Source organism: Pyrgilauda ruficollis, unplaced genomic scaffold, assembly GCF_017590135.1.
Source record: "Pyrgilauda ruficollis isolate IOZ18807 unplaced genomic scaffold, ASM1759013v1 scaffold73, whole genome shotgun sequence".
NCBI lineage: Eukaryota > Metazoa > Chordata > Aves > Passeriformes > Passeridae > Pyrgilauda > Pyrgilauda ruficollis.
The window spans coordinates 1,343,010-1,477,801 of record NW_024529155.1 but is presented as its reverse complement, the minus strand read 5'-3'; the positions used below and the strand labels follow the sequence as shown (position 1 = coordinate 1,477,801).

Here is a 134,792-nt window from a genome sequence, read left to right as displayed (position 1 = left end):
CCCCGCCGCGCCGCCGCCGCCGGGATAAAGGCTGAGGCACGACACGCGCGGGGACAGCGCTGCCCGCTGCCTGCCCGGCCCCCGCCGCCCCCCCGCCTGCCCCTGCGAGCCCGCACACAAAAGGCAGGACCTGCGCCGCGGGGAGGGGCAGGAAAGGAAAAGGAAGAAGGAGGAGGAACAAATAAACAAATTAAAAAAAAAAAAAAAGGGGGGGAAAAAAAAAAAAAAAGGGGGGGAAAAAAAAAAAAAAAGAGAGGGGAAAAAAAAAGGTTTTTAGAACAGGGAATGAACCCCCCGGGCTCCCCAAAAGCCAGTACTAGCGGGGCTGGATGCGGGGCTGGGCGCGGGGCTGGGTGCGGGTCGGCGCCTCTCTGAGGGAAAGGTGAGAGGAGGGCTGGGCGCAATAGGAGGCTCCAAGGGGTGCCCGCAGCCCTTCCCGGGGACAGGGCCTGGGGGGCTTCACCCTCCATTCTTACCTGTGCGGGAGGGGCGGAGGCTCCGCGGGGCCGGCGCTGCTCCCGCGTGCGGAGAAAAGTTTGTGCATAGGATGGCATCACGGGAGGGCTGTGGGGAGGGAGCAGCGGCGGAGCAGGAATGGGGAGTGAGGGTAAACCCCACGCCGCGGGGAGGCTCCCCTCGGCTCCCGCCCGGCTCCGCGGGCGCTGATCCCGCGGCCGTGGTGTGGAGAGGCGGGGGCAGCGCTGCCCAAAGCCGCTGGCATCGCCGGACTGCCCCGCTGCCCGAGGGTCTCGGCTTGGGGGAGGACAATCACTCTGGGAGAGGCATTTGTTGACGGGACAGTTCTCGTGCATTACCATAAATAAACACACAGGTAGATTAATTAATAAATCCATGGCCAAGCAACCTTCATCTGCACGCATATCCCCTCTCCGCTCCTCTTCCCCCACCCCCAAGCAAATCCTGAGTAGTTCTAAAACTTATACTGCGCCCAAAGAAGTCCCTGATTTATGGAGTTTACTAATGCTAACTGAATACTGTCTGTCAGGCAGCGCTGAAAGGCTCTCCGAGCTAATACAAGAAAAGGCTTTGTGTTGCTAAGCGATTAGAGCAGATGTAATGAGATTTACCCCAATCCTGCTTTGCCCTTTCCCTATCTTCAGTAAAATTGTGTGTGTGTGTGTTTTCTTTCTTTCTTTCTTTCTTTCTGGAGGGGGCTGAGGGGAAAAGGGAGGGAGGAGGTGGTGAATTTCTGAGCCTGTCTTATACATTGTAGCGAACAACAGCGTAACTTTGCCTTTAGTTTAATGAGTCTGGATATTTACTATTCAGAAGTGAGCAAAAAAGAACACCTGTCTACACAAGGAAGAGAAATTTCGCCTTTGTAACAGAATGAAACATTATCCTAATGTTATATTCATAGCTATAAATTACTCGCTACACTTTCTTTGCATACCTTATCTGTACACTTGCAAAAGTGGGTAAATAAAAAGGGAGATGCTGTAAAGGGAGAACGGATGGCGGCATATAACGGTTATTATTTTCATAACTAAACATTAGTTCCACGAGCGGTTAAAACAATGAGTGTTTGTGCTAAAGTAATGAGGGATTTCGTGACCCCACCGTGTCCCGTCCTCCCGTCCCGTCCTCCCCCTCCTCCTCCCCCCCCCCGCGATTAAATCACGTATTGATCATTTCAGGGCGTGGGGGGAGGAGGCGAAGCGGCAAACGTGTGTATACTTTAAAAGCAATGCAGGAATACACACGTGTAAGCGCCCATGTGTGCATATGCGTCCGTGCATATGAATATATATTTATATCTATATCTATATCTATCTATCTATAGTTACACATACACACACACACACAGGGAAAATTCCGGGCTCCTCCACCAAAGTTTTTCCCTCTTCTTTTTTAAAAATAGCGCATCCCTCGCAACTCGACGGCACATTTGTAGCGGAGCGGACTTTTTTTTTTTTTTTATTTTAACTCCGTACGACACACCGGCTCTCCCCAGTCTTTGCTGGTGGTTTTTTTTTGGGGGTTTTTTTTTGTTTGTTTGTTTGGTTTTTGTTTTTTTTTTGGTTTTTTTTTTTTTTTTTTGGTAAGATGCATTTTGAGCTTTGCTTTCCGCTTGGCTTGGTGCACGCAAACTGAATTTGCAAGTGATGCAGGAGCCAGGCGAAAAGAAGGCGAATTCTGGTCACGTCCTTGCTAACTGACAACAAGCAGGCTAGCCAAAAAAAAAAAAAAAAAAAAAAAAAAAGGGAATGGGGGGAAGAGTCCAATTTCTTTTTGAGTCTTGGTAATTGGGTACTTTTACAGGCAGATCACGCTATTTGGGCAGAATAACAAGTTTGGAAAGACCAATAGCTCTACGCTGCCACCAATTTCTACTACTTCATTTATTTATTTAATTTTATCTCCCTACTCCTCTCGCCTCCCGTCTTCCCCGCGACGGTTTTATTTACCCAGCCAATGTTCGCAGAGGCAACACAGCGCCCCGTGTTTTGGGTGGCGGCGGCTGTGCCATCCCCCGTGTTTTCCTGCCCCGCTGGGTCAGAGCCGCGGAGGAGGACGGGGTCACACCACATCCCGAAACGCGGGATGGAGCGCCCTCTTTTTTTAAGACTCGGGCTTTAGGAGGAATTCTGTAATGTGCAGTGATTTCAGGAAGGACAATGCAATCATTAATCATCCCCTCTCCTTCTCATTTGGATACCATTTGCAACACAGAAGGGCAAGAAAACAATGTTGATAGCGCTAGATCTTTGCATATTTATATAGAGATAGATAAAGATATATATGTTACATCCATCAGGTACAAACACTTCATATGCAACTTAGCTCCGGTATAACATCGATTGACATTCTGTCCTTACATTCATTGTTGTCAATGACAGAAAGAAAAAAAATTGCATGCGGTAGGCAGCTGATCATTTTAATTATAAAAAAGTTTTATTACGAAACTAGTTTGTATAAAATAGGGTTATACAGGACCTTTGTCAGTTTGTAATAAAACAGTAAGAAAAGGCAGTGGTGGTGGTGGGGGGGGGGGGTTGTTTTTTGCTTTTCTGGGTTTCTTTTTTTTTTTTTTTTTTTTTTTCCCAAAAGGCAGCATATGAGAACAAACGGCTACCGTTTTGTGTTTGGACAATAGCTGCATAAACTTTGTTCACTCTGAACATTGTTTAATGACATTATTAATACATTAACAAAATTTCTATAAAGTAAGACACATTGGTGCTAAAGTACATCTGGAGGAAATCCAAGTCCTTTACAAAACCACATACAAAAATGGCAGTTGTAAGGTAACGTTGACTACGAGTCTAAACATGAAGAGGTAATAAGCATTACATATTAAAAAATGTATCAAGATATACACATTTTAAACCATTTGTACAAAACCTCTATAAATCTCTCTCTCTCTTATGTACAAAAATAGCTTAATATATCCCCAACCGGGTTAGGATAGATACAAATAGATTTTCTTATCATAAAAAAATTCACCAAAAAAAAAAAAAAAAAAAAAAAAAAAAAAAGGTTGGAAGCATTCTATGAGGGAAACAAGAGGAAAAGCTTGGATCGAGGGGAGGGAGAGGCATGGGGAGACGGAAGGTAGATGGGTCTCCAGGGACTTCTTTGAGTACAGCATAGCTTAACTTCAGCATCTCCACAGACACCGGGAAACTAACTTTGTCCACAGGTGATGAACGCCAGTCTCTGAAGGGCCGCGGCGGCGGCGAGGTGCGGAGATGGGCCGCCTTTCTGCTGAGGAGGAGGAAGAGGAAGAAGAGCTCCTCCGCCGGCCGAGGGGCGCAGCGCCCTTTCCGCGGCCGGGGCTCCCCCGCCGGACAGCCGCTCCGCCGGGGCGCAGTCCGTGGCAGTGCGACGGAGCGCAAAGGCCGGCCGGTCTCCGGGGCCGGGGGCGACCGCCCCGACCGCCCCCGCGGCGCGCAGCGCTGTGCCCGCCCGCCGAGAGACGTGCCCGCACCGCCCTCCGACGGCAGGGGAACGGGAAACGCAACAGGTTCTTTTTCTGCGTGGATTTTTGTCTCTCTGTGTGTGATCTGCTTTTGTGTGGGTTTTTTTTTTTTTTTTTGGTTTTTGTTGGTGTTGGTTTTTTTTTTTTTCCCCTTTTGCAACTGTCCTGTAACAATAAAAGAAAGAGGCGATCAGAGCCACGCCGCGACCAGCGCAGCGTCGGGCCGCAGAGCCGCTCGGAAGTACCCGCCCGAGGGGCAGCCCCGGCTGCGCCCCCTCCCCCGGCGGCTGCGGCCCCGCCGCCCCGCGTCCGTGCCCCCGCTATCCCCCCGCTATCCCCCGGCCCTCCGCGGGCGCCTACCCACCTGCCCGGAGGGCGGCCGGCGCTCAGAACCAGCTTGTGAAGTCGAGAAGCTCCTGCTCCTCGGGGCTGAGCGGGTCGTAGGAGCCCTCGTCGGAGGAGTAAGAGGAGACGGGGGAGCCCGCCATGGAGTTCATGTCGTGGGAGTAGCTGGGCGAGATGGTGGGCGAGAGGACGCCTGCTTGGAAGGCGGCGCTGACGGCGTCATGCTCGTCGAGCAGCTGCTGCAGGGCGCGGATGTACTCGACGGCGGAGCGGAGCGTCTCCACCTTGCTCATCTTCTTGTTGGCAGCGCCGTTGGGGACGTGCTCCCGCAGCGTGGCGAAGCCCAGGTTCACCAGCTTCACCCGGTTGCGCTCCCGCTCGTTGCGCCGCGCCACGGCCGCCGGCTGCTGCTGCGGCAGGCTGTACCCGAAGCCGCTGAAGTTGAGCCTCCTCTTGCAGCGCATCAGCTCCGGCGAGGCCGAGCGCTGCCGCTTGGCCGCCCGCGGCGCCGAGGGCTTGCCGCCCGGGGAGGGCTGCCCGCCCGCCGGGCTGAGCTGCGGCGGCGGCGCCCCCGGGGGCGGCCCCGGAGGGGCGGCGGCGGCGGCGGCGGCCACAGCAGCGGCGAAGAAGCACGCCGGCTGCAGGAAGGGCGGCTGCCCGGCGGCGCTGGACATCCTGGCGGGGCTGCCGCTGGCCATAGGCGAGGGGGCGTCCTGCGAGGCGGGGGCGCCCGAGTGACAGCCGGTCCCCGTCCCCCCACCACCACAAAAAAAAAAAAAAAAGAATCAAAAAATTCTAAAAGAGAAAAAGGAAAAACTTGCGATGTTCAATTTAAAATTAAAATAAATTTAAAAAAAAAGAAAAATAAAAAGAAAAAGAGCTAGGGGACAGACGGCAGGGGAAAGGGACAGCGGCGACCGACGGGAGGGAACGGCGGAGCCGGGCGGGCGGCGGGGACGGCGGGCGGCTCTGCCCGCCCCCCTCCCTCTCGCCCTCCGTGCGGCGGCCGCGGGGAGGCTCGTGGCGCTCGCGTGTGCGCAGGCTGCTTTGCAAAGCCCCTTTTGCAAAAAAGTGGCTGAGGATTGTGTCTCTTATAAGGGGCGGACGGGGCTCGCCCCCCCCTTCTCCTGCACACACACACACACACACACACACACACACACACACAGAGAGGCAAACCTCCCCCCGCCACCCCCCGCGCTCACACACGCACACCCTGCACCTTGCGCCTTCCACGCTCCCCGGCTTTGCCGGCCGCGATGCGCGGAGCGCTGTGGCCTTTTCAGCGCGGGGAGAGGGCACCACCGGGAAGGGGAAGGGGAAAGGGAAGGGGAAGGGGAAAGGGGGGAGCCCTGCCCGCCGAGGGGCGTCCGACACAGGGTGCGGATCCCGCTGAGGGAGAGGCAGCGGGTGACTCCCGGCGAAGTCCCAGGGTGTGTGGGGCATCCCCTGCTGGGGCCACCTCAGCGGCGCCTGCCGGGGTTTGGGGCGGGAGAGCCGCGGTGCGGGATGTGTAGGCACGGAGGCTTTCCGCGGCGCGGGCGGGCGAGGCGGTGCGAGCCCGCGGGAGAAGCGCCCTTGCCATTGCGGGGCCCGACGCGTTCGGGGAAACTTCGTGTGCGGGACCTCGGCTCCTCCTTGTCCCTAGAGGGCACCGGGAGCCTGGTGTCGCTCCCTTCGCTCACCGAGCGCTGCCATGCTGAGCTCCGTGAGTGTCCGAGCCCCACCGGCCGGGGCTGCCGTCCGCTCCCGCTTGCAGCGGCCGGAGCCGCGTGTGCCCGGCACCGCACACGCCCCGCGGGCCGCCTGATGGCTCTATTAGCCAGCGACAACCGGGGTGAGCCGGGCTGGGTGACAGGAGGAGGGCGGCTGAGAGCAGAGCAGGGTAGAGACTTCTCGGGAGAAGTCACCTCGAATTACCCCTCTGGAATGCTGATCACCACGGGGTCAGCCTGTCAGGAGAGAAAGAACTAACCACTCCCGGGCACGTCCCACGCGGGCGGTCCAGCACGGGAAGGGAGGAGGTTTGGCTCATAAAGTAAGGGTGTGTTGGGCAGAGCTGGCAGGTGTGGAGCCAGCCCACCCTTCACTGCCAGATCCCATTTCCCAGGCCACACGGTCTGCTTGCTGGGCCCGGGGAAGCCACTGACCCCCTGCTAGTCCCGTGGCATCCTGCAAAGTGGAAGTGGGACACCAGCTTTCCAAGCGGGCAGTGGCATTGGCTTGTAACTGGGGAGTCAGGATGGACCTGGCCTATGCAGGGGAAATTATCATTGCTCTCAGGTGAAGTCTCACTTGTTCTCAGGACCAAATGAAGCAAAGCAGTTCTGAGGTGCTGAGAGTTTGAGGCTGGTGTGCTTTGGGGGTCACACTGACCCTTGGGGCTGCAGAGGTGTAGGCAGAGGCATGACCAGGTCCAGCACCAGAGAATGATAATCTTGGCATTCTCACCCTGCACTCCTGCCTTTCACATATCCATGTATTTCTGAAATCTTTAGCTCATTTTCTACCTTCTACTCTGTCTCATTTCCCCTTCTCTCTGCACCTTTCCACTCTGTAAACTCGGATATGTGTGCTTTCTAACCCACTAAAAAGAGCAGAGCCATGGTGATATTATGGCTCTAGGAAGTCCCTGGTAGGTGGCTTTAATCCCTGGTACTCACACCAGCTCCAAAGCATGGAAGGAGGGGACCTGCACAGTCCATGTTAAGGTTTCAGTGGAAATGACTGCAAAAGTAAGACCTATACTGTTGTTGACCTCAATTACAGCAGACTGGAGCTGTAGAAATCAGTTCTTCTCATCTGCCACTGGATCTCTGACCATGGCTGTGTGTGTGAGTTAAAAAAGTGCTATGCAGAAACAGCAGAGGAGAACCTCAATGTGCACCTGCTAGCTGGTAATTGTATAATTTTTTAGCATGTCAGCTTTTAATGCTATGTCATGTTAAACATGTCAGCTTTTCAGCACATGTGATGAAAAATGTGAAGTAGTTCTGTGTGGTCATATTTATTTTGGGACCTCTTCACTGATCACTGACCAGTTTCTGACTTCTAGCCTACTGTCTCATCACGTGGGAAATGTTTTAACTTATTTTATCCACTCTTGGGCAAGGACAGCCAGACTTTAGCAGGATAAAATGTTTGCTTGTGTTTCCTGTTTGGTGAGCTCTCCTCCTTCAGTTCCAGGTCTCCTGGGTGGTTTGTTCAACATCTCTTGTCTGATGTCAGAACAGACTGCACTGGAAGCAGTTGTTGCACCACCAGCTCTGCATTATGACTTTGAGAAGTGCTAACAGAAATATCAAAGTAATTGCAGCCCTGTAAACTATATATATATTTAAACAGACTAATTCTTCTGGATCAGCCTGCTTCCAGAACTGGTGCAGAAGTACCACATAGGGACATTCCTGCCCTTTTTCCTAGAAGTGGCAGAATAAGATTGGAGTTTCTGGGTCCCTTCTTCAGTCTCAGAGGGCTCTTAAAAAGGCAAAAACTGTGAGTCCCAGAGGTCACCAAGTGTAACTCATGTAATTGTGCCTCTGTGGCCCTGTACCCATTTGGCTACCCTGGGTCATGGTATGTGTTTGTGTGAGGGATGGATGAGGGGGGCAGAGTCTTTTCCTCCCTTTTCTCTTTCCTCTCACTGCCCCCGGGGACCGAACTCACCCGTTATGTCTGAGGTAATTCCAATCTCACCAGCTCCTCTGTGTGCTCACTGCGCAGAGTAAGGGACCAGATTCCTAGATAATAAATATTGTTCCAAGGTCCCCGCCTTCACTCACTCCTATGCACAGTCCTGCACCTGCGCCTTGAAATTCTTAATTCTAATAGAATGATAAATAGCCCTTGCCCTTTTCATTTGGCACTTTTACTTCAGTTTCCATTTATTTATTTATTTTTTTATTTTTAAATCTTGAACTGTCATTATTTCTTAGTGACTTTTTTGTGTACCTAAATTGTAGCCATACTCATGAGGCCTTTTGAAGTCCTTGCCTTTAAAAAAAAAAACCAAACAAACAAACAAAAAAAACCAAAAAAAAAAAAAAAACCACCCCTGGTTTTCTTTTTTTTTTTTTTTTGTCTTTCCACTTCTTTTCTTTTTTAAAGGCCATTTGCGTTATGATTAAATGCTGTCTTGGAAAAGCAGAACGAAAGTCGTTAATCTATATAGATCTTCAAAGAATCGATACATTCGGGACTTCTGTAGGATTTGTTACACTCCATTTTGTTACAGTAGGCAGCTCGTCTGGATTTGGGCACATGTGTTTCTCTCCCTCCCCTCGCCCTCCCCCTCGCCTTTCCAGCTTCCCCCCCAAGAGTGAAAATAAAGTAAAAGGTCTTTCATGGTAAACAAAACCAGCTTATTCTCCACATAGAACACATGAATAGCTGGAAAAAAAACTTACAATAAATGGTGCATTTTTTTCTCTGCTGGGTATAGCATTCAAGATCAGTCCAGTATTCAAGAAGCAGTCCATTTTTTGCTCAGCAAGAGAGTTTAGAAAAGAAGCGTGGGGTCTATTCAAGGATCTTTTCCCCCTTCACAATTGCTGGGCTTTATGAAACCTATCTTCCATGCCTTGTCAGAGTATTTCTGGGGACCAATTAGTGCTTTGTTGCAAGGCTTCTTTGCTGAATCTTTGAGCAGCAAGAAAAAGCTCTCTTGAGTCTCCCCTTATTTTGACTATTTCAGTCATTACTCAGTGTAATAATTAATATGACAACTGGACGCTGAAGTTTGTATAGAAACACCTCGGCTGCAGGAGAGAGCGTGCAGTGGGTGGTAACAAGCTACAGATCAGACCGAGAAGCCACACACACAAGGAAGGGGGAAAAAAAGAGAGGGAGAGAGAATAATGAATGAAAAGAAAGAGAGAAAGAATAAAGATAAATAAATAGTTGGTGCGGCCTGAAGAAACATAATACAGACTTGGAAGGAAAAAAAAAAAAAAAAAAAAAAAGGCACTTCGAGTGGAGTGGAGGGAGGGGGTTAACTCCAGAGAGTTAAACTTATTTTGAAACAGTTTCCATGTGAATATAATTTTCAACATTTGCTACTTTCAGAAGTCAGAAAAGAGATTTTCTCTGGAAAAGGCAAGATGGTCCCTTGGGTAAGTAATTTTTAAGGACCATGTGTTTGAACTTTTGCACAGTTGATAAAGTTTAATGCCTCTTCCTAAGCGTTCCTTTATGGAAATAACTTAACCATGAAACCTTATTCTTGATTAATTGTTGACCACCCTGCCCAGGGTGGAGAAGGTGGGTTATCGGGGTAGCAAGTTCAAGTTTTCTTGGGGTTGTATCATCTACAAGAGGAATAAAGCCTGTGCCTCAGTGAAGAATTAAAAATGACGTTTGACCAGGGACACTGCTGAATTCTCCTCGAAAGGCGTCTTGGGATGAACACTCATCACTTTGCAGACATTTCTTGGGCTGCCAATTAGGGCATAATAAATAATTAGAGGTTTTAAGCGTATTAGATACAGCTCATGCTAATGAGCTACATCAGGTCTTGTGCTAACCTGAAGTGACAGTTTGCATATAGGAAAAAAAAAAACCCCCAACAAAACAAAACAAAAAACCAAACAAACCCTAAACCCCAGACCCAAACCAGCCGCCGGAGCAGCTTTTCCCCGCGGCCCCGTCCCGCTCGCCCCTCCGCAGCTCCGCGGGTCCCGCCGGGCGCTGCCGGCGCTGCTCCCCTGCCCTCCGCGCCCGCGGAGCGGAGCCCTGCGCTGCCGGCTCTGCCGGGTGGCCCCATTGGTGCGGCCACGAGCTGTGCGTCTGTCAGAGCCCCGGGGGATGAATCACACCGGGCTGCCCTCCCGCATACCCCCAGCGCCACTTTTTGGAGAGCTGAATATTTTGGGTGGGGGGGGGTGGGTTGTTCTCGGCTCCTCCGAGGCGGTGGTCCCCTGGCAGGAGGGGTAGCAGAGGTTTGGGTGGTGCCTGCGCAGGCTGGGAAGCGGATCCCCCGCTGTTCTCGGGGAGGGCCGGCAGAGGGGACAGCCGGGCTCCCCACCGCCGCCAGCTGCCTCTGCCGTGAGGACACAGTGCCACCTCCCGGCCACCCGGCCCAGGAGGGAAGGAGCCGGGGAAATCCGGCGGAGAGGGATGGGGTGCAGCCCTGAGGCCTCGGGGAGCCCGGCTCTGCAGTGAGAGGGGGTACGGCTGGTGCTTTGCCAGCACGATGCAGAGGGACGTGCGAGGAAATGCCGTCTGTCTGTCTGGGGTGTACGGGAGAGCTACAGCACCCTGAGATCTCTGGTAAATGCATAGACGATGCTGGTAAGGGGGATGCCCCCCTCCCATGCACACACACGCAAACCACCTAAGACACTTGTGAAATCCTCATCTGGGAATTTTTTCCACCAGCTTCTGTCTTCATTAGAAAATTCCCCTCCCACTGCTTACTGCACCCTCACATGCACTGGGACATCCTGAACCAGCAGGGAAGCAGGGAGCTGCAGGCCGAGGATAGTCCCAGTGTCCTGGCACAGAAAGGGACATCCTTGCCCAGACACAAAGACTGAGAGCTCCAGGGAAGCTGCCACTCTGCAAATGGGTGGCAAAGAGCAGTCTGAAAAGCAGCCAAAGTCCATGGCCCCTTGAACTTGCATCATGCCGGCCAGGGGAGCTTGCCAGCTTCAGTGCAAAGAGCCCTGTGAGCTGTGACTGAGAGCACAGCCAGAAAAGACTACATGTGGTGTGTGCATGTGTGTGTGTGTACCCAAAGAAAGTGTGTTTTGGAGGGAGAAAACGTGTTTTTAGGCAAAGGCAAGGTGGGACATTAGTGCATATCTGCATATCCTTGAAAGGAGAGGGGGTGCTCAGTGCAGCAGCAAAAGCCCAGAGCAGGACTAACAGACTTAAAGCCCAGGTGCTCACACCAGCCAGGGAATCAGGCACATGAGGAAGGTTGAAACCCAGGTGGGAAAATCTGGTTGGCAGTGTCACTGCAGGGGGATGAACCCATGCTTGGTACGCTGAAGTAGTACTTCAGAGAGGACAGGGAAAATCCAGCAGTTTGGACTCTGAAATGGCCCAAGGTATCAGATGCTGATGCAACTGCACATTCCAAGAGTAACATCACTGGGCACACACATACTCACTCACACACCCCCACACACCACTTTGCTCCAAAACAAGAGACATTGGGATTTCCTCCTAGCAAGATAGAATTGTTTTTCATTCAGCCAGTGCCTTTTGCTACCAGGCAACCTCTGACAGTGCAGACTGATCAAACACTGAACTGGTGGTAATACACTGGTGATATTGTTATGATTGTGTAACAACAAGGGTGAGAGATAATCTTGCAAAATAAATACAAAAAAGCAGGGGCTAGGAGGCAAAATGATGATTATAAAGATTTGGCATGAGCAGTATTTTAGCTATTTGATATTTTACTTTGTCTTGCCATTACCATTGGGTAGAGTGGACACATGTAAGAAAGGGGATGGAGAAAAGGAAGAAATAAAGACCAAAAGCATGTAAAGGACATAAAGAAGTAAAAGAGAGATTAAAGATTAGTGACAAGAGAAGGGATAAGGAAAGAAAGAGAAAGGCACAAACAGAGGAGAGAATAGTTTATCTCACTGAAAAATATACCAGGTGGCAAAGGCATGGTGTATGGGGAAAGTAAACAAGACTAGTTTCTGGAGTCTGTCTTGTCCTGCACAGGGGCTATAATCAGAGTTGTCACCATCTTCATCTCACTGTTATTTTTTTCCAAGGTGGCCTTCAGTCTCCCTATCATGGATAGGGCTGTGCCTTGTGCTGCACAAACACAGGACACAAAATACTGGCTACCATAATGAATTTACTGGCTGAGTAGTTAAAAACCCAGTAGTTTTTCTACTGCTGTCAGTTACTGGGGATACTTTCCCCCACTGCTCTGCTTTTCCTTGCCCCATCCTCCTGCCATGTGAGCAGGATCCAGTCTGTTTAGTGTGCATTTGGCTATATTGACCTGCCAGCCCATACCACAGGCTTGCTGATCACTTCAGAAATAACTTTCTACCCTACAGGTAGTTTCAGGATGCACAAAGAAGCAGCTCTTCTGAAAAAGGTTCGTATTTGCACCCAAAGCACAGAGTCACTTCATATGCATGTTATATAATTGATAATTTTAGTGGGATGGATTCTGACTCCACAGTAAGAACTAAGAAAATTGTTCCACTCAGTTTCCCTACTGTAAGGCTGCTGGGTTTTGTAGGTATGAAAAATTTACAATAAATCTTTTCTAGTGTTCACCAATATGAGTTTGCACAGGTGTGCGCAGTAGAGCTTCCTTCAAGGACAAAATAACTGTAAACAGAATTCATTTTCATCATGAAAATATAGCAAGATCACCTGCCTTGGCACAATTTGTCTTTGTAAGACTTCATTTTCCCAAATAGCAAGATAGATACTTGTCAAGTTCCTTCATTTTTTCACCTGCTCTCTGATATTGGGCTACAGCTTTCCAATCTCCTTTACCCCTTTAGGTGACTCTTATTAAGCCAAATTTGGGCTCTCTCATATCAGTACTTTACTAACCTTTCCTGAAATCATTTATGTGTCCCACCCTGTTCCCCTTGTGCTTTCCATGGCTGACACCACATGCAAGCACACGTACATCATCTGCAGTTCTACATCTTCCTGCCCTGGAGCTCTGACCTACTCTTTCCTGCTCCTTTTCTTCCTTTATCTTCTTCCCTTTCCCCATGCTCAGGCTCATACCCCAGTGTGAGGTTCATGCTGCTAACTCCTCTCTCATGCTTCCCCTGTACTGGCTGTCTCTCTCCAGTGTCCAGTGAGCACAGTGGTGTCTCCTGCTCTCTGAGCTCTTTGGCAGCAGCCCCAGAGGTCCTGCTAAAGGACAAATCCCTCAGCTGCTGTGCCTTGCCAGAGCCTTCCGTGCCTGACGTTTGACATCCAAAGAACACATCCTGGAGAATGTCTGATATCTGTCCAAGGGGAGTGACCCCGAGGTGAAACCCACCTGCGGCTGAACACGCAGCTGCAGTGGGAAAGAACGGGCTGCAGGCTGAACTGAAAACCATGTGTTGACTTGAAAAAATGAAAACAGCTGATGTTGATCAGGAGGAGGAAGGCTGTTAATTCAGAGCATGCTGCTCCTCCACATTGGGTGCAGACAGAAACAATCTGCTGGAGAGCTGCTCCACGCAGGCGTGGGACTCACAGGGGATGGCCGGCGTGGAGCTTGGTGTGCCAGGAGTGGGTGGGGGGGGGCGTGCAGGGAGAACGCCCCCTTGGCATGCTGTCCAGGGGAGGGAGCTGGGGAAGGGAATGACTTTGCCTTGGCTGCTCCACTTTAAATACCTTTGCACAGATCTCTGGCCACTGCAGTTAAGCCAGAAGGCTTCACCTGCTGTAGTGGAGGGGCCTCCCTGTGTGGGCATTGCTGCCTCTGCAACATGGACTCCCAGCACTGCAAAATGAATGGTGACTCTTTCCAGGTAAGTGATGGGGTCTGTGCCTGCCTTTTGCAGAGGTGGAGAGGTGTCCCGCCTCACTCCTGCGCTCCTATGCTTGTCCTCCACTCTCTGAGAGGCAGTGTGACCCAAGAGGGGAAGAATCAAGGTGGCCTGTCATGATGCTTAGCAGTACCTGAGCAATTTTGGCAGCTCCTGTATTTGTCTGCTGTTAATTGTACTCACAAAAAACGCAGAGAGAATGCAAACAAATATTGTAAAAGTATCCTTGTGTACATGGCAAAAAGACAAAGAATCAGAAAAGACTAGAAGCTTATTGGAAGTCTTAAACGTGTGTGATGAAAAAAAGCTGTCTTCTTTTGTTAAAGGAAAACAGATGAAATTATGTGCTCTTCTGGTGTAGCTTTTTGTTAAATTTGGGGCTCTCTTGTTCTCTTTTTTTAATGTTTACTGACTGACTGACTTTGAACTCTTTGCTTTGGGAAATACAGGAAGGACCTGAAGTTCATGCCTTTTAAATACAGGCACTGATGTTACTGCAGGGGCAAGTGATGTAACCTGAGGCCAGCATGGTTAATTATTAGGACAAAATTCTGCACTTCTCTGTCCTATGCAGTGCTGCTGAAGCCAGAGACAAGCTGCATCAGATGTGCAAAAAAAGGGGCTTCTATTTTTCATAAGAGCAGAAATGCCAAAGAAGCCTCTATTCCTACTTTGTGTGCTGAGGCTGAACTCCCACAGTATTTCTCTAGAGTCTCACCTTGCTGCTTATCCAAGTTGTGTAATTGCTTTGTTCCAATGATGACTGCCATGATGAGCATTTAAATGCCTTAAGAAATCTGACTTGGAAACTAACTCCATTTTGCATATCTAGTAAATTTGAACATTACAGCAGTGAGGTGAAAATTTTATATCCCTGAAATTGCAAGAAAAACTTTACCTGGCTTTACCAGTGTTGGAATTCACTCTGAAGGGCTTTAGCTAAATGACTCAGCAATGGATTAGAAGGCTGACAGGATTGTGTTATTGACCCCTAATGCTGCCACCTGTGTCAGAATGGCAATACCAATCTATGTGCAGTGTGGCTAACTAAAAATGCAGGTTTGTGCTCAGGTAAACCTATCCTTGCATCTACATAACATTTTGTTTGAGATTGCATACTTGCAGGGGATATAGTGCAAGGTCCAGGATGGCTGTTCATCCCCTTCAACTGGTTCTTATTTTATTTCCTGGAAAAAAACAGGTCTGGAAGAAAATTGGAGCTGAATTTATGCACACTATAAATCACATATACATATCACAGAGACAATATTTCAACACAATAAAATTGTTTATTCAACTCTGAATCATAATCACAATAGTAACAAAACAGTAGAACTATCCCAAAGCTGCAATTCCTCCATGTATGTTGAGGGACTAGAAGTTAAAGTCCAAAATGAGAATGGAAAAAACTGATCAACAGTTAAAGCTATGCATAAGTACAAAAAGCTCAGCAATAATGTGAGTGCCTCTGTTTTTGCTGCTGTCACCTCCAGTGCATGTGTTGAGGTTTATTATCTGCAGTGTGCATTGATGCAGGCTGCCTCTATTATCCTGATAAGAACTGGGTACCAGGAAAACAATCATTTTAGTCTTCTCTCCCTTTGCAATTAAAGATGTCACCTCTGTGACAGGCTCAGGCATGGACTGCTGCTTGTTAAAAGACCTTCCAGGGAGCTGAGGTTCAGATGTGCAAGAAGTTAAGCAAGTATGAGGCGGGTTACAGCACTAGTGCCTGCTCCCTACTGCAATGTGTCTTTCTCTTAAGCATCAATATAAATCAACTTACAAGAGTGGGAAAATGACTGAGGACAGATTGAAAGCAGCTGATCTTAACAAATCAAAGCTAGTGACCAATGAGTTTGGAAAGGTTTTTTAAGGCTTTTTTGTCTAATCTCATTGTACAAAGAGATCAATTGTTATCATCAGGATTACCTTGCAGGACTTCAACTTTGCACTACATCCCCTGCAAGTATGCAAACCATGAATTGTTTGTCACACACATTCAAGTCAATCTGTCATATAAGTTGGTTCTCACAGCATGACTTGGCAAGAATATTTTAAATATATAGCTGCATGTCTTTTAGAGCAGTTTCACTGCAGACAGTGAAAACCAAAATCTCGATCCGTTGGACAGACAATGGTGGAGCCACTTCCATCCTTGAGATCAGTTTTGGCTGTGGTGGGTGAAAACAGAAGCAATGCATGGATAGTATTTAAGATGACAGTTTTGGTCACACTACCATAAAATTTCAGTACTACAGACATTTGTTTTGGCTTTTGCCAGACTCCTGTCATCGTTTTCCCTTGTGGTTGCTTGAGGTGTAAATGGGCTTCATTAGCCAGCTGACACATCCAGCACTTCCAGCTGCTTTTCCTCTTGGTCCTCCCCATGTAAGAGCTGGGCTGACTCCCTGGCAGCATGGGGACTCAGGAGACACAGAGGTGCTGCAGGAAGTGTCACAACTGAACAGGTGGCAATCTTCCTTCTGGGGCAGCACTTCTACTACAATTTGCACTAGAGGTCCCTCATACAGCTGGTTTTTGCAAAACCTTTGCAGCCTCTGGAAACAAAGCCAGACAGAAAAATGTGTGGCCAGTCTGCTAGCAGCAACCTTGGAGGCAGCCCCAGAGATGGCTTGAAGAATCAGCAATTATTTACTTTACAAAAGAAGGCAGCTCTTCATAGCTCTGCCTCAGGAAATGTAGACCCACCAAGAGCTTTATGGCTTCAGGGCAGCTGGCTTTGATTGTTAATTTGTCTTCTACAAAGGCTATCTTTACTGAGGACAATATTTGGGAACTGGGACTCTTTTTACTCTGATTTATATGTTCAGTTGAGCAATAGCCATAATGAGAGCAAGCTCTGCCCAAAAATACAGATCTTTATAAGGAATATTTGAATGGGTACCTTGAATCAAGCTTTAACCCAGGACTTGTTACACCAGAACTCCTCTGTGTTGCAGATGTCTGGTGTGATCTTTGAAATAACAGCCACAGGCAATTTGTCCATGGCCAGTAGATGTGGAATAAATATGCAAATAAGACATTAATGCGGCCTCCAAAAGTTTGTGATGGTTGTATACATCTAATTTACTCTGATATTATAAAAATTAGGTGGTTGAAATCTCAGCAGGCATTTACCTGCCATGCCAAGTACCCAGCTTTCAAGATCTGCCTCAACTCCAGGTCTCAGTTTCCTCTTTCAGAAGGGGTGAAATAGCTCTTCCCTTCTTAACAGGGCTTTTGTGAAACTAAACACATGTAGAGACATGCAAAGGCATTATAGTAATGAGAACTATGAAAATAATGAAAATAAACCTTTGAGAGTACTGGAAATTGCCTTTTGGAATTTGCAGAGTAGAAAATCAATAAGAGAAAGGGAACAAACATAAATGAAAGCACATCTTGCCCTGAGTCTTTACTCATTACGGGATTTAGGGAAGATCTAAATGTTTGCTCCAACATTTTTCCTTTTTTTTTCCTTTGATTTTCTTTGCTTGATGTTGTAGTTTTGTTTTAAAATCACCTTCCATATCCTTCCTGTGAATACTACCTCTGTCCTGGGGATACCTGGCAGGTACAAACAGAACTGAAGGGAAACACAGACCGTGGTCTGCATCTCTGCACAGAGCTCATCTACATTGCTCTGCTTAACCCTGAGTGCTGATGGAAAGGAAGCCTGAGGGAAGGATTTTGCACTGGAGCTGAAACCAAAGTGCAGCAATGTCTCCAGTCATCCCTGAGGGGGGAGGTGAGGCAAGGATGGTGTTAGGTTTATTTGCATGCCCTTTTTGGCTACCTTGCTCTCACAAGGGCTCTAGTTTGAGAGAAGGGGTTTGTGTCTCTACCATGATGAATCAGAGCAGCCCCAGAGCTGCTCTGCTCCTCACAGAAGCAGGGAATCTGCCTTGATTCCCACTCAGAGCTGTTTCATGCCTTCTTTACATCACTGGTGCTGTGCAAAAGGGACAGGCAGAAAGGCAATACTGCCTCCTAGGGTGAATGGGAGTAATTTTTGTTTGTGTATTTTTTCTTTCCTTTCAGGAATCTAGCTACATTGAAGACTCCCCCAGTAAAAATGGTGTGATTTCTTTGATTTTCTCCCTGAAAGAAGAAGTCGGGGCATTGGCTAAAGTTCTGCGCACATTTGAGGTAAATATTTTCCTTCAGGTCTTTACAATTTTATATTGTAGCCACACCTTCTTAGGGTCTTGGAGGTTGTGTTTGTGATTCTATTTCATTGCTATTACAGGGGAAAGCAGCCTCCATTTCCTTTCTGGGCTTAAAATCCTTTAAAGTCTTGGGGCAGAAGTAGCTTTTTTAAACTGAAACCTCGACCTTTAACTGACATGAGGGTGAGAAAAATGAATTTTTTCCACTTAAGAGGGAAATATTTAATCATAACTGCTGTACTAAGAGGTAAGGGTGAGTTGGGCTGTGACCTAAGATTGACTTATAACCAAATAATTTGCCTTATAACTTGTAAGGCAAATATGACCTGCAGGTGAGCCACGTGACTCACAATGCACATCTTGTCCACCCAAAAAAACCTGATATAAAAGATTCTACTATCTCCCACCTGCAGTACTTCTAGAGAGTGGGTAGAGGGTGCCTACAGAACAGCACAAAAATGACAGCACTTTTTTTAACACCAAAGGGATTCAGTAACTTATGCTGAGTGATTTGGAAAATTTTTTGGGGAAACAAGGAGCTATTTACCTTTCAGGACATTGTGTGCCTATTTATTCTTGCAGAAATATTTCCCAGACGTCATGAATGTTGTTTGAAAAGCACAAAATCCTTGTGGTTCAGGATGGTTGTGTTGCAACACACAGCTGTGTACTCTGTGCTCCCAAGTAAATACACTTTTATATTGGTTCTGTGGCTTTTTTTTTTTTTTTTTAATGCAATAGCTGTGCCTGAAAACAGCAATTTCTTTAGAACACTCTAAGAAGTTGTGGCCTGCATATTTTCCATTCATAAATTGAATTTACTAGGAAATGAGAGGTTGTGTGTTATGGATACAAAAGAAAAATAATTATAAATTTTAGGACATGTTTGATTCATTAAGATAAAAGGAAATTCCCTAACAACAGAAGAGCAAGTCTAAATCTGTGAATTGACTAGTAAAATCCTGCAAAATGTCCATATGTCAGTGATGTGCATGTCTGTAAATGAATTAATGAGACTGTTGATATTCTCTTATTAAATGCATTGATGTCTACTAACTAAATTGCTGTCAGCTCTAAAGAAAAGTTTGTAGAGGAGCTAGTATAGGAAAGAGAGAAGTAACCATTTCTTGGACGTGACTTTTCTTGCCCCAAAGCAGATACCCAAAATAGACCAACAGAGTCACTTTTTCCCAGTGGCCCTGATTGCAGCTGAGAGGTTGGGACTCGGGTGGTTTTCCACCCAACAAAGCCAACTCTTTCTGTGCTAACTTCCAGCCTCCTCCAGCACCAAGGCTGGACAAGACACCTGCCATAGGTGCCCTTATATCAATTTTACATTTGGCATTGTGATGGATGGATGGATGGATGGATGGATGGATGGATGGATGGATGGATGGCATTTAACGGTACAAGGACAACTCCTCACGGCTGTTGGTGAATTCCTGGTGTAAACCAGAGAAGCCTGTGGGCTGTTGTAACTCCATTCCAAGAACTCCACAGAGGTGTAAGTTTTACATCCATGCACAGCTGGGAAAACCTTCCCCCTTTTCCATCTGGGCCATAGCTATGGTGCCTCAGACAAACAGACTGTGCTCACTGGCATCCACAGCACAGACAGGGAAAGTGGTGATAGGCAGGTAAAGAGTGGAAAAAAACAGGAAGAACTTGAGGGAATTTTTTTTGTCTTGTACTCCTTCACTGTCTAATAGCATTAGCTGAGAGATGCTACTGGAATTAGTTCAGTCTCTCTGTGGGTGGGCTCCTTGGGCAGGGAGACACCCAGCCTTGTCCCCTGGTTTGTGTCACCAGCTTGCTGCTGGCCTGTGGAAATGTGGTGGATTTGTCTCAGAGGGGCCTCCCAAGAGGAGATGTGAGGGTGGCTGCTCCAGCTGTCATTGCCTCATGCAGCCACATGCAGGAGGAAAAGAGAAAACTGACAAGCCACAAATAGGATCAGGCTGTTTCCCGGAGCAGATGTGGTGCTGCAATTGTTCACTTCATGGAGGGGGTCCACACCTTGTGCAGCTGCTGGTGCTGCTGGCCACGTGTTGCATGTCTGTAAAGCTTCTGCTCCTCACTGAGGTGGGGTTGCCCAGACTGCTGGCACCTCTCTGGGCACTCATGCATGGCAATGCAGGCAGAGGGCACAGACCTACCCTCTCCTCCCAGCTCAGATTTGGGAGTGATCAAGGGACAGTGCCTCCAGCACTGGCTTTGAGGATTTTGCCTCTTTTCTAGACAGTCTGTAAAACTAATCTGGGACATGAAAGGGAGAGGAGGAGGGTTGAATGAGCTGTAAATATGAAAGACTTGAGAATTTGCCCTCTCTCCCAGGAAAGGAAACATGGAAGCAAGATCCAGACTGAGTCATAGGGAATTGAGGGGATACCTAAAGAAAGGAGAAATCTTGAGGAGCCATCAGCACACAGGATGTCTTTCTGTAGAGGAGGTTTCTGCATGGATCTGGAAAGGCTCATCCTCTCCTTTGTTTAAGAACTGGAAAAAAAAAAAAAATTACTCTGTGGGAGCATTGTTCAGCCACACTTGAGTCCCTTCCTGGGATGCACTCCCAGGTTCACACCCTGCCCATATCCTATTCCTGTGCTGGGGTGAAACTGTCCAGACTTTAGCCCCTGTCACAGCTTGTTCTCCATGGGCAGCAAGACAAAGGGACACCAAAGGGTGTGCTCTAGCCTGGGCCTGCCCCTGGATATCATGAGGCCCAAGACTTCTGGCTCATCAAGCATCATGGCAAGTTGAATCACTAGTCACCCACAGAGCAAACCACCCAGGAAAGGAATTAGTGTCCAAACACAGCCCAGATGGAAGGGGTAAGCCCCCATTATGGGAGCCAGGATGGACGGAAGGTAGGGGAGCCTCCTCCAGGCAGGGGGAGGCTCAAGGCTAAGAGCTACAGAGTGCTCATGGCACAAAATTATGTCCTCTAACTGAGACCCCAAGTTTAAGAGAATTTCAATGTGTTTTGTGGAAAGAGTAATGTTTGTCCTACTCAGACATCCCTCAGGGTTGCTCATGCAGTTGGCAGAGTACTGCATGCTCACATTTGTTTTTTTTCTCAAAGACCCAAACTCTAGTTTTCAGTTCAGGTTCCAGTTGCACACAAGTAATTGGTGACAGTGACAACTTTTGTTTTTCCTATGTAGCTTGAAGGGCTTTTTCCTGAGTAATATTCTCAACGAACTTGGCTCTTTTTGTCTGCTGGCTTTAGGTCCAAAACATACTTGATTATTTCCACTTTTTTCTTATGTTTGCTCAGGAAGACCCATCTAAACACCTGACCTCAGCAGGGTCCTAAGCTTTTCTGATTGCTGGCTCTTGTCCCTTCTCTCTGGTTTGCAAATCCTTGCCCGACTGCACGAATCTGTTCCTCCTGGACTGGCACAGCATAGAGCTATGCCACTGCTGGCAGTACAGCCCCTGCAGCCCCTTCTTCACTGTCCTGTGGAGAGATGTGTCTGCAGGGCCAGATTCACGCTCTGGTGTGCTGTGAAGTGTTAGCAGCTCAGTCATGCTCAGCAATAAGCAGATTGCTAAAGCTGAATCCACTTTGCTTCCACACTAGCTGCTCTGTTTGTATGTTGGGATGTGGCAGACATTCACTTTTTGCTTGTCAAACCCAATTGTTTTGCACTTGAAAAGCCCCTTTGTCACCTCTGTCCTCATTGCAGGCTTGAGGGTGGCTGTAGGGGCAGCACAAATCCACCAGCAGGGTCTTTACACCGACTTAATTTTAATTGGATCTGCTGTACACTGAGGTACTACTTGGTGTAGCTCTGTGCTGTTGATTTGTGTTGTAGAAGATGACAGCTAGGCAGCCAAAACTTGAATAAATACCTTCATCTGAAACAGAACAGCACACATGAGTAAAGTACCATGCTTAAAATCAGGAAGACAGAACAGTCATAATGAAATTGTGTTTCTTTTTTGATTCACTGGATACATAAAAAATGTTCAGAGTACAAGTTGAGGCCAAAAAAAGAGAGAAAACTTCCAAGTTTCTTATCAAAACTGAGCACTTTGGGTTGACCCAAGTGTTACACTTGGTAGAAATATTTGTTTCTCTATAGTGATAAAAACCTATTGAAATTGAGGAAGCTTTTTTAAACAGCAAAGTTCATTCTGAAAAAAAAAAAAAAGAGTGAAGAAAACCCCACATTGTTCCCCCTCAAATATTGCCTTTTCTGTTATTAAATACATTACTAAAAATATCAGAAATAAGAATTTCTATATACAAAAAGGATTGCCTTCAGTTTTAATTGCAGATTTTCCACATGAATTTGTGAATACATGAATATTCTCTGAAGTTCTTTTCCTGATGGATTTACAAGTAGTAGATTGTCAGCTGTTTTAAGTGGCAAATGTTGGAATACATCACAAGTTTGCTCAATCCATTGTGAGAGAGGAACCTTCTGTCTTTTCCTCAGTGATGGGACCTCCTCAGATACAGAGCAGGACTTCAGTGCAAGGTGCAGCCATCAGTGGGTAGGGCTCTAGCTCAAAAGCAAAAAAAAGAAAAAAGTTTATTTGCACCAAGTAGTCCTGCTCCCAGTGTAGGTTACTGTCCCATGGGGGTAAGTTACTGTTCCATAGAAGGATGGGATGGGAGTAACAAGCTGTTCTAAATGAGACCTGCCACTTTCAGAGTCAGCAGAGGTAACTCTGTTCTGTTTCTGTTTAGGAGCTTCATTCCACACAAGGTCCTATGTGACTGTTATCTCTTTGTGCCCTGGGAAGGCACTGGCTCTGCAGTGGCTGGTGTTGTTTCCAAATCAGGGGGAGAAAGAGGTCACTTAGGGCAGGGGGTGTGCTGGAAGTATCTGCAGTGATGGGTGAACTGGCTTGCCTCTGCCACAAGACAGTTTTTTCATTATACTGTACATGTGCACAGCAGTGATCATTTCATTACACTGCTCCAAATCCACATCCTTGGTCTTATCCCTCCTCTTCCTCTGGCCACAAGAGCAGGATTTCTGGATCTAATTGATCACCATGTGTTTGAAGAGAGGAGTGCTCTCTTCACAGCTGCTTATGCAATGCCCCACGCTGCCACGTTTTTGGATTGTCCTGCTCCACGTGATTTGTAGACAGATTCTGCTGCAAGCCTTGTGCCAAATGTCAGGGTTGGACCAGAGTGATGGACACCAGGGGCTGCTCCAGGGCCAGCTGCTCTCTGGCACTCCGTTGGCAGGGACCTGCTCTGAGACACTTTTTCTCCAGGAGTTTGGAAGGGAAACCCTAGCAGTTGTGAAGGAGAAGATTCTCTCTGTCTCCAGCTGAGAAACAGGCCCTTGGACAGTCGAGCTGAATCAGATGGCTGCCTTTGCCTTTGCTTTGGGAATCCATGGCTGAAAGCATTGCTGTACTTACCTAAGTCCTCTGACCTATGAAAATTAAGCACTGAGTCTATACTTGTGCTTCTGGAAGTGTCGTCCTTCAGGAAACCCTGCACTATAACATGACGAGGGTGAAAAAAAAATCTCATCTTTTTTTTTTTTTGGTACCAGAAAGTGCAAGTAAAATCCTCCTTTTGGGAGATTTTACCCAAATTCTCACTTAGTGTTGATTAGTGGCGCCATAGTGTTATTGAAAGTTCTTCATCTGGTAACAGTGTGGGGTCTCCTGATGAAGCCAGACTTCATTAATGGCAGCAGTCATGAAAACAAGCTGCAGCTGGATTTCACAGCTGTACTTAGTTTTAGAACCACATATAGGAGCATTTAGTAATTAGTGAACAGAAGGATGTGTGAGAGTCATGGGAAGTAGTAACCCATAACAATTTCAGAAAGGATCCATCCCTACTGAAAGCTTCCCTGTGTAGCCATGAACACACAACTTTCCTTTTCCAGTGACCAGGCCATTAAACAGAGGGTGGGACTAAATTCTCTTGGTAGTGACCTCAGCAAGACTGCTGGTGCAGTGCAACACCAGTCTGGTTTTCTCCTGCTGGTGTGAGGCAACTGCAGCATAGGTGGTGCTCAGTTAGGATGGAAAACCTGGAACAACCTGGGCAAGGGGCTGGAGCTGCTTCACAGACTCTGAGAGGGAGCCAAGGCTGAGATCCAGCACTGTGAGGTAAGGCAGGGAGGGACATGGGCAATCTCCTCCCTGCATCCACCATTGTCTCTGTTTTAAATTTATATTTGTCTTGCTACCCCCTTCAAGCTCTGTTAGAACTAATTCTAGCTTGATCTTTGAGCTCTGAGAATGTGTCTTGAGACTTCCTTCTCTAATGGGCAGTGATATTGGATACTAGATCTGTTGACTTGGTTATTAAAATAACAAAAGCTGAGTTTTTCCACCCCTCGGAGTGTGGATTTTAAGAAAGGATTAAGAAAAAAGAAACCTACAGCAGGCACATGGTTTTATGTCTATAGGAGAGGGACTGAGGGACTCAACCTCTCCCCTGGTCATAAACCTGAGGAGAAAGAAAGAAGTACCAACCTCCTCTCAAGTTCCTTGCAGCTGTAGTGGGTGGTGGGGTGGATTCATAAAAGACACATCTAATCTCACTCCACGGGCCCATCTGATCCCTACCACCTCTAAAATAGGAAGGGCAAAAGAGATCCATGTTAATAGCTTGGATGGGAACACAGCCACAAACGTGTGACAGTTGAGATCTTCCAAAGGTGTTAGGTTAGGAGTTAGGTTCCATCAACAAAAAATACCTCATAAAACTGGAATAACTTTTATTAGCTGATTTTTGAAGGCATACATTTTCAAGATGTCAATCTCTACTAAAAAGCAGATAGACATTGAAAACTGCTTAAAATGTACAACTAAGCAAAAAAAAAATGCCCCCATTCTCCTTTCTCAGGTAACCATTTGTCTCCAGAAGTTGGCGCTTTAAAGAAGACTTCATCTATTGGGAGAAATGTGATGCAATAGCAAGATTTGGCAACATCAAGGATACAAAAAAGTTCTGAACGGTGTGAAACTATGAAGATTAAACACTAGATGGAGTAGTAGGACTGGAATGAAATTGAGATTTATAAAGCAACTCTAGTAACAGAGCCACTGTAAATATTTTGAAATCAAGGGCTTAGTAGCAAGGCACAGCACATGAGAATACACTTCTCCAGGAGTGCCAGTTCAGGGAGTTGGACATATGCTGCTGGATTCTTGCTCTATAAACAGTCATCAGAAGGGTTCTCCCTTCAGCTTCTCTGTTGTGGGGTCCTGAAATCTCAGCAGAAAGAGGTAACAGGTTGGCTCTGGATGTTGCTGAGTGGCAGATATCCCTCAAATAAACAGCAAAGCAGCTTGACATTCTGTGGGAAGGTGTTCTGCTTCTCTCAGGTGTAAGAAAGGAGGTAACTCTCTCCGTGGGCTTCTTCCTCCATGGGCTCCTTCCTCCATCTTCTTTCCCCCCCCCCCTTTTCTCACTGTCTTAGGTTGTGATAATTTGAGGGATATTGATACTCCTGCTGCCATAAGCGTGTCTCGTGCCCACCCTGCAGCTTATCTCTTCATTCCCAACCCTTGCATCATCCCATTACTGGGGGGGCATTGCTGTCTGTCCAGCTGCTCACTGAGCGTGACTGGAGAGCTGGTACAGTAGAAGAGTCACCTGATCACAAAACAAAGGGATGCAGTTTAAGGAGCCTTCACCCCAGAGAAGAGAAGGTGCTGGGGGGATCTTATTGTGGCCCTCCAGTACTCAGAGGGGTCCTATAAGAAAGAAAGATGGGGACAGAGTTTTAGCAAGGCTGCTTGCGATGGCACATGGGGTGATGGTTTTAAGCTAAAAGAGTGTGGATCCAGAGTAGGCATAAGGAAGAAAATTTTTAGGATGAGGATGGTGAGACACAGCAAAGGCACAGCAGCTCTCTGTGCCTGCTCTCTGTCAGGAGCTCCCAGTGCCTCACCACATGGACAGGACAATGGGCAGTCTGTTTGGGAAGCAGGGCTTTGGAGGCCTAAAACAAACTGTCCCCAGGGCCAAGGACAGTGCTGGCCATTCTCTCCCTGGACAGACAGCCCTGTGAGGACGGCATCTCTTGAGAGCAGCAGTTGGTGAATGAGCTTTTGACCTTTTCAACTTATTGTATTGGTATCTAGCCAAACAATTTGAGTTCATCTGTAGTGTGCAATGCTCAGGAAACAGAGCAATGACATATATGTTTCCTACCAAGGAATAAACTGCCTTTTGTGGAGGAGTAAATCAGGCCTTTGCTGCTGATGGCCAGATGCCCTCCTGCGCTATGCAAGCACTGAGGGGAGCAAAGAAAACCCTAAAGAGGCTCAGAAAGAGGGATGTACAGTTAAAAAATCTTCTATTTTTCTTCCTTGTAGGTCAAAAGTAGATCCTAATGGCATTACTTTGTGGATGAAATCCTGACTCCACTGTAGCAGGGGGTTTGACATTGACACCAGTAGGGCCAGTACTTCACCCCATGTAGTTTGGAGTCTTCTTCAGCTTGAAAGACAAAAACCAACAGTTTATCCAGGGATGCTGATCACCACATGTCAGCCCCTCAGACTCTTCTGAGGGTAATGATTCTATGATTCTGTGATCTTCAGGCCCAAATTTCCTCCAGGGATTTGTATATTCGTCCCAGGGGACAGAAGCCCAGACCTGGCCATGGCACGCTGTGTCTGCAGCACCAGTGTGAGCCTGATAAGATGGCCAAGGGGCAAAGTCAATGTCCATGGAAACCTGTTAAAAAGATTTTCTCAAAAAAAAAACCAAAAAAAAAAAAAAAAACAAACAAACAAAAAAAAAAAAACCTAGGAAAGAAAGCAGTGTTTTCATATTCAAGTTATAGTGCTCAAGAAAACATCTGAGTTCAGTTAACAGGAGTAAATGTTCCTGGACTTTTCTTTTGGACTTTCTGGATTGTTTTTTTGGTTTTTTTTCCTAAACATTTTTTGTTTCCTGGACTTTTTATTTGCTTTTTGTTGGAAAAATAGGATTTTTAGCTACTTGTTACTTACATATCAACATGGCAGCATGTCTGAGGTCAGATTCCCACTGGCTACAGTCATCAATGCTACAGCTGCCAATGATCACTTTCTTCAGAGCTAGACACTGCTGATGGTCAGCAAAGATATTTGGTGAGACAGAACTTGAATTTCTGTGCTAAAGAAAATAATCCTTCTCTGTGAGGGTGACTAGACTTGGGAGCAGTTGCCCAGAGGAACTGAGAAGTCTCCAAACTTGACTGGACATAACCCTGGGCAATCTGCTCAGGCAACCTGAGCAGATTATTGTACTTGCTGATCTCCAGAAGTCCCATTCTACCTCACCAACTCTGTGATCCTGTGATTTTAAACACCCATCTTTTTATTTGCACAAACCTGGGCTGCCTTTTTTAGTGCAGATCCATGTTTCCCTTTGGATCTTTGCCCAGCAGCTGCTCACAGCGCTGGAATCTGTGCAGGTGGCTTTGCAGGTGACTGCGCAGAGGTTTGGCAGAGCTTATCTCACAGGGTGCCCAGCTGCCTGCTCATCCAGTCTTCTCTCAAGATGCTCATCAAGACAGCATTCAGTTTCCCATGAGAGGGTACTCCACAGGTGGAATGCTTTCTTCCTGTGTCGATGCTGGGGAAACGTCTCTGTCAACACAAACGAGCTCTCATTATGTGCTTGAGGGACTGGAGTTGCCATTTACAATACAAAGCCTGTTTACAACTTGTATCCTGGTCCCACTTTTCTCTAAGCTTTCAGTAGAGCCTAGTCCTCGTGATGGAGCTCTGTACAAGGGTGAATCCCTTGTACATTTCTCATTCTTCCTTTCTGTTTCTCTCTCTGTTGTGAAAGTTCTCGAGTCCAGTGGCCGCTTTTGAGTTATTTGGATGGTACAGTATGGTTTGTTGACTGACATAAGTATTTATCCAGTCTTTATGTCATATTCCTTCCCCCAAAAACTGTGGGACCAAAATTTCTCTTTCTCATAGGAAAAAGGTATAAACTTGACCCACATTGAGTCCCGACCTTCCCGTCTCAACAAAGATGAGTATGAATTCTTCATTAACTTGGAAGGCAAGAATGTCCCAGCACTGGACAAGATCATCAAGTCCTTGAGAAGTGATATTGGAGCAACAGTCCATGAGCTCTCACGGACAAAGAAGAAGGACACTGGTAAGGATATGCTGACAAGGTTAACATTGACATGGACTGTTTATGTCACATACTGAAATTACTTATTTTTCCTGTAGTAAAGGAGATCCACTTGGGTCTTTATGGCTACATTTCTCTCTCTGTGTCTCTATTTTTCCTGTACTGTAAACTTTTTAATTTGGAGGTTTTCTCTCAGTGTAAATTTTTGCCATGATTCTGACTAGGTCTCCTGGGAAACTAGGGAGGCTCAGCCACCCAGTTTGGTGGGAACAGGACTAACTCTCCATTACTGTAAGAAATCCCAGGGAGGTCAGTTGCAGTTCTGCCTTCGGAGGAAAATAAGGAAAGCTTTTTCTGAGTTGTTCCTGCTCCTATTTCTCAGAGATTTGCTGGAGTTGAGGCTGCTTGGTGCAGTGGTGGCTGCCTAGCAGATAGTCTGAGACAGATTTAAATGCCTCTTCAGATAACAGATGTGATTTTAATAGGATTTCAGACTTTAAATACTTTAGGCCTGGATCTTCCTCTTCCTTCCTAGGAACAACATGAAAGGACATTAATACCTTCTTGAGATCAGTACTGGTAATCCTTTTACCGTTTCCTTTGTCTCCTACCCATGACATTACATTTGAAGATGAAAAAGAAGAAGGCAGATTCTCTTTGGAGTCACTTTTCTCCATTCATAGACAAAGGGACAAAAGGTTGATTAGGTGATTTATGATCATGTCAGATCGAAAAGGTTCACTTTTGGGGGCTTTTTTATTTCCAGAAGAAAGCTACAGGACCTACCAGGGTTTAACATTCATTTTTCTAGTTACTGTGAAGAAGGTAATAAAGAATTTTATGAAATAATAAAGTTGTCTATAAACATATGACAGAGTCAGACAGAGATACAGCTCTAAATATCATCCAGAAAAGTCTTGCATGTGAAATTCTGACCTCACAGAAGTCAAAACTCCTGTGGTCAGCTGTAGGATTAGGATTTCACTGCATGTTGCTGTGTTGATCAAAGGAGTTTTTGAGCTAGATTATCCTGTCAGTGCTTCAAAAAGGGACTTGATCCTCTTCTGTCTGAGGGGATAACTTGTGTTTGTTAGTTTCAGCAATTCAGAAATATTATAAAATGAGAACAATTTATTGCCAAGGAGAGAGGGGGAAGATTGATATTTCTTCTTGCCCTTTCTCATTTTTTTTTTTCAATTTCAACTCCTCTCATGAGCAATAAGGGTCCAGTCAAACTGAAATCCTCCAAGGACCATATTTTGAAAGGTCAAACAAGCCCTGCTTAGGGGATGAACTGTGGGTGGCAAATCCTGGGCAGAGGCACTGCAAGGGCAGAGTGAGATGGGAACAGCCTGAGCTGTAGGAAGTGTGGTGAGATGCTGTCCTTTATCAGGGATGGCATTAACAAATAGCAGGCCTTGTGGTGCCTTTTAGGCCAGCTTGTCTTTCAAATGTATCCTCCTGGCAAATCTGGTCACAGTCCACAGATGTGCCTGTGTGAAATCTTATTCCCAAAACACAGAACAAGAGCACTGTGCCTCCAGGGAGCAAAATCTCAGACAGATGGTTTATGGGGATGTTGCCACACTTGTCTCAGTGGGCAGGTAAAGGCTGGGAAGGTTTTCTTCCAGAGGCAATCTGGGATCCCATGGGACTGATTCTTTTGCTGCAGCCTAGGATGCTGTCATTTCTTCCCCACAAAGGATTCATTTTGCTCCCGATCATGATTTGAAAAAGAAAAACCTTCTTTTTCTGTTTCCTGTGGAAAGCACACAGTCCCATTCTCGGGGCACTGCTTTGTTGGCACTCAGAGGAAATTTCTGTATTCTGTCCCTTCTGTATAGCTCAGTGTTAAACACTGTGTGCATGTGATTTATTGGGCAAGGGATAAGTGAATGGCTTTTTTTTTTTTTTTGGTCCTTTTTCCTTTTAACTGCTTTTAGTGTCTTTTCTTAACTAAATGCAACATTTAATTGACACATTCCAATAGTTACAAATATCAGACTTGATCAACAGTGTAATTTTAGGTGAGAGCAGGCCAGCAAAGTGTTCTAAATCCAAATGTAGCTTTGGAGCTTCAGATGAGAAGGACTGGCAGCTGCTGAGCCAAAAGCTCTTTGTGTATGTGGAAAGATTTGTTGTAAAAACACAGCACATCTCCTAGTGGGTCTTTTTGGAAACAAGATGGTAGCCGCAGTCCACTTGGAGCCCATGAATAAAAATAATTAAATATTATTCTGTTGCAGAATTAGGGAAATGCAGACAATTTATTGCATTTCTGAAAAAAGCTGGGAGCTGAGGATCTGTAGGGCCCTTGTTTGCTAGACCCTGAGGCTAGCCAGAGCACTTGAGAGTGTTTAAAAAAGGGCTAAACCTGGGCCTTGAACTGCTATAAATTGCATAGACCTGTCTTTGACCCTCCTCACAATGGTCCAAGTGGAGGATTCTGCAGAAGTCCTCGCTGGCCCTACTTTGCTGCCTCTCATATAAATGGCTTATTAGCATTCTGCTCAGCATTTGACCCCACGGTAATTTGGTCACCACTTGGGTGTCCAGCACCATCCCATAAATGCTGCTGTTTTACTTACAGACAAATCAATATTTATTACTGATCAGCCCATGTTTGCTGCTCAGACCCTCACAGAGGCCCAGTGTTGCAAGAGCTCGCCCTGGCACTTCATTAATGGTTGTGCAGACAGACAGCGAGTCTGGAGAACAGGCTGCAGGAGGATGTTGCAAACAAAATATGGGATAGATTCAGCCAGGGGGTAATTTGATTTGATCTTTTGAATAGTTTCTGGGAGGGCTGGGGACAGTGGCCTGGCACATCGCATCTAGGCAGAAGACCCACCAGCAGCCTTTTTTCACCCTGGCCCTTGATGTGAGGGCTGTATGGACTTAAAGCAGTCTTTGCCCCAGAACTGTGCTCAGAGTCTTGGATTCTTGTTTCCATAAGAGCTGAGAAAGCTCAACACTTTCAAGGACACAACAACTTATGCTGGTGCAAGCAGCACTAAGTCTCCTTGGGATTTCCCTTCCACAGCCTGCCATGTCCATCCAACTCTGCAAGCTCAGAGCTGCTCTCATTTAGCTACTGCTGGTGTTTGGGTAGGCAGGATCAGGACTTAGTGCCAGGAAGATGAGTTGCTTCTCCTGTTTAGGGAAAAAGCAAATCACCCATCTGCACACCCAGGACTGACACCATCAGCCTGGAGTCAGTTTTTCCTCGAGTCTTTAATGAGGCCTGCACCAAGTACTAAGGCAATCTTGAGAATAAGATATTTAATGAAAGTAAGTCTGTATGGAAAGTAAGTCAGCAATGGTTCAAACCCTGCCAGGCAAGTCCTTTTTGATTCAGGCCAGCAAAGCCCTACAGACATCACTGCCAAAATCCAGTGCAGACTTCAGCCCCCACCAATATTTCTACACAGCTTGGACCCTTCAGGTCATGGTGCATCCCTGAGAAGAGTGGTTTTCTCTCTAACACTGACAAATCCTTTGCTGTGGAGCTGCCAGGCAGCCTTTCTTCCCCAGTGCCTAACACAAAACCATTCACCAGTGTGCCACACCCCAGGCTGGTAGTGGGGAGTCTGAAGCACAAAACAGTGAAGCAATTCCCCACCATCACACAAAGCTCAGTGCTACAGCCAGGAGACAAACCCAGATAGAAAATGGATGTAAGTAGTGACCACTCTCTATAGATCAAACGCACCTTTTTCTATTCCCCGCTGTGACTAGTTCAAGTGAAGCGGTTGGGTTGCAGGAAGCTTTCTGACAGCGAGGGGAGAGAGTGTTTCCTTAGCAGCTAGAAGAACCAGCGGTACATCCAGCAGCAATGAAACCCATCTGGGGACCTTCCTGGGTCTGCTGCTGCCATCTAGTGACTGGCTCAGCTCTGGTTTTTAGGGCAAGGAGAAGCGGGCGCGTCTTGGAGAGGGGCGGACCAAATCCCCCTTCTGCCGTGCGGGGGAAGGCGAGGCACCGCCGCGGGTACCGCTCAGCGGCTCCCCGCATCCCGGGAAGCTCAGGCATCCCGGATCTTCCTGGCCAGCTGCAAACAAATGTGAAGGCTCCCAGCACGGAGCCAGGCTGGCGATGGGACAGCAGTCCGGAGTGTGGGTGCTCTCTGCCTGGGGCCCCAAATCGAGCCCTGTAAAGCTGCTGTTGCTTCTCCAGCGCCTCTGTGCAGGTGCCTCGCAGAAATCCAGTGCCGCAAGCGCCCTCCGTGCCGTGAGGCTCGGCACAAAGCATGGCTGAATAGCCCTGGAGACAGGGATCCTCTTATCCTGCAGGTGGTCCATCAGGTCTGGGATGAGCCCCATCACCAAGGCACTGCAGGGAACTCATTCAGCAGCTGCTGGCCGAGGATCAGGTTCACTTGGCACAGCCCCCAAAATAAGATGGGGAGGTATGGCCCAGCAGCAGAGCTCCCAGCTGAGCTGAGCGCCACAGAAGGGAATCAACTGTTTTCCAAGCACTGGCTGAGCAAGAAACACCCATTTGCACAAGAAAGTCTCTCGATCAATTGCAAACTTTTTACTGATAGAGGCTGCCCCTGTTCAATCCCCTGTATTGAATTGCCATGAAGGTGCTTGACTTACTCTTTTTTAAACTCAACACATCTCATCTGGAAATCCTGTTGTCTCTTATTGAAAATCAACGGCTACTGTGACGTTGGTAAAGGAGAGAGAATGATGCATCTGACTCCATGGATTTCAGATGGCTAATTAATTACTTTATTAAACTATATTACAGACATTGCATCTAAACGGAATGTGCCACGCACTCTCTGCACACAACTGCACAGAACTGCGCTCATCTCCCATTCTCTCGTGACTGTCAGCAGACAGTCCAACACACACTCTTGGCCCTAACAGGCCAAGGGAACAAAACATCCTCACTGTGGGTAAACAATCTCCATATTGCATTCTACTTTGGCACAACACAGGCACAGCAAGTAAGATAAGAATTGTGTTTTCCCTTTCTCTGAGGTTCAGAGAATGTGCATCTCAGGCATATTCTTGGGAAGAATTGTGCCTTGCTTTTCTCTATGTAGAGAATGTGGCAGCACCTTCTCACCTTATGTCCTTCTGTAACAAGAGGGTCACATGGACAGTACGCTCTGTGCGGCCAACAAGGTCCCTTCTCACATGCTGGCTGTGCCTGAGACAGTGTGTATATCATGTGAGTTACAAGGCAATAGAGAAATAGACCAAGAAAGTTAATCAAGTTAATGACTGCAGTGTTACGGTGCTCGTCTGAGGTATTAGGATGCCATTTGTCATTTTGTTTCAGAATCCTAGCTCAAGTGGGGCCACCAAGTACGTCTTAGAAAGTGTTTCAGACAGTCGAAAAATTATTTATCCTTGTTACGGAGTTTCTTGTGATTCCTTTGAAGGGGATGATTCTGGCTTATTGTGAAAATTTTCTGCATTTTGATAAGCTAAGACACCAGAAGTAATAAACAGAAAATAAACGTTACAAGCCAGCTCTGCACCAAGGTTCAGATGCTCTTGATGTTCTGTATTCTTCCAACAGTGTGAAACGATCACAAATTCAAGACAACTTGCTTGGTTTGTTCTTGTTTCCTACTGTGGGGAAAAGAAATAATTTAGCCCCTTGAATATGTTTTATATATATATATATGATGAAATGATGAAAATGTCAGAAGAAGGCAAAAAATCAAATAACAAAGAAGGATACCAGTCTCTATTTATTTTCTGTTTTGCAGTACCATGGTTCCCAAGAAGTATCCAGGAGCTGGACAGGTTTGCCAATCAGATCCTAAGCTACGGAGCAGAATTGGATGCTGATCATCCTGTAAGAATTATTTTTAGTGATTTTTCTAGTTATTGGCACTGATTTTTATGTCAGTTAAATTTGCTCTTTTTTAGTACAGATCCAGTAGACTAAATTTCACATGGTACAGGACAAGAAGGCTACCACATTTCTAGGGTTACAATCAGCCCAATCCCTGGTTATGGAGTAAATCAAACCAAAAGTTGCTATAATTGAGCAAATGCCAAGAGATCTTAAAAGTTGTAGTGGTTTTCAGAGCACAAGACCACCACAAGGACACATCTCACACATACTCTTCCCAGGAGGCTCTGATGCAGTGATTTCAGGCTCACTTTGTGTATCTCTAACAAGAAGAAGCAACATGGCATAGCCCAGAGAAAGACTTTTTTCATTCTTGATTACGTACACATGATTTAGCTCAGTGTATTGTTATGTGGATACTAAATCTGACATGGTACTTTTACAGTGAGACATGACAAAAGAAAATGTTCTTGGTTCAAAAAGTTTATGGTTTAAATGGTAGCATCAGAAAGTTTTGTTCATTGACTTAGATGATAAAAAAAATTGTTTTGCGGTTTTTCAGTTTTGTTCAGATACAAGAATATTTTCTGCCCCATTCCCTCTCCAAGCAAACAACAACTTACTTTCATTTGTCAAAACACACTGAGTTCCATGCAGTGCACTAGAAATTCCTGCTATTAGTTTAATTGAGATAGGGTGATTATAAATAAATTACATGCAGTGCACCAAAAATTGCTGCTATTAGTTTAATTGAGATGGGGTGATTAGTCATTCACTACCTATTGCTTAATTCAAGACGTGTTATGTACCATGTACAATGATTCATGATGTTCACTGTGGTCATATGAGAAGCAGAATGAAAAGAGATACACTGAGCCAATGGCCCCCTTGTGTGTCATGTGGGAATAGACCAAGATCGTTTTTGAAAAAAGAACCAAGAAAAAAAAAGAAAAGAAAAATCTATAAAAAGGAATAAAGCGTCTCTCCTCCAGTTCCTAGAATTAGTTAGTGAGCACTTGTGCTTTAAAAAAGAAAGCCAGCTGCTGGGATAAATAGGTGACAGTCCATAGAGTGCAGAAAAACAGAAACTAAAGGAGCCTGTGTTTTTAGTAAAGTGATGCATGGAATTTAATCACAATTAACTCCATGACAGCTTAACCTTGGACAGTGCATTTTTTTGGCCACTGACTGTTGCAGTGCGATGTCATGGCTTGTTTACTAATAATTGGTTACCCATTTTTTATTCACACTCATGAATTTACACTCCACTTCAGCTGCCTCCTGTACTTGGCTGTGTTTTGTGGCCCCTCAGTCCAGTTGTGCCGTTGACCACTGAGAGATGCATTTATGGACTGCTGCGGTGCCCAGGGAGCTGTTCCTATTTTTCCTGCTGAAGAGCATCCTAGCTTGGAAAGAGAATGTTCCTGCACTCCAGGTGGTGAAGGCACTCCTGGTCCTGAGGATCTTTTAGTCTAAACAGCAGGCACACTGGGGTGGGAGAATGGTTATCCCAGATGAAGATTTAGAGGTTTTCTTTCTTATCCTTGGTTTTATTGCTAATTAGCTGCAAAGGTCAAGCTCCCAGCCGCAAGGTCTATGAGACATTCTTTGTAGTCATTAATTGCCTTCAAATTGTTGAATTTGTACTACAAATAGGGGGTTTTGGCCTGCTAAGTGGCTACTGATCCTCCAGCAGTTTGAAAATGAGCACTTTTAAGTGTGGTTCCTGCTGAAAATCTGCCTAAAAGGTCTGATTGAGTTGATGAATGTGTTTCGATTCTGCTTCTCTAGGGCAGCCCAGCTGTGCCAGGGACAGCAACAAGCTTCAAGGGAAACCAGAAGGGCGTGGTTATCCCAGTACTGATAATTCTGGGTTGCTCTTGCCAGGAGCACCTTGCTGTTGCTGTAAAGGAACATGTTTCCCTATCTTATAGGAAGTGGAAATGAGAAAAAGAAAGGACTTGGGTGGTGGGGGTGGTGAGAGACTGTGGTTGCTCAGTGGCTCTGCAGCCCAGGAAGGAGCGCTGCCCTGGCTGAACAGAGGCAGCTTTCCCACCGACCTTGCCGCACTTCTTGGATGCACCAGCCATGCCTGAGGGTGCTCACTGGGAGGAAGGCTCTTCACCTTTTGCACTTACTGACCATTTTGCGTGGACTGACCATCACTGTTTCTCTTCAGGGGTTCAAAGATCCCGTGTACCGGGCCCGCAGGAAGGAGTTTGCGGATATTGCCTACAACTACAGACAGTGAGTACCCACTGCACGGGAGCAAAGCAAGCCCTCATCTCCTGCCCTCTCCTAGGGTTCTCACCCTGCTGCCTATCCCTGCTTTTCCAAAAGTATCCTTCTGCTGTTGGCTTTTCTCTGCCATGTGTTTAAATCTTCCTGTTCATGCATTTATCCCCAAATCACAGCAAAACAAAGGTAAATTGTTCCAGGCACTTGTTCAGAAGAGACATCATCTCCCTTCTCTCCCCACAACACCCCTCTTTCCCAGCTTTGTTGTCTAATTGAGCAGCAGACTGTTGCTGCTACAAAGACCTGAGCATTGAATAAATCTGGTATTCCCCATTTAACCAGGGCTGGGGGAGGCGTGCCTATCATTAACATTAAAGCAGGATCTGCATACACTATTAAAATAATGAATAACATATGGTTCTGATGCTAATCCAGTGTCTGTTACCCTACTTTGATCATGTCTAATCCAGCTGCAATCAGCAATTTAGGCTTTAATTTCCCAAGAAAAATAAGTTAATAGAGATGATAAATTCAGTTAGAACAGGCGTATTTGATTGCTTTCAATGATCAGATCTGGAGGAAATTCTCTGGAAATTCTGTTCCCAGAGACACTCACATGTATAGATCGGTACTACTGGACCTGATTCTTGCTGGGATTGGTAAAAACTGTGTTTGCAAAGAAAAAAATAACATATATTGTAAATTTTGGGCTACAATTTGCACAGGATCAAAATATAGCCCCTGAGCCAAAGAGCTAATAATGTAAATCACAAAAGGAGAAACAAAATTGGACTGGTTGATGGAAAGTACAAAATGTCAGGTGAAAAAAGTCAGAAAGCCAGTTTATAGCTAGAAAATTTGGATAAGATTTTTGTGCCCAGATGTGAACAGTTCTAATGTACATTCTTAGATATCCCACAGAAGATACAGAGAAGTGGACAGGAGGAGAGGCACAACCAAAGTTATCAGGCTTCACTGAAAAGGAAAGGGCTCTTAAGTTGTGAAGGTACTACACAGCTGCAACAATGAGATGGGTCAGTGGTTGCTTGCCTTGTATTCTTCCTAACATTAATTTAATCCTCTTCTGTATCCCTTCTTTTGCATCTGTTTTGTCCTCTTTGTTTATGCTGTTTGCCCCTACTTTGCCTTTGGTTTTTTTGCTTCCTCCCGTGATAGATTTGCTCACTGTTTTTGTTGAATGCTCAGTTTCCCTGATTTCTCTTTTCTTTGCTTTCAGCTTGCCTCTTCCCTCTGCTTTACTTTGCTTCTGGCTCCATTGATCCCTAGAACAGTTTTTTAATTGAAATTTGAAAGGTTTTAAAGCCATAGCTTCCCCCAGTAGCCCTGGAAGGTGGTTGAGGATTATTTAGGAGTGCTATAGGAACAAAAATCACCCAGCAATCCTCATAATTCAACATGATGTTTAAAGCTCCACAGATCAACGAGAGCTGATACAGAGAGACAGAAGGTGATGGTTCTCCAGAGGAGCTGCCCTGAGGCTCAAGAAAAAAAAAAAGAGAAAGTGGGAGATGGTGGGGTGTCATCAAGGGTTTAACAATGGGTCTCTGGGGTTTGGAAAGCTTCAGCATTGTTCCAGCAGTGTTGTTAAACCTATTAAGTTACTTAAACCCCTTTGATTTTTCAAAGCTGCTGGATTCACCTATGGCCTTAACATTATTCCTAAGGAATTGGTTATTCACAGGAGACCAAACTGCATTGCTTGTGATGTATAACTCCTGTTAGCTTCAACATGAGCTAAGCACGTGGAGGCCTGAGGGTGGGATTTAACTGATAATTACTCCTTACAATTAGAAAACGTCAAACTGGCTGGAGTCTGCATCTGTTATGGCACAGAGCACAGGACAGAATTTCTCTGCCACTGCAACAGATTTTTGTGGATCTGATGGTTTCATGTTTTTACAAAAACCATTAATATAATGCTCACTAGAGCAAGAAGTAAAACAGCTCCTTCGTATCAAGAAAGAAAAAATAAATTCAACAGCAAACAAGTATTTTTAGAAGAACACCTTTAAAAGACAAATAAGCACTGATTTATTTTTAACACAATAATGCAAGGAGCTGTCTGAAGGCCATTATCTTAGCCAAGGTCAGTAGAGTCCTTTCCAGACACTGCCTAGGGACAAGTGAGGCTCCTTTTGCACTTGTGTGTCAGCCCAAAAACATCTCCTCTCCTGCACCAGCAGCTCCTGGCCAGTCCTAGTAAAGCTTCAACATGAAGCAGAATAAGAAAACTGTTTTGAAAATGGCACTTGGGAAAGGACAAAGAGCATGTTGATGGCATAGGACATTTTCTGTGGCCACTATTGAGGACGTCCATTTTCTTTCTAGTGGCCAACCTATTCCTCGTGTCACCTATACGGAAGAAGAAAAGAAAACTTGGGGCACTGTCTTCAGAGAGCTGAAGAGTCTGTATCCAACTCATGCTTGCTATGAACACAACCACGTGTTCCCACTGCTGGAGAAGTACTGTGGCTACAGGGAGGACAATATTCCCCAGCTTGAAGATATTTCAAATTTCTTGCAGAGTAAGTTTGAAGCACCTAAAAGAACCAAATGAAGTGAAAGGCCTCAGCTATCAGTGGGGGTGGTTCTTCCAGGGAAAAACAATCCCTGATTCATCGAAGGCTCCCTATGATGTTTGGGCACATCACTTAGCCTGTGTCCCAGGTCTTGCTCTAATGCTTCTGGGGATACAATGGGACAAATGCTCAGATGCTGTGCTGGTGGTATTCCTGGGCAGAAAATTGCCTGCAATTAAACTCTATTTAACATAAGGAGATTTCTTGGGTTTTGTGTTGCTGAAATGGCTCACAAGGTATTAAAGTCTTTTTTCCCAGCCCTGGGACCGCAGAAGAAGCCGAGATTCCTCGGCTCTGCTTTTCAAGGTTGTTTATTTACTCTTATCTAATGCATTCTTTCTCCAACCTGCTGATTTCTGTCTGGCAGGTTGGTTTGTGGCACACTCCCCATCCTTGCGGTGGTGTTAACATCTTATACTAAGAACTATGTGTACTTTATTTACAGTAATTTTCCAATACCTATCACCTATGTGACAGTCTGTCTTTACTCTAAACCAATCCAAAAGTGCCACCATCACAGCAGAAGATGGAGGACAAGGAGAAGGAAGGACAGAACACACCCAAATTCCTCCATCTTGCCTCTTGAACCCCCATTCTAAAACCCCAAAATTCTACTTTTTCACCCTGTGACAAATTAACTATCATTCTACTTTAACTCTTGTGGCTTGTACATCTTCATACACACCTGGTAATTTTTTCCATGGGTTAAGTCTTTGACTCCGTGCCAAGGTCTCTGAGCCCCCTGCCAGGGTCTTGAGCCGTCCAGGGCAGCCAGAGGAATGTCCTGGGTTCCGACAGAGATTCAAGAAAAAAACCGAAACACCAACCATCAACAAACTTTTCCCACTGTAAGGAATCTGGATGAGGATAAATCAAACACATCAGCTATTTTTAAGGTGCTGTCTTTCTGTCCCTTCAGGCTGCACTGGCTTTCGGCTGCGTCCCGTTGCAGGCTTGCTCTCCTCTCGGGATTTCCTGGCTGGGCTGGCATTCCGTGTGTTCCACTCCACGCAGTACATCCGCCACGCCTCCAAGCCCATGTACACCCCGGAGCCGTGAGTACTCTGGCACACAAAGGGTGTCGAGCTGCAGCACACCAGCAGCAGGGTCAGCCCAGCTGGGAATAACTGCCTGGCACTCTGCAGCGCTCCTGGGAGCAGGGCTGAGGGAGAGCAGCCAAGGGACTTCTCTCTTCTGGAAACATTTATGGAACCTTTCTAGTGTGTTTAACAGTCTGCAGCTGCTTCTGCAAGTTCTCCTGGGGCAGATGAGATAGTTTTGCTACTGAAGGCCTGCTTGTGCAGGGGCTGGGATGCAAGAGAGCAGTGCACAAGGGCACTTAGCTGAGCCATTAGCACCCAAGTAGTGCAGCAGGGACATAACCTGCTGCAAGCAAGCTACTGGCAGTAAGACAGCAGAAGCCCAGACCACTGAACCCATATCTTTTTCATTTTGGAGTGTTTCTCTCTGTCAATTGTCCTTTTCCACTTGCCATTTTAAAAACAGATTTCTTATTCTGTTTCATATTGTTGCAATTCTTCCTTGGTTTTGTTTTGTTTTGTTTTGTTTTCTGCTTCCTACTTTCCACAAACTCTTTTTCCTTTCTTTTATTTTTTATTAATTATTCTGATTTTCTTTCCTGGTTTTGTTTACCCCATTGTCATCATGCCAGGCTGAAATGTCTTTTTTCTACCTTTTTTTCTTCTAAAAAGGTCTTCCAGAACTTTTTTGGACATCTTATTCCCTTCCCCTTTCCATCTCACCAAATCACTTCTCTGTATTTGAAAAATCTAATAGTCCCTGCTGCTGAGGGGATGTATGATGCAAAAGCACAGAAAACCCTGGGGTTTGCAAGCATTTCCACCATGAGAATAATTTCAGTGCAAAATGTTTTCCTGTGAACGGTATCTGCTGGTAGGAGCAAATGCACTGAGCTCTTGACTGTGTGCTGGTTCTAGGGAATTCTTCCAGCATTGCTGGACTTTTCCTGAATCACAGTTATTCAGATGTCATGTTTTCCTGCAGTGACATTTGTCATGAGCTGCTAGGACACGTGCCTCTTTTTGCTGATCCCAGTTTTGCTCAGTTTTCCCAGGTAAGTTATTCAGTTGTTATATTATGTATATAATTAAACACACAGTAATTCAGAGGATGGTCCAAGAGCTGTGAAGCGTGGTGCAGATTCACCTTTAAGCATACTGTGTAAGAGTGGTTGAGGTGGTTTATTTATTACTTGAAATCTGGACACAATTCACGTAGGTGAAAACATAAAGTCCAACTCCAGACATGATCTTGTGTGAATTGCTTTTTGACAGTAGCCATCATTTTAAAACCTTCCTGCAGATGTTGATCCTTCCGAGTGAAGTCACATAGCTCATGAGTCAGATGGATTATTAACTCATGATGATATTCAAATGTTAGGGAAAATGGAAATTTTGTTTTGTTTTCTGTTGAAGTGACATTGGAGGCTGAGTAAAGTGAGGAACTGTCTCAGCTGTAAGCATGGGAGAAGCTGGAGAGGAAATTTCTTTTTGGTAGTGTTAACGTCTCTGGAAAAGAAGCCAAGCCCTGGTAAAGCAGTAAAGTTGTGGCTACATCCTATCAAAAAACATGGAAATACACAAAGATAGAAAGGCATAAAGACAGAAAGACTGATAGAGAGAAAGAGGGAAGGAAGGAAGGAAGGAAGGAAGGAAGGAAGGAAGGAAGGAAGGAAGGAAGGAAGGAAGGAAGGAAGGAAGGCAGGCTTGATGCAACATCTCAAAAGTCAGTTTGATCTTGTTAGTAAGTTTTCAGTATTGCCTTTAGGCTTTGCCCTTTCCAGAACTGGTGTTCCCTTCCAGATGAGCCATATTGTACCTTGGCTTCCTAGGATTTGACATGGTGATAAGCTGTTCTAATGCCTTTGCTGTGTGTGGGGAGAGCCCTCTGATTTTTGCACTATGCAGTCCTCACTAGAGCAAATCAAGAAAGGAACCTGGCTATATGTAGTCTCATGTGTCTGTCTTTTGAATCCAACTATTTCATGCCTCCTGGAAAAATCTTCATTAGCTCCCAAGGTATGAATAAGCTTTTTCAAATCATGCCCTGTCATTCAAAAAAAAAAAAAAAAGCTCATTCAAGGCTCCAGGAAAACTCCTTTAATCAGGACCCATCAAAAGAAAGAGAAATATATAAGGTGTGTAGGTGTGATTGATTTGCCTCCTTTTGTCCCTATCATTCTCTCAGATGTTCATTGTAGACTTGATCAAAAGCCTGTCAAAACAAGAGGAAAATTTTATTTGACCTCAATGGGCTTTGTACCAGGCACAAAGGATTATGCCTTGTAAATGACATTTGGACAAGACCCTTTGTTCATTTTTGGAGAGATTTCTGGTTTAAAATTGATCTTGCATGATAGGAACATGTCCTGTAAACATTTGTGTGTGGTAGTAAGCAATGGTAACATTTAAAATGTGAGCAATTACATAAGACGGGGCAGGAAGAATGTTTGCAATAAACAGCTTGAAGAATAATAGTTTATTGTTACAGGAAATTGGACTGGCATCTCTGGGAGCTCCAGATGATTTCATCGAGAAACTTGCTACGGTAATTTAATAAATGAGGGCTCAATTTTCCAAAGCGCCCTGTGTTGTCTTAATTCTGCTGCCACTGAAGTCACTGATAGAACTCCCATAGAGCTGAATGGGATCAGAGTGAAGATCATGATTGGAATACCCTACCCTGAAACAGTTGCACTAAAGGAAAATAGCTTTGGCACCCCTTATTCAAAGTGACAGTTGTGATTAAACACAGAAGCCCAAACGAGATTTCCTCCAGCACAAACATATTGGGCAAGAAAAGATTATATGTTGCTACATCGCCACAGGAAATTTCAAGAGGCAGCTTCTGTAGTTATTTCACCTTCAAGCATCTCTTCCACTTTGCCAGGCAGGCACTATCCTCTGTAGTCAACATAGATCACCTGGATAGCTACTCTGAGACTACTGAGACCCAGAGCTGCAAACTTTGAATAGAACCGGGGGTATTGCTCTGAGATTAGTGCCCCCAGTGCCAAATGGGGGCCACCTCAGCAAAGAATTCCACCAACTTTTACACTTCTGATAGATGGGGTAATTTTTTCTGAGCCAGGGTAGGTATCCTTCAAAAGGACAGACCCAGGAGTCAAATTAGGCCACTCACCATCTTCCTCCCCTATTGCACCAACAGCCTGATCACTCCGCTGCTGCAGTCAGCTGCCCTGTGTGAAGCAGGACTCAAACTTTTCTAAAATAAGGTTCAAACTTCCACTGGGTTGGCCAGTCAAAATAAAGCTTTATTGCTGTAATTTCATTGCTCCTGCTGACAAAGATAAGCAGTGTAAAACACGACTTTGTTTGGCATGGAACTGAACTGATTCTCAGGCACAGATAATCTAGTACTGTGCTTCTCCTAGGAGAAGAATTTCAGTCTGAAGGGACATTTATTGCATTTATACACTTGAACTTGATACACATCATCATCTTATATAGAAATCAAAACTCTAAATGTACTCAAATAAATGGTGTATTTTTCATGTAGTAATAATAAGTTTCTGTCTCATTTTCTTTCCAGGTTTATTGGTTTACAGTTGAGTTCGGACTTTGTAAGGAAGGAGATTCCCTCAAGGCATATGGTGCAGGGCTGCTGTCTTCATTTGGGGAGCTGCAGGTGTGTTCTAGAAAATATCTCCAATATGTTTATAATTATTCAAATTTATTTTCTGAATATCTTCAGATCTTTGGTTTTGCTTCATATTTTGTGCATAGAAGTAGGATGAAATGTAGTATTTCATTGTAGAGCTCTGATAAATGTGTAGGTGTATGGATACACAAGGAACTCACACCTCCTTCTTTCCCAGTAAGTGGCATTATCACTGTCTACCACAGGAGAAACTCTTCCTTGTCTGAAATGGAGTTGCTCTTGATTTCTTTGACAGCATGTTCAAACACTCTTACACTGAAATTAATTTCTTACCTTTTTGTTCATAGTATTGTTTATCAAGTAAGCCTGAGATTCGGCCTCTTGTCCTGGAGAAGACTTCTGTGCAGAAGTACTGTGTTACTGAGTTCCAGCCTATCTACTATGTTGCTGAAAGTTTTAAAGATGCAAAAGAAAAGCTAAGGTACTGCAGCCATTCCAGAGAAGAACTCATTCTTGTCTGCTGCAAACACAGGGGATCTCATTGCCATAACAGGTCTTGGGTTGATAATCATGTTTTGAGAGGCATTAGAAAAATCTGTGCAATGCTAAAAGATAGCAAATGTTTTATAGCCTCAGAATCTTGAGCAAAAATGAGTAGTAACAGGAATATACCTTATGCTTGAAAAGAAGAATTTGTGCTTAGTGCAACTAAGAGCTTCATCTGTCTAACCAAAAAAAAAAAAAAAAAAAAAGGCTATTTGTTCAACTGCAGTAATACTAACATTTAAATTCTGGCTGATTAAATCTGGGTAATTAATGTAAACCAAGTAACTTTGCCATTACTAGAATTAACAGTTATTGTAAAAAAAAAAATCTTATAGTATCTACTCCTTTTCCTGTGAAGTTATCTCCAGATTCAGTTCTGATTCTTGGAACAGGAATGGCTCAGCCTGTGTTGGGGTTCAGCTTGGTTTTCACCTTGACAATATTTCTATTCCTGTTAAAACACCAACACACTGCCATATTTCTAGGTGTTAGTCAAGCCACTGGGGGCTGGCCTTGGTTCACACTCAACTTATTTTTCACTTGGAGATGCCACACACAGGCTTGTCCCAGACCTGCAGTCCCTTATCTTTCTACCTTTCAAAGATAAATTGTTCTGCATCCCAAGATATTCTGCTACCTCAGACTCCCCAGCTCTGAGGTCTTCCTAGCTCTCTGCCCAGCTGCTTCCTTAGCTCTCATAAGTCTGCAGCTTTTCCTTGTGTCCTTTTCTTTGGGGAAATAGCTGGGAAAGATGGCCTTCTCTTCTGGCCTGGGCTATTAATACCCTGCACAGAGCTTCTGTCTTCTCTGTATGTATCCCTGAGCAGCAAGCTCCTTGAGGACACGGAAAATGCTGCCTCACTTAGCTGCAACAAAATATCTTGGAGCTTTTTTTATTTGCTTCAGTGACCAAATTGAAAAAAGTGGTTAAATTGAAATAGAAATTCTGGGGTTTGGTCCGGTGCCTGCGTTAGAGGCTTGCATCTGGACATGTGTGTTTGTGGGTAACAAAATACCTTTCTGAAAAAATTATTCTGAGACTGACCTAAAAAATCTCAGCTTAAGACATTAATCTTCTAATTGGGATGTTGCCTTCATCTGAGATTTAGGAAAGCCATCTTCTAATGTGATCTCTCCTCTTAGAAAAACTAGACCAATGCTGCTAAATTCATCATAATCAACGTAATATTTTTTCACTGTCACACCTTGTGGCCTGTTGATACTGAGTTCTGTTTGAGACAATGTCCTTAATAAGGCTAATAATATGGTTTAAACTGAAGAAGCTTTTTGGGGGTGGCATCCAGCATATTCCACTGTTCTGGGCATATGGGATTTACCCTGCTGAGTCACAGTCTGTGTAGTGGGGCTCCATAATCAACTCCTGCGTGCTTCCCTTCCTCTTTCAGCAATAACTTCAGTAATACAAAGCAGATATATAAGCCAGTATCCTGCTGGGGTCTACAAGGAGCCTGGAACAATAGCTCTGACCATCTCATCCCATTCAGAGCCCTTCTTTCCGCAGTTCTGTGGTTATGCAAATTAATATTTTCCCAAGAACCCAAGTCTTAATGCTTTTGACATGGAATTAACTATTTTGCAGAAGAGAAAGCTGCTTCACTGGATTAACTATAGTCTAGCTCTTAAATTACCTGCAAACTACCAGGTAATTTAAGAGCTAGACCATGCCAGAGGTTAGGTGCCTGCTTGCTCCTTGGCATACCAGGATGACATAGATCCTTGACCTTAATTCCCCAGAAACTCAGACTTAGGTTAGATTTCCTACCTTTTGCACTAATGAACTAATGAAAGGAAAATGAGGTTTGCAAGCTTGGCAGAGCCCAGTTGCTACATAGTTGGCCTATACCAGGAGCAGTGTTGCCATGCCAACAGCTTAGTTCTGTTCAGAAAAAAAACCCAGAGGTGATAAGGACAAATGCAATTTCAAGTGTGTTGCAGAACATTGTAGGTCTCAGATCAGTCAGTAGGAATTTCAGTTATTTCCTCCCATAGATTTTCTTATCCCCACAATCAACAAATGCACACACCAAGAAAATAGTTGGTGAAAAAAAAAATTAAACTGTACATTTGTTTATGTTTTTTTCCCTCAGGAAATTTGCTCAAACAATCCCTCGTCCTTTCTCTGTTCGGTACAATCCCTACACACAGAGGGTTGAAGTCTTGGACAATGCAAAGCAGCTGAAGAACTTAGCTGACACGATCAATAGTAAGGAATTGCACATTTGTTACTTTGAATTCCTCAAAACTTGGGTCAGAAATAGGAACCACAAGGCGGATTCCATCTGGTTGCATTTTATGCTCTGAACCTATCCAAGATAAGGCAGCACATATCCCCTTTCTCATGAAAAAAATACTTCCCAATTCTAGCCAAGCTTCAACAAGCATTTCCACTTGACTATAACTTGCTAAATCTGAAAAACCCAGTTTTGGGGGAGATGCTAGGAAATGGCAGATGGCCTTGAGGACGATCCTAGCTGCTTTCAGTAAGGAAGAGAAGGAGAAGCATGGCTTTGATCACATTTTCCCCCCACATTGGCTGGCCTGCTGTGAGCCAGCTCCTCTGGTCCTGTGAGCCAGCCTGGCTAGTGAAGGCAAAGGGATGACCTAGCTCCAGTAAGACCCTAATACACATGTCCAGTTCAGCACTTCTGTGCTCATCTTATTCTTTAAGAGAATGGATATAAAGGGCAAAATACATACAGGAGAGTTAGAAATAGGCTAGTTCTGGAATTAACTGCTCTGATTATTTCCTTTGCAGGTGAGATTGGGATCCTTTGCAATGCCCTCCAGAAGATCAAATGAAGACTTGCTGTAACTTGCTAGTGACTAGAAGCCATCATGTGCAAGTGCCAGTCTTGATCTAGCCTCAGTCTATTATCTTCCAGTGAACTGCATCAATAATTATGTTATATATCTTAATTATTAGGGATTAGCAGAGAAATAGACATCTATATGTGACTCTCAACTCTTCTGCCCTTAAGACGCCAATCCATTTTTTCTCACTAATGTATAAAAGTTACCTTATTCCTGGAGACCTGGGGGAAGTCTGTACATGTTTTGTGCCAAAGGTTAGCAGAAGGAGATCTTTACCACGCAGAGCATAATCTGCTGCACCTGTGGATATGGGACCAGGGGAGGGATGTCAATGATGAACAGAGTGATCCACCTTGCCTCCTCTCACAGTCACTCTCCACTCAGGGCCTCCCAGTTGTCCAAGGTTCCCATGGAGTCTGGAACTATACACCTTTCAGGGTATACAGGGAGATCTTTTCAGGGTGCAAGGGGAGATTTCTCTTACAGGCATACTCAGCTGCTCACAGTGGATGGCTGGTGTGTGAAGGCTACATTCTTTGTGTGTCCTTCCCTGAGAGGTGTCTCTTAACTTTCTGGTCTCACAACCTAGAAGGTGGATACCAGCAGCTTGGAAATGGAGAGGAAGTGTCTGTTACAATGCAGCTGAAGATGCTGGAGCCTTCCAACTCCTAACTCAGTCTGTCTGTGGCTAGAGTCCCCACCAAAGCCATGGAAGGCCTGGGTCAGCTGTGCCCTGTCTAACTGCATTCAAACCCAAACATGTTTTCTTTCAAGACAGGTCCTAAGTAATGACATCTTTTTGTATCTCCGCTGCCCGTCTGAGCTTTAATCTCCTTTTTTATTTTTTTTTGGTGAAAGCAGTTTAATTTTTCCTGGAGTATATCTCAACTGTGTCAACAAAGGGAACTAAAGGTGGCTCCAGCTTAACTCAACGGCTGAGCATGGAGAGAGAAGAGTTTTCCTGTTCAGGAAGCTCTTTCTGTATTTATCCAATAAATTTCACTCAATCAACTAATCACTCAGTCCCTCTTGGACTGCTCCACTTTGTATAATGTCTCCTTGTAGCTCCCTGGTTGAAGGAGGGAACTCAGCATTGGAACATTGGAGCAGAAGGGAGAAAAGCAAAGCTGAACTGCATTTCCAGCTTGAAGCAATTCTGCATCATGACACTAACATGGCTCAGGGGTCACATTTCTGTTAGAAGATTGAAAGATGGAGAGGAATTTGAAAGGCCACGTCTCATACCTGTGATAGTGCTAATTTTGTATTTATAGTTTGAAAATCAATATGGCTTTAATGTAAGCATCATCCTTTAGGAAGATAGAAAGTACAGTTCTTTTCATTATATATATGGTAGGTAATAACATTAATTTAAGGATACCAGCTGGAATGCTTTTCAATAGACATATATTTATGCAAAATGGTATCATTTTGGTGCTTTGAAGTAACCTTTTTTATCTCAGTATCTTTTTATTCCTTTTTTTCTCATCACAATGTCTCTCTAGATCTTTCAATCCCACTTGACATGTATTTTCAGTGTGAAAGTAGCCCATATTTTTCTCTCTTAATATAATAGGGCCCACGAGGTAACTGTATACTACAAAGAGGCAATTTCATCCCAAGGGTAAAGTCTTTCAAACTAATCCTCAGGCAGCTTTCCAAGCTCCTCTGCTTCTGGCTTGAATGACAGCAGCAGTAGTTCTATAGCAATATCGAGAGCTCAGGATTCATGATTTTCTTTTATGTGCAAGTGGAATAGTTAGAGAATATTTATGCCACATGTCTGATTCTCTGTCCCTTAATGCAGGTTTAAATAAGCAATAGCTCCAGCCAAAGCAGCATAGCATGGCTGCTCAGCAAGACAGATGAGAAAAAATTAAATGTTCATCATTTTAAAAGCAGAGGAAATGTATGAAAAGTAGATTTTCTTGCAGAACAAATAATCTTGTACCTAAGTACTTTAAATACTACCAATAAATCACATTTTAAATAGTACTCCTTAATGGGTGACTTCTTATTTCCATGCCTAAAGAAAGTTCCAGCTTTGCAGGAAAATGCTTTTTGCATTATCAGACCAGTGTAAATTCTCCTTGTGTGGTAAGCATCCAAGTCAACCAGAATTAAATACTCAGGTAGGAGGTAATGCCCATCTGAGGTGCTCCCCAGAACAGAAAAAGGCTCTCTTGGGCTGGTTGACTGTCACTCATCCAGCCAAGATTATGGGACTTCCTGATGCGTGCCATTACTTAGAAATGCACAGCCAAGCCCAGCCTCCTCTGCATCTGCATACTCCAGAAGTCTTTGGGTGCTACTCTGACTAACCCACCCCAAACTAGTCTTTTAGGTAGCCTTCCTCACTTCTATCCCACTATGACCACATTTCTTGATGTCCTCATCTCCAGCTCAGTTTCAGGTGATCAAAGAAGCTTTTTGTGAGGCCCTTTCCTTTCAGTGACATTGGCCCAGGTCAATGACTGAGATGGAGGGAGGCCAGTCCGCACTGGTGGACTCCTCTGGGTGTCTGAAGATGCCTACATCTGACAGCAGCCTTGCAGAAGGGACATTTTAGTCCCAAAGACTGCAGACATGGTTGCAAAAGGGATTGAGCACAGGAGCAGTCCACAGGAATGCATTCTTTTTACAACTCCTTCTGCTGCTTCAGACGGTGCTGTCAGAGAAGACATCTTGATGTTCAGATGTAACCATCTAAATTAACCTAAATAAACTAAAAATATTAATGCTGCATCCATCCCAAATGAGTGGCCCTCTTCTCATACAGGATAAAGCTACCTGAAATGGTACCAGATTTAAAAAAGGGCAGGCTGTTTGTGGTGATCAGACATGGCCTTCTTCTCCTGTGCCAAACCTTGCCTCTGCTGCTGGGGGAATGTGGGAAGAGCTTTTTTTTGTCTTAAAGCCCATTTCTCCACCCAACTAATTCAGTTGCAGCAACCACCTCTGAGGAGCCCTTGCCCTCCTGGAGTCACCTGGGACACAAGCCAGGCCTGGAGGGTGCTGCAGTGTGCATGAGGGATGGGTTCTGCATCAGGGATGGGTTCTGCATCAGGGGTGGGTGCTGCATGGCAGACAGTGGCCTGCCCCATGGCCCCTGGGCCTGAGTTGGGCATGGCTGGGACATCCCTTCTCCCACGCTGGCACTCACCACACCTTGCAAAGCCCACTGTGCCTGAGGTCTGGAGGAGCCAACATTCCCCAGGATGCTGAGACCTCCCTCCTGGGCACAGTGCTGCAAAATTCCCCTTGGGTTTGTCTGTCAGCAGGGAAAGAGATGAGGAAATCAAGGCCTTCCTGGTGCTCTGTCTTGACCCAAGGGAAGACATGGTGCTGTCGTGATCCCTAGAGAACAAACTTTTGTATATCTCCCTCAGCCAGGGACGAGGTAGAGCACAATAACACTTAGGGGTGTGGCTGAGCCAGGTTAAGCTAAGGAGCACATAAAAATGGCTCCATCTGCAAAGGGAGGCCAGAGGAGTGGTCTTATCTCTGGACCTGCAGGATGACCTTCACAGGGGGTCTGCACATTGTAATTTGAGGTATGAAGATATGGGTGCTCATATCCAGAAATAATATTTTGATGTCAAGTGTAAGGGAAGGGAAGATGTGCCTGCCTTGTCAGGAGCAGAGATAAATCCCCCTGGAACTTATCCTGCAACCCACAAGAAAGATGTGACCCTGGTCTTTCTGAGAGCCTATTTCACTGGAGATAAAATCATGACAGAAACAAGTTCCAAAAGAGGAATGTAGCCTGGGGGCAGCACTCCACTCTTGAGGGGTAGGATAGAACAGGTTCTGATCCTGTGGGTAGGAAAAGCTCAGAAGTAGGCAGTGGGTTCTGACTCTGGCTGAGTTCTCTCTGGCTCTCCCAGAACTGTGTCTGTGCAGAGGAGCCAACACCCAGAATGGGCTATGATTTGGGAGAAGAGCCCATTGGTTCACTGGGGATGTAGACAATACAGAGAGAGTCCCAGTGAGGTGAGACAGAGTGGGCGTGAGGGACAGTGTCAGACACCCTGCAGGTCAGTCCAGACTGGGAGATGTAAATGGACCTCAGGCTAATTGGTTGCCTCTCCACAAAGGAACCCCTATGCCGGGCTGAACAGCTTGCAAACACCTTCAAACAGAGCAGGAGGACTGCACTTTGAAGTTGCACAGGGGAGGAGGGCCATTTTGGGCTCTTGCGCACATCCTACGCAGGCGGCTTCCCTTGATGTGTCTGGCACGGCCAACATAAACATCCCCATACCTAACACACAGCAGCCAGCTTGTGTCCCTGCTCCTGGCAGCTCTGAGCTCACCACAACAGACACACTGCATCTCCAGTCCGACCAATTCCCCTGGCCATTGCTCCCACACCCTCAGGCAGTTTCCACTCAATATCTGGCTGTTGCAATCCACTCCCCTATCTCCCGATGAAGACTGATTTGGTGGGGATGTCAGGCCCAAAAGAAGAGGCCAACAAGGAGAAGGAGATGTGTAGCATACAGTCATTGAACAGCCGAGGCAGCCTGGACTCCAACAGGGAGGATGGCAGAGCATCTCTCATCCTGACCCTCACGCTCTACAATGTGAGGAAGATTGAGCTCTCTAAGGCAGCCAAAGTCTTTGAGGTACAGACCTCAATGTCCCCTTCCTTTGCTGAGCCCTCTCTTCTGTCTCTACTGCCTTCATGTCTCACAGTCTGCACCTCTCCCTCTCTCACCCTTCTCCTGCTCCCTGCCTAACACCTCGTGCTGCCTTCCCCTTTTCCCACTGTCCTGGTTTTGCTCCAGCTGCTCAGAGGGCTGGGCTGGTCTCATGGTGAAGAGGGAGAGTGCTCTGGAGGGGGGGAGCATCTCGGCACAGTGTTTTAGAAGAATCACCATTTCCATTTCATGCAAGGGCTGTTTAGAGCAGATACCAATCAGTTGTTTCTTCCTAGCAGTTGTGGTGGCCGGCATTTCAAGCACTCAGACTGTGGGGATGTTAGAAGCCAGAATTTTCTCTGCATATTTGGCAGGAGATACAAAGACTATAAGAGCTGTGAACCACACAGGCATTATGTAGTCTGGACACTTGAAGTACCCCTACCAGGTGCTCACTCTTATCTGGAAAAATGAATTACTCTAAGGAAAAGTGTTTTGCTTGTTACTTATTTCTCACAATTATTTAATGATTATGGTGCTATTATCCATCAATAGATCTGCTTTCATTCTGGCAGGGTTTTAAGTTACCCAGCCACTCATTTGCTATTTCTGCACAGATGAAATTCTACAGTCAACAGTATCTCATCTTTCATCTCCTTCTTTCTCTCCCCAATGCTATAATGTTTAATCTTTAGCTCTGTCTGTAGTTTAGCTCTTTGTAAATCAGATGTTATCGGGCTTCATTGCTTAACAAAAACTTCTAGTTAATACCTCTTTTAGTCACCTTTTAAAGACATTGTAGAAGTGTGCCTAAACTTACCTGGATTTTCAGTCTTTGGAGAAGCTTCATCATATGAACACTTGGCTCTTGCAGATGTTTGAAACTCAAATCTATCACTTTGAATCCCATCGAGCCGAAAAGCCCAAGAACTCTGTGGATGATCTTGACATTTTTGTTGAATGTGAAGTTCACAGTGCTGATGTTGGTATCCTTATCACGTCCTTAAAGAGAGTAGCAAAGGATGTGAAAACCAGCAGAGAAGACAAAGGTAAGAAATGTATGCATCTTTTAGTGCAGTTCTTTTGGAGTAACTTTTTTTGTTTTAGCTTCAGCTTCATAATAGCAATTCAGTTTGTCTGGAAAGCCAGTGAGTGTGCATTCATTATTTGTCTCTGCATGGCCGCTTTCCATTGCCATTGGAGCAGAGAGGCACTTTATCATAGCCAGTGGAACTGAGGTGAGAAATGTTCCAGCAATCAGGGAGGTGAGAAGGATAGAACAGCAGAATAAAAAGCTGAGGAGAAGCTAGAGACTCCTCAATGACAGGAAGATTTTGTGCTGAAAGCTGTGCAGAGAACTGATTGTTTCTAGACAAACACAGAGGCAGATGGGTATTTTTCCTGTTTGCAGGCAGGAATGAGTGAATAGAGCTGTTAGAGACCTTTAGTGCAATCCTGAGGTGGCAGATGAGAAGGCTGAGGGTCCAGCTCACAGACTGAGTTCTCTGAGTACAGAATTGCCATGGGGTTCCCCTCTCTTGACAAGGCCAGACTGATATTCTCAGAGCACTTTTAACTTGCACACAGTCCTGTTTGGGCACCTTTGGGTGTTGTTTGAAATTCACTGCCAGGCTAACTTGAAGGGCATCACTATTATCAGGGAAACTGGAAAGCCAGAGAGGGTTTTGGAGCTGGAGAAGAATTTCTTTAGGATTTCCTTGGGATTTGAGAGGTTTCAGACATGCCAGGACTTAGAACTACAGTAAAAACTAGGGATTGTTAAAAGAGGGTGTGCTCATGGTTTTTTGTTTTTTTTTTTTCTCTGTAGGGAACAGGCAAGATGTGTATGGGGACACAGTGGGGCAGCTGTGGTCAGGTCCAGGTTTTGAGGGTATATGGCAATAGATGGCAAGAAAGGCTCCCTGCATGCAGAACCACTGGTACAGCCAGAGACAGAGTCTCAGGAAAAAGTTCTGGGTGCACATAAGGCACCTGTCATACTGGTATTTCTTCCTACTTATCACAGAATTGGTTGTAATGCATGAAAATTACATAATTTCCCCAACATGCATGAGTATTTTTAGATTTGTACTTCTCTAAACTTGATGTTCTTGCATCTAAGATAATACAGCAAAACTTAAATTTACCAGTCAATAGAAAGATGTTTGATGTCTTGTTTAGTATGAGATTAAGGTGACCCCAAATGGACCTTTCTGAGTTGTAACACAGAAAGTCTGATTACAGCATCAGTCTGACCTCGGAAAGCAATATCAACTTTGTGTTTTTCCAGCAATTCTTTTTTTAAATTAATTTCTCATATATGCTGGCATTTAAAATAAAATTATCACATTTCATTTGCATTTTAGTCACTGTAAAAGCTTCTCACTTCATGAGAAGGAAGCTGTTTGGAAATATAGCTAAAGAATAATGTTACTGCAAAAAATAATGAGCCAGAAGGAAAAAATCTTGAAGATTATTCACCTCTTTGGTTTCTAGAAATTTTATAAATATCATGTATTCTTTTTAAAATATTTTCTAACTTTTAAAAGTATGAAAACATAAGACTGCTTTTTAGACAAGATCAAAATATATTCTTAAATCCAGAATGTAGAAATATATTTCTTGTCTTGTGTCAGACAAAAACTACATTTGATCTAAAAATATTTTTGCCTTCAAAAATTATTTCTACTAATTAAAACTGAGAGATTATCACAGCAACTTAATTTCAGATAATTTTTCTTCTAATCTGCCAGTTTGGCAAGCAAGCAAGTCAACTACTGAGGTGTATGACAATTATGGTAACATGTAGATATGAAAATTCTTAGATATTGATGAAAAGAATTTGTAATCTTCAGCACAGCTTTTAATTTTGCTCTAAAATTTATTTGATTCTCTCTCATTTAACTCTTTCTGCTTTCTCTGCAGTGCCCTGGTTCCCAAAAAAAATCCAAGATCTGGACAAGTGTCACCATCTGATCCCTAAATATGACCCCAGTTTGGACCATGGTCACCCCGTAAGTTTAACATTTTTGTAATTTCATCTTTAAAAGAGAAACTCTCTGTAGGGAGCTTGTTGTAAGGGAAACTTCAGGAGTAAAGAAATACTAATGAAAGAAGAGAAAAAAATCACAGGGGCAGATAAAAGCTCATCTTCATTGGAATTAGCGGCTGCATGTGTCCCTGCAGGAATGGACCACAAAAGGGTTTTACTGTAACAGCTTTATGTGTGCCCTCTTATCCACACCCTAAGCACAAACACTAGGAGAGGGAAAGAAAAATGCACTGTAGAGTCCTGCTCTAGTGATGATAGTAAGGCAAATTACTGGGAACAAACAAACACTTATTTCTCATCAAAGTTTTCCAGCTTTAGTACAGATGAGATGCGAGTGAGGCACAGACACAAAAGAACCCCAAAAGGCCATTTGTCTCTTGGCAAGTCAGGTCACAGAATCATTTTATTCTGTCAAGCATCATATAGAAGCTATGCATGGAAAGGACAAAAAGAAGAGATATTTTGCAGTGAGAAAAGTAGTGAAGATGTAGATGTGTGTCCCCAGAATCTACAAGGAAGTTTTTGTAATTCCCTTCTCTACATGTCTGAATTCTATTTAGTCCCTTTTATTAACCTACACCATAATATGAAACAGACCTTTCCAAGTCTATAGTCTATTTTCGAGAATCGCTTATTCACTATAATGCTCTAGGAGAGCTTCATGTCCTCCTTAACCAGGACATCTTTCATTCTTCCTTATTTCTTTCTGGACAAACAGTCCAAGTACTTGTAATTTTCCTGAGCTAACTCTTAGGCCGTTTCTCATTAGATAAATGAACACACATAGGGAATTCTTTGAACTGGACTAAGTTCCCTCATCCTTTGCCAAATAGAAGGTGTGAGCACTGAAGAGGTTGGGAGAAAGCAGCAGTGGTGCTCAGTTACTGAAGTATTGAGTGGGGATAAATCTAAATTGCAAAATGTAGTGCAATTTAGAAACACCTAACAAGTTGAAAACAAGTTACCTCAGGCACTGAACATCACTTGTCTGTGACAGATGGGCTGGTTTACCAGGCTTCTGAGCAGGGCTCAAAAACGGAGAGGCTGGAGGAAGGCACAAAAGAAGCTGATGTACAGGGAGCTCAGCAAAAATTTTGCATATACGTTTCCTACCAAATAGACAGTTTGGGTTGTTTCTCTCCCCACCTTCAGTTTGTTCTTTACTGGCCAAAGCAATCAAACTGACATTGCTGTGACACCGATTTCTGGGCCACCCTGTCGCTGGCTGCAGGTTCCCCAGGGAGGCTCCTACTGCCCAGAGGGTGGGTACAGAGCCCACGGGACAAAGCTGGGAAGTCACAGCATCTCTGTGAGTCTGGCCCAACAGCTTTTCATGTGTTTTACATGGACTTGTTACAGCCACTGACAGGCAGCTGAATGAACATACTATCCACGACACACGACATCCCGACATGCTCTCAGGATCCAGCCCTTTCCTCAGATTCATGCCTACAACACTCATTAACTGCAGGGTTACTGGTATCATTGCTACATTAAAAGTTATGTGAATAAACCTAAGGGACAAATTTGGCTTGCAGTACACAAAGTGGTTCCAGTAAATGCTGAATATTTTAGAATAATAAATATTTGCACAGTGATGCTGATCAACGCTGTTTCATAAGTTACATTAGCACACAGTCCCAGATTTAAGTTTTAATTCCTAGTATGAATGATGTAAAATTAAAAGGAATGTGATTCCATGTCTGCATGCATATTCAATATCTGGCAAAGACTGCTTGAAGTTTCAATTCTAGTAAACACAGAAGGAGTAGAAAGAAAATGCTGGTAAACTTCCCCTTTAAACAGACACCACTGAGTCTGTCTTTATCACAACATAGTAATAAATGGGCAGTGAGAACTGGGTGGGGGGGAGCCTCCACTTCCCACAGATCTGATGGTAGTTCTGATGATTTCTACTTATGCCCACAGCTCTCTCATAATGTAAAACTTTTTTTCCTAATTATTTTCTAACGCAGGGATACTCTGACCTGGAGTACAGCAAGTGGAGGGCATTCTTGCTGACCTGGCCTTTAACTACAGAGCGTAAGTGCGAGGCTGCTGACGGGACATGCAGTGCTCCACACTGCCAGATTTCATGTCCAAGACATGTCAGAGATGTCATATTCTGTCCATCAGATCACTTTTGAGACAACAAAATTCAGCCACAAAAGCTCTCACTCCATATGAAATAGACTTTTGTCATGACATAGCAAATACATTTTAAGACAAAATCTTAAGATTGCATTCACATATCCCATTCCAGTACTGGATTTTGTTTTAGCAGATGTGATTGCAATATGATCCTTTATTTCAAATTTTAAGTTTCTTTTAGGACTCAGTCCTGAGCTGAGGCTAATGTTTTTCTAGGAAATTTGAGGAACAATATTTACAAACATATTTTTGATGGTGGAAAGTAGTTTACTATTTTTGGTTTTTTGCTTTTTAAAATGTCTCTGTCTATGAACACTGACTACCTAAAAACATGAAAAGCTCTCAGTTCTCCTGTAAGTGATGGAAAATGTTTCTATCTTTATGTGTAGAACTTCACCAGAACTACACTGTTTTCTGATGGGGTTAATCAAAGGTATAGGTACAACTGGTCATGGATTATCAGCCTCATGCTATCCAAGAACTGGTGAAGTCTTTGAAGTCTTGTGAGACTTCTGAATACAGTTTTCTCTCTTCCATCAATTATCAAAGTCAGCACAGCTCAGAGCAGCCCAAAAGTAGAACTGGACTGACTCAGAGCTACAGAAGAAGCAACAGTGAGGAAGAGGAGAAAAGACCACTCATCAGAGAATCAGTGCTAGCCCACAGCAAGCTCCTGGGCAGCCCTCTGCTCATGGGTTTCTGAAAGCTTCTCTGTGATGGTGCTGAGCTGGTCACATCCTCCAGGGAGGGCTCCTCCAGGCACACACTGTGTTTTGCTTCCTAGATTGCCTTCAGCAGAGGTGATGGCAAGCCTGGAGGTCTCTAATTCCATCTGTGAACCAGAACACAGCTCCCTTTCTCACATATCTCTGTTTCCTCCCCACATTGTAATAGAAGAGAGAACACCCACTTTAGAGCTGACCAAGACAAATGGATGGTTCATTATTTACTATTTCTCTGTTTCTATTTTCACTATGGCAAAAATTCATGGTGCAGGCAAAAAAAAAAAAAAGCCTGGAAACTGAACTTGAAATCTCAAAACATGTGTCATATTTCTTCTCTTCATTACAGAGGAGACCCTTTACCTCACATTGAGTACACAGCACAGGAAACAGCAACGTGGTGAGTTTGGTACTTATGGGCCATTCCATAGCAGTCCCAGGAAAGGCTGGCAATGTGAAACAGCTATAACCTTTTTAAAATGTTCTTCATCCACCCCACATTTTACTCTTTGGTTAAATGTCATCTTTTGGTCATTTGGCTTTCTGCAAAACATTCTCAGGGCTGGTCTTAACTATTCACTTTCTAGAGCAAAAGGCATTTTCCTGACTATCTCCCTGCCTACAGATCCCATCAGGATATCAGAAGCTAGAAAACATCTGGACCCTATAGAATAACAGACAGACCTCTACCTCACCATAGCTATGGTGCTGGCAGAAATATCACATTTTCAGACTTCTTGTCAGGAGAATACGCCCACTCACAGGACAGAAATTCACTCAGAGGGCACAGCTAATTCAATATTCACAGGACAGAGCAGCCTTGCTTGTTCTCCTTCAAGTATTCATTGTTTTTAACATGAATATGTAGCATTTTCCAAATTGAAGGTAGAGGAAATTTTGAAATACCTTTCTAATACATGTTATTTACACTGTAAAAGGGCCTTAGATAACATGTAGATATCATATGAAATTATAGTAAGTTACTGTTACAAGGGTGCAGCATTTCTTCACTGGGGCTTTGTTGCTCCTGAAGGTCTGCCACTCAAAAAAAAAAAAAAAAAAGGAAAAAAAAAAAGCGCCCAAAACACAACCAGTGAATGAAACAAAATTAATTCAATTCGAAGTATTTTTTAAAGCACTATGTGAAATATGTGGCAGATTTGAAAGGGAGCAGAGCTCTTATTTCAAATCCCTCTGTTTCCACTTTCTGCCACTAACTTGAAGATATATCAGTAAGCAGCAAAAATTCCACATTTGTGTGATACTACAAAACATTAATATGTCCAAAAGTCTCAAGTAAGAGCAGAGTCCTGGGATTGTGCAAGGTGCCACATGTGAACAAAGAGACAGTCTTTGTTCAGAAATTTAAATGGAAAGAAGGCCTAAAGGTGGGGGAAAGGAAGAATGAAACCACATTTTCTAACTGTGCCACTGAAAACCCTAGAACTCAAGTAATTTGTCCTAAATCACATCATCAAAGTTTATTCCAATGCCAGGACTTAAACCCATAGAATTAGATGTCTCATGCCAGAACCTCTCTGGCATCCCATCCCTTTTAATACTTCAAGTAAAATCTAGTTTGCCACAGAAAGCCACAACCACATAAAAACCTTGCCTCCAGCTCATCCAGGAGGACATGCTTTTATTAAGCTCAAATAGGTTTTTATAGCATCTTTCAATAGTCAAAGATTGATGATCAGTGTCATGCTCATGATTACTACCACCAGCCAACAATCTTGGCATGGGATGGTGTGTGGGAATGTCGTATTTAAGAAAATTTAATTTTGTGTTCTTTCCTGTTTTTCTCTTTTATTGCCAACCTTCGTCATTCCAGCTCTTCTCCACCTAGAATTAGACCCATTGTGGCAACAGAATACAGTTTTAAAGGAGTATCTGCCCATTTCCTTAAACAGCCAACCCCAGCAACCCAGGTTGTCTTGTTATGTAAAGCTGTCTCCAAAATTAGCCCTCCCAATTGTTATCACAGCCCCCTGAGGCTGTGCCCTGAGGTCAGCTGCATTACAGCACAGCTTAATTGAGCTATGCAATTGCAGGGGAAATTCATAGCACAAACTAAATTCCCTTGGTGTCACTCTGAGGAGTTGCTGGATGCCTTCAGTTTGTAGCAACGTGGTTATAAAAATGAAAACCAAGCCAGCGAAGAAATATGACTTTCAGAAAACAGAGGGTACAGATGATCTGAGCTTTTGTTTTCAAAGCAACTTCTTGGAAGGCCCTGAAACTAAGCAGCCAGATATGCCATATGGGTAAAAGCTGTGTAAGAAAAATGGAGAATTCAGGGGAAAATTATGGGGATGCACCTGTTGCATCCTCATAATGAAGCTGACTAGTGAAAAAAATAAGGAAAAATAAGGAAAAATAAGGAAATTTATGTAAAATTAGGTTATTATCTTTAAAGTCTTTCAAGCATCTGGCTTCATCTTTTGTTAGGATGCTCCTTTCTAGAGTTTTTAATAATGTTGTCTTCCAGCAGTGCCAGCAGCATACCTGCTCCTCTCTTAACTTTGGAGAGTTCACTTGGATGATTGTCTTTGGGTAATTCATCCCTGGTCCCTGGGACTGCCTGCATTTCTGTGGTAGCCAATGTTTGGACACACAGCAGAGTGACACTGATAAAAGAGACCATATGTGCACAAGTGTAAACAAGCCTGCTCTCTCTAGACTCCAGTCTGGGCATGAACCCTGCACTGGTTCAAATCCCACACAACCCCACTGGAGTCAGTAGTATTCTACGAGGAAATAAGCCAGGGCAACGCTTGAACTCTAGTCCTCCTCATTTTTTCCTAATTCCTCCGTGGAAATGGCCCAGTCTCCTGTGGCTTGTGCAATAGTGACAGCAGCCACTGTTTCCCTCTGTTCTTTTAATTTTTTTTTTCTCCTAAGGTTTTCCTCCCCCACTTCATTCTGGTTCATTATTACTCCCACACTGCGTAAGACATTTGTACAAATAAAGAGCCATTACCAGGGACTGGCTATCACCTCCATAGCAACAATAGCATCACAAAAAGGAGAATAATAATAATAATGGTAAAAAAAAAATTACCAAACCAATGAAAGGTCATTTCCTGTACCGAGCATTTCCAAGAATGATCTCAATTTTCATAAAACAATGTTTATAAAGTTGTTGAGACCCTAGGGCCATGTCTGAACAAAAATAACCATTTCTATACGGTTCTTTGCCATCCTATTACTACTTGCTTATTTTGCAACAGTTAAATATATTTCAAACCACAACTCTAAATCCAAGTACCATCAAGTTTGTGAGAATATTAAAGCCTGTGTCCAAATCAGGTAACATATATTATTTCCAGCTGGTCTCTTTTTGTATAGTGGGATAAATGCTTCAAGAAGTTGGCATATCTTTCAAATACATAGCCCCTGCCAGGCATTTTGAACTTCAAAAATACAAACCTCTTCACCTGTGCTGATATTACCATTCAGTATCAGAAAATGTGTTTTTCCCAGAGGCTTTTAAGAGAAAAATCTAGGCTAGGCTTCAGGGTGGAAAAGGAGGGACCAGCACTTCAAGTTGTACCCAAACATAGAAAGGAGGGGAATACCTGATTAATTCCTTTGCTAAACTGAGCAACAGAGTATTCCAGACTCAGCTCTCTTCCTGGGATTTCCCTGCCTCCAACACACTTAGCAAGAAGGTGCCTCATCAAGAAACACTTCTGTATCTGAATTAGAGTTCTGTAATATTAAAGGGCACCTTCTGAAGGAAAAGTGAAACAAAAAGCCCTTGTGGTTTGCTACATCAAACCAGGACCAGCGTTCAAGCACCAGCTTTCAAATCCCGAGCTCAGATTTTTGGACCATGACCCCCATGCTGGGGCTTTACATCTCCTGTGGATATGTAGATGCTACAGGTAAGCACTGCTTTATTGAGGTGTCTCACTCTATCCAGTTTTGGATTTTCAGGAGAGAAGTCTACAGGAAGCTGAGGAGCCTTTACCCTACTCATGCCTGTTCCCAGTACCTGGATGCTTTCCAGCAGCTCGAGAAGCACTGCGGCTACAGAGAGGATAACATCCCTCAGCTTCAGGATGTCTCCAGATTTTTGAAAGGTCAGTCATTATAAATTGTGGTTTATTCTAGGGTTCCCTGCACATATTTGTGCATCACAAGCCATTTCCTAGGAAACAAGCTGGTGAGCAGAGCTGATGAGCTCTAGCACAGGGCATTAATTCCAGGAATATGGAGGGACCCAGCTGGAAGTTTGTGTGTGTTCTGTGAGCGGCAGCAGCTGCTGTGGCACTAACCAGCTAATCCCTGCACCAGCAGCACTGCAGCCACAGCAGGCACTGCTCAGTACGACTTCCACACTGCTTTTTTGTGGGTATGGCTCTGTTTTATGCTTCTATAGCCATGCTGATAGTAAGACCCAAACACAAGCACAGGTACATACCTCTCAAGTATGCTTTTTTCCTGATCCACCTGGCAGGATGGAGATGTGTGCTAGAGAAGATGATTTCCAGGAGATCCTGCCAGTCAATCAGGAGCTGCCTTGAAACAACTCTGCTTCCTTCTGTCCCTGTAACACCACTTGTCACACCAAACTTTTTGGTGCCTGCCCTGTGGCTGACAGGAGCGCACTGAGGCTGTGGTGCTAGTCCATAAAGGCATGAAGAGGTCACCTTAGAAAAAGGAGACACAAGTCTGCCAGGCTGACCTGTTAGCTAGGGGCTGACTAGCCAGGAGCAGGAGAGTGAGGGGGCCTTGCTTGTGAGGCCACAGGCTGCATGGATTCCCAAGGATTTCTGTAAACCACCTGATCATCAAGAATTGCTAAAGAAAGTTGATCTTTAAAGCCTCCTCCTCAGTGAAAAGATGTGACAGAGAGAGGACAGCTTATCACCATGATTAAATACGCAATAAAAAATATGGCTTAACTTTAAATAAATTGTACCTAAATGCAATACTCAGGAAATCCAGTGACCTGCTCCATATAAGAGTAGGGGACACCAGTCAGCTTGAATAAGCTTTCTGTGTCTGAAGAGTTTTCTAAGCCTTTGGAATTTCTCATGAAGATTAAGTTGTTTGATGACAAGGTTTTCATTGCAAGTTCAGTGTGAGGGAAGGGAGGGTTGTCATGTGAAAAGCATCTTCCATGAACACCCTTGCACCCAGCTGTAGGAATTTTTCTGTGCAGGCATTAGGTATTTTCTCATGTATTCTCACTTCTATTCAACTACCCATCTTACTTCCCTCTTATAATAACTGGGCTGATAAATATTTTTTCTCTTGAAGTAGTTGATCTCATTTAATTTACACAATAGCTGACAGCAGGGAGTTCCAGGAATTGTGATTCTGATTTGATTATCACAAATATTCATATCCTTCAAGTGTATCAGGTGATTTCAAAATGGGAGGATTTAAGGTAGTGCAAGGCTATGCTGCCATAATCCTATCTGCATTGCTCATGTTAGTTGACAGGATTTGGTTGCCTGGAGTCTGCTCACTTCCTTTACAGGCTCTGGTTCTAAATATTCTCTGTGTCATAAAACAAAACAAACTAAACAGCAACTCTGACAAACCTGTCAATAAGTTTGGAAAGATGTTCTCAGTGAGTTTCAACTCATTACTATAAACATTAGATGTCTACTCTAAGCTAATTGTATGAACTACCTGGGAATGAGTATCAAGCATTTCAGAAGTATTTTATTCCATTCTGAAATGGACAGCTAAGGAAAATGTAGAACTATTCATAGTTCTTGAGACCACCTACCCTCATTAAACTGTAGATTAAAATTGGATTACTTTAGCCTACAGGTTATGTATGAATGAAACAAATTTTTTTCAGAAGAGCTGTGTTAACAGCTAGACACAATTAAGAGTGAGGAATGTATTTTAGTCCCGTTGAATGGATATCTTGGCTCACTTTCCTCTAACAAGCTCATTTCACTATGCAGAACACTTTCTAGAACAGCATGAAGATTTACATTATTGCAAGGCCCAAACTCTGAGTTTGAGTCTGAGTCAGGAACATCTGCAAGGTCTAAAATCTGACCAAAAGTTAAAGCATGTTGCTAAGGGCATTGCTCAAACTCCTCTTAAATGCTGTCAGGCTTGGGGCATTGACCAGTTCTCCAGGGAGCCTATTTCAGTGTTTGACCACCCTCTCAGAAGAAATGCTTCTGAATGTCCATTCTGAACCTCCCCTTGTACAGCTTTGAAAATAATAAAACATAGAAGGCAGAGAGAGAGAGACAGAGAGAGAGGATAACTGGAAAGAAAGTGATCATGTTAAAACCAGCCCACACAGCCAGATAAACTTCCTTCTTCTCTACAGCTTAGCAGTATCTGTGAACATAAGAAAGCAATTCCTTTTGATTTGGTATGAGATCTGTCTGTTTTTACCTATTAGTGAGGCTGGCTTGAAGAGAAATAAACTGTACTTCATAAATATTTCACAATTACTTAAAGGGAATTAAGCAGTTAACAGTGTGATCGCTTACAGATGGCAAGTGTTTTCCTAAAGGGTTAACTAGATGAACCTAGGCGCATCTTTCTTTCTAGGAAAGATGTTTGGATTGAGACAGTCATTGTGCTCCACAGCTGGAAGAAATTACAGCCAGTGAACTCAAGCAGGCTCACACTACAATGCACAGGCTGCCTGTATACACCAGTTTTTAGGCCAAGAATTAAACCTTGCAGATCACTTTAGGTCAACTGCTCAAGACCTTCTCTGCAACACACTTTGATTTCCCAGATATTTGGGCAGCAGGTCCAACCAGCCACACCCCCAATTCTCTACTGATTGCTGGTTTTATTGTGCAATCATGAACAAGGAGTTCAGGTTTTGCAGATATTACCTTCAGCAGATAACTTTTTCCTAGGGCTTTTCAAGGCAACTGGCCAAGTCTGTTCCGTCAGCGACTGTCTGATTCACTGTCCTCTATTTAAAAGGACATCTCAGGGAACACAAGCTGTAATTTTCATTTTCCCTCCTTCTCCTCCAACATGGATGCTAAAGCTATATAAATTTCCCTAGACTCTTTCATAGACTTTCCAAAATTGAGTTACTAAAGTATTGGTTTTCATATCATATATTTTTCAGCTAATGTAATTTTCACTCAGAATCCAGCCCAAAGATTACCAGATTTTGAAATGTTCACATTCCTATGGATTGGACCAGCAAATAGACAAAGGTAGATAATCTCTGCAGGATTTTGTTTTTAATTGTTCATTTTTGAGGCAGTTCTGTACTAGTTACTGTTGAATAGAGGGGAGCAATAGAAGATATCTGTGGCAAATGCCCACCACCTAGTCCATCACAATGTCAGGAAGAAGCACTTCTTGCTGTCCTCTCATTCCTCTATTTCTCTTATATTTTGTCACTTTGAATTTCTTTTCCTTTTTTCTTTCTCTGGGTGTTTTGTTTTGTTTTGTAATGGGAGAAGTACTAATAGTCTGACAGAGTAAGACAAGAAATACTGGAAGAAACATGAAAAAACAGACCAAAACAAATCTCATAAATGGCTTGGTTTCTGGGTGGGATTTTTTTGTTTGTTTTAAAAAGGAAAAAAAAAAAAAGGTTATAGGCTTCATGACACAATAGAATATGGATGAAGAATTGAGAATAAAGCCATTTCTGATTTTTTTTTAAAATGCAGTTTTATGCTTTCATGAAGATGAGATGTCATTTACGGGAGCTGAGAATGAAACACTGATTTTGAATATAAGACTTCAAAAAGATTATCATTGGCTCACTTTGAAAGCGGTGATTTTCAATTTTCTGAGCTCTGCAGACCACCAGCATGTTTCCCATGGAAATGTAGAGTGTGTGTTCTATTGACCACCAGACTGGTTATTTTTTTGTTTATCTCTCACAGTCCTTTCCAATAATACGGGTGCTCTGGGGTAATCCTGGATGTACAAGCTGAAATCACAGTGCAAAAGTGTTGCATTCTTCTGTGTGCTGGTCTGTGGACATGTACAAAGCAAAAGACCTATGATTCCATCACTGGGGGGCTGTGCAGTGGGTTCTAGACAAACATAATGGTATAAAAAAAAAACAAGGGAAAAAAAAAAGAAAAAACACTGGTGTTGGAATTTCAGGATCTTTCTTGTTCCAAGGCCAGGGCGAACAATACTCAGGAAAGGTTGTTTTTGAAGTCTCTGAAGTTTATTGTCCTTATCTATTACAAACTCACGAGGTGTGAGTTCTCCCTAACAAGTCAAGAAAGTGCCCTAAAATGGTATCTGTTCAAGGCTATTTAAGTCCTAATTACCCAATAAACAGTTGACATCTATATTATTTATGCTTCTAACCTAATTATGATCACCCAAAACTCGTAATCAGACATCTTTCATCTAATTGAGAAAATCACCCAGATCCGTGAAGAAGGAAGGAGAAGGTAAAGAAGAACAACTTGCCTCCATCCTAAAACCTCCATCTTTCTTTGTATTTATTTCTATATTCTAAAACCCTAAACTCTAAGTTTTACACCCTGTTATATTACACACTTCTGACCAGCTACACACCCGTAATCCCAGTGCTATTAATCAATTTTGGAAGTCTTCTCCACAGCCTCAGGTCAAACGCAGTTCTCTCTTGTGGGTCTGTGCCTTTCAGCACAGAAAGTTTGAGATTCTCAGCATCCAGGGTTCCAACACACCAGAGGCAGGTTCTGTCCCCTGCTTGATCTGAAGGACTGTGAGTGACCTCAGACACACCACTGTCATGTGCAACGTAGAGAATTGTGTGTATATGTACAAAAATGCACACTGGGGTGGGCAGTACTCCCACACCTCGTGAAACTGCTATGGAATGCACACAGGATGGATGGATAGGTGATTCCATGTTTCAGGAACTGGTCCTATACCAGCACAGGGGCACATCAATCAGATAAGCCAAGGTGTGCCTGCTATGCTTGGTGGAGGGAACTATTCCAACAGAGCAGGAAGGACCCTGAAACCACTTGGCTAAAGTAAACAAGCTGTTACCCTAGAGACAGCTGAATTTGGTGTCCCTTCCCTTTGCAGAGAGAACAGGTTTCCAGCTGAGACCAGCTGCAGGACAGCTGTCTGCTCGTGACTTCCTTGCCAGCCTGGCATTTCATGTCTTTCAGTGCACACAGTATACGAGGCACTTCTCTTCTCCTATGCATTCCCCAGAACCGTAAGTTTGATGCCCTGACATAATTCCATCCTTCTGAATGTGTTGGGGATCATTCTCTTGGGACTGGCTCTGGAGTTCCATCCAGTAGTCTAAAGAATAAAACAATTTGAGAAACTGATAGCTGGAGAGTTAGAAGGGGAAGTCATGCATGAGAGGGTGTGGTTCTCTGTCTATTTTGCAAAGTTGTCTGGGCAAGGAAAAGACTAAAGAATATCTGGTTTAATCTTTTCATCCTGCCTTCAGTTACCATCTGCTGGGGTTTGATTTCCTGCTGTGAAACTCTCCCAGTAAGTGCTGGCCAGACAACAACAATTACATTTCATGAGAAATTACAAGTTCACACAGACGCTTTTGTTGTATGCTGGGACAAAACAGGGACCTTTCAAAGATGTTGTGACATAGAAGGTTAGTGCCCATGCCATCCCAAGGAGACAATAGACAAGGTGGCAGGGGGCAGCTGGCTGCCTGCGGCTGGAAGGAATGCTCTGATCCTTGCAGAGCCAGGCCAGGTATGGAAGCAGTCACTGTGGAGTGGCACTCACACCAGCTCCCTTTGGGGTCTGTTGGCTAAAGTCCTTCACAAGGACCTCATGAAGGGCAGGAAAGGAAGCCTTTAATAAACAAGAAGGTCACTTATTTTCCAGAGACTGCTGCCATGAGTTGTTGGGTCATGTTCCCATGCTGGCTGACAAGGAGTTTGCCCAGTTCTCACAGGTAAGAACATTTTCTGCTGACCCTTTAACCAGCTGCTCTGGATAGAAGAGCAGAGTGCCTTAAATACACACAGCTCACCATGCGATGCAGTTCTAAGGCTGGATTGTGCCTGAGTCATGACCTCCAGGCGTGGTGGGCTAGCAACGACCTGGGAGATGTTTCCTCCAAGGGAGGGGTAGCACTGCTCCCTACAGACACAGTGTGAAAGGAAGGGCAGGCGGATCTTGTGGGACTTCTCTGTGGGAGGGCTGTGTCAGTCTGGGGAAGGATGTCTCTGTGGGGCTGCAGTCTGAGCTCTGCTGACCGAGCTGCTCCCCTGGCTTCCTGTCCTCCACCACATGAACCCACACAGCTGAGCCTCCAAGCTGGTTCTGTCTCTGGATGTACATTCTTGTCTCACAAGAGACTTTAATTGTGTCCATCACCATGTCATTCATCAGAGTTGTTTTTCCCTTTACAGCTCACCAGATTCTCACAGCATTGCTCACACTGGTGAGGAGGCTCCAAAAAGCAAACAGAGCTTCTTTGTACAATAAGGGGCTATTTAATAGGAGCAGTCAGTGTCAGACCCAAATGAACTCAATGACCTCTCATAATTAAAGACTTCAGAATTTTGAGTGCTTCTCAAAACCATAGCTGAGGGAAGAAGACATCTCATTGTCCAGGCTTATCAATCAGTGGCCAGTATGGAAACTGGGGATAAGATCGGATGGGTAACATGATGTAGGTCCCAACGTGACCTAGGTCCCTGAATAATAAATTAAATATCTTTAAAAGAAAATCAGTTCACCTCATATGATGTGGTTTCCAGTTGTATCAACTTAAATACATGCCAGTTACCATTTTGATCATAAATATTGGTTATCAACAGAATCAAAAGAGTAGTCATCCTAGTCATCTATAATTTATTCTGGAAGAAACCTATTCAGTTCAGCTCAATAATGGAACTTAAGACATATTAAAAATAAAAGACTACAGCAATTTCAAAGATTTCAATTTTCTTCTTTTCCTATCAATAGCACAGACTATACAACATGATATCACATTCAGTGAATTTTCACATTTCACTTTGGGTCCCCACAAAGTATTCTCACAGTTGAAATTCACCCCATGAAATTCTTTTTTGCTCCATTCAGTATGAGACAATGAATGGTGAAAATGCCCTAGTTCTGTTTGTTTGTTGCATGATATGGCTCCTGGGATAGCAAAAAAATGAGATATCTACAGTTTCCTATTGTGAGAATAACATTTAACAGGGAGCACAGATAAAAGTAAACAGAATCATCCCTGCACAGATCTGGCCTGCTCATAAGGGCTGTCAGAAAGAGTGAGGGACAGAAAGGTAATGGCAAAGATAAAACCCACCTTTGCTTCCTTCCTTCTCATGACTCCCTGTAAATTTTTGCCTGGTGTAGATAGTCCAGCATTAAGACAAGAGGTGGTTAATTTTACACAGAGAACACTGAGGATTAATCACTCATCTAATGTGTCTCCCAGTGGTATGTAGCTGGGGGCCAGGGAGAGGTAGGCATCCTGGAAGCCATGGAAGGTCATTTTGGGTGACAAAAACAATGAATAGTTCATGCTATTCATGCTAGAAATGATGTGGCCCTCCCCCTTCCCCTCTTTCTCTCCCTTGGGCTGAATAATCACACTAGTGTAACACTGTCTGCTTGCTTACTTGCTTTAGGATATTGGACTGGTTTCTCTTGGATCATCTGAAGAGGAGATTGAGAAACTGGCCACAGTAAGTACAGATGGCAGTTTAATATTAGAGGCAAGCCCCAAACGATTCACTGCATATCCCTTGCTGTGCAGGGAAGGCTCTTTTTGTGCCTCAGACTGACTACAGAAATGGGAGCATCGGCATGATTGTCTCTTCTCCTCCACAGGTTAGGAAGGTGCTGGAGTAGGGACTAGAATCCCTCTTGGGGAGGCCAGAATGGTGTGATTCTACCTGAAGAAATGCTTACACTTCTTGATTTTATAAGAATATATTTCTTAAGCTAAGTTTGTACAATTTCAGGCATAGGATGGTCCCAACTCACATTCCAGATTCACCTAAAACATTAGATACCCAGTGTGATACCTGTATTTTCTCCTACACGATGTGCAGGGAACCATCACAATTTGGTTCACCCCACATTCATTAACCTCACCAAATGGGTGAGCACTTACAAGCAGTTTGGGAGCAAGTACTGCCATTCATTTCTGAGTCACTAGGCTCTCTGCAGCCACCAAAATTATCTGTACAGCCCCTTACTGCCATCTTAACTTGTTCTGAAAGTTGTCAGGAGACCAGGTGATTTTTTTTCTGATAATGGCACCCATTTACCAGTCTTGATGATTTTTTCAGAGGAGGAGAGGAGCCTTACCCCACCAAGCTCTGTGAGACTCATTTAGTACAGGTAGTGAGTGAGAGAAGAATGTCACTCCTGAAGTTCCCTACCCAGTCCAAACTCTCACTCAGGAAGGAGGTTGCGGCTCACCTAAAATCCATCTGCGCATATCCATCCTTGGGTTAGGACTAAGTAAAACCACTACTATTTTTGAAGACTGCTACAAGTGCTGAATCCTTTGTGATTTCACCCAGGTCCTGGACTGGTGAGGCGACAGTGACAGTCCACATTTCCTCTTCCATGACCCGGGTCTAGAGAGGCTAGAGTGAGATTAAGATCCATGGCTTTGCTTGGGTTAAAAATTCCAAGTCCCAGAGAGCCATTTTGCATCATTCCCCAGGACTTGGTGAGATTGGGTTGAGGCCTGTGGTTTATAAAGCATTCCTCTGCAGGCACCTCTTCCTGAGCCTGAACTGAATAGGCCTAGACAAGAGATAGAAGATCAGAATTAAGATCAGAATAAAGGGTCTCATGAATGAAACTTTCTTAGCATCATCTAGGTTTGGGGAGGTAGAATAAGGGCACTTTTTTAAGGGCTCCCTACAGTTCAGGGCCTGTGAGAATACAATTTTGTAAGTGCCATTCAAGTATTCTGAACAGTAAACCTATTCTGGATTAACATCCCAATAGTCAAATGCTTAAAATTTCTGTACCTAATCTAGGCTCACTCTTTGAGTTCCTTTTCTAAAAAGTGAAGATAGAGGAGAAGCTGAAGTGTATTCATTATCCTGACATGAAAGTCTAACATGAATTTTCAGATTATCTCTCAAAATCCCTGTCATTCCCTGTTCTTCATAAAGACAATTTTGGTAACTAGCTTAGAAGTTTCTTTAAAGAATCTCAAAACTGTTGTTATGGTCTAAAACATTTGTAAGACAAATTTTGAAATGCCATTATTTCATTCAGCCCCATGACTTCTCTAAGCAGGTGGATCCATGCACCAGAGATGAGAAACTGCCAGTGTCCTTGTCATCCAGATTGCCACTAAAACATTTTTAACTCTCTTAAAATAGTGAGAGCTTGAAAGAACCTCGCTATCCAAAATCTAAATAGAGGATATCTTAAGAAACACTAAAAAGAATTCCTTCTCCTCCTATGTCTCATTCTGCAGTCAAAAAAGTCTCCTGCAATATGAAGAGATACTAAAAAGACTTTTCATTGTGAAATAATAAAAATCAAGATTATTAACAGAATATAAACACATAATTATTTGCTGAACTGTAAAGAAAGCAACTCAGGATCCTGCAAAAGGAAAGATCCTGGCACGTTTTTAGTTCAGTGATAATTTTTTTTCCTAAGTGGGACAACAAGTTTTGAAAAATTACGTTACCTTTAGTGTGTTATATGCTGAGGGAAAAAAAGTATTTTCTTAAAATATGCAATTATAACATTTGAAGACACAACAGTATTAAGTAATGAGGATAAAAGAAAATTAAAGGAAAAATGAGAAGCTTAAAAATTCCTGCCTTTTCAGATTCTTTTTCACAAGTTGTTCTAATTCCCAGCTTTACTGGTTCACTGTGGAGTTTGGCCTCTGCAAGCAAAATGGATTGATCAAAGCTTATGGGGCAGGACTGCTTTCATCTTATGGGGAGCTGATGGTAGGTGTCAAATGTTGAAAATATTGAAAGATTTCTATAATCCACTTTCCTGAACTCTGGTAAAAGCAAACTATGTTTTTCTACAAAAATTAGTATGATTTAAAATTCAGATTTTCCTTTTGCAAAGAAATAATTCTCCCTTCACAGAAGCTACTGCATAGCAGAAAAGCTACTGTGGTATTGCACCTGTCTTTCATCTAAAGAGATGAAATTCAATGAAAGAAACCATCCCATAAAACATTAGATTTGTTTCTTCCTGCTTCTGCCAGTAGTGATGCAGCTGACTTTGACACAAAATTCACATTCCTTTCTGAATTACTCACTAGAGGGCAATATTATGCCTATTATGAGCTTGGCTATTTTTTCCATGCCACTGACATTCAGACACATATGAACCAGAAAGGCACTGATTGACTGGACCAAATGAAGGGCAAAGAAATAGGAAAGAGCATGGACACTGATAAAAAGAAATTGTTTTAGTATTTTTTCTTACTAAATACATTTCAAAACTAATGTCTGCTCTAGTTTTACATAGACCAAAATCTGCAAGCACAGGTTTCATACTGACTTGCTTAGGTAGATTAACTGTAGAAAGAGGACTTGTACACTTTTACAGAAAGTGGGTTTCCCCTCCTTTGACCAAACAGCTGATAGGAAAGATTAATTTCTCCTTAATTTTGAAGAGCACTGATGCAGGTGATCACTTTTTAATTGCAGAAGCCCCAAACTGGTGTCTGTAAGGCTCAAATACTTCAAGCTGTGTGGGTATTGGATGATATTTTTTAAATTGGTAAGAGCCAAAGGAAAAGAAATACCACTCTTTTAAAGCATTTTTATAAACCAGAAACCTTTTTTCTTTTCCATGGGAGATATATTTTAAGCTTAACACATAAACTCAGCAGCCTAGCAGCCAGATGCATGATACATTCACATGGAATTGTGGCTGAATTAGCATAGCTTGGACTCCCTGAACTGGAGATAGTTGGGTTGTCATGACAATAAACATTTTACAAAACTCTCCCAGTTGTGTACAGGTCAGCCCACTTCCCAGTCAATTGACAGGAGGGAAAACCAACATTTTGATGTATCTCAAGGCATTTCAAGTAGGAGTCCCCAGAGAAGGGCAGCTGAAATTAACACAAGGAAAGGGAAACCTTCCCAGACAACAACCTTCACTTTTACCACTTGCTGAGTTTAGGATTGCTTTTTTCTTACAACGCTTGTAATTTGGAGATTTTTGTGAGGTAACTCTGTGGAGAGCTTTCTCTCCTGGTAAGGTGAAAGGTCTGCATGTTCATTAGCACTCTAGAGGAATAAACACGACTTCCTTTCTACATAGCAACCTGATCTTGGCCTGATTGCTCATCAGCTTCACACTGAAGCTGATCAACTACTGCTGAAGCTACTGTTTATCTGGGAATCCTTCCGTACCTCTTATTTTCACTGACGATAAACAGGAAACATAAACTTGCTTTCATTTACCCGGTAAAACCAGAAACGTCCAATCAAAGCACAATTCAAGGCCGCATTTATTCTACTCTGCCTGGCTTAATACTTTATGGTTCTAAATCAAGTTCATTTACATGTTAAACAGGGTACTAAAGGGCAGTGGTAATCATATTGCTGATATTTATGTAGCTTTCATAGCAGTATGCGTAACAAAATCCATCTGATGTGGTTACTTCCTTTTTCTGTTTAAGGTTTACTCAAATGAAAGTAAAAATCTCATCAGAAATGCTCCCTTTTGGTGTCTGTAGTCAAACTCAGCAGACTTGTACTCTCTCTTCTCTATTTCCACCCTTTCCCTCCTCAGGCACCAACAAGCTCTTCTGCTTTTGGTTAAAACCATAGGCAAGGACTGCTTGTGCACAAAACTGTGCTATCTACATAGAACAAAAAAAAGTGCAATCTCAAACTCCCTACCTCTGAGGCTGAGAGGGAAGTCCTAACTGTTCCTGAGGTGATAAATGGCAAGTTTTTGTCACTACTTTTATCACTGGTAATTGTTGAGTAAAGCTACAGGATAAACTTCGGATAAAGCTGTGTCTGCCTCTGTGTTCATCCATTATATTAGTGAAAATACATGCAGGAGTGATAGCATTTATACTCAACAGGTAAAGAATAGGATTATCCCCCTTTCAGTGTGTTCATCTTGTATATAACACCGAAATCAGAAGACGAGCAAGCAGTTAACCAGCAGTTCTGCTATGAACCCTGCAGAATCCCTTTGTGAGCTCTGCAGGTTCCTCACTGTGCATCTTCTGGGACAATGCTTTAGTGGTTCTGTGCAAGTCACCTTGAGCTCCTGAAATTTAATTTGTACACAAGTTAATTATATCCATGAACTTAAGTGCTGAAGTTTCCTTCTTTAGCTGACTGATTTAATCTCATTGATTTTTATTTAGAACAAAACCAAAATATAGAAATATTTCCGTTTATTCATTCTAATCTGCCTGTGCATCTGATTCTAACTTCAGTGTAGGCACTGGCAGTGTGGGTAAAGTGGTGAGGTCCAATGCCTAAGCACCTGTTAGCAAATTGCAAACCTGTACCAGCTGCTTCTTTTACAGCTAAATAGAGAAAATGTGTAGTGCAGTGCCTGTTTCATAGAAAGGATTTTTTTTCAGAAATAAAGCAGTGTCTAGACACATCTGTCAGAGAAGATGAAGATTGGAAGATAGTGAGGCTCATGATAGACTTGGGTTTATTGCTCTAGATAAGTTTTGTTGCTGCTTGGCAGAAAGCCATTATCCAACCTAATAATTATCTGCCTTCTCATAGTCTTCTCATGGGACCAGACGCAGAGTTCTTCATGGAGCTCCCAGACTTGATTCGCTGTCATTTAGCTGATCAACATCTTTGGCACAGGCAGTGAAGTTTTTGGCACTTTGTTGGCAGTGAACATAGCAAATCTTGTAGGAATCTCACTGCAGGTCGTGTGTTGAAGGAGACACAGCAGCAGCCTGGGCAAGGGAGGGGTTTCCTTGGACCTGGAGACTTCTAGGCCAGGAGCAGCAGAATGATTCAGTCAGCAAGGAGGGAATAAGGGCATTAGTTACTGAGGTTAGATGGATGGCTACAAGAAGATAACAACTAACCAGTGGGAGAGGGCAAGCAGCAGTCACCCAGCTTATGTTATATGAGAATTTAGCATCAGCAAGAAGCCTGGGAACATCCCTGAGCTGCAGCCTGGACTGACTGACTGTGGGTGTGTGACTGTAACCAAGGGAACCACATCCTGACTACGAAATCTCTAAAACATTTCCCTTTTCTCCACAGCACCCACTCCTACAAGTCTGAAGTCAGCTTCAGGTAGATATTTTCTGTGGATGAGTTGATCCTGCCTAAACTCAGGGCATAATTTGGGGGTAAGGCAGAGGATGAGAGGAAGAGCTAGGCACTTCTGCATGAGTCTTGCACTTGAATGCCTGTTATCTAACAAAGCATTTAGTAACAGCAGCTAGGTATCAGAAGGATAACCATCCCCAAGTCTAAACTGAGCAGTTGTAATGTGTCTGACTGCTGGCCAAACTTGCCTCCTCTGAACTGTAAGAATTCCTCCCCAAAAGCTCTCAGTATTGCACTGTTTATTTCACTATATTCTGTCAGCTGTTCTGCATTATCCCAAATGCTTCTTCTGTTAACACTCAGCTGGACTCTATCCTACATACTGTAAAATCTTATGGCTCATACCACAATTCTGGCAACACTCAGTGCTACATATGCTTTTCTTGCAGCACACCCAGTACTTAACTTGTAGAGGCCTTTAAGGCCATCCGGTTTCAAGCTGAACTTCACTGAAATCAATGGGATTTCAGTTCTGCTTCAACACTGACAGTATAGTGGGACCCCTGTCAGGTTTTGAGTTACTGAAATCTTTTCCCATTAGTTCCCCAGAGCTTCTAAGATTCTAAGAGCAGCCTCATGTTTGTGTATACCAACCATCTTAGGTTGTATGAGTGCTATCCAAGGTTTACTCTTCAATTACACACTGCAAATGAAGAGCAAGAAAAAAACACCATCTTTTATATATTCTTGGGAGTTTTTGTCTTTTGCGTTTTTTTTTTTTTGTTTGTTTGTTTTGGTTTTTTTTTTTTTTGTGTGTTTTTTTTTTTGTTTTTTGTTTGGGTTTTTTTTTGGTTTTTGGGGGTTTTTTTTAAGCCTGGTATTTATTTCTGCACCTGTTCATTGAAATGTCTAAATATGTGCTTAGGAGTACTGTCTGAATTTTTCCAGCTAGCAGATTGAACTGAAAGTCTTGAGCAGCATCACCCACTCTTACCAGTTACTTACAAGTAGCATCCTGAGAGTTGACATTTGGATTATAAAATAGTGAAGGGAGTCTCCTGAAGACTGGGGAAGAAGAGAGAAAGGGAAAGAGACGGATCTCAGAGAAGGGTGGGTGCTAAAAGAATGTCCCCAGGTGAATGGGGCCCACTGTCCAGTCTGAAGGTGAGAAAAAAGGTCTCAACATTGACGGGATGAGCTCCTTTCTCCTTTTGGTTTGTACCCAGGACACTTCACCAGCCTGGCCAGCTGGAGACCCAACAAGCTTTTAGGAACATTTGTGATGCAGCTCAAATGTCACTGGGGCTGAGCTATTCTCAAGTATCTCACTTGGGTTTCAGGGGCGGACAAAATGTTTGGGAACTCACTTTAGACCTAAGCAGAGCTGCCTTCCCAGGACTCTGTGCAAGTGCCAGACTGGTGGCTGGTTTAAAGGGCATTTCCTGTATTTGTAAACAAACTATGTAGATGTACCTTTGACTGCAGTGTGGACAGAAGAGGCTTCTATAAGCCTCATGTTTGCCTGGGGCAGGCAATGTAAGAGAACAGTAGGAAAACACATACAAGGACCTCTGTGGGTTCAAAAACACAAATGTGCACATGCAGTATAGTGTTTATTTATGTATTGGATTTCAGGGAAGATTTTAGGTTGCTATACTGGCCTGGGAGCTGTGCATAAAATACCAAAAACATTCTGTCTTCTGATCTTCATTGCTGCAGGAAGCATGAAATTTGTCACAAGGGCTAGGGGACTCTAAAGTAATGCTAGACAGGACTGTGAAATTCTGTGATACTATTTGAAAAAAAGCAGCATGATATTTTTTTCTTTTAGATATCTATATTTTGGGGTGTGGCATAGAGTTTTCCCTCCCTGTCTGAGGACATGGCTGCGCTATCCAGTTGCACATCACTGTAATATAGGAAATATATATTTCTTTTTTTTATCTTAAAAAAAAAAACTTTATTATTTGGTTTATTAACTGCTAATTATGAAAATCAGCTCTGACGTATGAAAGAACAGGACTTTATATTACCCCTAACTATTCCCCAAGGAGAATTTTACTGCCCAGCAGGAACTAATTCTTTCTCTGTTCATTCACCTGCTCTAACCGGTGTTGTTCCTGCTGCAAAGTATGCTTTGTCAAACAAGCCTTTTGATCCAGAAGTGACTGCAGTTCACCCCTATCAGGATCAAGCCTTCCAGCCTGTATATTTCATAGCAGAAAACCTGGAAGATGCCAAGGTCAAGCTTCAGTAAGTGAAGTGTTTGTGGGTATTTTCATTGAGGGGCGCACGCTGGGTTGATTCTTAATCTCAAATACATTTATTTATGTATTACTGCAACAACCATACCAGGCTGTCTCGCTGCATCTGCATAGTGGCTTTTGCACAACAAAGTTAAGCCTGAGCTTGCTTATCTCAGAAAAGGTTCACAGAAAGCTAGAATTTATTTTTGCTATGCCCTGTCCCGTGCTTCATCTTAACAATGCTTCATTTTAGCACCTTCTGAAGTAAATTCTGTAACTGAACTGTGAGAGTGCAATCCCACCCTGTGTGCTAGTCCATACAAACAGGAGGTTGTGAAGAACTGATTTACCCAAGGTCACATGGAAATTTCATAGCAGTCTCTGGAATTAACAAGGATCAGCAGGGGGCTTAAAAACAAGATTGCCTTTCTCCTCTGATTATATCTGCACAAGAATCCAGAATCAGCATTCACAGGCAATCTAATTTCTACAGAGTAGCTGTCTGCACCCTAAATAACATAATTTCAAATTAGCTTGAGGTGTTTCTAAACACATTTCCTTAACTGTGTGATGTTATGCAGTAAGGATGTTTTTTTCTTTTTTCCTTTTTTTTTTTTTTTTTTTTTTTTAAAGTAAGCGGGGTTTAAATTCTGGCCTTCGTCTCCAACAGTTAGAACAACATGACCATCCTGGCTGGAGGCAGGATGTTGGTTGTGGAGCTACTGGGGAGCATGCAGGAGCTGAAATGAGGAATTTATTAGAGGAAGAGAGCCTGAGCCAGACTTCTTCCCTACTCTCCTCGCCTCTTCCCCAGAAGCACTGTCTGCTGAGGCTATAGCCATGGTTAATTAGGCTCATCATCTTAAATCTAAATGTTCACATTAAATTTTTAATACATGTAAAAACGTGGGTGAGAACTCACTGGCAGGAGAGAGAGGACTTGCAAAGTATTTGACTCAAGCAAACCTGCAAAGAATGTACGAGGACAAGGAATACACCACTCTCAGGCATGAAGCTTTTTCATACATTTTTTCAAGATAGTTGCACAGCCAAGGCTGCTCAAAATAACTGAAAGCACAAGAATCTGTCAGCACGGAAAACATAAGGCAACAGCAGTACAGGGGGTTCCTACCAGCGTGCACTTAATGGAAATATTGTAGAAAATGGCAAGCAATCATGTTTTTTCTTTTAATAGAGACAGAAAAATAGCCCAGGATGCCTAGTATCAACAGGTTTTTAGAATATTACACAGAAAGAGCTGCTCCAGGTTATTTCTTGGAAGTGAAGGCGGCAGACATGCTGTGCTCCTGCATTCCTCAGCTTGTGGTTGTAATAACTCTGACTTGTGTGAACGCAGAGCTGTGAGAGCACAGACGGGACTCAGCCAGCCAGGCTGAGACCAGGCACTGCAGATCTTCGGGGCTGCAAGTGGTTCAGCCGTGGGCAGGGTGTGCTGCACCAGGCAAAGCTCAGGAGAAGCAGTGAGGAGGTGTCACAGCAGCCTCTGCTCCCCAGTGAGGCCAAGACTGCACCCTGAGAAACGAGGTCCTGCAGGTTTTGCACTTGAGGAAATGCCTTTTGAACCAGAAGCTCTGTCCTGTCTCCCCACAGGAGCTACGTGATGAAGATCAAGAAGCCTTTTGCTCTGCACTGTGACCCCTTCACCAGCAGCATAGAGGTGTTGAACACGCCACAGAAAGTCAAGAGGGCACTCCGCCAGATAAAAGAGGAACTGGAAAACTTCTGCTTGGCCCTTGAAAACCTCTCTTAAAACCCCAGCAGTACATCTCACCTGTCACTGAGATACCTGTAGGTGGTGCTAGCACTTGAAGGCTTAGTGATGAAGTTGTACTCGCAGGCAGAAATTTTAAATGCACAAACCAGCTCAGTACAGATAATCTTTTCACTGTAATTTAGGCTACTGACTTAGATGAAATAATGAGCTCCTGCTTAGAATGCTTCAATCACAAACAAGCCTTACTCCAGTTTTTGGTAGGTAATATGAGCATACTTATGTGTTAGGGAACTCACACAGGTTTTTTTCCTTCCCTTGCCACCTTTTCAAGTTATCTGTCATAAAATACATGGTAACTTTTCATCCACACAGAGTTGTAATTGCTGCCTTAATAGTATGATCACAGCCTCTTAGGCTGGCTAGCTGTCCACAATTAGCAGCTAACTAACTGCTGCTAACTAATTAGCAGTCCTCACAGCTAACTCCTGGCTGCTAGCAATTAGCATCACTTATTGCCCACAAATGGTCCTCAAAAATATGCAAATACAAGAGTTTGTTAGAGGAGCACTTCTGCTCACTATTTCTTTTTAAGTACTCTTTCAGTAGCCTTGAAATACGACAAAATAATTTCTTGTCACATTTGAGATTACAGAATATTTGTACCTTCATTGAAAGAAAAAAAAATAAAAGGTTCAAGGTACTTTGTCTCTGTCACATACAGGGATTCTTAATTTGAATGGGAAATCTAACTTCTAGGAAGGAAATTCTTGTATAAGGAAAGATTTGTAAAAAGCCTGTTAGCAAATAGGCTTCCATTACTTTTTTTCATGGAATTCAGATTCCCCTGGATACCATTAGATATCTTTGCCTCTTGTTGATGTCATGATGATTGTAGTAATGATCAAAAGGTCAAATCTATGGAACACCTGGTGGAAAACATAAGATCAACCACTAGCAGCCATATAACCTTGCTATAGAAAAAATATCTGGTATATTCTGCAAGACATCTCATCTCCCTCTCCAGCTCCTGAGATGTGCCTGAAGTTTATGTTCCACAGGTCACATTTCCCGTAATCAGTCTTATTATTGCCTATTCCAGACTTTCATGCTGTTTATGTCCCTTTCCTTCCTCTACAATGCACAAATAGAGGGTAGCTCAGGAAAAGAGGATGATGCTCCAGACCAGAAGGGCTCCCTCTCCTCTCAGCAGCAGTGCAAGCAGATGGGGTTGATGCAGGTAACAGGCATGGCATAAGAAGGGAAAATGTGGATCTCATGGCTCAAGCTGATAGTTATCTACAAATGTAAAGGCAGATTTATCCTGTGCCACTTAGAAGCTCTACTTATTTATTCTAAATTATATTTAGCACGTGGCTGCCTTGCCCACTGCTACCCACCAGCTGCCCAGTACCCAGTGTACAGGGTCTGAGCTCTGAGGAAAATGCGAGGTGGTTTGGCTCTTGATGGAAAAGGAGTTATCAGAAAATGAGTTACCATCTCTGCCTGAGCTGCTCGCTGTGGGATAGGAACATGTACACAGGCAGTTGTCACAGAGCAATCCACAGGCTGTTATTTCATACAGACCTTATCTCACTGTCATTTTTCCACTTGTCAGGCTCTATAGAAACTGTCTTATTGAAAGTTAATAGAATGCTGGTTCTTAAAGCTCCATGTCTACAGCACTTCCAAAAATTTTCCCATGAGCAGCAATATTCAGGATCTGTGTATCTGCTGCAACTGCTCCGTTTTATTAAAATGTAGTGATGCCTGAAAAATTTTGAAGTATCTTGGAAAAATGGCTATAAGACCCCCTTCCTCTTAGCAGCAGGAACATCCCAATCTCCTTTTTTATTTTAATTTGTTTCAAAATTCTACTCCAGGAGAACACTTGCATATCATAAACCCTGTTTTGCTAGAAATTCAGCCAGGGACAGAGCTGAAGTGAGTTCCTTTGCTTCCAGTATATTTCTGCTGTGATGGAAGATGATCTCTCAGCATGCTTTTATGGGTTTAATTCTACTTATCCTGCTCATAAACACACACACACAAATACCATTCCTCCTCAGAGCAATTTGTTTTCTTACATATTGTAATAATTTATCTGTCTGCTTCCTGCCAATTGGTGCATAGGCAAAAAATATTTGATAGTTCACAACAGATTGTTTTCAGAAGTATTATTTTCATCAATCAGTCCTTTTACAGTGAAAATTAAATCATGTGCTCGAGTTCTGTGTGTTTTCCTTTCCTTTCTTTTTAAGTGGAAGATAATGCCAGAGCGGAAGAGCTATCAAAATATTTTCTATAGACGGACTCTCTGGGCCATAGGGTCTTTTTCATGTATTCCCTCTGAAACGGCTGAATGTGGAATTTAGACTTGAGTCTGGCTATTACTCAGAACAGACCTATATTTGGAAGAAATGAGAGACCTGATGGATTTGTTTTGCCCAAGGCCTCACACTTTCTTTGGAGGGACTCCAGGCCCGCCCACACATCCTTGTCTTTTCCAGGTCCTGTAGCAAGGAGAGAAAAAGAAACCATTTTGGAGCCAGATTCTCCCACCCTTACACATGCTGAGTAGTACCCAACCTCTCAAGCAATCCCAGCGACAGCACTGAGCCTGTTTAAGGTGCTGCACACAGGCAATTTTATCAGCAAGATTATCAGAATCACTGTGGGTGTACTTGCTTTTTCCTGCCTCAGTGATGGTCAGCTGGCATACAGGGCTAGGGTCGGCTGCAGTGAAACTTGGTGAAGCTGCAGAAGTAATGGATTTGGCTACCTGAACTATTAAGATGCACAAATATTTTTCCAAAGGACGTAAATCTTTTCCTCCTTGCTCAGGCAGAACCTACCCCAGGCTAGCCACATTTGACACTCCCCTCTGAGAAGGTCCAAATTCTTTTCTTTTGATTCAGTGTAGTGACAAAACAAAAGCCTTCAGGGTTACATCCTTAGGAGTTACACTGGTCATTCTGCTCTTCCAATTGTCATTCTTGCATTTCCTCACAGAAGCCAACAAGTACCTCATCCTCCTGTCAGTCTAAGGCAGCAATGATGGGAGAGGCAGTCATGGGGCCTCCCGATGAAAATAATGGCACAGAGGAAAAAGCACCAACCAGTAAAAATATGTCTTTTTGTCAGTTTGCATTTCAGCAGTTTCATATTAATCTTGCACAGAAAAGGTTCCATAGCCAAGTAAAACACATCTTTTGACTTGAAACTGAACTGATGAACTCCCCATGGGCCCTTTGCTTATCCCGATAAACTTATTTTTTCCTAGATGGAGTGCATTTAGAACCAAATAGTGTATGTTATTAAATCTGCATTGTGTTCTTCAGTATACATGGGAGAGTTAGTAAATTCAGTTTGTGGGTTTGGGTTTGTTTTGTTTTTTGGCAAACCAAGTCTGTCCTCTACCAATTTTGGTCCACCTTCAAGCCTCCAGCTGCTTCACTGCTTCCCTGCAGATTTGCTAGTGATGCCAAGGGTACCACTGTGTTAGGAGAATATGCAGTTATGCAATTTGGGGAATTTGGCAGGACAGCAAGGGGAAATTTAGGCTGGCCTCCCACCCACTCCCATGAGAAATAGTATTGTATTACAAGGCAGTGCTGTCATCCTCAGAAAGAACTTCTCAATCACTTCCCTCTGGTTCCCTTAACATTTTGATCTTTGTACTACCTGGTGAATATAAAACTTTCTTAACCATTTCAAGAAAGGCTGGGGTGGGGGGGTGAGGTGAAGGAAGGGTGAGTAGAGAAAAAAAAAAAAAAAAGAAAGAAAGAAAAAAGAAAAAGACCTTCCAAGAAAGGAAACCTCATTACCCTCAGTCTTCTTTGTCTCTGCTGAGCCATGAAGAAAGAAGAAAACAAATCAAGCTTCCATGGAAAAGATAGTGTTTCCCAAAGAAACCTACATCATTAACCTCTTCCATGTACAACTTCACACATGAAGATCTCCTTACACCCATTACTGAAATGCCATGACTTCCCCAGTGAATCATGACCACCAATTAACTGTGCACAGAAGTGTTACATGACTTCTTGAGTCAGGAAATGAAGCTACCAGGAAAAACCCTGCAGCAGCTATGCCTTACACACCTACTGCAAAAACAGAAGGTTCTCTAGAGCCTGCTTCCTTACGTATCCTACAGTATGGAGAAATTCCAGTTGGCATAGAGACAGAGGGGTACACACACACATCCCCAGTAATCTCAGCCACCACTAATCAGGAGTTTATACATGGGCTTCGAGATTTAGTCAAAGACATTACTTTGCAGCAGTCTTCAGCTGGCACATGATCAGAGGTTGGCAGAAAGGGTTATTGGCTGTATCATATTAAATATACATTAGGTTTGGGTAAAGCTGGTGGCTGAGGCCCAAGGTGAAAGCAAATCTCTGGCACCCTCTCCCACCACACAAACTCCCCAGGAGAATGACAGACTAGAAAAGGAGCAGAAAGGCTGACAACTGGCAGAGCAAAGGCATGAGGAACAGAAAGGACCCATAGATATGCCCGAAACATGTTTGCTGTGCATAGGCTGTTTCATTGTATTTGAGAAACATTTCTGCCTGAATGGGAACTTTTTAGCATAAAGGACACAATTTTGTACCTGTTAGAGTGTGGAGTAGGTCACTTAAGATTTTTTAACCCTGCCTGAAAAACATTAGCCTTATCTGAGGTATTTAACTTTGAACATGGGATATAAAAGATAGAAAACAGAAAAGAGTTCTTTAGAAAAGACGTTTTAATGTGGTGTGTGCAAAACAACACACCAAAGAAGGGCAACAAGTCTTGTGAAGGGTCTAGAAAACATCTTATGTGGAACAGCTAAGGAAGATGGTTTTATTTAGCATCAAAAAGAGGAGGCTCAGGGGAACCTCATTGCTCTCTACAACTCCCTGAGAAGAGGCTGTAGGCAGGTGGGGGTCAGTCCCTTCTGCTGTGCCTGCAGAGAGAGCACAAGAGGAAATGACCTTCAGCTGAGACAGGGCACATTCAGACCAGATATGTAAAAGGTTTGTTCCCTGCTAGGGTGGTCAGGCATTCAAAGAGGCTGCCCAGGAAGGTGATGGAGTCACTGTCCCTGGAGGTGTTCAAGAGTATCTGGATCTGGCACTGGGGGATGTGGTTTAATCGTCCAGGAGTTACAGTGGTAGTGCTGGGTGGACAGTGGGACTGGATGACCGTGAAGGTATCTTCCAACCTTAACAATTTTATGATTCTATAGTTCTGTGAAAGTTGAATCTGACACGGCCTTGCTGCCTTGCAAGACACAGGAGTCCTAAATTTTGAGTGAAGGCTGCCTTAGGAATGAAAAGGGAACAGCTGGCCAAGCACTGCCCTCTCAGCAGAAGATGGTAAAATTATTGTTGCTGTAACTGTATGCTAGGTGCTGTCTTTTACCCTGTTTAACCATTTTGTCAAGGGCTTTTTTATTTGCATTAGTTTAAAATGTTATTTATTGATGTCTTTGATTTGTGCTTGCAAACGGGGAAAATTAGCTCATTAAACTTGGGAAAGTTCAAGATTATTTTCCCAAGGTTTTGGGTGGAACCTGAGCAACACATGGACATTCTTAAATGTAAACCTGGCCCCTGATGAGGCATTAAGACCTGGCAAAATGGGTACACTTGGGTAAAGAAGGTGACAGCTACTATCTGATGTATCCAAAACAAATCTCTACTCCCATCCACAACCAGTGGTGTTCGTCTTCAAGGTACGTCTTTCACAAGTAAAATAAATAAAGATAAATCTATCACAACTGTGATGGACCTAACATAAACATCTAAATGTAAAACATAACACCTAACACTCGTCAGGTACAGTTACTAGAAGAATCCTGCCTTAAAACAATTTTGGGTGCCATTTACAATGGTGTGGTCTATTTCAGCTGTTGCTGAAGCTGTGGAGTTTGGGCATGGCATGCAATAAAACAGGATGTACTGCTGACTTCAGTGAAGCCAGTTTGACTGATCTCACTTGCAGACTCAGACTGAGCAGCTAAATTTCTGTTGAGCAGGCTAATAGCTAAAATGTGGAAGTAAAAATAGAGGATGCATTTGCAGTCATATCACTGTGCAGATTCAGTAGTTTCCTATTATACTTATTGAGAAAAAAACCCCAACTGTCAGTATTATGAAATATTTCTTGAAGTGGTAGACTGCAGACTTTAGATACTCTGCTATAAACAGACAATTAAAATGAATTCATAGACGGAAAATATCTATTAATCTGTTAATTAACAAATGCTGTCTTTCAATAATATCTCACAAGATGACACAGATGATCAACGTGTTTTGTACAAAGCTGTTAGGAACAGTCTCAATAGAACCTGTAAAATAAAAAGAAATAAAGAAAAAAGGCCTGTTTTTAAGTATTTCCTGAATGAATCCCAAAACTGATGGGTTAGAAATGGAATGTGTGTTGGATGATGATATGAATTTTGTACAGTGTTTAATTCTTCTTCTTCAGACATTTCAATTTGGTTCTGACTTTTGAATTAGTTCATATTTCTTGCTTTAAATCTGAGTAAACAAAATTATTTAATTCAAATCCTGTGTCTCTAGTGTCCTACAAAGGCAGGCTTTGCAACTGAATCTGAGGTTTAGCCCCTTTGGGAAATGCTGTGTGAGCTGCAGGGAGGCTAAGGAGGAAAGGGTGTTGTAAATGAAATTTGTTAGCCACTGTTGCTTAGTAACTTTCCTCCAATTACAATTTTTATCCTTGGGCAGAAAACAAATTAAAGGTCATCAGAGTGGGTTTTCTGTCACTAATGTGTCATCCAATATTGCTATCATGTGCATACACAGTTTGGGAATAATTCCAGCCCATCACTAATATGGTACTGGCTTTCTGATGATATTGGCTGTCTGGGCAATTTCTCTGTACTTTGTGATACATCATTAATTTCTGTACTGCTATATTACTCTGATAAATGGAGCTAAATATAGATTAAGAAAAAAAAATTCAAAGGAAAAATGCAATAGGAAGTCAAAGAAAATTTTCTTCCTATTGCCTTGACATCTCTATTTGTCCAAGAGCTAGACTGAAAACATGAAGCAAAGAAGCAATGATGTCATTACACAGAAACACATCACTCTTTACTACTTAAATGGAAAAGATGGACTCTACAAAGAATTTGCTGATGAAATTCTGGAAATTCTTCCTCACATTCTAGAAGTTTACTAAAGCCTTAGAGTGTTGACTAACAGTTGAAGACACTAAAATTATAACAGAGCACTGTGGGGCCCTGTATGATTCATGCCAATGACTTAGTTCTGTATTAAGCTGATAAAAAGTGGTATTACAACAGAAGAGCTGTTGTAGGCTATGCTATATTGTGTGCTATGTTGCCTGAGAATTTAGGCAAGTAAGTTCAGGTCTTTTGCTTTCTAATATAACAGATTTGATATTGTGAAATCCTGTTTATATTTGTGTGCAACACAGAGCAAGATAAATTGTATAATTTAGGAAACATGAAACGAGAGGAAATATTTTTGTTCATAAGGAGCAGCGCTCATATAAGTGAGGAAGAAGGTACTCATGTAGCTGGGGGCACCAACAAAAACCATCAAGAGCTGTTTTACTCTGAATTCCTCCTACAACACCATCACAGTCTTCTGCTAGCAACTTCCCTCCAGAGAAACAGGTTCAGCATTTGTCACATTAACAGACTTCCATCCTCAGCAAAGGAGTTATTTTGAGCATGACATGAAAATCTTTCACTAACAAGATCTTCGTAGATGAAATTAGCACATCCTCAAGATGTGTCGTACACAACCTGTTACTCCACTGCAGCTCTGCTATTTCACACTATTGGTCAGTGGAAGAGAGAAGCAAAAGCACAGCAGGTGGGAAAAAATGGGAGAGAGCCCTGGATGCATGGTAGTTCTGAGCAGCAATTTTGCTGTGCTTGAAGCAGAGTAAAGGGTGTGTGATCTGCTCCTGAATTAAAGGACCACTCTCACACACAGCTGGAGTGGAAGAGTGCCTACAGTGCATGTACTGTTCTTCATGCCTCAGGAATATCCTGTGCTTATGCCACACAAAACAATAATATGTACTTTAGTCTTTTCCATGCCCTTGCTAGACAAGCTGGGGACAGAGATGAGCTGTGATGCTTCAATAAGTTTCCTTGAGCAACAGGAGAAGTAGGGCAGGTAAAACTGCTGAAGAGAGCATGAGGACTCATGTCCTACAATAACTGTGGGCTGAATGTTATCCTGAAAGCAGAATCAAAAGATAGAAATGTTTATTTCTCTGCCAAAAAGGGAAAAAGAAGTTGTACACAGAAGAACTGGTCCTATCAGAACTGTGCCTGGAATAATAAATGTGTTACTGTACAGAATCACAGAGTTTGGAAGGAACCTCTGGAGATTGTCTACTCCAGTAGAGAGGATCAACTAGAGCATGTTGCTCAGTATTGTGTCTAGCTAGGCATTGAATATCTCCAAGGATAGACACTATACAAACTCTCAGGGAAGTCTGTTTTAGGTGATGGCCACTCACAATAATTTAAGAAAAAAAAAAAAAAAGAAAGAAAAAAAGAAAAAAAAAAGTTTTAAAATTTGAAAGGAATTTCAGGTATTTGATTTTTGTGCCCATTGTCTTGACTCTTTTCACAGGATACTGCTGAGAAGAGTATCTACCCTTTTTTCTGTCTCCATCAGGTATTTATACAGATTGTTCAGATCTCACTGAGCCTTCTCTTTCCCAGGCTCAAAACAGTTCCAGCTTTCTCAGTGTCTTCCTGTACATCACATGCTCCAATCCATGGATAATCTTCATGCTCCTTCATTAGACTTGCCCCTATATATTTTGGTCCTCATCCTTGTGGCTGCAGCACTCCAGACATTGTTTCAACACTGGTGAGCACAAAGGAGAGTTCACCTGACTCCTTGTGCCTGCATCTTCATTCCATCCAGGATGCTGTTTGGCCATCTTTGCTTCAAGGGCAGATTCCTGGCTCGTAGTCAATTTGCTGTCCCCCAGCACTCACAGGCCATCAGGGTCTTTCTGCCAAGCCACTTTGTTTGCAGCTGGTGGATCTCCCTGGTCTGTACTGGTGCCTGGGGTTAATCATCATCAGGTGCACTGTTTCACCAAGATTCTGGTTGTCCCATATTTCCAGCCAAAAAGTCATCAGTCTTTTCCATGGTCTCGTTCAGCAGCAAGCCTACATTCCACTCCCCCACCCCTTTCTATTTTCCTGTAAATACACTCGTAGAAGCCCTTCCTGTTTTCGTTTACATCCCTTACCAGATTCTACTCCACCTGGGCTTTCATTTTCCTAACGTCGTCCTTGCATGATATAATGTGTCTGTATTCCTTATGCGAGATATGAAACTAATTCCACCTCTTGCATGTTTCTTTTTTTGTCTTTGAGGTTTGTCTGGAGCTCCTGTTTCACCCATGCAGGCCTCTTGGCATCTTTTCTTGGCTTCCTGTCTGCCAGGATGGATCATTCTTGAGCTTGGAAGAGGCAATACTGGACTAAATGCTCACACTGTATTATGAAAATGTAGAGGATGGGGGAGGTGAAAGAGAAGGAAAGCAGAAAGGATTTTACTGCCTTCCACTAAGGCAACCTGTAGTCATGCTAGAGACCCAAGTTCACATGCTTACTCCAGCAGACACCTCATTTACCATGTGAAGTGGTAAATGAGGTGTCTGCTGGAGTAAGCATGTGAACTTTACCTCATTTACCTGCTCCAAATGAAGAGCCATTGAGAAAGGCTTGTTCTGTAACATCAGATTAACTGGGCTTATTGGACAGGTTCTTTGGATGTGGAAACCCTCAGTAAGATTGTGCATCTCATCCTGCCCCAGAATGTGGCATTGGTATAAATCTGGAGCTCTGGCATGTTGACTAACAGGAAACTCAGTTCCCCAAAAGCTTTTACCTTGTGCCAATCATAAAGTCAGAATCATTAAGGTTGGTAAAGACCTCCTTTGACCGGCTGTCACCGTACCAACTAAAGCACAGCACTAAGTGCCAGGTTGAGTTGTTCCTTGGACAATTCCAAGGAAGTCTTTGGCTTGTAACAGATGTCAGAGAAACACTTGTTTTTCAAATCCCTCTGTAGTTATGCGTGAGGAGGCACATCAGACAGTACATGTGATTGTGCAGAGTCCCAGATTTCAGGGAGATTCCTTCAGTTTCAGTGAAAAGGAAGATAATGTTTTGAATAGATATTCTCTTGGAATCTGTTAAGTGCCATGGAGTACCAAATCCTGAAGGGTTGAAGTGGATACTCTTATTAATAACACTCAATAGCTTGAATTTTAGGTGGCTTTCTTATTTCTATTCTTCCCTGAAGCATGGTACTGAAATTCAAGAGAGCTGCAGCAATCCTGGAATGTGGAGACAAGACCACGGAGGTGTTGGTTCTCCAAGGCAATACACTGCCAAGGGACTTGTCAGTGCAGTTAGCAGGTGGAAGCCAGTCAAGAAACTTGTAAGTAGCTCTGAGGATTGTGGTTAAGAGCAGGCAGATCAGAAGAGTTACTTTATATAAAGGCATTGGTACTCTAGTATAATAGGAACATGATTCCATCCTACTTGCTTCTCTTTATATCCTACAGGAATACCATACTGTCACATCCCTTTGAAGGGTACCCTTCACCTGCTATCACACTTCAGAGCTCCAGCAGATTTTCACAATCTGCTCGGCTTCTCTTGGCTGCCCAGATCCCGAAGTGTCTCAGCCTGGAGGATGCAGGCTGTGCCGTCCTCGAAGGGAGGCTGTAGACAGGTGGGGGTCGGTCTCTTCCACCGGGCAGCAACTGACAGAACCAGAGGACACAGTCCCAGGCTACATCAGGGAAGGTATAGGTTAGACATTAGGAAAAAATTTTTCACTGAAAGAATAATAAAGTACTGGAATGCTCTTCCCAGCGAGGCGGTAGAATCACCATCTTTGGAAGTGTTTAAAAAAAGACTGGACATGGCACTTGGTGCTAGAGTCTAGTTGAGGCTCTAGGGCATAGGTTGGACTCCATGATCTTTGAGGTCTCTTCCAAGCTCACGATTCTGATTCTGTGATTGGGCAGCAGGCTGCCCCCGATGCCCTGCCCGGCCGGTGCGGCGCTGGTCCCGCAGGACCGCGCCGGCAGCGCAGCGCTATTTACCTTCTGCCCACAAGGTGGTAGCGCAGCATCAGATTAATGTAAACACGGGGCTTGGCTGAGCTCCTGCCCTCTTACCTGACACCTGCCCACTGCTGGAAAAACGTGGGCAATTTTCTTCCTGCCCTCTAACTTTCTAATTAAAGAACAGTGTGAATAAGGATAAATATTTGAGAATAAAGAAGATATATCTATTCCATGCCCCAAAGGGCTGTGTGGAAAGAATGAGTGATAGGGATAAAATCATGTAACCCAGCCTGGAGATTTTGACTTGTTTCCAGAGCTGGGGAGGCCAGATATTATCAAATGCTGCTCCGGGGTGATGAACCAGTCTAGGCTGCAGTGGTCCCTATCATCACACTCCAGTGGTTGCAGAGTGTGACAGATTGTCCTTTCAAGGCCCACCAGAATCCGTGTCCAGCAGCTTGTAGGACAATAAGTTGGGCATCTCTCTAGTGAAATATTTGAGGTCTTTTCTAAAAGTACTTTAAATGACAGTTTTGTCCTTGGCTCTACTACTACTGCTACTGGTTTCAGACAGTCCCATCTAAAACCTTCTCTGACTTTCCACCACTTGCTGCTACACACCACACCTGGCATCATAACTATGACAGATCAGGAAACTACTTTGCCATTATTATTCCCTCCATTATACATACTGCATTTCCTCAACCAAATTCCAGCAGTGCAATGGTATTTCAGGAGCTGCTGTGCCATCACAAACAAGCAGATATTCTACTTACAGCAGAGGGTCAAAAGAGGGGAGAAACACATTAAACCACAGCTAAGCCCATGAATCCATTTTATCATGGACCTATGCTTAGTTTCTGATGGTGAAAAAGCTCTCCTGCCAGGATCTGTGTCTTATTTTTCAGTCTGTTGTACTACATGAGGTAAATTTCCCTTTAAAACGTAATTCCCCTTAATGTTACAGAGATAACTACTTAGAAAGTTATTTAATAACAAAATAGCTATTCATTTTAATACCATTATTAAAATACAGCCAAGCCAATGAACACTTCATGAGTATTCATACATGCTCAAATCCTCTTCATAGAATTAGATCACAAAATAAATGTAAACTTTAAGAGTGTTTTTTGTACAGTTAATCTGTTGTTCAATAGAAAATCAGAGTAAACCCTTCAAGGTGACATCCTATCCCAGCAACTTGTGCTCAATTCTGGGATATGTAATCTAATCAAGTAGTGATTTTTGCTGGAGACAAAGAGGTAGGAAGTGAGCTTCATCTCCTAATTAGTGTGGTCTCTCTCATCATATGACATAAGTTAGGGCTGATTAGTAGGGCCCTCTCTAGACTGCCTAAATTGCTATCTCTTTCAGCAGGTCCAAACAAAGTGTCTCTAGCCTCAAAGCCAGGCTGCTGGGCTTCCTACACAGGGTTGAGAGGACATGGTGTCTCAGTACCAAAGAAATCAAAATAAGGTTTTCAACCTGGCTGGTACCAACACCTAGTACTGGAACAAAAATTCTATTGTTTGAGTTTATTTACCAGTAATTCTAGGTGGTCTCCCATCAAAGTGCTGGAAAGTCCTCCTCAGTGTCATAGTGACTGCCCACAACCCTTACAACCAAGACAAAGTGTTGCACAAACTACACAGGCTCTTGATTCCCTGGGGCATCACTTCATACCATGGGGCTGACTACAGTCCTTCATCTCTTACTGTAACTGTAGTAGGAGGCCTTTATTTATGTCAGAGTACCCTTACAGTGTGCTGATAAAGTATTACAAAGTATTCCAAGGAATGGACATAGCTGTCTCCAAGAAATGGAACTGCTGTTCCAGTCTGGTGAAACTATCCAGTTGAGTGAAAATACTTGCACTGATAAAAACACTTTTGCCAGCATGCTCATGCCACCGTTGGGGATCTCACACTCCTGACAGACAGAGCCTGGCAGGAATTTGGAGCATAGATGGGACCTAGATCAAATGAACAATTTGGAGTTAGAATCATATAGCAATGATCCTTTCAAAATGCTTTTATTTACAGAAAACCTCAACTGAAATAAAGTCTCTTAACAGGAGGTCTTGATTACTTTTCCATTTCCAAACCACACATCATAATGGGGATGGAATGTGGTTACCATAAATTGTTGGTTTACAAATCGTCACTGACTTGTTAGCAACAGCTAGGATGTTAGAGTTAGAGCAACAGTTTGGATGTGATAAAATAGCAAGGGCCCATTTTTCATGGCATTGTTGGAATGAATATAAATGAATTCTTCCCAGAGATTCATTGTGGTGGTTGTGGTAAATAACAAACTGCATATTTCCTGCTGATGTTGAAATCAATGGGAGTTTTATTATTGGCATCAGGAGAAGCAGGATTTGACCTTAATAGAAAAGAGAAGAGGAAAAGAGAAAAAGATGAGGAAAAGAGAAGAATGAGATTGAGAGTTCTAACATGACTAGTGCTTCAGTTGCCTGGGTGGAGGCACTTCAAAAGAGGAGTCTGAAAAACAGAAAACTGGGGCCCCTTTTCATTTGGATTTTCTTCCAAATTTTCCTTTGAATTCTCTGTTTGTGAACTTTGAAACTGAGGAAAAACCAGTAATAGTCACTGCTGAAAATGCAGATTTTCGTATTTTCCTTTTTCTTGGAAATGTTTCTGCCTCTCTAATGGCACTGAAGAGTTCTCTTATTGAGTTTTGGATGAATCGTATAAAAATCAGCAAAGGCATTTTTTCAGGGAAGGCTGCACAAACTTCCTTCCATACTTGTATTTGTTTCATGACACAGATCACTCTCAGTCATTTAACCTTGCTCAAGTAAAATATGTATTTGTTAATAGGCAGAATTAGCAATCTTGCCTCTGTCATAGAGGTAAATCTTTACAAGAGAAATTCTGCATTAGAAATAGAGAAACTAAGACCTAGCCCAAAAGAGGTCACTACTCTCATTTAACTTAAAGACTAAGCTATAAAATAGACTAAGACTAAGCTATACAAATTCATGTATTTCTCCTCAAATACTCTATAGAAATAGAATAAACCAAACAAGATAGCAATGTATGCATTCTCACCACATGGAACAACACATTACAAACTTTCATTATCATGTGAATTCAAAGCACTCACCAGCATCACAATTCCTAAATATAGTTGTTTGAACATTTAAAAGACCAAAACCTGTCTTCTAAAGTTGACAGAAGAATTCCCAATTACTTCACAGAGACCAGAAGAGATAACTAGCTGAGTAAATTCAATATCAGTGGTGTTATGTTAGTCTGTATTAGCTGAACAATTAGTACTTGCCCACTTAGATTTTAACACAACAAACATATAAGCATCATTTCCAAACTGTAGATGTCCTTAAAAATACCTAATGGGAGTTGCCAATAAATATACAAAGAGCAAATTCAAAGAATAATTCTTCTGCCCAAAAGAAGTATCTGTCCATTTGATTGATGTTTTATCCTTCAATACCCACAAACCTCATCTCCCGAAATACGAATCTATGTCCAAGGACTCTGCTCTTTAAAGTTCACCAAACTACTTCTCATGCAGTTATGCAAGGCAGGATGAATTTAACCTTTGCTAAAACCCGCCAGAATTTGCAGTATAAATTAAATGGTCTCTAGCACATGGAAAGGGAGAAACCAAGCCCCAAACCACCTTTTTTTATTGTAAAGGGCTAATGGAGTTCATTATTTCCCATCTGACTTTTTTTTTTTTGTCATCTATGCAAAATTCTCATTAGTTGCAAGGCAGCCCTTTAAATAGCATATGTTGTCCCAATCAGATGAGGAAGGTTTACAAAAGAAAGTTGTGTCTAATAAATGTAACTTTTCCTTAACAGATTCAGACAGTGTTGAACTTTAGCATGTAGGAGCAGATGATCCAACTGAGATTATCACAGGAAATCCAAGAGGAATTTAATCCAATCCTTTGAACTTTCAGTAAGATTACTTAACTGTGAAGCACACAAGGAACTATGTTGACTATTGTCGTATTTGGCTAAAGACCCCTCATTTTACCAAAGCCTTCTCTAGAAAATGATCCTTTATCTCCAGAGTGTTTTTGCTGTTGCCTAAAACAGACAGCAAACACAGTTGAGACTGATACTGAAGGAAGTGCTCTTCTTGAAGGAAATATAGTGTTCTAGAAAATCCTAACTAGTCAAAATTTCCCCCTCCCGGGCAAAAGGTAGTTCGTGCTTCTCAGAAGATGCACTTAAATTTATTAGCTCCATTTAGCTTTTGCCTGGACAACTTATCCTAAATCTAATCACTGGAGTACACAAGGTCTCTACTGAAGAGGCAGCCATTGCCCATTTCACTAATGTAATAAATTTGTTTCTCGTTCCTCCAGAGTGGAACAGAGGTCTTGGGTCCAAAACAGCAAAATGCGTGCATTCCACAACAGGACGGCTTTTCCTTGTCAGTGCCCTGCTCTATGAGGATTTCAGAAAGAAGCATTTCAGCTTCACTACTTTCCCCTGAACACTGGGATGTTCAAAAGAGAAGCATTCAAACTGGTATCTTGGAGGTCTGTGGTCTTCTTTTTTTAGAAATGTGTTTGATTGCACTAGATTGAGTTAATTACTATGACTATTTACACACTGAATAAGTCTGGACTATGGTTTTACTAGGTGGTACAATTTCCCAGACTCATAATGAATAAAGGTACTGCTATTAGAGGAATTTCTAAATGTTCCAACATTTCTCTACGTGGCAGATGGAATGGTTTTGCAATGTAAACTTATCTAACCTAAGCTGCCTTGCTTGCACACCGGTAGCTGACTCACTGTGCCAGCAAGGAGCTTAGTCAGGGCTAATTTGCCCATCTTGGGAGAGATTTGCAGCCTCTGCTGGATTTCCTGCTCCCATGACCAGAACTGCCCTGCTGGCACTCATCTGCAGCTGCAGGCCAAGTCTGCCACCTCCACGTTTCAGTGGAATCACGGCTCACTCAAAACTCACTCCTAAGACGTCCTAGTATGTGCCACACTAATACCAGTTAATAAAGTACTTTCCTGACCTACATCAGTTTTATTAAGAGCAGGACAACACAAAAAAGCAGGCTTAGGACTCCAGGAAATATAGACCAGACCTTTTAGATGCTGTGCAGACCTTCCATGTCAGAACAAGTCGTCTTTAAGTGTACTAAAATTCAGGCATAACAAAGTCATTTTCTCTAACAAGGTGTTTAGGTCCAATTTGCCCTAATTCTGTACTTTTCGTATGTTTATTTTCCAGTACCTGAACAGTTCAGATAATGTTGTTATTTCAGGATTATCCTTTTATCCACATTCACTTCCACATCCCCTTTCAACTACACTTTTCTTCTTGGACTCAATTCTTGCTTAGAGAATGCCCATATTTCAGCATTCTGGGGCTTAAGAGAAATGTGTGAATGCTTCTTAAAAGCCACAGTTAATGCAGGGAACTACTCCCAGTCAAGCAGTGGGCTGGGAGGAGGGCTCATTGAGACCTCACGTTTGGGAGGCACTGAGGGAGGCAGCCAGCACAATCCTAAGGATGCCCAAGAAGTTGACAGACTCTGTAGAAACTCCTGTGGAGATCACAAGATGCTTCAAACTGAGTGCTTCTCACATCCTGCTCTATGGATATAATAGCAACTGTTCAGGCATCTGGTTGCCTTTGGCTATGTGCTTCCAAAGGAGTGTGTAGTGCTGCACACTGGTCAAACAGCACAAAGGCTCTTGAGTCTGTGGTTTATAAACACGCCAGAATGTGATATTTGGAAAGCTGATGTGTTTCTAATGTATGTAGACGTTGTTGTAAGTAATATCTAAATTATAAACACTCCCCCTCCTCCACCTTCCTAACTGAGTCCAAAGTACCAATCCTTGCCAGGGACAATAAAGTAGCCCAAGTTTGGAGCTTCTCGGTCGAGATACTTTTGAGTCATGACATTTCTTTAAAATAAACATCAGGAAATTATCCATAAAGTGAGATCACCCCACTTTGTAAAATATCTTTTTATCTCCCAAATATTTTGCCTAGTATCAGTCACGTTTTCCTGGAAAACTGTAGTCTGACATAGAAGTTTCCCTGTGCAATTTCAGGTGGATTAATTTCAGCTTGACAAAGTCAGGGTGGGGTTCATAATCAACCTTAAAATGGAAGATCTTGCATAAATCTAAAATATGGAAGAGCTTCTCCATCTCTTATTTTCTCTCAGCCAGCTCACAATAACTGTGCCTCTACTACTGAACATCCAAGCCAAAAAACAGAAAGGCAAAAGCCAAAGCCAAACCAAAAGACAAGAAGCAGAGACAGCAAACAAGACAGAGAAAGAAGAAAACAAAACTACCTCACATACAGACCTTACTCTGAAAGCCCAAAGATAAGAAAAATAGCCTCTGTAAAAAATAGTTTCAACATTAGGAGATGACAGAAGCAGAAGAGGTGGCAAAGCACCTAACCTGACCTACTGTCAAGAAAAACTAATAAAAAAAAAGATGGGAAAAATATGGCAAGCTTGTCACTTTAAAAGGAAAAAGTAATTTTTAATACCGAGTGTATTCAAACCTACAAAATACTCAGAAGCTGGATCAGTTCCATATCAAAGTAACTCAGCCTCTAATTACATGAGAATCAAAAAATGCCAAAAAGCGTAATAAAGATACTGCAGAGTACTTTGTCTTTTGTGGAGCAAGCCTGTTCATGCCACCAAATAAGGAAAAAAAGTTAAAAGGAGTTGAGCATTATGATTACCAAAAGGGAACCATAATGCATGGGAATGGGCAGAACTGGGAAAGAGAGAGGAAAATGGGCTGAAATTAACAGCAGTAGTGAGAGTAAAAAATGAGGCAGCTGTGTACAAGACTAACACCTGAGAAAAATCAATACCAATCAAATCTTGAAGAAATCCCCATATCTAAGTTTGCTGAGAAAGCTAGTATCTCACATCAGTACAACTAGTACTTTTAGGAAAAGAATAAGCATGTCTTGAGAAAAATAGATCAACCTTCAGGTATGAAATGGGGAAAGGATTTGAAATGCCCTGAAGATTGTTTGAATTTCCAACAATACAACAAGCATACCACCACTTCCCACAATATTCATTTTGCCTGTATACTTAATCCCTCATTGTTATATCAGTAAGTCACTAGGAATCCCCAGAACAAAGAGTCAGATATAAATTGATCCATCTGCACTGAGTAAAGTGATTGCACATCTAATTTCATCAGCTGATAAACCACTTCAGGATCTGCCCAGCAGCAATGCTTAGTCCTAATTCCTTGACAGGGAATGCTACCAAATATGCTCATCATGTATCTTTGCTCCTATTGAAGAGAAAGGAAATCTTAACCTGTCATTTTGGTTGGAGAATGATGAGGCTAGCTTTGAAAAATCACACCTATTTAAAAGAAAAAATTCTGTGCCTCATAGATATAGCCCATCATTTAAAAATCAAACATCTGACTGCATGAATAAACTCCTTTTTTGTGTATACAACATCAAATATTTTTCACATTTCTTCATCAGACTTTGAAGTGTGTATCAAAAGAATGCAAATGGAGAACAGGAAAGCAAAATTATCACTATCTATTCTACCCAATGGCAAATGGAAGGATCAAACCCTCAACCAGGTAAAGCCTACTGGGTCTTCAGAGTGCACATTCACACAAAAGGGACAGCAACCTTGAGTCCCCAGAAGCAAGCTCTTTTTCTTCTTGTAGACACCCCATTTAATCTTGGAACATAAATAATAATCCTGAACTTCCTGCATTTTACCCCAGATCTACTACTGTCATCAATGGGAGCATTGAAGGGGGAGGGCATAGGCACTGGGCTAAAGTTTTAGGCTAGATCCAAGTCCATGTCATTTTCTGTGTCTAAAAAGTGCCCACAATTTTATGGGTAGCCTATAAAAACAACTGAAATAATTGTGGTGGTCTTACATTGTTTAGATTGTTTTCTTTCCGCTCCCCAACAACGCCATGACAATGATCTATTAGAGCTGGGGCCAGACTCGCTACAGAAAACTTAGTATGACCTGAGAACCAAAATGCAGTCACAGCCCCAAACACCTCAGGGGTGAGACGAATTCTTTGTCTATACTGTATCCTAAATACATCCAAATTATTCCAGTATCCATATATCTACGTGGACCACTTAACTCCCTCTTGAACTCTCCTTAGTGCTTTAAATTGCTTGTCAGCCACATGTGAAAATATCTCTCTCATCTAAAATTTACATTCCAGAGTTTTCTATCACTGATTTCTCTCAGCAGTAAGGTTTCTTCTGATCTCAGTGCCACTGAAATGGTGGTACTGAATTTTGCACAGAGACACAGAATTTCGTGTGGAGCAGAAATGTAACGAGCCCTGGGTCAGAATTTCAGCAGTCCCTTATTTAGGGCATCAGCATGGAGGGAGGCTAGCTGAGATAACAAGGTAATATGATTGCTGCTGCTGGCAAGAGGACAGATGTCAACATTGCCTCTCCTTTTCACAGAAACATACCTGGCTTTATGAAGAATAGGTTAGCAAATATTTTAATACAAATAGCAACCTCAGCAGAGCTGCCAAAGCAGGCTCCAAAGAGACTGACTTGTTTACAGTCTGGACCAGTGCCTTAAAACCTGACGTGCTTATTCAACAGAAAATTAACCCCAAAACGGGTATCATCATTACTGTAGGGAGAAGCTCCAGAAAGATAATATCCTAACTCACTCCAGCTGAACTCAGGACATTGTCCACTTTTTATCACATCCAGTGCCCTTGTAGTCATTCAGAATAAACAAGCAAATAAAGAAGTGAGGTATATCACATGTGATAGCTTGGGTCACTGGGACTGCATAGATGTTTGGATCTAGCCCAGCCTCCTGCCTTCACTTGAATTACTACTGGAATCTAACTTCTTGCATTGTTTTAAGAGACTAAATTGTTCTCTGTCTGTACTTTGGTCATCCCAACTCAGATGTTATCTTTTCCTTTCCCACTCTAGTTTTTGGCCACAAAAAATACACATAAAGAAGAGTGCTGAGAAGAGCCTTTTTTCCCAGCTGCAGAGTGTTTGTGTGTGTCTATGGTTCTCCCCAAAAAGCCTTTGACCAAAAGTGTCATTTATGAGGTCATTTGTTTAAGAAGTTACTAGTGATCCTCAAGAAAATGAATACTGCTATAGATTTGACCTTGGAAGAAGCATTAGCAATACTAAACTGGTGTAGGTTAAAAAGGAGAGAAGAAATTGTTTCCAAAGTTACTGTAGACATGCAGTGACAGAAGAAACTTTCACAGGGAATGGTCACTGCTCTGGAAAAGTCACTCTGCAGAGGTGTCATAATCTTTAGCTATCAAATTTCTTGGAAGATGGAAAGACTGGTCCTGGAATTATTATGCAAAGGCCCGTAATACTGGATTTACCAACAGAGACCTCGGCCAGCTTTCATTGCATAAGTCAGTTCATTTTGAGCAACCCCATGGGGGAACAAGAGGCAGAGCTGAAGAGAGACAGGTATGAGCCAGGGCTTTCCTGTGTGACCCGGTGCCAGAGCTCTGTGTGAGACCGCGCATTGCCCTGCATCCCAGTTCTTTGTAAATCGACCTCAGACCTCCATATAACCTGGAAACTAAAGTAATTGAGTTTGGATTTCATGCAAGACTTCATTTTTTTTCTTGCAAAACTTTTATTGAGACTAGAAAAAGAAGGGTTTTTTCTATCCCAGACTATTGCTATCCCAGACTACTGAGATAATACCACCAATATTAAGAGACAGCAGTTGTGATCTAGAAGAAAGGGTGAACATGGGGAGTTATTGCTTGGGGTGGCCAAAGGTGATAATAATTTGTGATGGCCACCCTTGATGACCAGCATGAAGGGACATTACTTACTTCCTTGTTTAACTACTCTGTCAGTGAATTTGTAGCTGAACACCCAGGTTTCTGCATGCAGCAGCAGGCCATTTCTTGTAGGGATGGAATAACAATCCCTGTCAAAGCAGTAAGCCCTTTAAGAATGCAAAACTGAAGTAACCTGCAGTTATCAGGTCACAGGAAGTTTTGTGGATTAAACACATAATCCAGCTGGGATGTGGTGAGAACTGAAAGCACATACTCACTTCCACTGAAAATACCTGCCAGCGCCTCCTTCGTACTGCAAGTGGAACAGAACACAATGAGAGCGGAAAGGTTTCTCACAGTAACCTAAAAAGATTTTTAAAAGAATTGTATCCTTTTGTAGAATTCTGTAACTGTTTAAAAACTAAACCAGAAAAACCCAACACTGCTTCCTCTTGTGTCTGTATTTTTAGAGTACTATCCACAGAAATTTACTAGAGCCAACCCTACTAAATTCCTTTCAGTTGTCCCACAAGGGTGGTTCTCAAAGTGAAAATGGAGAAAATTGCTGGCAGTTTATGTAATGTCTTTTTCACTTATACAATCTGAGAAGATATCTAAGAATTTTAATGGTGTATGAGTCTCTGGTGACAAGAATCAGTCTGGAGAGCTTTCTCTACAAATTCAACCTTGTTTATCTGTCCTCTTGTACACCTTTGCCCCATCTCTCTCTCTGCTCCTGAGAAGACAAAGAAAAAATATATTCCCTTGAAAATCAATAGACTGAACTAGAATGCAGTATTTGAACAACTGAAAAAAATCCAAAACCAAAACCCCTTATACATTTTATAATAGCTGCTTCTGGGTGTGGTTTGTTTGAAACAAATATTTGCCTACTGAAAAGCCTGTTGGGTTCCAGCGGCATAGTAAAATGTTCCCTAAATAATCCTTACTCAATTCCCTGCCTTTCCTGTAAGAAGCCCAGCTTCTTTAAGCTTTTCTATCAAAACTCAGGAGCATAGTCCCCTCCTCTCTCCCTTGCACCATACCTAATCTGGAATTCTGGACCTTGAAATGCCCAGCTTGTACCCTTCTTGCCATTTAGTGCATTGATGACTCCACACCTGTGCTATTTTTCTTCCTCACATGTCTGATACAAAATGTTAAGCATCCTTGTGACCTTTAAATATCCTGCACAGTTCTCCTGTTTATGTGATCCAAACTCATTTCCACCTCCTGTCAGAAAATCCTGTGCATGCACCTGGCTTGATTACATCAGCATATCTGCACACAGCTGAGCTAACACATTTCAATGAATCTACTGCAGAAGCAAAAGGAAATGAATACCTTTCCTTCTTTCTGCAAGCCAACAGTTGCTTCACCATGGTATCAGTTTGGCACTAAATGAGAGTTGTCTGTAAATGCATTTCACTGCAACCTGAATGCCATGATGTAGAACTGGAAAAAACCAGCCTGACAAGACTTTGATGGTGGGCACTAAAACATAAAACTATTTTATTTCCCCACGCTTGAAACATCACCTCCTATTGGTGTTATTTTTTTTCCTTCCTTTTTTACTAGATGAAATAACCACTTATTCCAGGAGTAATATGTGAGTAAAGCAAAAGTTGCATGAGAGACACATACCACTCCCTGAAAGCTGCTACGGAATTCACATTACATGCAGACAGCCCACCAGCTGTATTTCTCGAGAACCCTGCTACACTTATGGCATTTTGCAATATTGTTTTACTGTACATGAGTAGGTGATGCCTCTTGCTTTAACCTGGACAACGAGCATGCAGGAAACAGCAGAAAGAGTCACAAGGGTCATATAAATGTACACACACAGCAGCACATTTGATCTGTAATCCTGAGTTTCACTGTGCATACACAGACCTTTTTCCTTCAAGGGTAGAGGGCTAATGGATTGCAAGGTTCTGTAAATAACTTCTGACTTCTGCTGAGCAGGATGAACCACTGAACAGAAACACGTGTTCATCACAGGCACTGGTTAGCTGAAGGAGACCAGCGCTGCAGGAAAACAAGTGTTACTAGGAATAAAAAGTCTGCTCCAGATTCTTGTTCTGAACTTGACACCAAAGTACCAGGAAAGTCTCTGTGGGAGAGTTTGGAAGACTTCAATTCATGTCTGGTGGAGCAAACAGCAGTTGTAAAATCTCAAGAGATGAGGGCCACCCAGAGTGTGTCAGTTTATCAACTGGACAGCTGTGGTGTGTCTACAAATGCCAAACCATAAGCACATTGGCAGGGGAAGCAGGAATTGTGGCCAGCACACAGAGAAGTGGCTCCTGAGTTTCTGAATTGCCTGCCTCTCAGAGCACACTTATGGTCCAGGCCAGCCTGCCAGCTCCAGCAAGACTACTGTGCAGCAGCCCAGGGACAAAAACACACCTCACACCTGGCTCCACAGCCTCTGGGAAGGGCTCTGCATTGGAGAGGATGGCAGTTTGAGAATACTGCAGCACTCAGCTCAGTTCCTGCATTGGACAGGGCAGGAAGATAACAGTGTAAAAGGAAAGACCTTATAGACTTATTGCTCTCTAGCTTGAGAAACAGCCCTTTGGGAGCTATGAGCAGCATAAGAAAGGGACTTCCTGGTGGTAGAGAAACCACTGAGAGACTTGATCAAATGCTCTGGGATCACAGGGCTGGGAGCAGAGCAGTAAAGCCACTTTAAGGCACCAAAGTGGTCTTACCAAGAAAAAAAAAATAGAGCTATGTGTCTTCAATGCAAGAGAGTCACGTGTTGCTGATGGGCATATTTTCTACCCACTGGAAAGCTGAAAATCAAAACAAATCACTCAGGAGAGGAAGGCAGAGAATTATGCCTCACAGAGAAATTTGGGCTACAGCAACAAGATAACCAATGTCGACAACAAATGCCTGAGGAAAGTGAATGTGGAGTAGAGTAACAATTGAATGAAGTGTTATCTAAAATATACATGGTATTTTATATCAGTCTTAGGTGTACCTCAGATACTTTATTGGCTGTAATATTTATGATTATTGGTGTTTATAGTAATAACAGTAGCAGCATTAATGTATCAATAAGTTGTGAAGAGATAAATTCTATTCCTAGTGTATTCCTAATGGAGTTCTAGTAAGTCCTAGAGCATTCCAACCAATCCATTCTGAAGTCATTGACTAGGGCTTAGTTTGTTAGGATTTTAAGCTCCTAACACTGGAAGAAGGGGCAGAAGATTATCCAGGCTTCTTAAAATCCTCTAACCAGTTAAGAGTTAGGCAAAGGCAAGGAAAAATAGATGCTGTTTTTGCTGATTCTCTGCTACCCTCAGACCTGGCTTTGTGGGCTGTTAGATATTCTGGCCAGAAGCTTCCTCTTGCTGTTCTCTACTTTCTTTGGAGAAGAATACAAACCAGCAGGTTGGGATGCACCCTGGAAATGCCTGCAGCTCTTCTGAGGTTAAGGGAGAGGGAAGGAGGTTTCTAGATACTGACAAAAGATCCAGCCTGCCTCTCCACTGACTGCTTTCCTTGTGAAGAACCAGTGTCCTAAGAATCCTTGAAATAACATGGACACTTCATCTCTGCAAATATGGAGAAACAGACTTGGGGTATTATATCAAGCAGGAATCAAGGACTGGTGATACTGGATCCTATTGGTAAAAGTTCACAGCAACTACTCAAATGTCCCAAACTCCAACTTATGGTGAGTGCTATGACCACAACATAGAGAACAGCACAGACTGATTTAAATTTGTTTCCCAGAGAGAAGATTAATCAACACATGATCCACATCAGGTGGGTTGAACTAAATGACCATTAAAGGTGCCTTCCAATCCAAACCATTATATGGTTCTATGATCTCTGAAGTTTTCCAGTAGGCATTCTGGAGGTAACAATTTGAGAATGGGCATTGGATGCCATTAGGAAGCAGGTGGTGATTTGGGATATCAGGGGACCTCAGGACGTGTGCTACTGAGAGAACGAGGGGACTCCAGAATGTTGTTCTGTTCCTCCACACCTGCCAGATTTTGAGTGCATTTCTTAATAACTGACCCCTGGTCCAGGCAGCTCCTCCAGGCTGGTGTGAGGGAAGGCAGGCAGGGCTAAGCAGGCTCCAGCTCTGGCCATGAGCACAGCTGTCAAGTAACACTGTCAAGGAAAATGTTAATTGCCCAAAAAACGTGGTCCAGACACTCAGCTGATGAATTCTTTCTCTGCGAATCAAGAGGATGTGAGACCACCTGACAAAGCATGACTCTGGTCATCTTAATCCCTGGATTAATAATCCAGGGACTATTAATCTCTCATAATCACAGCAAAGCATGAAAAAAGGGAAAAAAACCACTACAAAACCAGCCTCACTTGTTAACTCTTTACCTGTAAATGCCGCACCTATTAAAATAATCTTTTGGCTACTAAGATCAGAGTGAGCAGTCAATTTTGCCTAAAAAGTGTGAAGAGAATGAACTTCCCATTTGAAACTTCTATGGGAATATCCAAGCACTGCCTTGCAAAAGAAAAAAATATCTGTCTTATTAGCTACAGTGGATAGCTACAGATCTTGTTAGGACAGCTCTAACAAGACAAGGGGGAAGAGGTTGATGATTAGTCATTAATGAAATGCAGCCACAAAGAAGATGACAGCTATGACTGTAGCATGTTTTGCTAAAGAAAGGGAAGCATTATTGTCATTCCAGAAAGCTTTGGCAAGCCTCCACTCTGAATACAATACAATTCTGACCACCCACGTGTGGCAAAGATGTACTGAAAATGAAGCAGGTACAGAGAATGGCCACACAGCTGATCAGAACCTGCCTTGCAGAAGAAGGCCTAAACCAACTGATAGCCCAGCAAATCAAAGGCTGCTGGATGTCCCAATGATTATAGGTTCAGCAAACATAAGGAGAAGTATAAAACTAGATAGAGAGAAGAAATTTGAAAATCTAGACAATGTCAGTGGTTGCACATTGGCTAGGATTAAATTTAGGCTGGAAATTAAAAGGTTTCAGATTTCTGTAGGAATAAGGGGAGCTTTGGTGCTCCTCTCCCTGCAATCCCCACTCTGCTGTTCATGGTCTCACTGAGTGGCTGTTGGTATTTCTCCTATGCAAATATGAGCCAGATTAAAACTGGCTATCAGACTGAATGGGGCCTCCAGCTTCCATGGCTCCCAGGAAATCACATTCAGTGAGTAGCAGCTGTCCTTCTGCACTAGGAGTGAGCAGGTTTTTCCCTATCTGTTAATCCATAGTAAAGTCAAAGGGCTCACATTCCATCCCACTCTCTAAAACAGATTTACAGAGCAGAACACCTTTTTTTTTTTTTTTCCTAAAAAGAAATCCCATAACTCTTAATGGCAAAACCACAATGCTTTTCCCCATAACAATGAAAAAGACATAAGGAAAATCAGATTTTTAATGAGGACATATAATTCAACAGAATCACTGAAGGATGAGGCTGGATACTTTAAGATTATCCACCTTCCAGTACAAAATATGTTTCTTACTAACTGCTCCATACCAATTATTAAAATATCATTCATCCATTCCATGCACTGCTTTCATCTCTGTCACACATTACAAAATGTAATACCAAAGATAAGAAGCCATCAACAGCAGCTCCACTGCTCTCAATAAATCTGCTTTCTACTCCTCTAAGAAACAACACCAACATCTGGATTAATCTTTAGTTATTTGCAGTAGTAAATCCTTATCTTTAGTCTGAATTCTGGAATAAACTCATATAAACAAAGACTAGTGTAATAATATTGAAATGCATTTTATTTATCTGCATGGGAACACGCTATTTTGCCCATAAACAAGGGAACTGTCATATTTAAATATTTCTCTAGTACAGTCATAAATCTTTCACAAATGAATGTCTGAGCTCTCTCTTTGAACTTTATCTTGCCTTTACAGAAATGTATTGTCTATGGTTTGGTCTTTTGATTTTTATTTTTTTTAGTTGTCTGCTTGCAGTTTTGTCTGCTGACTTGCAGTTATCTGTGACTCATTGAGTAATCCTATATTACAAATGAAGACACTATGTCTACAAACATAGGTGTATAGGAGGATTTATACTGGGCATATGATATACTCATCATCCTTATCCCAGATCTAGTGAAGCCAGAATCAGTTTTTACCCACTCCATTTATTTTTAATTAAGCTTTCTAAAACAGACTGGCTTTTTTCCCCCTCACATCAATAGAGCTGATGTGTAATGTAAAAGTCAGGATAGTTGTTAGAATATGTTCCATAGGTCTGGTGAAATTCTTGTCTCCATAGCTTAATACTATAGAAAAGGAAAAAAAAAAAAAAAGAAAAAGGAATTTCACTAGAGTCTACTGGGTCTTGAAAAACCTAGTACTGGAATCCAAGAACTTCACTCATTAGGATGTAGTACTATTCAAAACACAGCAGCAAAAAGTTAAATGGTGATACAGTGCCATTTATTGTATACTGCACCAATAACAAAAGCCTGGAAAGCCAGCCACTTCTGCAGGAAGGTTCTGCTCTAATCTATATATTCTATACATCTCCCCTGAAGTTTCTGAAATTTCTATAAGGAGGTTACATTTTCACTTTCTGTTCTGCTGTCCACGATCAAATATTATAGTGCCAGATGTCACTGCTGGCCATGAAAGGATTCATATGTTCATAAAATGAATGGATAGTATTGCTATGAGATAAAAAGCTGAAGGAGGGAAAAAACAACTCTATTAACAGCACCAGAGAAATTAAATTCTCAATAGCCAGTATCACTGTAAACCCTATTTCACCACAGCTTTTAAAAGGGCTGTATCACAAGACACTAGTCTTTGCCAGAGACAATCCCCCTTGTTATCCAAGGCAAAGCCTGCAGGGAAAGGTTGGACAGACTCTGCTGGCTCACTGAGGTAAGTGCCTTGTTATCCATTCTGACATAAAGGAAGTGGGAGTGATCCCCCAGAGAAGGGCTCCAGAAGACAGGGGAAAAAATCTGGCGGAAGGAGTGCTACAACCAGACAAGCCCGGGGAATTGGCAGAATATATGTGAAATTATTGCTAATGCATGGATAAGTAACAAAAAGCCCAGAACAGATGGACTCTTGGGATCCAGCTTCAGATCCAATAGGAGTACCATTCCCCATCCTCTAATCCTGTGCCACCCATCCCAGGCACTTTGAGGGCCAGTAGGGTTCTCTTCTGATGTGCTTGAAGCACATCCAGCCATTGTCACTTTCAATACCTCTTTGTAATGTCTGCAGCCCTAAAGTCGCCCTGTAGGAAGAAGCTGCTGTATGAAAAGGGAAAGAGCTTCCACTGGAAAAAAACCCAACAACTTCTGTTATTGAAAATAGTCATTACTTCACCACTCAGCATGCTAAAATATTAAATACAGGAAATTGCCTCTCAAATCTAGTATTGCTAGACATATCAAAAAATACATAGTATTTTCAGGGCTCCATCTTTGCTACTCTCAGTTTAAATATCAACTTGGGCCCCCTGTGGAGGAAGCAAGCAACTCCATGAGTACATCTAATGATATAGAAACTAGCAGCAAGGCCAGTAGTCTGCAATGAAGAGAATTATGAAGGCCAGAAAATCTTCATTAAGGAGCAGGTCGTTCCAATGATGCCTTCTATGGAAGACCAGAGCCCAAGACAACCTTCATGCACCCATCTGTTTGGGTCATCAGAAAAAAATAGGGGGATACAACAGGAAACCCAGCAGACCTCCTAGATCATCTCAAGGGAATATTGTTCCTACAGTATTACCAGTGCCTTATCATGATGTGGAGATCTTTCCAGTCATGCTCTCTGAGGAGTATTTACCTCAAAATGGTTATTGCAAACTACCACAAAGCACAAGCCAAAAACTGTGAAAAAGTGTCAAAAAGAATTTTCCTCAAAAGGCACTAGAGCCTTAGTAAGAAATACTTGCAGTTTTCTTTTCATCCTTTTCTTTTGGCCATGTTTTTATGTCTTTTCCCTGGACATGTACTATCCTAACTTAAAGCCAAAGAATAAGTAAATGTATGTGCACATATGTAGTAGGGTTACTGAATGTTGAGGAGGGGAAGGAAAATTTATCAGGTCAAGGTTTCAAATCAGAATTAGATCTCCTCCTAAAAGATACCACAGCAAACAAAATGAAGAAATATGTTAAATAAAGCCATTTCTAGGGAATAATTTATGGCTAGGATCATACAGGAAAACCTTCAAATCAAAGGGAAAGATTCAATACAGGTCAGTAAAGGGGGATCCAAAACCATTCGCCTCTCAAACAGGGAAAATTTCATCCCCATGGGAGTTGGGGCATATGGCAAACTTTGAATTCAGCTGGATCCAAGAGCCAGTACCACTGAGTTGGGATATGGCCTCTGGCAGCTTCTCCCACCCCCAGATTCCTCTGAGGTCTCTGTCCAGGGAGAGAGGCAGCCAAGCTGCTCTGTGCCATATCAGACTACATCTTCTTTTGGGCTCGTGGGTTTTGAGGTGGTTTGCCATAAAGGAAAGCAGGGACTGGGCCTCACATGAGTGTGCTAATAGACACAAGCACCGTCCAGAGCAGCTGTGCCAAACCCAGTAGCCTGTCTCTGACAATAAGTGCCTGGTTAACTCTTTGAACCAAAGGGAAAGTACACTGTATCAAACTCCCAGAGCTCCTTTCAAACTCTGCATTTGGCAAAAGGCATTCTGAAATACAGAACAGTTCATATGGGAGAAGCAGCATCTCTGAGCCAGGATGTGTCATTTCCTCTGTATAGAAGGTCTTAATGGGAGCAATCTTTGAATCATTGATGTTCTGGGGTAGTGCAAAAAGAGATATCTCAAAAGAGAATACACTTGCATTTAAAAGAAAAGGAAACCAAAACACACCACAGAATTCACAAACTTCCATATTCCCCTGAAATCCTTGGTGTAGGAAATCTGATTAAATGAACAGAAGTTGTTCTTTCTGCTCTTCCAGAATTAAAATCTGTGAATTTCTATTATTTATTCACCTTTTCATCATTAAATGTGTAGAGGGGCTTAAACCTCAGAAACCTCAGGAATATTTTTTATTGAGAGACAAAAAATTGTTTCAGTTTCTTTACATATAACACAGTAACTCATCTCAATCTTTCTTACATCTGATCCCTATCACTTCTAAGTCAAGGGCCAAGTCTGTAGTAGGAAAAATAGAAATCACTTTATACTGGAAGAAATGAATATTTGTTCTAGTTGACAGACTAGCAGGAACTCAGTAGAACAATATAAGAGACAAATCTCAGAGCAGGTTATTTATTCTTATTCAACCACAGTACAGATTTCCTGACGAAGCTGGAGTTCTGGAATGCTTGACCAGATCTCTGTGAACCCTCTTACCAAGGCTGAAATTATCATGAATTACTATTGTACTCATTAGTGGAAGCTCTTACAGATATTAAGTCAACTACTGGCTGACCTTCTGAAGTAGTAGATTTACATCACCCAAGACTCAAAAAATAACAATATCAGCATTTAATCACTGAAGATTTTTATATAAATCTTGTCAAGTTAAATCAAAGGATTGAATATATCAGTCTAAGAGACTGGTATTCACACCTGCTCATTATTGATTAAATTTTGCTAGCTGGGTTTCCTTTTAATAGATTTATGCCAGGTTAAAAGTGACAGCAATCCCTGATGGTATAATACAACTTCAATCACTTTTTAAAAGACAGCTCATTTTTACATGCAGGCCGATAGCCAAAAAGAGCATTTGAGTTGGGACTAGAAGCATTTGAAACATCAGTGGCTAGTTCTTACTTACATCTGAGAAAATGACAGTATAGAAAAGTTGAAGAATGCCAAGGGTAAAATCTCAGCCATACTAAGGTTAAATGAAACCAGAACTTCTACCCTAAAGAAGGTTTTTCAGCAAAAACTCTCTCAAAGTTTTGTAAAAATTAAAGTGGTGTGGTTATGACAGTTACATCCATCTTAACAGGCAAGAAGTTTGCATAAATATTTGAGGGTTTGGGCTAGATTCATTTGAAAGTAAGTAACAAAACTGGAACAATTATTCCCTTTTCTTCCAGATCTCAAAAGTTCAGGCAGTAGCTGGAGAATATCGGATCTGACCCTTATTTCCACCTTCACAATTTAAGTTCTAAGTGTACCAAAGAAAACAGCACTGCTCTTCATTATGGTGTCTTAACAGATCCTTTCAATAACTAATCACATAGATTTCCTAGTGATTTTCCTTTCTATTTCTTTTCCTCAAAATGCCTGATGTAACTCTGTCTTTAACTTACCCATAATAAAATAAACATGACTCCTCTTCCCTGCTGTTCATTTTTAAAATTCTGCAACTTCAATCTCATACAATTCTCTGGCTTTCAATCTATCAGCAGAATTTCCCTAGATGTGTACAGATACAGCTACAGTATATTTTGTTCTTCATTTGTGTTGGACATGAAATTTTAGTTTGGTGTTATGCATTATGGAGAGTCTGGAAGGGAACTTTGCACTTGGCCCTGAAGGTTGGCAGCAACACTGCAAAATGACTTTATTCCCAAACCAGATGTTCAAGTTGTTTTAATAATATCTTATGTTTCCTTCACAAAATAAAACAAAAACTCACTGTATCAGAATGTTCCAGTGTTACAGCAAAGGGATTTTTGCTGTCTGCATTTTGCCCACCAGATGGTAGCACTGAAATGAAATCAGAACTTTTCTTATCTAAGCACTTATCACTCTCATAGGTTGGACAAAATTCTTCCTTTGCAGAAAGATAGGATTTAATTGCAAGTTATTCCCTAGGGCATCTGTACAAGCTTCTGTATTATCTGATACAATACAAACATAAGTAAAATGGTGTAAGATGGACCCTGTTCTTTCATGGATTAGGTGCTATCTAGTTTACTTGCAGTTTATATCCTTCTTATTTTTTTCTTCTCCATTTCAATTTTGTTTCTCATCACTATAAAAGAGACTAGCAGAAGGAATGTTATCACATAATGTTATGGCTAACATTAGCAAAGTTTAAACTCAGTAAAGCTGAAAACAGCATTGATTTTCTATGAAAACCTTGTTCTTGATTCAGAGAAGGTTAAAGCCAACCAGAGGACTGCTAAAAACACACAAAAAGTGTAATGTGTTGTCTTAGAGAAGCTACTTTTTATCTCTGTGTGTTACCTGCTTTAGTCATATTCATGGACTAAAGATGCTATCCTGGTTCACTTTTTTGATAAGAACATTGCTCAGATGCTGTGAAGGGTAGTTTTTCTCAGCTCTTAATGGATAACAGGCAGAACCAGAGGCAACAAAACTTCTACCTGAGATCCTTCAAGCACATCTGTTCATATAGGCTTTCAGAAAGAAAAAACTTTTAAATACATTTAGTGAATTCAAATTCTCACTTTTTTGTTTTGAATGTTTCATTCAAGTTTCATCATTAGCAGATTTTCCCAAGAAGAAAGGCTTTATTGAAAGTATAGGGATTTTTTTTCATCTGACTTAATTCCAAGCTAGTGACTACCTAGTTCAGGCTTAAGCACAGTACTCAAATTCTATGAGGAAAGCAGTGCAAATATTTTCAGTGAGATTTGAGTCAGGACCATTTTCTCCTCAGAGGTTTGTTCTTTTCCAGGCTTTTGCTCTGTGTAAGTGGCCAATATATCATTGTTTGCAGACCTTTATCTAACACCATTAAGTTTTAGCAAACATATTTTTGGTCCACAGAAAGGATTATTGTCTCACATTTCACCATGAAAACAAGCTCTCACATAGTACTGAAGATGAAGCTGACAACTATCAAGCGCTGCAAGAACAAGTCTTTGTGAAGTCTAGCTCTACCAAAATTACTGATTTGCTGCATTTCTACAGTCTTGTCTTTTCCTGTAGGCTGATGGCACATCATTAAGGAGAACTCTTGTATTGTATTTAGTTTTGACCTTAGCATTTTGTCTCCTTTGTTGGGGCAGACCTGTCTGAAATTAAAATTCTTGAGAATAAAACTCCAAGGAACACATGGAAGTCATGAGTTTTCTGGTAGGATCAACACAAGTCCCTGAGGTTTAAATGTAAATGCCAAAAAAAAAAAAAAAAAAAAAAAAAGGCTAAGAAAGCTTAGCAAATGGTTTGGTGGAGAAGACTACAAATGTCTGGTAAGTATCTTGGTACTATACCATTTGAGGTAGCTGCTGGATTCCTGCCAGGCTTTGAAAGTGAAATGAACCTAGAGTACAGCAGGTTTAAAATATTTTGAATCTGTGCCATCAATCTGGAACTTGAGCAGTATTACTCAATTTTCCATACTTTCTTTCTGAACCTGGCTGCACAGTAAGAAAATTTGAAGTGGTTTTCTATAAACCTGGGTGGCTTCATTTTTTTTTTATATAGAAACCATCTGAAGTGTTGTTTTCCCTAGGTTTTGACCCCAAACCAGGCAAAAGTTGGTCATTTCAGCTGAATTTCCTTTTGAGGTTTTGGATTCCTTCCAAACTTAAGCTCTCATTCAGGCTGTAGAAGGTTCATATGTGCCTTCTTTGTGAACCTGCTGAGTTTACTCATCTCACACAGTCAGAACTCAGAGGTTCTACCAAGAAGTGAAGGGAAAAGATGTACAAGGAACAAACAGATCAAGCCTCAACATGCAAAACTTCCATTAATTTTGTTGAAAGAACCATGCACGGTGCAGATCCAATCACCCCACCCCTTCATCAGGAAGGGTGATGTCACAGGAGGGACAAGGACTCAAAGTTCAATTCCTGTCTCTGATGCAGATTTCCCCTACAGTTTTGGACAAATCAGCCAGGGTAGAAATCCAGGTCACACGGAAATGAATGGCAAAATTCTTATTGACATAAGGGCAGGATTTCATCTTAGTCTACTTGCACTGGAGCTCTTGATCTTCCACCTGAAGCCCTTTACTTCATCTCTGGTTTTGCCCCAGCCATTTGTGCTGTAAAGTGAGTAATCATGAGTCTCTGCACACTACCTAGAATCGGCAGGAGCCGATCTCAGGTGGGGCCTCTCGGTGCTCCTGTCCTGCAGGTGACAGACAGTAATAAATGAGAAGCATGTGCACTTGGCCTGAATGGAAACAGATGGAGAACGCAAGGCCAGAGGATTTCACTGGACAAGATCACAGCACCGCATGTGCTCCATTGTTAAACTCTCCAGTGTCCTGCAAACATGCAGGATCTTCCTGTAGGCTCTCCTTGCTAACAGAGCAAAGCAACACTTCTGGCACAACAGAAGATTGTATTCATTGACAGAGTATTCACATTAAAAGCTGTTTTTAAACAATAACGTCTGTTAGCCGACTGGTTGAATCTAGGCACAGGGGTACAATTTAGGCAAGCCAGTAAAACAAAACCATTTTTGGATACATCAATTATCATTTTATAAAGCATTTTTCATCCACATCTGGACTTTAACTAATGCTAGCAGGAAGTAAAGAAAGACCTGAAAGCTGTGTATTTGCTTTCAGGTCTTGTTGTACCTAACATCCAAGTACCTCCATCAGATCATCTGCCAATTTGCAAGTTCAGCATGTGCACTTTTCCCACTAGATCCATGTTGCTTCGAGACTGCGTGTTCTGCCTACAGCAGCATAATTCATTACACCTGCTTTCATGAGTACAGCCATTACAGAGGATGAGAAACAAGTAACACTGTCCACTCCCATGTCTGATGTTCTGTCCTAGTGCTTATAAGCACAGAAAAGACTGCATGTGCTATCACCTGTACAAATACAGCACTGATATTTTCATCAGGGTAGGCAATGGTTCCAGCATATCCAGATACAGCTCTAGCTTCAGTTTAGCTCCCCTCCCCACTCCAGATTTATGCATGCACTTCTAGTTTTGCAGTTTCATATTCTTTCATTGTCTGGAGGTGCTTCTACAGTTTTGTGCGTACCTTGTCTCTTCCCTTTCATGTGCTCCTTCCAGAAGGCTTCTGACTGTACCTTTTTGTATCTAAAGAAAGGTGACATTGTCCCAAGCTAAGGAGCAACTGCATCCTCTCTTTTAAAGAGAAGAAACAATGCACACTTTGGCTGCATCCATGCTAGTAAACTAAAAGTGCTAAGGAATGTTCCCTGGCCCACAGCACCATCTGGCACAGAACAAGCTGCCTCAATCCCATTCACTTCCCTTGTCTGCCAGACTGGGGCAAGTGCATCCAAACTGCCTCCTGGGAGCTGCCCTTGGCATGTACTAGCTCCCCAGCCATATTTGGGAATCATCTAGGACAGTGCTACCTGACCTGGGTCGGAGTGTGGCCAGCATCCATGCTAAAAATTCCATAGCAAAAAGTTGTCTTCAGCTCTGAGGAACATCCCCTGGCATGGCTTAATTTGTTAGAGTTAGTCTAGGCTTGATTCCTGTGCTGTTAGCTAAGCACACGCAGATGACACTTTGCACTGCCATATCCTTCTAGTTTCTGCACACCAAATCCTCTAGTGATGGGAATGGCTATCAAACCAGCAAAGCCAGAGGTACAACAGCATGGACAGGGAGGGAAAAATAATATTGCCTGCAGTGGAATAAACAAATAGAGGAAAAATAAAAGGAAAAAAAATAATTGTTTCATTGCATGCCTTTCACCTCAAAATACTCCTCTTCACAAGTCACTGTTACATTTCTTTGAGCTCCTGATTCTTTTCCCATCTCCATGTGTTTTCTGCAACCCCTGCCATTTCCTCTGTGATCTTCTTCCTTCTCTTCACACCTACTCAAAGCTATTATTTCTGAATCAAATTTGACACACATTTCTCAATTCATTACTTTTCTTTCCTATATTATTCCTCTCTGATTTAAATTCTCCTCTCCTACATATTTTTCCTCCTTCCTCAAAACTACCAAAAGCTCCTCTCTTTCATTCACTTACTCCTCTGAATTTTCTTTCATATCCTTGATCATATATTGTTCAAAATCTAGAATAATTCTTGAACTTCTTCCTAATTTCACAGTTACTTATTGCCTTCTCTTGACACATTTTTCCCTTAAAATTCAGGATACCACAAAAAATTTTTCCTGTTGCTTTCATAATCAAAACCCAGTTCCATTGCCTCTTGTCTCAGAGCCCCTTGACTCTTCTCCCAGATTTTTCTTTATCCATTCTCAAATAAAAAACAGTAAGGGAAAGCACCTAAGTTATTTGCAGCCAAGGGAAGCAGAACAGAGTTTCTTACACCAATGCCAGTGGTTCCATCATGGTGGGACCACAGCACTGGCGCTTGCCAATGGCAGGTTAGGAAACTTGGCAAACCTTGAGATTTCACAGTGAGACCTCAGGGAGAGCCTGACCCATCCACAGCCTGACACCTATTTTCATCCAAGACCAGCAGTTAGTTGCTGTCCTTCTTTGGGGTGCTGCTTCAGGTGTTGAGTTAGCATTCCTGTTTCATTTCCGTTCAGTCCATGGATTATGCCGGCTGATTGTGCCTTTCCAGAGGCACTGACTCCTCTGACTGATATCTCACATTAACTGAGGTCCAGAGTCAGTAAAATATTTAAGCTTGTATCTAAAGATATCTCTGTTCAACATGAGAGCAGCTGTACAGAGAGATCTAAGGTTCCTCAGGCAGGAGTTCATCTGCAGCAGACTGAGATTCAGCACAGACAAAATGTCAAAGCATCAACCCAGATACTTGTGTTTTGCAACCTTGAATCCTGGTGCCAAATCCAAGCGTTTCTGAAGGAGCCCAGACATGTCTATGGGGAAATTCAACCATTCCTGTGAGCACCTTGTGAGGTTTGAAGAACATACAGAGCATGCCTATAGCTCTCCAGTCTTTGTTGCACAGTGGCAAGATTATCAGTCAAGTTTCAAGTGGTAATTGACAGTATCTGCAAGTCTTTGAAACCTCACAAACAAAAGAGAGGTCCACAAGCAGTCCCACAAGTCCCACATTTGTTGGGCACAGTAACTAAGCTCAAGCAGCAATAACTAGTAACATTCTATGGTCTGCAATCTACAGGGAAACAGAATAATCTGATGACCTAGAAAAAACATTTTGACATTGTTCTTTCATATGTGGCTTGACCTATGAAGCTTTTGTCAAATTTTAAATTAAATTTCAATTTTTGAGCCCATTCTTCTTCTCTAGACAACATTAATTTTAATCAGCAGAAAATCTAATCTGTGAATCTGTGAATTTTCAAAGATTTCTCTATTTGTAATGTTGGAGGATTTTCAAAGCTGAGAAATAAACAAACAAAACCCCCCACAAAACAAAGAAATAAAATCTTAAAGAAAATTTCAGGAGTGAACAGTCCATAGATATTAGTCTTTACGTTGCATTCAGAGGTAAAAGAAAGTAGGGTGCAGGGAGGGAGGAAAAAAGTATTAATAGAAGAATAAAACATTTGTTTCCAATAAAAAAAAAAAAAAAAAAAAAAAAAAAAAAAAAAACCCAAAAAAAAAAAAAAAAAAATTTAGAAGAAACTGAAAGCTTTTCCTGAAAGTTCTGGTTTTGGAAAAAAGCCATTTTATATTGAAATGTTTTACTCCAAGTATTTTTTTCGTCAGCTCTAGATTAAACTGTTCGAGTTGAACTTTTGCTTCATTAGCTGTTTAGCAGTTTCAGGGCAAATCAACAAAACACAGACAAGTCTTAGTAATCACCCCAAGTATTCTTTTGTGGTTCAAACAACATTTTTTTCTTGGTAGGGTTTTACCCCTCCTCTCAATTTTAAGAGGACTTCATAGATTTCATTTGATCTCTCTTGGTCTTTGGGCTCTCAGAAAAAAAATTGTTGAAACTATGTGATAGAAAAGTGGGGATTTGGCAAGGGAAACAAACAAAACCAACAACTTTTCACAAGGATACTGTCTTTCTGTAAAGGATTTTTTTTTCTTAAAAAAATATTAGAAATGCATCCAATTTTCTGGCCTGAAATCTTTAAAGGAAAAGGATTTCCAACAGAGCTACTTAAATAATTTCAATGGTGAGTTTTTTATAACTTTTATAAGTTAAAGAATGTGTTTCAGCAATGACAATTTCTGTAATAAGTCATGCCTTCTTATTTTTATAAGCAACAGAGTCCCAACAGAGATCTACTGAACACCCTCCATTTCAACTTAACTGGGGAAGAAGTCTCAGTCATGCTACAGCTTCAGGCATGCACAGGAACAGCTGCTGGCTTAGCACAGACCATGGTTTTTTGCAAAAGAATTTCTGTTGCTGGTACTGATACCAGCACACAATGGAGGGATGAGCAATTCTGAGAGATCGTAACAGACTCAGAGCAAACCCACCCGAGATAAAGTCAAATGTGACTTTCAGAATGATGCAGATTATACAAACTGTTGACTGCAAACTCTGCCAGCCTTCTGTTGCATTCACTTTGTCTTGCACTTGTTCTCTACTGTCATTAAAAATTATGCCAAAAAAAATGTCCAAGGAACATGGGGACTGCGTGCAATCTGAGGAATTCCAGGGTGGAGTTAATAATTTACTTATCAGGGCCTAAGATCTTATGCTTGGCTGGTTGCTCTTACAGAAGTGTCCTCTGCAAGGATGGAGGGGCCTGGGAAGGTCAACCTATATCCCAATTCCCTCACATTCTTCCCCCTCCGCCCCAACACATTTTGTGCTATTTTGTGTTTATTTATGCTTCTCATACCAGGACATCTTTGCCCAGAGGCAAAGCTGTAATATCACTGTAAACTCAGTGCCTCAGTCCTTCTTCCCAACCTTCAGATCAACTACAGCCAGGATGGTACTAGTGAACAGGGAGAAGCATCAGTCTTCCCCCTTAGAAAAAGTTACAAACCTCTGCTTCTTTTGCAGATACACAAAGGTTTAAAGAAGTGAGAATTATGTGCCTTTCTTACTTTATCTTCTCATTGCAAACACCAAATGTTTATGATCTCTCTCACTTACTAGTCCTTTGGGACTGCAACAACCCAGTGATATACTTAATTCAGTACCCAACATGCAAAAGTCCTTTCTTTATGCCTGTGGGACCTTCACTCAAAACTCTGTATCTTTGTATTCTTTTTTTTTTTTTTTTTTTTTTTTTTAATCAAGGGCATGAAGCTGCTGACTTCCATCTTGCTGATATCTTTGCTTGTAGCTTGAAACCTTTTCTGGCTCCCTACCCAGCCAGCCAGCACTTATTCTCTCAACAGCAATAATCACATCCAAATTAGATTTGCTGTTAAACAACATCCCATTTCTTTCAGAAACAGGAAAAATGAAAACATGTATAGGAAAGCCTTTATTCTTATTCACAGCAAAAGGATGTGGGGTTGCCATGGGTCACGCAAGCATATGGTGCAAAAGGTGAATATTTGTTGAGAACCTTTGCTGTTGAGATCAGACTGTAGAAACTTCATTTTCTCTATAAGGGTTTGAACATTCCTACTGGCAATGACTGTATGTTTCAATTCATACAAAAATTTGATTTTGGCCTGACCGCAAGTACTTATTTATTTTGGGTTCAACCATTGAACCTTCCCCCACCAGCCCCAAGTAACATTTCCAAAAAAAAAGGTAACAACTTCTATCATTCTAATCCAGAATGTACTTCCTAGGTCAGAATTCCACGCTACTTCATCCGTCTAAATTAAGGAGTCCCTGATCTTTTCTTCCTTTTTACACCCAGCCACTTTTGTTCTGAAAAATGCAGGCCTACACAGTGACTTGGATAAGAGAATTCAGGTTAGTCTCTGCTGTAGACATTTCTGATAAAAGAGCTTCATTACTAAGGTAAGCTCTAGGCACGGGGAAAACAGAGGGATTCTGTACAATTACCTTCTCTAACATACTTCTCTAAGCATTGCTCTCAAAACCAAAGCAAAGAACATTATGAAGCCACCATGTGGTTCTGATGACTTCTTCTCAAAAATATCCCAACGAAAAGTAACAAAACCAAGAACAAGAAACAGTACAAAAAAGATGACAAGAAAAATTAGAAGCATGGGGTAGCCTATGTTTGAGGAGAAATCTAGAGCTCTTCAGCCTTGAAAGAGACAAATGGGAGGTAAAGCCATGCAAGAGCTTCTATAAAGTCACTTTTCTCACTGCTCATAATGAAAAAAATGAGAAGTTATCAGAAGAGTCTTAAGTAACTAATTGAAGTAAATCAAAAGTACTTTAATTAAGAAGGTGTAATTTAACTGTGGAACTGCTTCATCACTTCTATTTACAAGCAGAAAATACCACCTGAACTTTTTTATTTTCTGGGAATATAATTACTGCAGTTCTTCACTAGAATGTTGGGCTTACACTTTATTTGAAAATAAAGGTTTTCTTTAATGGTGAATGTATACACATACAGAAAGAATGAGATTTCAGGGTTCTGCAGTAGACCATGCAGGCACACTTTAAAAAGCAAGTTTATTGGAAAATTCTGCAGCTGTCTCATTACATTAACAATACTGATCAATAACCCAGGAATGCTTGATATGCAATAATTATGTCCTAATATACCTTGAAAATATTTTTAAATATTTCTAGGCAAAGTTACTTGCCTGAGAGCAAATATTTGGATCTGAGAGCTGTCACAGACAAAATACCACTGATGAGTTAAACCTGACTTGGTTTTTTTGGTGGTTTTTTTTTTTTTTTTTTTTTTTTTTTTTTTTTTTTTGGTTTTTTTTTTTTTTTTTTGTTTTGTTTTTTGGTTTTTTTTTTCAGATAGGTATATTGCTTCATTGAAAAGGGATGTGATGTGCCAGAGGAATTACTGAGCTCATTCACACAAATATTTGTGGTAACATGACACCTGTAGTACTCTGTGAGTGGGCACCAGTAATACTGGGGCAACAGTAGATTACCCATTGAAAAAGCCCTATTAGAGTCTGGAAGGTGGGCAAAGATTCTGAGCTGCAAAGTGAGCATCTCAGCCTTTAATGCTGTACATAAAATTTCTGCTTATATGACTTATCTGAGGAGCTGCTGAAGGATTGTTTAATTCAATGAAAGAAAATATTCTTTCAGCATTTTAGACCTTGCAATGTAATTTAAAGAAGTGCTGGCATTTTCTGGCATTAGCCATAGGGTATAGGCTGGGTCATAAAGGACCCAGCCACTGGATTTAGTAGCTAAATTATATCCCCTTACTCTCCAGATATTTTTTTAATCTTGGAAAATTATATAAGAAAAGCAAATGTTTCAACCCAAACTAACAACTACCATAGATGAATGCAAGCAATTAGTAAAGAATTAGTCAATAGCCATAGAAGAAAGGACAGCGTAACCTCTCAGAATTCCCCACAACCATAGGCAGATTGTAGTGCTGACTTTGACATCTCTGTTAGCAGTAGTCATCTGTGTTCCCCATGGTTTACCACCACAGTGTCACCATGCACTCTGAAGCTCATGAGGCTGCCCAACCAACTCTTTATGTGGGAGCACTTCTGGAGGTTTTTGTGAGCCAGTTCCTGTGGCTTTCCATTTCTGAGGGCTGCATTGGCTTTATATTTGTTCTCAAGAAACAGAAAGCCAGTGACTCCTGAAATTCTCTTCTGAGAGCATTTACCATCCTGAGTGCTTATAAGAAAGGGCATTGTTAAGATCATCAACTTATTCCCTCAGAAGAAGTCCTACAGATTTGCCTGAAAAATGCTCTGAGACATTAATGGCAACTATTGTACATTCTTGGAGCTCGTTTTCTGCCCTATCCATCATCCTTGATGTATAGCACTTCTGGCTAACCACAGTTAACCACCTTCAGTTCAAGAAACCCATTACATTCTGGCACTGAAACCTCTGTTCTTCTGCCCTGAAGTCTCTAACATCATCTCTGTGCAGCAAGATGTATGATGTTTTGCAGTAGTGTTCAATATGAATAAATTTGTTAAATGCTCCAGAATATATTCTCATAACCAAACTATTTCTGCTAACCCATGCAAATATTCAGAAAAGGTTGGCTGAAAAAACTAGAAATTTATGGACTGCTGAACACAATTGGTTATTAATTCATCTGGAATTCTATATGGGGGGGATGGGGGAATATACTACAAATTCATAAATAGTTATTTTCTGAGATGTAACATACAGAATTTAAAGTTAAACAATACCTTTCTCATTAAAAAACAATGTAATTCAAAATGACAAATTTAATTCAGACAAAAGCAAGCAAGATCTTCCTATTATTTCAACTTTTTGTTTATTAGCATTCTGTTTCTTAGAAACCTGTTAATACTTAAACTCTGATAATGTACTCAGGTCCTTGGAGCAAAGAAATCTACACATTATGAGACCTAAGGAGCAGAAAAGATTATTTAAAATTCCATTAGCACTTCTCCAACAGTCAGCACAGGGACATTTTGACACTACCTAGTGACACCCTCCTGATCTCAGCATGTTCCATTTCTCTTCCAACACCTTTGCAAAAATCTATGCTTAGGCAAGGATCTCCCTGAAAAGAGCCCTCATAGACCACTCCATGCTTCCTCTCATAATCATGCATATTCTATTCATGCCCTTTTCAAATTGAAGGATTTCATTTTATCAATTTCATGATAAATGGACACTTTCTGAGGCTAAAAGGGTGGTCTGTGAAGTAGTTTCTATCACAAAGATTCCCGTGGTAATATGGTCTGTTTTTACCTCAAGTGATTTATAAACTTGTACATGAAATCACTCCTAAGTCAAGCCAATATCCAGCAATTGCATTTTGCAGTCTGAGTACGATTCTATCACAGTCACATCTGTGTGTCGAAAGGATATGCCCCAAATCATCGTGTTCTAGAAATGCAGTCTCTAATCCACATAAATTTGTCTCATTTTGAACCCTTAAGCAGAAAAAAATTAGTTTGAGGTTCTCTGTGGCTGTCCCCTGAGTCTTCCCCCTTGTAATCACAGGAGCATTCACGATCAACCCCTAGCAAAATGCTCAGGGGAATATTTATAATAAATCAGGGAATAGGTTTGCTTAGAAATAGTAACGAGGCTGTGAATCTCTGGGTGGCCTCTCTCTTTTGAAGTTGCTCCACTTGCCCAGTTACCTTACTGATGTTCAGTCAAATTCCTTTGTCACGACACACGAATCGTGGTAGGTTTCCTAAATAACCAGTCTTACTCATCCCAATTGGATACTAGTTCTCACTCAATTTAAGGTTTCTTTTTTTGCTTGGCATGCATTGCATAGATTTTTATAACACATAATAACTTCTGTCCCAAATAAGCACATCATCAATCATTATTTCCAGTCAAAGAGATTTTGGTACATCTTATGTGTCAGTGGAATCCTGCAATGAAAGCACTTCAACTTATCTGCCTGAGGAGAAGATTCTAACTCAACATGCCAAAACCATGGGCTGGAGGGAAAAAAAAGTTAAAAAATAAAGTAATTTAAATTAATAATGTAGGTTTGGCCTTTCCAGCTTTTCTCACAGGCTAAGAGATTGCTTGATAGTTTTGCCTCCCTTCTAAACATGTACAGTGGCCATACCATCGCTCAAGTTCACTGACTTCTGACTTCATTTAGCACATTCTAAGTCTGCTAAGCCCTTGAATTTTCTTCCACAAGGCTCTGAAAGGATTATTTGTACTGTATGTATGTTTTGGCAGAATACTAGGATCTAAATTTTTGTGTTACATCCTTGGTACATTTCTCACCATTAAAAGATAATTATAACTTCTACACTTATAAGACTATCTATGTGCCATTCAGTAGACCTGCTAAATAACTTATGGTTTTCAGAATGGTATTCAACTGTTTTAAAAGCTGAGTGCTGGTCAGCTAGCTTTACTATGTTAGTGTGATTTTTGTCACTCAGATGCCTATTATCTTTGCTGCATAAAAATAATTTTACTGTTTACTGTTAGATTTTTCAATTACAGCTTTTAAATTGACTATAAAAACACTGCTGGTATCACAAAATTATTTTGAAGAATGCAGATATACCACAACAGAGAATAATCACATCCCACACCTGCTCCACACCCAGGCTCCCACCACTCTTAGAAAGAGAATGCACAGAAATAGATTGCAACTCTTTCCCTCTCAAGGACCTCCTCATCCTGGTTCTTGAAAACTGCATCTGGGAAAGCAATTTTCTCTTGTTCTCTGCTTGCCACAAGAAAGCATATAAACCAGCTCAGCAGGTCCTGCTGCCTCACAGGAGGGTTCTTTAGCAGGACAGTTGAGTAGTGGAGACCTAGGAAGACTGGTCTAAATAAAGCTCCAAGCAACCTGGTCTGATCTCAGAGCTGGCCCTGCTCAAGAAGAAGAAAAAGATATCTCCCTCACCCTGAGTTAGTCCATTATTCTACACTTCAAAATGTGATAAAATTGTATCTCCTCCGTTACTGACTTTAGAGAAAAACAGCAATCATGACAATTCTCCTAAAAACACTCCTAGAAGCCCCATCTTCCTTGAGGTAGCCAGCCTTAATTCTCCTCCAGCCTCAGAATTGCAATCAGCTGTGGATATCAGCAATCTGGTTTATGTTAAGGACATGGGACTAAGATGTTTTTCACAGGTGTATCCCTTTTAAACAAGAACCATGGCCCTCTTCCTCTGACTACTGACCCATTATTATCATCATTCAGACTGCAAATGAGATGGCTATTACTCCCTTTAAATTTTTTTTGCATCTTGGTTTTAGAGTAGAAGCATGCCAGAAAGCAAGGTCTGAAACAGAACACAAGATTACAGAAAAGTGGTCTGAAAGTCCCTAAAGTATACTTGAAAACATATATATATTCCTTATGGTTTATATCAAGGCTATAAACTCATATATCATGGATACCAATGCAAATTCTGACTCTGCTGATCCCAGTTGGAAGTCAATGAGAAAGTCAGGTTTCCCTTGCCCAGGGAACATTAGCCTGATAATATGAACATGCCTTAAAACTTTTTCAGATATGATAAAATTAAACCTGCATTCCATATTTGCAAGATTAATCCCTAAGATCTAAACCATGCATTTATTTCTGGCCAGACAAAGTAATAAACTGGACCAGAATCTAAAATAAGATCTAGAGCTAATAACTCCCTCCTGCAAATTCATAAATATCTGTCCATATTTGAGCAGTTACACTGAACCTATTATGTATGCCATAACTTTAACTTGTCTACCCCTTTTGGTGAATCTGACTCTAAATAATCTGATTCATTTAGGTTCATGGCTGTCCTAAACAAAATGGACCCAGCTGCACACCGAAGTGTTGCAGAACAGAGGTCTTACACATTGGAATAGAGACACTTATATGAGAAAAACCACTCACAGATATTGCAGCATGAAATCAAGATTGTATTTTTCTTATGTACAGTTCAATGTCTCAAATTATAAGCTTTCAACATGATAAATCCTATAATTACAGATCCATAATTTTTCATTTAAATATGTTTTTGTATTGCATTTCTGCTTACAGAAAGGCATAATTTCCCATGTATATTCACTATGTCTCTGCCATCTAAGTATGTTTGCATGGGGTTTTCTGTTTTGTGCATGGAATTTAAATACCACAATGATGGGCAGATCAGTCAAAAGGGGAACTAAGATAGAATTGTAGCAAAATATTGTCCCACAAAAATCTCTTCAGCAAAGAACAACTTCCAGACCTTAGCTTCCCCAAAAAAAGCCAAGAATAATTCTCTCAAACACAGAAGATTGAAGTTAAAAAAGATAAGTCTAAATAGTGATTTCTTACATAAGACTCAAGTCTAGTGTACCTTATCAGGGTCAGTATTTCTATGTTCTGGAAGTGTGAAATATTTCCTGAGCATTATTTTTTATAGGTCTTTTGCTATAACCTATATATTTAAATTCTGTTAATTCAGCTCTATCCTCCCTTCTAATTCTTATTTTCATAATCTTAAAAGCTTGGTCTGGCTCAGCTTATAATTTTAAACTACTGTTGGAGCCTCATTTTGAGCCACTCTCTTAATTCTTAGATGAATTTTATAACCCCTAACATCATTATATGCACTGGTGAAAGCAGTGATTTACTGTGACCACTCTGCAAAGCAATAGTCTGTGATTCTTAAAATAATCATACCTTGATTGCCTGTATCTTCTTTTTCTGAGGTTTCTTCCAGAAATAATTTCCCTCCACTCCATGAAAGCTCCTCTGCTGAGTAATTACATATTTATTTGGCCTTTACCTGGCTGCCTCAGATAGGAGAAATAAGAGCTGGCCTTGCAAACTCTAACCTGTTGTATCAAAGCACCAGTTCCACCGATTCCATTTTCATTCTTCTAATTTTAGAGTAAATCAGAAATTCCACAAAGATGAGGTGGTACAAACTCTGCTGTAAGACAGGTCTTACAGAAAGGATTTCTTCAGTGTGAATGGAAATTATAGTTCCTCACTATTGATTTAGGGTATACTATTTAGAAGAGCCCATATCCTCCACTCTGACCCCATCATCCAAACCCACCTTTGAGAAGACTTCAGTATTTGGAAGAGTATTTGTTGAATATCTAAATCTAGTTTCTAAAAACCAAAAGTCATCAAGAGTTCCACACTTCCAGGAAAAGTTTTCATGTACAAAAATAAATGCATTGTACCACCTTAGCAGTTATTATTTTCAAATAGATGTGCTTGCCTTTTTATGGATGCTTCTTCATGTCTTTACACAATTAAAAAAGGCTATGGTTTCTTGTTTTGGATATCCAGTTACTTCAGAGCAGCACCAGTGTCTTTCCCTTAGACAAGTAGGGGGCAAGGACAAGTGGGTGCAGAGAGCAGAGACCAGCTGTTGCTGAAGTAGTCCTAGGAAGGTAGAAGGCTGTTAAAGCCTTAATGGGACACAATATAAATTTACAATGGCACTGGCAGCAGGGGGAGGAGAGGTAACCACAACTCCAAGCTCTCCCTTTTCCAGTCCCTAGTGAGAGAGATTCAAGAGGGATTTTTTGGTCCTGTTGCTGCCCAGGACCAAGACCACAGCCATGACAACCTGGCTGTCTATTTGTCTGCAAGCATGGTGGGTATGTGCACAGTCCAGCTCCCACTTATCTCCAGGGCTTGGTGACATTTAGTCAGTTTTCAGAGTTCCTCTTGAATTCACAGCTATGGATCTTAATTTTTTCCAGTAGGCTGTCCATCATTAAGAGCTCACTGGACATAACAGGCTACCAGTGTCACCCTCCTTCCACTGTGTAGTTCCATAATCAGATAAAGTTATATCTCAGTTTTATTTCCTGTACTCATTACAATCTTTTTTTTTTTTTTTTGTCATATGCTAGACACTTTACATTATTTCTGACTTCTCCTATTTTTGTCTCTTACACAATAGCTAAGACAGCTGCATAAGGCAGCACGAGTATTTTGTCACAGTAATATGGTGTTCCACTCTCAAAATCACTCCTTTGGAAAGCCCTGGGATTCTGGCAGACACCATAAATTACCGTTTGGTCACATCCACACCTCTAAAACAGTATTCACAAGCACTGCTCGTTTTGCTACTCAATAGTACTTTTTTTTTTTTTTTGCTTTTTTTTTTGCTTTTTTCTGATCTATTTGCACCTCACAATTCTAAAACCTCCCACTCTGCCCTATATCAAAAGTTTGACTCAGCACAGAGGTACCAGGATTCTTTAATCAAAGAACTGTCTCTGGTCCATCAGGCAGGTTGGCCAGCAAGGCTCATTCCACACTCTCTGAGGAAGAGAAGTACATCTGTAATCTCTGAGGGCAGCACACAAAACTTCAACAGGCTCCAAATGAAGGCATTTCTGGACCCATTCCTTCATAATTTTTGACAAGAATCATGCTCTCTTCAAACAGTACAGGACTTGGGTCAGCGATGCTCTAAGTCTGGTCTTCTACTGTCATCATGATATTTTCTGAAAAATTCTCTTTGCCCAGGATTCTTCTCCTGGGAAGATGAGAAGACTCAGAGTGTGTTTTGCTGCTTTGGAATGTGGTTGAAGATTGTTTGTCCAGCACGTGAATTATTTTTACTTGGTGACCAATCGCCATCCAGCTGTGTCAGACTCTCTGAGGAGGGTCACAAGTCTTCATTATCATTCTTGTTAAGCCTTTTAATGTATCCTTTCTCTATAGTTTAGTACAGTTTTAGTGTAGCATAATATAATATAATATAATATAATATAATATAATATAATATAATATAATATAATATATCAGCCTTCTGAGAACATGGAGTCAGATTCATCTCTTCCCTTGTCCTGGAGACCCTCACAAAGACCACATTCTACCAGACTGTGAATAAATACTGCTGGTGTCACCTAGTTCTACAGGGGTGACACTAATATTAGGGTTACCATGCTTATCCTGGCAGGAAGGCTTGTCCCTGTACCTCTTTATTCTGCCTTCTTTCTTCCCTGTGTCTTGACCACACCTTGTTGGCTGAGTCTTACAGCCAAAATGAACTGTTTCTCCATGATTATGTAATAAGTACCCCAGCATGGAGTACCCGAGATCCCCATGTTACCTTTGAGACCTTGGAGCCTTGCTATCTGACAACCCCCTGCCATGTGTCTGGGTCTCAATCAGCCTTTCCAGAGAGGCAGCAAAGACATTTGAAACATCAGAGTTTACCAGCATGAGGAGAAAAGAGCCCAGGGTGAAAAAGGGAAAAATGGCACCATGCACTTAATATAGGAAGACTATTTGTCCTCATGTGTCTGAGAATTCTCTGGAACTAGTAAGGAGTTTAAAAATCAGGTTTGCTGGGTCCTCAGATAATGGTTCTTGAAAGTACCCCAGCAAAAAAAAAAAAAAAAAAAAACAGAAAAAAAAAAAACCACAGAAAATAAAAAGAAGCCTTGTGCCTTGTGAACTTTAACCCTTACTTTGGCTCCAACATGCAAAGCAATTAAAAACCAAACAATAATTATATCCAAAGTGGTCTTTCTGTCCTTTGAGCAGGCCCCTTTTGTCTGCTCAGCAGGTACTTCTACCCTCACCCTCTGTAGCTCTCAGAGATTCTGGACAGTGCCAGAGACAGCCTTGAAGGTGGCTCACAAAGGTCTGGGGACTGTAAAGAATTATCTATAGATAGCCCAAGAGTAAGGAAATGGGACATCTGCCAGCAATTTTTGCCCTGACTCTTCCAGAAACCTGGCAGAAATCCCATTTCATCAATTTCAGCTCTGATCAATGTCATCTCACACAACTTTATATACTCACCTTCTTCAAGTATTCATTTAATATTTTCTCAACCACCATTTATGTTTCTCCCATGGCCAAACAGGATTTTGGCTCTTGAGTCAACAAATCTCATTTGTCTCTTTCACTTTTCCCCCTCTCTATGATTAACTTATCCTTGCTTGCAAAGTGATGCTGTTCCCTGTGCCACATGATTCTCTAAATTTCTGTGATCTTTGCTTTTCCACGATTCTCTGACCTCCAAATCTCTTATTGCTGCATAGTCCTGTTACCAACACCTCCCTAACTTCCCATTATTTGCACACAAACATACTTATCTTCATCACCTCCTGCAATGCTTCACCACTTTGCCCCAAAAAGGACTGGTGGTCCATAAAGAGTTGGAAATTTTTGTGTTATTGACCATAACACAGAATCTTAGCCTTCATCAAAGTACTGTCATTTATGAAAGCATTGCAAGAGCTCTCAAAAGACCATTAATGTCCATTTTTCCCCAAATGACAAGATTTTTATTTAGAAGTGTTTTATCTAGAGACTTCTTCCAGAGATGAATCATAACAGATCAATAGAAACATACTCCAGGAATAGAATAACTGAACTCCTTTGCATTTCAAAAGAATACAGAAAGCCATCTTTTCCTTCCAGCTGAAAAACAATATGAAATAATTTTTTAATCCCACAAAAATTAATGCCATAATATTTTTCATTTCATCTTCATTATGAGCTTGATGACATGTAAAAAAAAGTTTTTGTTGTCCAAATTTCAAAGCAGGGCTTTATAATGAGGGACTTGATCAACCTATGAGACAGACTTTGAAACCACAGAATTAAAGTGAAGAAAATGGATGAAACACAGTACATTAATAAAACAGCAGTCAATCAAATTGATGAATCATGGGCTATAAATTCTTCTTTCTTTTTTTTTCTTAAAAAATGTAGATTTCCTGGGGTTTGACCTTATTACACTTTTTTTTTTCAGAGATCCGGCAACATAAACATGAATTTAAGTGACTTGTGACTTGTGAAATGGTAAACTTTTCTGGACTGTAGCCTTAGATTTTATTTGCTTGTGAGTTCCTCATCCATGTTCTTCCAAGAAAAAAGAAAAAAACCAAAGAAATCAGTTAAACCAAGCAGCTTCAGGTGCAAAAGCTGTAAAAGAAAAGCAGGAATTGCATGGTAGCAGTAGTGGAATGCACTTATAAAGGATCAAGGTGTTGTGTCACTCACACTGACTACAGTTGCTTTGGGTAATAAAGGATTAATTTTCCCTCTCATTGAATGGGCACATTTCATAAAGTGCTCCTGGCCTTTCATTACCCCTTGAACATTGAAGACTATGAGGTGGAAAACACCTCATCATTCCCTTGTCTTGGAACAAGAAGAATGGAGTGCATGGGTAAGACTTTCTAGGGATCTGCTAGAGCAGCGAGTCAGGGTGAACAGAGCATCCAGAGGGACTATCTCAGGAGCAGAGCAGGGAAGGCAGTGTTGGTGCTTCCTTTCTCTCTATGAAAGGAAAATACGACTTTGCCCTTTTATGGGAAAAATCCCTTACTGTGTACACAGGTGCTGATCCAAAGCCATTGAAATAAACACAAATATTTACATGGTCTTCAGAGGACCCTGAATCAGACTTACAGCCATTTGCTCCAGCTGGCATGTGGAGGGGGAGGCAGAGTCAGGTTCCTTGCATTCCTCATGGTTCTTCTGTTGACCCTCACAGGTGAGGAGTTCCTGCACCACCAGCACCTGGGCTGGGGCCACTACCTCAGTAGTAAAAGTGGTCAGGGAACAACAAGGGTGTCAGATAGAGAAAGGGGGGCAGGGATGATGGAAAGCTTGTTCTCCAATTGTGCTGACTAAGGATTGTGCTTACTTCTCCCATCTGATCGCTACAAAATTATTTATAACTGTCCTTGTGGGAAAATACAGACGATAATAATGAATGCTATACAACAAAAAGCTGAATCACAATGTCCCAACCTCACATTTTCCAGCACTTGAGCTCAGCCATCTAGGAAGTGCCAGAAATGAGAATGCATTTTTACAAAAGAAAGTGCTCATATCTTTTAGGCAGCCAATGTTTGCCTGCCATTGGCTGCTGGAGTCATAGCTTTCATCTAAATTAAGAGTGGTCACAAATATTCTCATAAACTCAGTAGTCATCCAGCTGTGTGGTGTGAGCCGACAGCTGTGTGACACACAAGAGTCAGAATAGAACTGGCAGGTGAGCCAAGGAAGTTTTGGCTGTCTTTGGAAGGGAAGACTTCTGCAATGTTATTTAAGCTTCTCTGAAATCAACTCCACTGCAGTGACAAAAAAAAAAAAAAAAGCTATTTCATAAGTCTTATGATCCAGGAGGAAAACATCCCGTGAGATGGACTTTGCAACTTCAAATTCTAGGTCTGTTTGTTAGGTAAGAGTTAAATTCAATTGTGCAATCAGAAAATATAGCTTAAAACCTGATTCCCAAATTAAAGAGCCCCATTCTCCTGTTTGAAATTTCTCACAGTCTTTCCTAGGTGACTGCCTGCATTTGTTACCACCTCAGCTTTAATGTTCTATTTTTTGTCACCTGGGTTTCCTCCCATTTTGTTACATGATCACTTCTAAAACTGTTTCCAAACAGAGCTGTTAACCAATAACATGGTTTCCATTTATCATTTAAATAAGCAACATTTTGTTTAACATTAATAGATTGCCACATGTTTGTCCAGGGAGAAGGGACACAGAAGCTTTGGAAGTGAAGTTTGTTATTAAAAACCTTTCCCAGCTGATGATTACTAAACTATTTATAATTAGTCCCGTAGGACAATTGTAAGGTACTGATGAAGCAAGATCATCCTGTAGATTAGATGTGCTTTATCCTTGCCCACAGATCACTTTCTTGTGAACCCCATAATGCTTTTTTAACTCTATCCTTCCTAAAAGGTAATTTCAGATTGCAGCCTCAAATATCCAGGGTCATACAGTTCCAGCAAGATTAGCATCAGTGGTGATGCATCCAGACACATCCAGGGCTATGCTGGACTGAGAAAAAGAAGAGGGATAGGAGGAATGTTTGAGATGAGTGTGATTAACTGTGGTATCCAGAGGCATGAGGGAAAGAGAGGACATGAAAGCCCAGCTGTATCTGTAAAGAAAATAAGTGTTCAGACCCTGATGGAGCAGAAAAACTTCCTGGAAAATGGTACTTGGTGTCAGTTTATCATCACAATGTTTGGGATACAGATTTTTACCATTATTGCATTTATTTGATGTTTAGTTACAATTACAAGCCAAAATTAATAGCCCTACTTCTAAGCAATGTAGAGTCAGATCAAACAAACCATTCCACAATCCAGGAAAAGGTTGCCGATGGTGGTTCAGAAAGCTGGAAATCACAACAGAGAGATAGTGATATTAAATCAGAGCATGTGAGTTAGTCTTTCAGGCCCCTGCCAAGTCTGTAACCCTGTGGAAATCTCAAAGCACAAGATGTAGGTGTTATAAAATGTGCATATAGAATAAAAAGGCAATTGTAGGGCAAAAGGACAAAAAAAAATACATCCTCTCTTCTGTCTTTCAGGAACACCATATTCTGAACATCATAGATATCAGAATGCTGGTCAGAAAAAAAAAAAGAAAAGTATTTGTTATGCTTCAGAAAGATGCAGTACAGAGATCTCAGTCCAAGAGCACAAACCTGTCACCATGGAAAAGGGACTTAAGTTTTTTAACTCCACCTCATCCCACAGCCTATAAATTTTGGGACTGAGGTTCAAGGTGCCTATATATCTTTAGGTGTATCTGGGAAAGAGGGCAGGAGGCAGAAGCACTGATGCAAAGTTATCAAAAGTTATCAAAAGCTCTCCATGGAGGACTACTCAGTGCACTTTAGGGACTGGAGTTCAAAATTCTAAGTTATGCCAATGCTTCCTTTAACCTTTGCTGTGAAGAGCCTGTCCCTTCTACCTTCTCAGATAAAATAGGACAAGATTTGCTATCTTATTTCAAAGTGTTCTGATCAAGTATAACTGTTAATGAATACACAAAATTAAGTCAAGTTACTGACAGCAGTCTATTGTGAATAATAATATTTTCTCAAATTTATTACCTAGTTGTTGGTTTCCCACATTATTAAATAATATGATATAGGATTTTACCCTTGTTATACCTTTCTTGAAGTGTTCAGATTCAATCATTTAGGATCTAGGTTTCATTTTTGCAGACAAGAGCAATCACTTCTTTGTCCTGATGTTCATTGGCTGGATTCACTTGGAAAACCACCTTCTCAGGATTTCTTTTGCCCTCTGTTAGCAATACCTCTAACAGGAAATTTTGGGGTTGTTAAATGTGGAGGCAGAAAAATACAATTTGTCCTCCAAAGGACTCCAAAAGTGAAATGTACAGGAGCACATTATAAAACTTTGAAAATTATGTATAAAAATCAAACTAAAATGACACAGGGGCTCAAGGCCATCTTGGATGGGGTTTTGAGCAAGCAAGTTTTTTTGCTTGCTTGCTCCATGGCAAAGGGGGCTGGAGCCAGAGGATCTTTCAGCTCTCTTCCAATGCAAAATATTCTATGATTCTGTAAATAAATTCATGATAGCTGTCAACTCACTCAAATCCAGATAACTGCCAATCACTACAGGTTAGATTTTATTTTGTCTAAATTATAATTACAATTTGTAGTAAATCCCCAAGAAGCTCTGCAGGGGCTGTGCAGCTTTTGATCCCTGGTGTTCATGGCTGTTTACTTCTGCAAATGTCCACTGCAAGAGGCTTCGTGGTCCTTCACATTTTTCTGTCCAAGAGAGTTTTAAGATCAACTCTTCCGTGGACCATGAAGTAAGGAAGATTTCCAGTGTGGAAGCACATCTTCATCAGGGACATCTGTGATACCATCTTGTGGAAATACAGTTTAAGCCCTCTTTCATGCTCCATATTGTTTTGAAGAAGGGTAAACAGAAAGGCAACTAAAATATCATCCTCACACAGAACATTATCAGCTAGAGGTTAATTTAGGTGACACTGAATTTTTCCACATTTTAAAAATAATAATTCCATATGTTTTACTTTTTATGCCTGCTAAAAGGCAAAAAAAAAAAAAAAAAACCAACTAAAAAACAACCAAAGAATCCCCCAAATTTTTTTTTTACACAACTGATTAAATATTTAGTTATATGCAAAAGAAAGCAAATATGTGTTAAGATCTAATTTTCATCATTTTAACCAAATGAACAAAATCAAACTAAAGCAACCCCTGGCTGCTGCCATAGGACTTTTGATAACAGGTAACACCTAATCAGAGGCTTGAAGGAGCCCAGCTGAAACAGCCTAGATAGTCCTACTGTCACCTGTGAGTTTTTGGAGAAATCCTCCTGTGGCTGCCTGTACAATGCCAACCATAAATGTTATTCAGACTTGGAAAATTTTATGGGCAGCGGGAATAGTTGAACACTGGAATAGGCTGGGAATCCTATGGCGTTTCTGTCAACAAAGAATCACAGCAAGAACGCAGAACAGTATCTGTTATGAATGACATGTGTCTCAGCTGGGTCAGAAGAAACTACCTGGAAGGCCAACATATGGCTGTTTTTTCAGCCTATTTTCAATGACTTCTTTTTTTTAAAAAGGTTAGGGGGAATTTTTGCAAACTTCATGTTTGTGATGGATGTGACTATGTCTGCAATGTCACCTGCACCACCAGTCACACAGAAAGGTCAGGAAATAGGACTGGATTTCCCGTGGCAGGAGAATCCAGTCTCCTGAGATCACATGCTTTCCATCACATGATCTTTCTTTCATCAGCCTGTTGAAAATCATCACTAAACCACACAATATTCTTCTTCTACCCTTCCACTGCCCTTTTAGATGCTAACAATACAGAGGTGGCTCAGGCAGCTTTCTAGACTTCAGTGCAGAATGCAGGAGGAAGGAGTAACCTACCAACAGTAGTACTGAAAGGACAGTTTTCTAAGTTTCCACAGAAGAAGGATGCGTGACAGTCTGACCCCAAATGTGAAAGGAATTAGAATAATTTATCTCAAATGTATTATTTGGATTGTATGAATTTATGTCCATAGGTCAGTTTTACAGGTGCTCTTACTTTGAGAATAGTGCATCAAAACCACAGCTTTTCTTACAGACTTAGCTCACAAGCAGGAGTGGTTTAATGGATAAGGAAATTATATATAGATTTGGTTTTTTATTCGTTTATTGCTGATACACACTGAAGTACAATGCCATAGAACAATCCTATGAGGGAAGCTAGAGGAGGGAAGGGCTCACTAGGCTACAATTGTGGTTTAAAGATATAACTTGGGAAGGTGTGTTATTTCATCATTTTAGCTCAGCTGAGTTCTACAGAAATTTCTCTCCTAGTCTATAAATGAACAAGGAGTATTGACATTTCTGGAGGAATCTAGGACAGACTGAAAATGAAATAGAAAGGAATATTCGTGTTAGAGAATCCTTCACATTCCTAGGTGAGGTTAGCATTCCCCATTGAATTCTGCAGAACTTTTCCATAAGAAGACAATATAAAATGACTTAATGGGTACATAGAATGTTTGCCATATTAAAACAAGAGTAAAAATGGGCAGATATCCAAACCAAATTCTATGCTGATGTAAATCATCCTGAATCAACAAAACCTGATTAATAGCAAATTAGGAACCCACTCAAAATTCTCTCTCATTGGCTCAGAAAAAAAAAAAAATCAGTATTTATTTTTCTCTCTATAGACTGAGTTCATGTAAGTTGAAATTTTAAGGGCAACAGACAGAGTTGAAGCTGACATACTATTTATTTAATAGACAGGATGTGAGCAAATAAAGATTTTATAATTAGGTTTTTTTAATCACAGTAGATGAGATTCAGTGAGTTAAGTCTAGCTACGGGGTCCTAAAACATAGTATACATTTCACAACCTCCTTGCGTCATGCCATTGTTACATCTCTAAATCAAGTGGCACTTGGAAAAGATACTCCTTTGACATCATAAGAATATTTGATTCTTGAAAATGTTCCTGAGCCTATAGGAGAAATAAAATGAAAAAGCAGCAGCAACAATACCCTGGTGAATTCACTGGGACAACTGAGAAACTAAGCAATGAATTCAAATGAAACTAAGCAATGAATTCAAAACTAAAAGACCAAAAGGGGAACAGGTCCTGTACCCAAACTCATGGGACTAATCCATCCTAACAGTCCAGGAGTTGCCAAGGAAAGCAAAAAATGAAGATGAGGTGCTGGCAATGGGTAGAGAATGATTTTGAAAGCACGAATACCAGAGTATTAGATGAAAGAAAATTTAAAGGCAGTGGGAGTAAAGTATTGGACACAAAGGGAAAAAAAATGGGCTGGGGAAGAAAGGCACAGCAAAAACCATCTGCAAGCAGCACTAGTGATGGGGAGAAAAGAAGCAGGAGACACACACCCAGGTGCACCATTGCCAAGCAGCCCAAAACAAAACCCAGCATCATTCGTGTGG

At 42.1% G+C, this 134,792-nt stretch overlaps 3 protein-coding genes across 3 annotated transcripts; 2 read left to right on the top strand and 1 right to left on the bottom strand.

Moving 5' to 3' along the window:
* Window positions 1-2,970: 2,970 nt before the first annotated feature.
* On the bottom strand, window positions 2,971-4,986 carry ASCL1 (achaete-scute family bHLH transcription factor 1). The gene is made up of 2 exons (XM_041485992.1): window positions 4,308-4,986; window positions 2,971-4,108 (listed from the first exon to the last, which is right to left on the bottom strand). The coding sequence occupies exon 1, from the start codon at window positions 4,984-4,986 to the stop codon at window positions 4,330-4,332; it is 657 nt and encodes a 218-aa protein (XP_041341926.1). The 3' UTR covers window positions 2,971-4,108; window positions 4,308-4,329.
* An 8,665-nt stretch (window positions 4,987-13,651) lies between these two features.
* Window positions 13,652-46,895, top strand: PAH (phenylalanine hydroxylase). Its single transcript, XM_041485937.1, has 13 exons — window positions 13,652-13,749; window positions 17,812-17,919; window positions 27,858-28,041; window positions 33,752-33,840; window positions 36,020-36,087; window positions 38,428-38,624; window positions 39,598-39,733; window positions 40,704-40,773; window positions 42,210-42,266; window positions 43,272-43,367; window positions 43,688-43,821; window positions 45,995-46,110; window positions 46,663-46,895. The coding sequence occupies exons 1-13, from the start codon at window positions 13,708-13,710 to the stop codon at window positions 46,704-46,706; spliced, it is 1,341 nt and encodes a 446-aa protein (XP_041341871.1). The 5' UTR covers window positions 13,652-13,707; the 3' UTR covers window positions 46,707-46,895.
* A 4,253-nt stretch (window positions 46,896-51,148) lies between these two features.
* LOC121363538 (tyrosine 3-monooxygenase-like) lies at window positions 51,149-78,450 on the top strand. The gene is given in 13 exon segments (XM_041485940.1): window positions 51,149-51,346; window positions 52,236-52,410; window positions 54,287-54,375; window positions 56,390-56,420; window positions 56,423-56,456; window positions 57,636-57,686; window positions 61,229-61,374; window positions 66,296-66,431; window positions 67,076-67,145; window positions 68,836-68,892; window positions 71,050-71,145; window positions 76,565-76,686; window positions 78,291-78,450. Coding segments are annotated over 13 exon segments (1,365 nt in total).
* The last annotated feature ends 56,342 nt before the right edge of the window (window positions 78,451-134,792 follow it).

Excerpts from the sequence above, each read along its gene's own strand:
- ASCL1 (XM_041485992.1), bottom strand. The coding sequence starts at position 4,986 with ATGGCCAGCGGCAGCCCCGCCAGGATGTCCAGCGCCGCCGGGCAGCCG.
- PAH (XM_041485937.1), top strand. The coding sequence starts at position 13,708 with ATGGACTCCCAGCACTGCAAAATGAATGGTGACTCTTTCCAG. Across the intron at positions 42,267-43,271 it reads TCATCGAGAAACTTGCTACG|GTTTATTGGTTTACAGTTGA; the intron begins GTAATTTAATAA and ends TTTTCTTTCCAG. Across the intron at positions 46,111-46,662 it reads CTTAGCTGACACGATCAATA|GTGAGATTGGGATCCTTTGC; the intron begins GTAAGGAATTGC and ends TTTCCTTTGCAG.